Source organism: Poecilia reticulata, chromosome 19, assembly GCF_904066995.2.
Source record: "Poecilia reticulata chromosome 19, P_reticulata-male-v2, whole genome shotgun sequence".
Classification (NCBI taxonomy): Eukaryota; Metazoa; Chordata; class Actinopteri; order Cyprinodontiformes; family Poeciliidae; genus Poecilia; species Poecilia reticulata.
The window spans coordinates 25,560,272-25,704,450 of record NC_088848.1 but is presented as its reverse complement, the minus strand read 5'-3'; the positions used below and the strand labels follow the sequence as shown (position 1 = coordinate 25,704,450).

Genomic DNA, 144,179 nt, shown 5'->3' with positions numbered 1-144,179 from the left:
ACACCATGACTTATGACGTAGACCTCATCATCATGAGGTCTACATCATGATGATGAGACCTCGTGACTCCTGTCATGAGACCGAAATACTCCTGAAAACAGGAGTGTTGGCATGGTCTAAGTCAATGTTTTTGCACAATCTGAAACAAGAGGAAGCAGAGTGACCTTTAATATCTATATACGAGTGTGTTGCTATGGGTCATTCTAAAGGCCTTGTTCTGAAAAGGCCTTTGAAAGGCCTTTTCAGCCCCATCCTTGCCACCAGAGGGGGCTGTGTGTAACCAGCGTTAGTAAACTTTCATGCAACCCACACCCTCTATATCTACCTCTCAGCTTATTTAGTCTGCAGCCTGACTCCCATACCTCTTTTCTCTCTCATAAAACCTTCTCGTCTACCAGGCACCTACAGCATTGGAAGCTTTGTTGTAAAGCTACCTTTGAAGTTAATCGCAACACAATGTGCTCCAACATTAAAGCATGCAAAAATACACAGTATGTCATATTGAGACAAAAGGTATTAAAAGGTAACTTTACACATTGTTGAACTGTATTTTTATCTGTTCCTGATAAATATTGCAAACAGCATAACATACAAAAAAATAGAAACTGACAAACTACACCTGATAGAGCGAAGGCAAATCAAAAACAGGTGATTCAGTGCATAATTTCAGTTCAGAAATGTTCTGTCACTTTGAAGCCACTGAGAGAGCAGTGTGTGGGGGAAGGGCCCATCTGCCTATTTACAGCAGCAGAAAGAGATTTTGCTAAATCTGTCTAATCCTCTGGGAAGTAATGAATAGAAGGTGTAGTAGGTGTGCTGACTGATAGACAGTGAGATGACTTTTACATGTCGATGAAAAACAGAAATGCTAACAAGAGCATAAGAAGGCATTTATGTCCAGTGGTAAATGAAAAGAGACTTTCGTGGATCCACACACTCCAGTGTATGTGCAGGATGGAATGCCAGATTACATGTAACTCTGTGATTGAATTAGGATGGCTTCAAATATAGATTCTGCTCTGCAGAACAATCTCCTCACATCAGTGTCACTGATGTCACATCTTTACACTCTGTGGACTGCTGAGATGAAACTTTTACTAAGTTCACTAAAGTCAAATGGTCAAAATACTCTTCATCACAAAGAAGTGCTTCACCTCTTGTCACTTAACATAATCAGAAAGTTGAACAGAAAGCTGAGCAGCTGTCCAACGTTATTCAGCCTTTGAATAACTTTTTAATCACTTTGTGCATAGAAAATATCAAATCTCAACTAAAAATCTGTGCAAGTTTAATGTTTTTGAGAATTCAGCAAAGATTTATTTCCACATACCTTGAAGTGAGTAAAAAGAGAAACTGTATAAATGCATTTGTTAATTTTAGTTGAGTTGTATCATTTCTTTAAAATAAACACAAATTTTAAGGTCTGAAGCGGAGGTGTTTTTTGCAATTGTCTATTTAGAGCACAAATACAAGTAATGTTTTGTTTTTTCCCTATATATTAACTTTGTGTTTTTCTTTGGCTAAATAATTAGTGGATGCATTTATTTGATGTCAATTTCAGATTTTGGTTACCAAATAAGAGTGAGAGACTTCATTGTTTTACTCTTAAAACATTTTTGAGGCAACAAATCTGAATTTGTGAATTCTTCAGCTTCCAATTCCAGAAATGGCTAAAAGGCCACTCTACTTGATTTCGCACTATCTTGAGCATATTCAATTATTCTACTTTAAAAACTACAAGCAAAGACATTTCAAACTTGGACTAGATTAGTACTTTTTATGCATCTGGAACCCATTTGAAACACTCCAGCTCCAAAACTACAGGAACTCAACAAAATAAACATGGACTTGATTCTTAAGTACAAATAGCTGAATAATTACAACAATTTGTGATTGGGGAATCTGATTTATGAAACTTAAATCACAGACCAAATTTGTTCTTTTTTTTTTTTTTTCCTTCTTTCAGACCAAAAAAGTCTAACGTTATCTTTATCACTTACATTGAGAATAGTAACCTGATTTTGAAAAAGAAGGAACAAAACCATGGCTGCCTTAAAAAAATCTAAATAAAACAACAAAAAGTCAAAGCCTAAATGCAATGATGCCATCTGACCCTCTAAATCAGTGGTCCCCAACCTTTTCATTACTGCGGAACGGTCAAGACTTGGAAATTTTGCTGCGGCCCGAGGGTGGAGGGGCGTGAACCGTCAGATAAGGCTTCTGGATGTTGATGTTCCCGCTAAATCCTGAATATGCCCTGTTTGGGGTGTCTTGGCCCTTTTATCGCAGCCTGTGGGTTTTTCCCTGACTGGGAACGAGAATACAACCTGCTGAATGTGACAGGTAGCCAATCAGAAAGCGCGGTGACGTCAGAGCAGAGGGGAATCCTAAACAGCTGACATATCACGCAACTGAGAGTCCGGTGGATATCAGAGATTATATGTGGAAATGTTTATTATTATATGTAAAGGTCATTATTATGTTAATTCAGTTAAAAATGTTATCTATGAAAAACACAGTCACCTCCAAATCATAGTGCAGCAAATAGAACGGCTGCTCCCGTCGTCTTTCATCCACTGTCTTTTCTTTTTGTTACGTCTTTTATCTCTTAAAATGATTCCACAAACTATCACTATTGCTTCTACATCGTCATCCATGTTTGGTTATTCTAAATTCCTGCTATGTTGGGGGTTTTACTGGATTATCCTCTGGAATCGGGATGTTTGTGACTGGAATCGGTTCGTGTTGCTCCTGCCTTGGACACACGAACCGATCGAACCTGTTGGACTTTATCAGCTCTGTGGTCACAGAGGTTTGGAGAATCGGCCGACATTCTTAAATCTTGCATCTAAACCAGACTTAAGACTCACAAGCTCTACTCATCTCCTCTCGACCACTACCCAAACGGTCTCTGACTCTGGTCGCTATGGTAACGTTTACATATCCCTTCAAAATAAGATGCAGATGCGCCACAAAAATGAACATTTTACTTTCGTGAACATTTTAACTCACGATACTGACGAACGGAGCCCTGATCTTGTTTCTCTGCAACGAGACGGTTCCATCTGGGAGTGATGGGAGACAATAACACCCTAAGTGTTGCTTATATCCACAGCCTGCTTGGTCTCTACGTGGTGAAGCAGCTTGAAGCTTCATTGCCTCATTAGCAGTCAGTCGCCGCATGTTACGCAGAGCGGCTTGTAATGTGGGACTCACCTACCGGTCCGGGATAAATCCATCCTCCTGTCTCTTCTCTGGGCCTTTTCCTCTTTGCAGAGAAACTTTCCAAAGACATCTGATCTGTTTCTTACTCATTTTGCTGCTTGTGGCCTCAGTGTTGGCGCGCAAGTATCCAAGAGAATCCGGTTAAAGGATTTTCTAAATAAAAGATCCTCCAGACTCAAATAATACATAAAATGGAAATATTTAATTATTTATTGCACGGCCCGGTGCCAATTGGTCCACGGACCGGTACCGGTCCACTGACCGGGAGTTGGGGACCACTGCTCTAAAGCACAAATTTATCTAGTAGCAATGTGATCGATGCAGACCAATGAGGAAATGTGAATTTAAACAGCCTTCCTGTTTAATCAAATTTCCTTTGCTAAAACAGGGTACAAAAAAATGTTTAATAGTTTACAGGCCTGGCGACATGGCATTGCTCACCCACAGAGTCAGCTGTGCTCCCCCCTGGACTGGAAGCTGTCCAGGGGTTTTTACCTTAAAGTGGCCAACTCTCTGTTATTCCTATATCTGTTTGACACTTTCACACTTCCCATATCTGTGCCTTCTGTCTTTTTTTTCAGCAGTTAAAACTGTTTAATCCGTTGTTAAGACATCATAACCTGCTTTTCCGAGCCGCCTTTAAACGCATCATGCGTGCCAAGATGCTCGCATTGGGTTTACACTTGTGTGCAGTAGTGAAGACCTGCTGCTGCTGTGCAGAGCTACGTTAGAATCATGGCAACAAACCAGTAAGTAACACAAAGAACTTTTCAGTTTTTTTCCCTCCCAAACTAATTGACTGAGTTGAGTAAAGCTGTTGGATACAGGTAATGTTAGCTAAAAGATGACTAGCTAATACCAATACAGTACCTTGAGCTTGTTAATAAGCAGCCTGTAGGCTACTGGTGTTGTTGTCTATGGTCAAAAGTGGGTAGTACGCGTTACATTCACTTGAGTAACTTTTTTGGAAAAAGGGTACTTATAAGGGTAGTTTTACTGCACTGTACCTTTTTCTTTTACTTGAGTAATATTATTGCTACGTATTTATTTTGCCCCCTAAAATAAGCCGATGCACCCCCTCTTAAACTTGTCTGGAGCCGGGGCTCTATATGTGAGAGAGTTTGTAAGTTTTGGCCCCTGGCCTCTCATACATCTCTGTCCACACGAGCAGAAACGGGATGTCCTGATGTTTCTACACACAACTTTTGACAACACAATGGATCTTTCATGCTCATCTCACCATTATAGTGCAGCTAGAATGACCCAAACCTCTCTGTATATGTAAAAGGTTACCGAATTTCTTTGTACACTCTGTAAATTTAAGTCTGGGTATGAGCTCTGGTATGACAACACGGCGCTGCCAGGAATCTTGGGCCCCATGACAAAAAATTAAATTGGGCCTCTCCTGCGTACCTACTGTTATAATTTCTTGAGTCTATCTGACCCATCAAAACGTTACAATTTTAAAGGCTTGCAACTGCCTGGCTTTCTTTGGTCCAATACTGATATTAGCACAATATTCACTGCTAGTGAATTCTACATGCAACAGTCCACCTACACTATGCAAATAGGTTGTTTACATTTTTTTTATTAGTTTTAGCTTTTTGAAAGGTCTCTCCCCAGCAGCAACCGTCACACGCAACGCGCAAAATATACATGAAGCAATCCAGACTTCTCTAAAAATGCTATGTAGTTGGATTTTGTTCAAGCTGCAGTATATAACTTTAATAAAAAATGTTTTCTCCATATTTGTTAAAGCTGTTAGCATGTCATGACAGTTTTCTATCCATAGTAAAAAAAAGTATACTTTAGTATATTAAATTTTAATACTTTAGCATACTTTGATTAATGTACTTAAACTGTGCTATTTTGGAACAACTTATTTTGTGCTTAGTATATTTAAATAGTATTAATTTACAGTTTTTAGTATACTTAGTTCAACGTTCAACGTACTTTTTTGGAACAATTCAAGTAGTACTTAGTATACTTTAAGTATACTTTTTATGTAGTATTAAAGAGCTTGATTTGTATGTTTTGAGTGTACTAATTCTGTCATAAAATTATATTAAAGATATACTTTTAATATACTATACTTTAAATATATTTTAAGTATACTACTAATATATTAGTAATGTATTTAAATTACACAAAATTTTTATTTTTGATTTACTGCTATTGCTAATAAAGTGAAATGAATTACTCAAAAGTCATCTTTATTCCTACTTTCCTATTTTGTACATTACATGCATAACTACACTACAATTACATGGAAAGATTAATTACACAAGATTTTCAAGGTGATTCAAATATTTTGTTTTATTACCGACATTTTAAAATTGTTCAATTTTACTCAACTTTATGAACTTTACATAAAGTATCAGTTGACAAGTCAGAAGTGAACACAACGAACATGAAAATTTAAGTGTGACTAAAAAACAAATTTATTACGTTAAAGAACAAAAATAAAAACTTTTAAAATTCAAAAACAGAATTAAAATAGAATATTTTAATGTGAACATCTCATTTCTATTTTTTTTTTTCAATAAAGTGTTTGTTACATTTGCGATGGATAGCTATGCGCACCTCTGAAACTGTAGAATTTGGATATTAAAGTAGAGCAGCAGCTGCAAAACAGAACAAAAACATTTTCATCAATATAGATTATCTGGCAATGAACCCTATATAAATTATTTGAGTGACATTATATTAGAACAAATTGTTTAAGCTTAATTGCCACCCATTGGTGCATGTGTTAGTAATGTAATTCAATGCCACCAAATAAACCTACCATTCTCTGACTGGATGTTGATTGCAAAGCTTGGTCACCAACATTAGCCTGCAATATTGACAAAAAAAACAAAAACAATACAACAGTTTAATAATTTAAAATGGAAATTAATATTGTTAGAGATAAAAATGAACAAAAATGTAAAAAAATAAGATTATTATTTATGAAACAAATGTAAGTCATATATATATATATATTTACTGCACTGTATATAATTGAACGAAGATAATTAATAAGCAAACTTACCACCAGCTAGCAACACTTAGCAGCCTTCATCCCTCCAGGCTCCGTTTGTGACACACATTTCATTTCCATCAGTTGTTGTCCCGTTGTGTTGTCGTCTAACTCGTAGTAGGACGTCGCCAGCTTGAATTTACCAAAATTAGTAACTATTATCAAGGTCCTCTCTAATTTTAAGGCAATATTATGTGAGTAAAAATGGTGAATTTGAAAAAATGAAAGTGTGCAATACCGCCACCATCTGGTCTGGAGTATGAACTGGAGCTACTGCCGTTGACTTATAGATCTTACATCGTACGTCTGAAAATGGACTGGGTAAAGACAGCTTCTGTGTTTTTGTTAAACTGAAAACGGATCATATTCGGAGAGATGTAAAACTGAAGATACCTGCTACATTTATTAAGGACAATTATTGTTTTTGTTGTAGCACCTCTGCCACTAAAGTGTCAATGTTTGATATTTTGAGGCATGAACACATTATTTACTTTGTTAAACAACATTACATCAGGATTATCATGTGTTTATTCTTTGCCATTTTTACAAAAGTAGTAAATTATTAAAGCACCTATAAAAGTATACTTTATTAGCCTAAAGTATACACTGAGATGTAATTTAAAATATACTGAAATTAATTATTTAAAGCGTTAAGTGAATTTTAAACAATTCTATTTTGAGCATTTTAAAATATACACAAAATATCTTTGACAGATATTGTAAATGTCTTAAATATAAACTTGAGCAAGTGTATATTTACACTTGGGCAAATACATATTTTGTTCACTTAAAGTCTACTTTTATTTAATATATATATATATATTATATATACATCATATATATTTTTAGGTAGTACACTTAATACTTAGTATACTTAAAATGTACTTTCACAAATGAAAGTATGTTTAAAGTATACATTTTTTTTCACCTGGGATGAGACAGAGAATCTGCAAAAAGATCAATCTCCTCCACCTGCTCCCTGAACTATTATTGCTAGCTAAACTAATGCATCATTCCAGCCAAAAACAACCAATCAGAGCCAGGTCCTAAGACCATTTCCTGGTTGACAGCTAATGCTGTCAATCAGCCTCATTCACTTACTGCTAAATATGCTAATGGCGGAGAAACGGCTCATCATTACAGGAAACCATTTAGCTGCCGTCATTGGTAGCTATGCTAACTAGACTGAGCATTTACAAAAGCAGTTTATTTTTCTTTTTGCCCATATAAGAAAGATTTTTTACATACATTATCCAATATATATTATTGTAAAAAAAAATCACAACTTCATAATGAATTTATATTAACTTTATAATGTTAATATAATCACATAGAAATCATTACTTTAAAAAAATATATCAGTTCCACTAAGGGGGCCCTAAGCGGCCACTTAGTTTCCTTATGCCTTGGGCCAGCCTTGCCTGACTTTACAATTTTCCTCAACAGCATAACAGCCACAGCCGTGTTTCTATAAACAACCAAAAAAAAATGTGTGGGTGGCCCCTGTCAGTCAGGGGCCCTTGAAATCGCCCAAGTTTTCTCCCATATATGGCGCCCATGTGACCACATACCTAGAGCTAACATACAGTAAGCAGCAGTATTTCAGCTAACTGACTAAAAATAACCCCCCTGCCTTGACTCAGGTTCAAAAAGACTCTTACTCTCAAAGACGCACCTAAAAATAATCTCATGTCACTGCTTTGTTGCCGATTATAAAATCCATCCGGTTGAGGGGTATCAGCGGTCTCCTCCCATTGGGATGTGCCTGGAACACCTCACCAGGGAGGTGTCCAGGAGGTGTCCTGACTAGATGCCCGAACCACCTCCACTGGCTCCTCTGAATGTAGAGAAGCAGTAGCTCTACTCTGAGTACCTCCTGGATGACTGAGCTTTCTCATCCTATGTCTAAAGGACAGCCCAGACACGCTATGGGCTATACAAGCATTTCCTCCGCTTGTATCCATGACCTTGTTCTTTCGGTCTTGACCCAAAACTCATGACCATAGATGAGGGTAGGAACGTAGATCGACCGGTAAATTGAGAGCTTCGTTTTTTCACTCAGCTCTCTCTTCACCACGACGGACCGGTACAGCGCCTGCTTCACTGCAGAGACTGCGCCGATCCATCTGTCGATCTCCTGCTCCATGTTTCCTTCATTTGTGAACAAGGTCCCAAGATACTTAAACTCCTCTACTTAGGGCGGGACCCTCCCCCCCCCGAATCAGAAAAGGCACTCTATCCTTTTCTAGCTCAAGACAATGGCCTCTGATTTGGAAGCACTGATCCTCATCCCAGCCAAAAGCTATATGGACAAAGAAGGACCTATTGGTATCTTTAATAAAGCTGCTGCTGCTGCTGATGATGATGAAGGACATTGGAGATGGAAGAAGTTCCTGAGAGGATTGTTGAGAACTTTGTGCAGTTCCACAGGGATGTTCACATATTACTCCCTGTGGAGTAATATGTGGGACTAGTGGGAAAAGACTACCCACTAGTCTTTTCCAAGGTACAAAATTATTATTAGTGATTTTAACTAAAATGCATCACATTTTAAACCCAAAATTGTAAATGAGCACAGAAACAGAAAAAAATCATCATTGGGTTTGTTATTATTGCAATTGTCAAATAGCAATGTTATTCTACACATTTCTGTGTTTTACCTGATTACTAAATCTTGGGTTCTCATCTATTGGCAGAATTGTTGAGGCAATTTCACAAACTTGTCTGTTTCAAGTTTCTGGAACTTGAATCAGGCAACACTCTAACATTGTAATTCAGGAATTACTATGTTGCAGATTTTTATGATATCATAATTGTAATACATTATACATTACTGAACATTCCTGTAGAGCAGGACTGTGGGTTGTAAAATTTGCTACATTCATTATATCTGATTTGGTTGAGACAGGAAGAGGAATGAAACTCAGTTCAGCGATGATTATTTCTCTTCAAGTTTGGTTCAGGGTCATGTGAAAGGTGAGAGAGTAAGGCTCTTCTTACCTGGGCCATGGTGTTCAGCAGGAAATCCTCTCACTATTAGTCCTCTGCATCATCAGCTGTGAGCCTGGGATGTTGGAGGTTACTTTACGCATCTCACTGCTATAATGCTTACGGCACTAAAGTGTTGGTAATCCACACGCTGCAGCACATATCCTCCTCTGGAAAGCCTGCCCTCCTGCTCCAGCTATCCCTGACTGATCACCTACTTCCTCTCCACAGTGTCTGTAGTGTAGCAAAGTGTTTTATATGATGGTGTTCCCTTTATTCCTGCTTGGTTTTAATCTGGCCTCACTCTGCTCACTCCCTACCCTCCTCCTCCTGCTCACTCGGCTCTCTCTCGCCACTGCTTTGCCTCCTCCTCCCCCTGTAAAACCTCCTGCTGTTTTGCTCTCCCTCACAGCATTAGGAACTCAGAGAGAAGGTAGGGGGAGGGATCAGAGGGATGTGTGTGTTCGAGTGTACCATGTGACCTTATGGTGTTTTGGATTCACGCAGCAGCTGTCACTCTGTTCTCAAAGGTTTACACACTGATGTGGATGTGGGTTTCTGGAAAACACTGACAGATAGCTAGTTGTCTGTTAGAAAGTTCCATTTTTAACACCCAAGTAAACTGAAGATAACATTGTTGTGTGAACATGTCTCTGTCCTGTGTTTGAGGCTAGGAGGCATAAATCCAAGGAGCTGTTCTGGGAGACAGAATAACTAAAAAATGTACATTTTTGGCCTGAGAAAGGTACAAGACTAAGTTATTTTGAGGAAAGTGGATTGAATAGTTTTGTTACTGAAGTGAGAAACTTCAGCAGTGCACATACGCAGTAAAGTGCAGGAAGCTTGTTTGTGGACTTGCACATTGGAAGAAACGGCGCTTCTCTACAGGTGAGTTATCCGCAGTGGTGGAGAAAGTACTCCAAAAATGTACTTAAGTAAAAGTACAAATACACAGACGAAAATTTACTCAAGTAAAAGTCAAAGTACCACATTAACATTTTACTTAAGTAAAAGTAAAAAAGTACTGGTTTTTAAAAATACTTAAGTATTAAAAGTAAAAGTACTTGCTGAATGCATTACCTAATCACTAATATCATTAAGTGTACTGATATGCCACAGATAAAGCATGTTTTTATTGTGTTTACTCTGTAACATAGTTTAGACTTAGATATATGATTCTATGCATCATCATTTCAGGGATGGAAACATCTTGTCTCCTGTCCTAACATAACATGAACTTCACTTTTTTTGCCACACATTTATTTTGAAAGAAATCCAACTGGCAGAGGAGGACATGGAACCAAGGAGCCTCGTAGCAGAGTTGTAGTCTGGACCACTGAACCCAAGACCAAATCAAAACCAGCACCCCGTGCTACATGACAATAAAATTAAGTGCACCTATCAAAACTGCTTCTCAAATTGATCTGAAAGATTCACTTTCCCACCTAGATATTAAATACTTTGAATTGATACTGGCTACATTTATTTCAGTTCTAACTCTTTGTCAGGTTCAAACACTAGACATTTCTTACACACTGCAAAAAACAGAGACAAAGAGTCAGTAAATAGTTTTCACTCGCGAGGAGAGTGCTTCAGAGAATGCTTCAGTTACAATCTCCGACCAACACTCTGAAGTTTCTCTGCTCGCCTCGCTCTTTTATTAGATCAGGAATGCCCTAATTACATGGAGCTAAGGGGGGGGGGGAAGTATACTCTGTTTGACACAGCAACTCTTATCCATATAAGATAACTGAACAGCACATTCTCCTCGAGGTCGTTGGAGTGTGTTCCTGTACTGCCGCTTATCTTCTGCAACACAGGAAGTGAACAAACAACAGACAGAACAAACTTCTAAAAGTGGCATAACACTATAAGCTTCATATAAGAAAGATTAAATAATAATTCTAACATTTCCCTCCTGTTTATGCCATTTTTAGCCAGATCTAGTCCTTACTCAATAACTTCTTTCGATTTTCTATTGGTAATTCATTAAGTGGTTCAAAACAGGTACACTCAGAGGGAAAAAGACACATTTCACACATTACATCATCAACATCTTATTTACAAGTTTGACATAGGAACATTTGGGTCAGGATACAAGTCTGGAAAGTCGAGAGACATTTCATCTTCTCCATCACTGGACTCAGCACCTGTTTCATCACTTATATTTTTATTGTCATCAGGAGGAAGGAGAGAATACACTTGTTCCTGCATCGGAGCGACGGCAGTGGTGATGAGCTTTTGAATTAAAGCTCTGATACAGGGAATACAACGACATCCACACAAGGCCAGTATTGCTGCAAACACAGCTATGGAAATTAAGACAGAGACTATTAGTTGTTAATATTGGCCAAATACATTACCCAAACCGTCCCATATTTCTGTATCAGCTCCAGAGTGGTCTTTCATTTTGCTGTTTAGCGCCCTCAACCCATCCAAGGCCTTTGTGAGGCTGCCATCTGCAGCGGGGTTGTTGGGGACAAGGGCGGAGCACTGCTCCCCAAAAAGGGCGCAGACCCCACCCCTCTCAGCCAACAAACATGTCACAGCAATGCGGTTTTGGAAAGCCATCAGGGAGGTAGCTGACAGTTGCTCGCGGACGGCTGAGAAACCTTGCTCTGTTTTGTTACCTAACCTCTGGACATTGTAGTGGATGTAGTTTTATTCTATCAACATTTTTATTTATAGTACACCACCAGCAGATAGATGATTCAAAACCTGCATATATCTGATTTACCAGCTTATTTTCATCAGGTACACCACGTGGGACCCCAATACTGTCTATATAGGTGGGATCATCGTCATCTTTCAGAGAGCGTTTCTGACGCTGCTGCCACACTGATGGAAGCACATTACCTAGTGAGGCAAGTAGTTGTGGCACTTGTCATAGGGTATATTGAAACAGGTAACATCAGAGTCACTACAGTGCACGAACCAGTAGTATTTAATGGCAGTTTATCAAACAACCTGTTATCTCCACACCACCCCCAGATGTCACTACGGGATAATGGTTGGAAGTACCGAGTAACATTTACTATAGTCGAACAATTTCCTGAACTCACATTCATTTGGGAGCGTTGCTGGAACCACTCTCAAAAGTGGTCGTGGACCCATACATATCACACAGTCCCCTTGTGGAACTTTTGCAGCCTGTTCTATCATTAGAAGCCAGTTGTTGCTTCGGCTGGTAACTCCTGTGGTTATTCTAATTAGCTCATCTATATCATCATCATCATCTGCATTGAATATAGTCATTTCAGAACTTGCGAGTTTGGTTGAGTGTGGGTCCGCCACCATTATGCCTGGGGAGACGTTATTTGACTCTGTGATGTTCTGGCACAGGGAAATCATTTTATAGGGGTCTTTTCCACTTTTCTCAATCCACAAAGAGAAATAGAAACAAGGAACATCACTTTTGAAAGGGATCGGATTGTTTGTGGTGTTTATGATTATTTTTATTTCTTTATTGATTTTTTCCCAGATGTATAACCTTAGCCCAGTACTGTGCTTTGGTATTTATCTTTGGATTTGGCCTCCAGCTATCCCCTGTGTAGGCGAAAACATTTTCCCATCTCTTTGATCATAACCTGCCCAGGCATTGCCTGGGTAGCCCCCAATATTGATCTTATTCAGGTCCAGAGAAATCACAGTTGCCAATCTAGATGCATTAACACACAGGTAGATTTCATCTACAACCTCTTCACCTGACCCTTTACAGGGATTTTCCATGTCCCTAACCTTGGACACCACGTACAACTCTTCCCAGGTGGCATCCATACTTCTCGGTGTTATGTGTTCTTCTCTTACTTTTGTTTCATACCAAAATAATAGGAGAGCTGCAATAATTATGACCGTAGCTCCTACACCCAAGGATCACCTTTTTTCTTTCAGTCATCATGTTTTATGTTTTGATTCCCTTCCTAAGAACCCCTCGGCAGAGTTGTGGACTATCTTCACCGGTTTGAGACAACTGTATACTAGAAATACAGTTCCCTTTGTACCACGGGCTTCCTCTGGGGGTCTAACTGAAGGTAGGCAAAACTTTATTACTAAGAGAGTTATTTTAGTCTTCTTTTTGTATTATCAGTTTACAATGTGCTAAGTGGATCCATGTGTTTCTTTCTGCTATCTTAACTGCAGTTCCTGTGGTCAACAGGACCTGATAGGGACCTTCCCACTTTGGTGATTTTCTCATATAGTTTTTTTCATATAGTCTGCTAAGTTAGGTTCATCCTCTGCTTCCCATTCATTCTTGAATAATGGGAGTCTGTACGGTCTCCCAAACAGTGTTTCATAAGGTGTTAGTCCTGATGTACTAGTGATGTTTATATACATTTTAACTAGGTCCAAACACCGTGTCCAGGGCCTTCCTGTTTCTTCCATACACTTCTTTAATCTATTTTTTATAGTACCATTCATTCTTTCTACCAGTCCTGCACTTTGTGGGTGGTAGCTGCAGTGGTTTTTTAAGTTTATGTGGAAGGCAGTTCCTATGTTTTTTACCACTTGGTTCACAAAGTGTGTACCATTATCACTATAGATTTTTTCTGGTATTCCATATCTGGGTATTATGTCTTTACATAAGGCTTTTGCCACTGTTAGGGCATCCGGTGTTTTAGTTGGGAACAGTTCTATCCATTTTGAAAATGAATCTATGATCACTAGACAGTACTTTTTCCCTTCACTTTGATTTAGTTCTATAAAGTCCATGTGTATACTCTGGAAAGGATAGTTAGGTGTTGGAAACCTCCCTTGCTTTGGACGTAGATTACCTTGAGCATTGTGCTTAGCACATATGAGGCAAGCTCTACAAAAATTTTTTTGAATATAGATTAAAATTAAAACCATAGGTTGTATAATGCTGTTTTACTAATCCTACCATCCCTCCTGTTGAGACATGTGTCTTCCCATGGCTCAATATTGCTGCCCATTTATATAGATTTTTGGTAGGATTGGTTTTCCTTCTGGTCAGATGTATAAGTCATTTTTTACAGTTGCTCCATTTTTTATCCAGGTTTTTTGTTCCTGTTTGCTTGCTTGTTTTTGCATCGACATCATAACTGGATTACTTCAAACCTAAAGACCAGGAGATTTTCTCACTTTTATTTTTACCTCACTTTTCTTCACCTCCAAGTTGAACTAGGGCAAAATGCCCCCGTTCGACCCCAAGGACATTAGCAGTATTCTACAACGACTTCAGTTTTTAGGAACAAAGATTCAACGGCTGGAGGTGAACTTTGAGATCAACGCTACCCGTGGATATGAAACAACTCTTCCTCAAATCAGCGGAGAGGTCGTACACCCCGCACCAAACAGCTCATCCTGGATCGCTCAGGGAGCCAAGCCAAAACAAAAGTCTCACACTGCAGATCCCATGAGACGACTAACGGGGAGAACCCCTCACCTAGATGAATCAGTGTGGCCAGCTCTGAGCAGAAACGCACCTTCAACCTCAACACCTGCTTCGCCAAAGAATAACAAACAAGTAGCTGGAACCAAAACGACTACACCGAGCCCACTCCCAAGGACAAAGCGACCAGCCCGAGCCTCAAAACATTCTGACTCCGTGGGAATCCCACTGAAAAACAGATTTTCTGCACTTCAGCACGAGCCCCCGAGTGAAAATCCACCTTCAAACATCAGCAATGAGGCTAAACCCACGCATCCACCGCACAAAGCTCCGCAAAGTGCTCTCTATAACCACTGATCAGCCAAACATGGAGACTTTAGTTGTGCCTGTTGGAGCCAATGATCTGGAAAAGCAAAAATCCGAGATTCTGAAAAAGGACTTTAATATTCTTCTGGACACTATGGTAAATTAAAAATGAAGTTATTTCTCAGTGGTCCAATTCCATCACCTCAATGGGGAGACGAAAAACATTCCAGGCTGGACATGATAAACAAATGGCTGATTAAAACCTGCTCTGCCAGCTCAGTGACCTTCATCGATAACCTCTGGATCTACTGGCAGCGCTTTCACCTCTTTGGAAGAGGAGGACGCAATCTTAACAAACACGGAATAAGGCTGCTCACTGCAAACATTTTTCATTTTATCAACAAGAACAACAATGTGACCATCGCTTCAGAAGAACAGGCTCAAGGACGTCTGATTAGGATGGAGCCCTCCGCATATCAAAAACAAACTATTCCAATACAAACTGAAAAAACATCGGCTGTGAACAGAATGACTGGTTCCCCTCCGCCTTATTTTTCTGCTCCTCCGTTTCCTGTCCTCTCTTATCTTTAGCCTTTCTTTCTCCCTCTTCTCTTCTCTCAGCTATTTGGAGCCAGACTTTTGTTTGTTCATAACCCTCTTTTGCCATTTGTTTTTCTTTTCCATTACATTTTGTTCTAATTTTTTGCTGTAGTTCTTTTATGCTTGTGGTACTTAACCTGCCATTAAAATCGTACTGTTTTACCCAGTAACAAAGCTGGTTTGCTGCATCCTCATTTATGTTTTCAACTCTTTTCCAGTCTTTACTGGACAGGTCTTCTAAGACCTTCTGTTTATATTTGCTTCCCCCGGTACCCATTTTGAACTAAATTTAGTCCAGTGTGGTCTCAACACCTGCTGTGTTCTAAACACTGGAAATTTCAACAGGATGGTGATAAATAGATTGTGGTAAAACTCACTTCAACTCAGAGAGCGGAGTTTTCTTGTCTACAAACATCCACAAAATCTCACCATTTGTTTCCCGTTGTTTTGGTATAAAACTGTTTATCTAGTGATAATCAGTTTTCATTCACTCACACACTTTCACACTTTTAAGTAGGACGCTCCTGTCCTTCGCGGAATTTAACTACCTAGTAGAGGACTCCCGTCGTCCTTTAGCAGGGGACGCCGCCGTCCCACACAGACTTTAACTAACTCAGAGAATTTAACTAACCTTTTTTCTTTTTTTTTTTTCTTCAACGTTCTAATGATGTAATGTTTATTATTATTATTTTTATTTTTATTTCTCTCCCTCTCACTGACCACCTCTGTCCCTATTCTAATAATGCAAAGCACCCTGAAATGCCCCGCCGCCGAAACGTACCACACAAACAAAACTTGACTGATTGATTGATCGATAGAGTTAGGGGAGTCTGCCCTCCCGCGGACTTTAACTGCTTTTATTTTACCTGATAGTGCCTAGGATTCTCAGGGTTTTAATTTCTTACCAGAGGACGCCGCCGTCCCACACAGATTTTAACTTATAGTTAGAGGAGTCTGCCCTCCCGCGGACTTTAACTGGTTTTTAAACTGAAACTACTCACTGTGTCTCCAGTCTCTGAGGAAAACCGTCAACCGTCGGACTCCAGCTCGTGAGGAAAAAACCAGTCCCGGAAAGGGTCTTAATGCTGTGCACAGGCTTCCTGGTTTTTTTTACTCACCCGCTGGAATCGTCTGGTGTATCGGTCTCCGGCTCGAAGGACCAATTAAATGTCAGGTTCAAACACTAGACATTTCTTACACACTGCAAAAAACAGAGACAAAGAGTCAGTAAATAGTTTTCACTCGCGAGGAGAGTGCTTCAGAGAATGCTTCAGTTACAATCTCCGACCAACACTCTGAAGTTTCTCTGCTCGCCTCGCTCTTTTATTAGATCAGGAATGCCCTAATTACATGGAGCTAAGGGGGGGGGGGAAGTATACTCTGTTTGACACAGCAACTCTTATCCATATAAGATAACTGAACAGCACATTCTCCTCGAGGTCGTTGGAGTGTGTTCCTGTACTGCCGCTTATCTTCTGCAACACAGGAAGTGAACAAACAACAGACAGAACAAACTTCTAAAAGTGGCATAACACTATAAGCTTCATATAAGAAAGATTAAATAATAATTCTAACACTCTTCTTCATTCTGTTTTGCTTTCATCTCTGTGCCACAATACACAGAGGTCTCCTGCCATCCCTAAAAAAATAACGCCCTGTGCGGTTGCCCATATTGCCAATGTCAGAAATAATAATTGTCTGCACCATTAAACATAGCAATTAACAACGCTCAACTATGAACACTGTCCACCGTGACTGTTCTCATCCTCCCTCCTGCTGCAACGTCTGCCACCATGACAGGTGACGAAAACAGAGCAATGAGCATGCTCTGTGTTCCTACGTTCTTGTTTTATTTATTCACCAATTAAATATAAATATATTTTAATGAAATAAAATAGCTACTGCAGTGTACGCAGAGCATTACAAGAACAAAGAACGGCTCTCAGTGAGGCTTCAGCACTATAGGACTTAGTCAAGATCCGTCCAGAAGAATCGGATCGTCCTTGAATGTCATATTACAATATTGCACTTTGGTCACAGCGTTGTCCCATATATGCGACATGTCAGTCATCGCAGATGCAACTTGTGTCTCAGTCAATACAGCTAGCTTTGCTAGCATCACGTCCACAGAGCTTACCTTTCTTAAAGCTTTCCTTCCAAGTGACGTTAAAAATTGGACAAAGTCCCACCGTCTGTGAAAGCGAAGCGCTGCTGATTTTACATGTCGCCATATCTTATTATTTATGCAGCGCTTCTGTACTATTATATTACTGACGCTCAGAGGAAACCACTGCGCATGTCTTGGAGCTCCGCGTGCGAGTAAAGGTGGAGCCGATGGGTGACAACAGACACTAAGTCACGTTATTGCTGGGATTTTACGGCGCCACCTTAAATCCCTGAACTTCACATTTTAACGGACAAAAAGAGCAACGGGACTTGGATGTAACGAGTAACGCGACAGTTTTGTAGAAATGTAGTGAAGTAGAAAGTACAGATACTTACTGTAAAATGTAGTGGAGTAAAAGTAGAAAGTCCCCATTATTAAATCTACTTAAGTAAAGTACAGATACACGAAAATTGTACTTAAGTACGTCGTTACTTCCCACCACTGGTTATTCGCCTTCAGTATATTTTCGTGTTATGTATATGTTATCTACTACTGGCATGTATGGATACAGGTTAGGGTTAAAAGATGTTGCATGAAAGTCTTTGCAGGCTAATATACTAATATTAGCATGGGCTTATGGGTAGTGTTGTAGTACTCGAGACTGGTCTTGGTCTCAAGACCACTTTTTGATGGTGGTCCAAGACGGTCTCGTCTTGGACTCGGCTGCATTTGGTCTTGGTCTTGTGTTGGTCTCGGACAATATGTACAATACGTTTCATTTCCTGTGATAAATGCTGTCTCTTACTGCACTTTTAATAAGTCATGCAACTTGCTATGATTTTGAACGGGTGTGATGTGTGTGGTTACAGCGTGCACATCTGATGTTGCTCACAGTGGTCCTCAGTGTGCTCAGGGAGCTGTTGAGTATACCCAGACACATGAAAAATTAGAGGGATCATTGATGCTGTGCGCCTTATAGTGCGGAAAATACGGTAAGTTGTTAGTATGCTGCTGCTGCGGTCAAACAACAACTTCAATATGTAAGCTAAGCTCCACTGTTGGCCTCCATGTTTACTTCTGCAAACACTGAGCACTTCTTTTTATGGCAGTTGGGAGAACACTGACATTGCGCCCTCTGCGGCGCATGTGGGACACTGCAGAACACATACAGGTCGCATTTATTTGTTAGTGTCAACAATTTCACAAAAAAAATCGGAATTGGGTCATTCAAGCTGCAGTGTCAATGCCATTTTTGTATCTGGAACACATTAGATCTGAATTATCAAATTGGTATTATTTATTTTAACTCTGAAGTCTTCTGCTTCATCCATTTTAAATCCGAGAACGTCAACCTTTCTTTCCAGGAGTAAGCACTGATCCTTCAGGGCGGTATTCTGCCACTTTAAATCCGCCACCTCTTTATGACAGAACTTCAGATTTCTTTAGCCCTTCAATCTGAAGAGTATTATATTTGACAACTTCATCAGTTTGATCAGCTATCGATTATCTTTCTAGTTCCAGCCATAGTGTCCTCATCTTCATTGTATTTGGTTTTGTTTTATTCATTTCTTGCCTGTTTAGCTTGGCGTTTCTTCAGGGAAGAGGCACATTCTTCTCCGTCTTTAGATGGGCATGCATGTGAGTGAATCTCTTCAACAATCCTTTTGTCTTTATCAATTTTCATGTTTCCTTCAATCTGTGAAGTCTTCTTTGCTTTGTTTGTTGACGGTACTTTAAGCAAAGGATGTAGCTAGAGGCTAAGTCATGAGCTAGTCTTGCCATGTTTATAGCATGCAGCTCTAAAAATTAATTAAAAGTGCAGGCTTATCTGAAACAGTCATCTGTTTTATTCAGTTGATGAATCAGTTGTCCTCAAATATTTGGTGGAGATGATAAAATGTCTTTTAAATATAGATTTGCAGCCAAATCTGCTCAAGCATTTAAAGTTCAATGGCATCTTGCATGGTCACAAATATTTTTTTATATAAATGTTCTACCCCTTAACTGGAAAATTTCTACCTATTTTCTAATTTAAAACATCAGAATTGCGTTATAATTTCATAATGAGCATCTGTGGAGTCTATTTGCTGTTTTGTTTTCCGTAAAATCAGACAAATGTGCCAGGAGGCTGACATAATGGATCAACATTTACCTTCTTGTTTTCCATCACAAAACAAAAGAAGCATTGGAACACACATAGATTTTTCATTTTATCCTTGAGGAATGAGGAAAAGGATGTCCTGTGGTGTTTCCCAAGAGCTGCATAGCTGGAACCTCCCATTCCACAACAATAGGAAAGGGCTGGCCAGAGACTGTTCTTCACCTCACAAATCACTTCAGTATTCCTGTTTGAAAAAGAATTCAGTCCTTACCGGCACATGCTGAGGGCAGTAAATACCATCCAGTCTCAAAATCTTAATATGTCACTGTTTAAGAAAACCTTTTGATACAAGTGGAGCAATAGTCAAAACAGAGAAAGATAAATGGCGACATCTGGTGTACCCATAAAGGAAAAGCTATGCGTTTCTCTGGAAAGACACATCTACCGGCACAACTCAAGCACAGTTAAACCAAGAGTATTGATGCTCTAGATTAGTGGTTCTCAACGTGGGCGGTACCGCCCCTCAGGGGGCGTACAGAGGACGGCAGGGGGCGCTGGTGGACATTTTTATAAAAGGGGGTGTGGGATGCCTTTGGGGGGCGTTTGGTCGAAGGTAAACTTTACACCTTAAATGCACAACAATACCAGTTTAGACTTTGAGCAACTTGGTAAAACTGTATTCTGTAACATTAAAACATGTTACACAATACATGTAACATGCAACTGTATCGATGGCAGCTCTTCTTCTATTCCGTGTTTGTTAGCTTCTTGGCGCAGCTCCGTTCTCCTGCTACTGGTAGCTAAAATCACGATACCTTCACTGTGTATCCCTCTGAAAAATGAACCCATTTAAATCAATAAATCCCTCCATGGGTGATACCGCGATAGAGAGCGTTCATTTTATAGCATTAACACGGTGCTGTAAGTGGTCCGGTATGAAACGGGTTTGATGGAACAACACAGCACTTTTAAATTTCAATAATCAGAATGCAGAAATTGTTTCCATTGTTTTAAAATGTTTGTCAGTCTGCCTTTTCCCCATCGATACGCTTCCCGACTGCCTTAGTGGCTTAAAAAAAAAAAAAGATGCGCACATTGCGCAAAACTCTGAAACAAGAGAAGCAGGACATAAAACGGAGCGACGAACTAGATGTGAATTATGGCATAAAAACAGAGAATCCGACGCTGAACAATAAAAAATCAACACATGATGTGAAACATGATGATTAGGTGGCGCAGCAGGTGATGAGTGAAGATTACTGATGGTCAATAAACTATAAAATAAATGTAGCAACAGAAAAGAAACTAAAGTGGACATAGCAATAAACCAAGAGAGGATGATACTAATCAAATAAAACTAAATGGAAATGAATGAAGAACAAAATGCAAGAATAAACTAAGAAACTAAAGTAAATACAGAGGAATAAACTGGTATGGCAAGACCTTTAGAGCAATAATTAATACAGAGACTGTATGGCAAGAATAAACAGACACTATTTCCAGATAAAAGGTAAAATAATATTGTTGAAGTGTTATGGGTTTGTTGAGACCACATCTGGCACTGAGAATAAATATATCTTACAGACCATAACAGTAAAGAACTGATCACTTATTTATGTTTTTAATTAGATTTGATATATTTATTTTTATTTCTTCAATATTATTTTTCATGTCAGTCTTAATGTCATGGGGCTGATGACTCCATGACACTTTCAATTTGACTCATTAGGATTTGATTGAGAACCAGATTTGTTCTTTGTAATTTCTGTCCAGTAAAACTATTAATCTATAATCAATAGACAGGTCTATATAAAGATATAATCCATGTTTCTGTCTCATATTTCTATGGCATTAAAAGGACCTGGAACTTTTATTTTTCCACTGAAAGCTCTGGTTTGAACAATAAATGCCATGTGGGTGAAATTTTATGGATGAAGCTCTGATGTCCCATTCTCCTGAAGGCAGCACAGAGCTGCACCACCAGAAACTGACAAACACTGAAGAGAAGAAGAGTTATGATTAATGTAGTTACAGTTCTATCCATGTTTTAATGTTGCAGCTCAGTCGTTTTGCTAATGGTTCAAAGTTTAAACTGGCATGTTGAACATCTTTTATCTGGTTATTTCTGTAATATTTAACTAGAAAGTGGCACAAAATAAGAATTTTTTTTCCACTCTGATTGGCTTCTGTTAGGCCTACCAATTTTAACTTGTTCTCTGGGAAATAATTTTTGATGATAAATACAGAAACAAGCATACAAATCAAAACATCTACAATAGTGATAGTAATATTAATGATAAAATAATAGTCAGTGCAAAGTAACCTGCAAATTCTTTGGTGGGGGCGGTGAGGGACCTGGATAAAGGCTGGGGGGGCGCTGGGCTGAAAAATGTTGAGAAACACTGATCTAGATTTAGATATTTTTTCAATCACATCGTTTGCTTCTGTCAGGAAATAAAATTGGTAACTCCCAAAAAACATAAATGGAGCTATAAATTCAAAAATACCTTATCAATACCAAAAGAAAATTAAGCGAATTCGTGCAATATAATTTAAAAATATGCATCTTGTTCCAGAACTGCTGAGTTGGATGATTGTATGACCGTCTGCAGCCATCAAGAAGAGCAGAAGGTTGTTAATCATAGATTCAATCTATATGTGGCAGAAAGGAAACACTTAAAACATGTAAGGCAGGTGAAACACTGAACTAAACCTGCTAATGACTGATTCAGTCTGTTGATTCTTGGGTTGGTAACTGGTTAAACTGAATTGGACTATTATTACTTGTGTGGGATCTTCATCAGCATATAGACACTTTTTAAGGAATTTAATCAACTTATTTGGAAATATTTGTAGTTGATGGAAGACTGAACCAGCTATTTGATGGAGGTTTATTCTGTATAAATTATAATTTTTCCAACTACAGTATAAATCACCTATTGCTGTATTTATGTGTCTCTGGTATGTTAAATAAACCCTGATCCTCCCTGAGTTTTTTTGTTAGGTTTTCTGATAAACAGCCTTTATTTTAAATATTGATTTAATATCAATATCAAAATCCTACACTATACTGCAGCTTGATGAGTAAATGTAGTTGTATACATAAACATTAAGATAAATATTAATAAAAGATTAAGATAAATATTAATTTAACAGTGAGTGTACATGGGGAACTGTACGGTTTGTATTTGTTCTCAGACTTGTAACCAGTACACTGTTTAATATTTCAATGTCTTTCATAACTTTTCAAATGTTTATCATCTTTCTAACCGGCACCTTCCTCACTTTTATTTTTGTGTTTTTCAGCCGTTGCTCTGCAGTTTGACCGAAAGCTGACTCTTGAGGACTGCAGTAAAACTGTCAAGTGGCTTCATTACACGTCAGAATGAGAGAAAGACATCACAAGGAATCAAAGTGACGCCAACCAGAGTCAAACTGGGGTTACCACAACTTGTACTGTTTCCCTGGTTCATACAGTACAAAGTTTAACCTCGCGGACTCTGTTCTTCTGTGGACAATAGACTGTTATTCTGACAGTCAAAAAGGAGTCAAATATGTTTAAAGATCTGTTCCTCTTTTCTTAAATAAAATGTTATATCAAACCCATGTTGTCATTTTTAACCTTTTGTACACAGTTTACCCATGATCTGCCAATAATAGTGTTTAACACCAGTGACTAAACTTTTAGTGGTATGTTATGCTGTAGACCTATCAAACGTAAAAATGTACATAAATCCTTAGCTTTCATTCAATATAAAATCAACCCAAATATGCATGCAGAACCATGTTCAGATGATGGTTGAATCAACATTGATTCCTAACTGATTCAATGTAGAATCGATACAAATATGCATATAAACTGACATACAGATGATGGTTGAATCAACATTGATATAATGTCAGTTATGGTTGAAACCCTAACGTTGATTCAACATTCCAACCACTTTCAACGTTGATTCAATGTTGTTTCAATCATTCTGTGCTATCTGAGTCTCCCTTATCCGAGGTTCTGCTGCGCACCGTGTTGAGCAGGTTTCGGTCTTCTGTCTGTCTGCGGTCAGGCTGCCTCAGCCGCTAGTAAACAGCCAATCAGCATTCAGTATTCAAACGAGCCTGACGCGAGCGAGATCCCGCTCCCTGAAGCCAACCTGCTTGCAAACGATGGTGACTTTATCCATAGTGTTGAGGAAGAATTATTTGTGTGATTAAATTTAGGAAAAAATCTGGCTCGGCTTCTTCCTATGATCCCGGGTTCTCTCGCGTGACCGCGTGTGGGGACAGAGACACAACAATGCGTGTTGACGTCACAGAATTACAGAATTTAATCCAATCAGAAGAAAGTATAAGATAGAACAGGAAACTGGAGAAACACAGATACAAACATTGTTACCTGAGACAAGAAAACAGAGAAAATATCAAAAACGTCCTTGGAGAAAGAGCTGGTGCAGAAGTAAAATGAATCAGCTTTTTCTTAATTATTTCCCTTGTGCACAAACTTTTAGACCTGTAGGTGTGTTTTTCCTCTTTAATATATTCAAATAAGGCGCTTATCCGCTTATCCAACCAGGACCCGTCTCTGACCCTTTTTAAAATGAGAAACTCCCTGCAATTTGTTCACAAGATTTGTCTAAATAAGGTAGAAACAGACTCTCTGAATTCATGGTGGTTTATGGCTTTCACAGATCAGTGTGAAAAGCTAGAACTTCCTACTGATTGTTTCCCAGACAGACAAAGAGCAGATCAGAGATCTGCTTTAACTACAATAAAATATATATCAATAGGTCAGAATATGTTATCAATTTTAAAACTATAATTATGGTATTTCAATCAAGTCATGATAAATTCTAAAACTAACTTATTTTAAATGTATTTTCTTAACGCAATCCGGCTCTACAGCCATCTGGGCAAAGAGAAACAAATGAATGAACCTCACAGGTAGCTGTGAAATTCTGGTTTCTCTTCTGCTCTGCCAGGAACAAACCTTTAATACTGTATTTTAATTCAATGAAAAGTTCTCCAAAAACCCAATTTGTTCTTCTGCACTCAGCATCTCCAAAGTTTAGTCCTGATATCAAACCAAAAGCAATAGATAATAAACAGAAAATAATGAAGTACAATTCCTGTTTCTAATTAGGAATTAGAAACAAATAAGAATTAAGACATTCATTCACCATAAACCTAAGTATTTTCTAATACTAAACAAAAAATTTCATTTGATTCTAATAGTCAGAAATAATACAATTTCAAATATATTCATCATTGACTAAATTAATTCTAAAACAGGATAATACAATTTTTAGTCAAAACATGTTATTAATAACTATGTCTTACAAATTAAATGTTAGTGATTTAAAACATTTTATGTTATATTCTGTTTTTCACCATGTCAGATGTTAGTTTGGAAGACTTCTCATCCTGGTTACATGAACCGCCCAAAGTTTCCTTTCTCAGAGTAATTCAAGTGATAATGTCCTCCACCTTCCTGCATATGTTAATTTATGACCTCCTGTCTTTAATGATAAGACCCCAGAGGTGTGAGCTGAAATTCTCCTGCAGATCCTCTATTCTCCTTTGTACTTTAAATACTTAACCCAGCAATAGTTCTTCGGGTTTTAAATCAGTAACACAAACCTGTTCAAGATTAAGAAATTCGTTCTAAAAGATTTAAACTGTTTTAAACACTAAAAATAGTCATTTTTCCTCAACACCTGTTGGCGGGACTACATCTGCGGTGTGTTGCAGGGCCGTGCAGAGACCTTTGGAGGGGCAGGGGCTCAAAGTTAAAAAGGGGCACATTGAACAAGATCTTCAAACACCGTACAACAACATAGCAACAACCCATATTAATCAAGTATTGGATCCTACTATATCAATGCCATCATGTGGTGACAATGCAAAGCAAATGTAGTATATTTTCCCCAACAGGTGTAATGTTACTGTTTCTGCTCCTGACAGTCCTGGAGGGCTGAGCTGATCTGAGTCTGTAGCTGTTAAACAGACCATCAGACAGAATGTCACCAGTTATGAAGTTATGAAATAAATAAATTTGCAAATATTTTACTAATTAAGCCCTAGTAATTAGTAAAATGCTTCTTTTTTTTAAAGCTCAAAGGGGTTAACGCTATATAATTTTTTGATGTTAGCACCTCTGAAATCTAGAACTGTAAGACTGGGCAAAGAATGGGGCCATTCAAGGACCCCTAAAAATGGTTGAATTGTAACACAGACCATAGATCTAAAGCTGTAGCATTCATTTATAGAGAATGACAATGTTATTAAATTTTATTTAATGCATTCATCTTAGAAAAAAATTGTACATTCAGGATTTAATTAGGAAGTTTACTTTGTAAAAGTTTAAAGAATCATCTTAATAGTTTGATAGTGTGTTATCATGGCTATAATATGGTGTAATCTTTGTGTTTGAGCTGGGTTTGTTCACATTTGTGAACATCACAGCAAATAACCAATAATCAGTGATTTATTTTAAACTCAGCCAATAAACTTGGTCTCCCTCTCACAGACTTCACCATATCTATATTTAAACACTGTTAGTGATGCTGAGTTTCTTAGTAGGAAGGGTTTCGGGGAGAGAGGGGTTCTGTCTAAGGCCCCATATTACCTTGGGCCGGCCCTGCATGAACAGCCGCTGCGAGGCGCATTTCTGAATCTACCTGGAATCCCCCAGTGACCCCTACGCCAGGCTGCTGATGCTTTGGGGACATTTTGATTCATTTTAATTGTGGCATGTTTGGCTTTATGCTGCAGTTCTAATTACTGCTACAGTATTTTCACTGATGTTTGTTTTATGAACTCCAAATGCTATGGGCCAAATCTTATTTACAACCGGTCACCTCCAGCCCAGATCCCGTCAGCAGGGCTTTAACCCGTCTGGTAGAAACGTTAAGGAGAAGCAGAACTTACAGTCAGCAGGTGGTACCAGGTGGTACCGGGGCGTGGAGGTGCATCACGACTCGCGGTGTCAGTCACAGTATCGTGTCTTATATCAGGATGTCTGATATAAAGACAGACATTCTTTACATCTGTCGGTGGGACCGACTCAGACCGCCTGTAGCGAACCAGGCATTTAGCAGCCTACATTAAAGTTGGAAGTTTTCTCTGCAGCTGAAGCATTTCTGTGTTTAGGGGCGAGGTGGGTTTTTTCCCGCTATTGCGAGGACAATTACGAAAATATAAATAGAAACTATTTCTGACGTCAACATCAGAACTACGTTTTTATTCCCAAACCAGTGTATTTGGTTTGTGAATAAAAATATTCTTGCCCATAATTTGATAGTTAGAGGGCGCAGATCCGCCCCTCCTCCTCACCATGGACCCGTCTGAACAACATGGAGGCAGAGAAACAGTCATTATTAGACTGAGGGCAGCCAGACTAGTTTATTTTGCTAAATGATTATATTAAGCTAAACATTATTGCTGAGGGGCACAAGCTGGCCTTCTGACATACAGATTAAAAAAAATATATATAAAAAAAAATTGAAAACATTTTTGAGAGAAAAAAAAGGGCACCAGGACCCCTTATGATGGAGTATAACTTTGGACCTGGTTTTCCCTCGCCCGGACGCGGGTCACCGGGGCCCCACTCTGGAGCCAGGCCTGGTGGCCGGGCTTTTATCCACGGAGCCCGGCCGGGCTCAGCCCGAAGAGGAGACGTGGGTCCCCCTTCCGATGGGCTCACCACCTGTCCGAGGGGCCAAAGGGGTTGGGTGCATTGTGCTATGGGCGGCAGCCGAGGGAGGGGACCCTGGCGGTCTGATCCTCGGCTGCAGAAGCTCTTAGGACGTGGAACGTCACCTCTCTGGTGGGGAAGGAACCGGAGCTAGTGTGCGAGGCTGAGAGGTTCCGGCTAGAAATAGTCAGCCTCACCTCGACACATGGCTCTGGTTCTGGAACCAGTCTCCTTGAGAGGGGCTGGACGTACTTCCACTCTGGAGTTGCCCACGGTGAGAGGCGCCGGGCTGGAGTGGGCATACTTGTTGCCCCCCATCTGGGCACCTGTACTTTGGGGTTTACCCTGGTGAACGAGAGGATAGCCTCCCTCCGCCTACAGGTGGGGGGACGGGTTCTGACTGTTGTTTGTGTTTACGGGCCAAACGGCAGTTCAGATTACCCACCCTTCTTGGAGTCCTTAGAGGGGGTACTGGAGAGTGCCCCTCCTGGGGACTCCCTTGTTCTACTGGGGGACTTCAACGCTCACGTGGGTAATGACAGTGAGACCTGGAGAGGCGTGGTTGGGAGGAACGGCCCCCCCAATCTGAACCCAAGTGGTGTTATGTTGTTGGACTTCTGTGCTCGTCACAGACTGTCCATCACGAACACCATGTTCAGGCATAAGGGCGTCCATATGTGCACTTGGCACCAGGACGCCCTGGGCCGCAGTTTGATGATTGACTTTGTCATCGTCTCATCGGAATTGCGGCCGTATGTCTTGGACACTCGGGTGAAGAGAGGTGCGGAGCTGTCCACTGACCACTACCTGGTGGTGAGTTGGCTACGGTGGTGGGGGAGGAAGCCGGTCAGACCTGGCAGGCCCAAACGTGTAGTGAGGGTCTGCTGGGAACGTCTGGCGGAGTCCCCTGTGAGACGGAGCTTCAACTCTCATCTCCGGCAGAACTTCAAACACGTTCCGGGGGAAGTGGGGGATATTGAGTCTGAGTGGACCATGTTCCGTACCTCCATTGCCGAGGCGGCCTATCGGAGCTGCGGCCGCAAGGTTGTTGGTGCCTGTCGCGGTGGCAACCCTCGAACCCGTTGGTGGACACCTTCGGTGAGGGATGCTGTCAAGCTGAAGAAGGAGTCCTACCGGGTCTTTTTGGCCTGTGGGACTCCAGAAGCAGCTGATGGGTACCGGCGGGCGAAACGGCATGCGGCTCGGGTTGTCGCTGAGGCAAAAACTCGGACGTGGGAAGAGTTTGGAGAGGCCATGGAGACAGACTTCCGTACGGCTTCGAGGCGATTCTGGTCCACCATCCGGCGCCTCAGGAGGGGGAAGCAGTGCAGCACCAACACTGTTAATAGTGGGGATGGTGTGCTGCTGACCTCAACTCGGGACGTTGTGGGCCGGTGGGCGGAATACTTCGAAGACCTCCTCAATCCCACCAACATGCCTTCTGTTGAGGAAGCTGAGCATGGGGACTCTGGGTTGGGCTCTCCAATCTCTGGGGACGAGGTCGCCGAGGTGGTCAAAAAGCTCCTTGGTGGCAGGGCTCCGGGGGTGGATGAGATCCTCCCGGAGTTCCTTTAGGCTCTGGATGTTGCAGGGTGGCGTTGGCTCACGCGACTCTGCAATATTGCATGGACATCGGGGGCAGTTCCCCTGGATTGGCAGACTGGGGTGGTGGTCCCCCTGTTAAAAAGGGGGACTGGAGGGTGTGCTCCAATTGCAGGGGGGTCACACTCTTAAGCCTCCCTGGTAAGGTCTATTCAGGGGTCCTGGAGAGGAGTGTCCGTCGGATAGTCGAACCTCGGATTCAGGAAGAGCAGTGTGGTTTTCGTCCTGGTCGTGGAACACTGGACCAGCTCTACATGGGAGTTCGCCCAACCAGTCTACATGTGTTTTGTGGACTTGGAGAAGGCGTTCGACCGTGTCCCTCCGGAGGCCTTCTGGGGGGGTACTCCGGGAGTATGGGGTACCGGGCCCTTTGATACGGGCTGTCAGGTCCCTGTATGACCGGTGTCAGAGTCTGGTCCGCATTGCCGGCGGTAAGTCGGTCTCGTTTCCGGTGAGAGTTGGACTCCGCCAAGGCTGCCCTTTGTCACCGATTCTGTTCATTACTTTCATGGACAAAATTTCTAGGCGCAGCCGAGGTGTTGAGGGGATCCGTTTTGGTGGCCTTAGGATCGCATCTCTGCTTTTTGCGGATGATGTGGTCCTGTTGGCTTCATCGGAACGTGATCTACAGCTCTCACTGGAGCGGTTCGCGGCCGGGATGAGGTTCAGTGCCTCCAAATCCGAGGCCATGGTCTTGAGCCGGAAAAGGGTAGAGTGCCTTCTCCGGGTAAGGGGGGTCGTCCTGCCTCAAGTGGAGGAGTTTAAGTATCTGGGGATCTTGTTCACAAATGAGGGAAGAAGGGAGCGGGAGGTCGACAGGCGGATTGGGGCAGTGTCTGCCGTGAAGCGGGCGCTGTACCGGTCCGTTGTGGTGAAGAGAGAGCTGAGTCGATCTACGTTCCCACCCTCATCTATGGTCATGAGCTTTGGGTCATGACCGAAAGAACGAGATCACGGATACAAGCGGCTGAAATGGGTTTCCTCCGCAGGGTGGCTGGGCTCTCCCTTAGAGATAGGGTGAGAAGCTCAGTCATCCGGGAGGGACTCAGAGTAGAACCCCTGCTCCTCCACGTCGAGAGGAGCCAGTTGAGGCTCGGGCATCTGGTCAGGATGCCTCCTGGACGCCTCCCTGGTGAGGTGTTCCGGGCACGTCCCACCGGGAGGAGTCCTCGGGGAAGACCCAGGACACGCTGGAGGGACTATGTCTCTCGGCTGGCCTGGGAACGCCTTGGGATTCCTTCAGAGGAGCTGGAAGAAGTGGCTGGGGAGAGGGAAGTCTAGGCCTCCCTTCTGAAGCTGCTGCCCCCGCAACCCAACCCCGGATAAGCGGAAGAAAATGGATGGATGGATGGATGGATGGAGGATCATCAAGGATAAACGGGGCAGGAGCTCAAGTCCCCTTCAACACCCCCCCTACCCCCCCCCCCCCCCCGCACATGCCTGGCGTTGGTGTACAGGGTCAAAAACGACACTTTTCGTGCAATGTTATATGAAATTTAAAATTTATTTACTTAAAGTTGAAGTAGGTGGAAATACTTTCCTCCAGTGAGGTATGAGCATCTTGACAGCCAAATCTCTGAATGGTTCTCTGAAACAGAGCGTGTTGACATGTCAATAGAAGGGGACATACAGTAGATACAGACACCAGAAACGGTCTCACCTCCATTCCTGTCAGATGCTCCTCTGTGGATTTCATGAAGAGAAGTTCATATAGTTTGTATTTCAGAATAAGACTGCACAAAAATATTTACAGAATCAATTTTAGACAGACAAACATAGTATAACACAATGCACTGCTGTAAAACAGCAATTATAGCCCCTATTTATTCTACATATAAGGGGGAAAGATTTGATCAATTTGAGTAAACAAACACAAACGGCAACAATTTGGAGATTGTTAGAAAGTATCAATTGTTATCAGTCCAGTTGAACTGATACCGGCCAGTTAAAAACTATCTAACATCGACCGATACCAATCTGCCATTATATCATTTCATTTTCCATCAGACACCTTAAAATTTGTTTGAGGATCTGATAGAAAAAAAGAGTAAAACCAGGGGACTCTATAAGGATGCAAATACATTGTTGAAGCACTAAACTGAATTAAATGGAAGATGACTTGAAAAAGATCAGATGTTAAAGAGGAAATGCCTTTGAAATGGGTGTTTTAACAATACAGTGACTGCAAAAACTAATAAGGAGATCCATCGGTCAAGACCACGTACTGTACGTGTGTAGGATTATATAGTAGACTGCCTCAGTCATTGTTGACTCATGGTTGCTAAAAACTTTACAAGACCGACTAATTTTAGTGACATAGTGGGTGTAAAATATTGAATTAAATGTTGTGCTTACATTATTGGCTTCATTTTTAGTCTTACATTTAACTTTATGACACGTAAAATTCCAAGATGATTGCCCATATTGTCTCCAAGTGTATTCTGGGTAAAACTTGTCACCAGCCATCCACCAATGTCATCATCAGTCACTAGGCAACAGATGGCAAACTAGAGGGAGCATTTTCACGGACTAAGTTATTATGAGTGGAGCTCCATGGAGCAGCAAAGTGAAAAGGATGGAAAAAATAGCACAAGGAAAAGCCAAAAACTGGACGCATATTTTGTTCGTCTTCTTGGAGATGAACTGAACTTTTTTGTTGGCAGCGATTCAGGCCTGCCAAAATTGCCAGCACAGTCAGAGAGTCGGTGTTCTGTCAGATCGTCATACTCTTAACACAAACTGATGGCTATATCTGTTGCACAAGTATATGCTGTCATTACCATATGATTTCATTTAATCAGCAACATATAATCATAATGTTAATACACTTTGTTATTAACAGCTGTATGACATCCTGACTCAGCAGTTAACTAGTCAGACCATCATCAAGAAAACGGGGGGCAGGTTTTTCGTGGGCGTGTGTTGTAGTTGACTGCAGCTTTAGCTAAACTCTGCTTTAAATACACTTCAAAACCACGACAATGCATGTACATCTATCTAGCAATCATTGGAAACAATTTATTGACTTATTTTGTCGTAACTTATCACATATGCAGAACTGACAACTCCTCTGAAGGTTGGACTTCTCAATGCGCATACGTAGGCATGCGTACTCACTGCATGTATGCTATTCTGACAGCGTATGATGATCTGATAGAACACTTGGCTACTTACAGGTAGCAACTCTAACATTATTCATTCACAATGTGTGAGTTAATTGTAGACTGACTGTTATATGCTTCTCCATTAGCCAGTGTTCGCACAAATAATAACCACTCAGCATATTTTCACCTAGGCCAGGGGTGTCAAACTCCAATCCTCAAGGCCCACTGTCCTGCAGTTTTTAGATGTGCCACAGGTACAAAGCATTGGAATTAAATGGCTTAATTACCTCCTTTTTGTGTAGATAAGTTCTCCAGAACCCTGCTAATGACCTAATTATTATATTATATTCAAGTGTGGTGCAGCAGAGGCACATCTAAAAGTTGCAGGGCAGTGGCCCTCCAGGACTGGGGTTTGACACCTGTGACCTAGGCCATGGAACCCGCCATGACTGTCCACTCTCCCCTCATTTGTTTGCTATTGGTATAGAACCTTTAGCTGCAGCCCTTAGATCCAGGCCCATGCATGGCATCACAAGAGGTGGTCTAGAGTCTAGACCAGTGTTTCTCAACCTTTTTCAGCCCAGCGCCCCCCCAGCCTTTATCCAGGCTGGGGGGTTTCCCCACAAGGGTGTTCTTCTAAGTAGCCTACCGAAGAATTTGTAGGCTACTTTGCACTGACTATTATTTTATTATTATTTTTTTAACAGCTTTATTTCTGTTCATTTTCAAATGCATGACAAACAATTATATTTAGTACATTGTTAAGCGACAGTGGGTGAAGATCAAACACAATATCAAAATCTCAAAATAACCTGACCACTATTCAACACAATTGGTCATGCCTATTAAAGTGTCAAACAAATCAATCATTATTTATTCTTTTTTTCTCCCCCACCCACCCATCCACCCCAAACCCCCCTACCCCCTACATCTCTCACTTATAGGATAATACAGGTCCAATTAATATGATTACACATCCATAGTACTGCCAGCTTATGTTTGAGCTAATCCAAAAAAAAAAAAAAAAGTCATTCCGCATCCCGGTCAATTATGTCTATAGACAGTAACATTTCCATGAAGGGGCCCCATATTGCCCCAAATGCTGCTTGTTTTCCTCTCACGTTGTAAAGAATCTTTTCCGGTTTACAGTAAGACACCAACTCATCAATCCATTGTCTTATTGATGGCGATTTTTCAGATTTCCAATTTTTCAAAATACATTTTTTTGCTGCTGTGCTTGCAAGAAGAATGAAGTATTTCTTATAATAATTTATTCTAATAGCTGTTAAATCTCCTAAAATCCACACCTTGGGTTCTTGTTCAATCTGATATCCCACCACTCTTGATGTGATCTCAGTCATATGTTTCAGAAAGCTTCCTATTTTTGGACAATACCATAGCATATGTAGAAGGTCCCCATCAGTCACCTTGCATCTCTGACATTTGGGAGAAATTTTATTGTCCATCTTATTCAATCTATACGGAGTGTAATATGTCCTATGGAATATATTAAATTGAGTTTGCCTGTGGTTTGTAGAAATCAACATGGTTTGTGATTGTTCTAATAATCGACTCCAATCTTCTTCCTCATAAACACATCCAATTTCCATTTCCCATTTTTGCTTTTTAGCTGCCTGATGTATTGGTAGTGTTCCATTAAGTATACCGTATATAGAAGACATTAATCCTTTTGTTGAACTGTCTAGTTTGTGACATAAATATGATTCGAGGCAGGTTTCAACTGGGATTGTTGGAAATGTCTCACAAGATTTCTCTTTAATCCAGTCTCTGATCTGTAAAAATTTTAAAAAATTGTTTTTAGGAAGATCAAATTTCTCACTCAATTGTTGAAAGTTAGCTAGCGTGTCATTAATATACAGGTCAGCTACTGTTCGAATTTTCTTATTTCTCCAACCCTGCAATGTTGAATCAGCAATATGATTTGAAAGATTAGGGTTTCCCCACAAGGGTGTTCTTCTAAGAAAATTAATGTTAATATCTAAAAGTGAGTGTGACTTCTGCCAGGCAGTAAATGTGTTCAGAATTATTGTGTTGCCAAGCTTTTCCTATCGCCTATGAATGGAATGTCCTTTAAGGGCACATGCTTCATCTCATGTTGCTCTATTGAGACCCATCTGGCTTCGCTTTTTTCTGCATGTAGCCATATCCAAATTGGTCTGTACTGAGAGGCGATGTAGTAATTACTGAAATTTGGAAGATTCAGTCCTCCCCTTGAATACTGAGCCTGCAATGAAGTTATCTTGACCCTGGGGTTCTTCTTTTGCCATATGAAGGAATTCATAATTTTGTTAAGCTCTGAAAAACTTTTTGGGAACAGTTATTGGAAGGCATTGAAACAGATATATATATTTAGGCAAAGTATTCATTTTAATGGTATTGATTCTGCCTATGAGCGATAAAGGCAGATCCATCCATCTTTGAAAATCAAGTTTAGTTTTTTCCATTAACTTTGTATAGTTTTGTCTAAATATGTAATCTTCCGATTTACCCACTTTGATACCCAGGTATTTAAAGCCGTTGTTACACCATTTTAATGGGTTAGTAAGAGTTTTAATATTATCATCCTGCACATTTAAGGGTAGGATCTCACTTTTGGTGTAATTTAATTTGTATCCTGAGGCTACACTGTATGCTTTAAGACATTCTAAAAGAGGGGGGATTGAGCTGTATGGTTTGGTTATATATAACAAAAGGTCATCTGCGTATAATGAGAGTTTATGCTCATTTGCACCAAATTTGATTCCAGTTATTGAAGCGTTGGATCGGATAGCGGCAGCTAGAGGTTCAATTGCAAGTGCAAAGAGTAGAGGGGAGCTGGGACAGCCCTGTCTACAACCTCTAGATAAGGAAAATGCCGTAGATAAAACATTATTGGTTAATACATTAGCTTTTGGATTATTAAATAGTGTTTTAATATATTGAGTAAATTTCTTTCCAAAACCCATAGCTTCTAAAGTTTGAAATAGAAAGTTTGGTTCAATCCTATCAAATGCTTTGTTAGCGTCCATAGAGATTATCAGCATAGGAATTTGTTTTTTTTTAGCTGTGTTCATTATATGGATCAGCCGTCGTACATTATCTGCTCCATGTCTATTTTTAACAAATCCGGTTTGATCAGCATGTATCAATTTTGGTATTACACTCTCGAGTCTAAGAGATATTAATTTAGATAGTATCTTATAGTCAGTATTTAGGAGACTGAGGGGCCTGTATGAATCACATTTCTTTTTATCCTTGTCTGGCTTTGGAAGTAGAATAATTGTTGCAGTTTCCAATGAGTCTGGCAATTTTTTATTTTCCAAGGCTTCTTTAATCATGTTTGTGAGAGGAGTAATCAATTGTTTTGAAAAGGTTTTATAATATTCGACAGGGAATCCGTCTGGCCCAGGAGTCTTATTGTTTTGTAAAGAGTTCAAAGCTTGAAGTACTTCCGCTTCTGCTATATCTGCCTCAAGGGATTCTCTGTCCTGTTCTTGTAAAGTGTGAAGCATATCTCTTTTAATAAATTCTTCTACCTCATTATCCATATTGTCTTGTTCTGTTTTATACAATTTTTCATAAAATTGTTTGAATTCTGCATTAATCATAATTGGATTGTCAAGAACCCTGCCATCATCTGATTCTATAGTTTGTATAAACCTTGCTGTGGCTTCCTTCCTAATTTGCCATGCCAAGAGTTTGCTTGTTTTATTCCCAAATTCATAATAGTGATATCTAGTTCTGGCCATGTTTGCTTCTTCTTTCTTAGTACATAGATTGTCATATTGCATCTTTGTTTTAATTAATGTGTTAAGGTGCTCCTCCTTTTTTGTAGCGATATACTCCTGCTCTAACTTCTTAATGTCACTTTCCAATTTAATCAGCATCTCTCTATTTTTTTTACCCTTATAACAGCCATATGACAAAATATGCCCTCTCATAAAAGCTTTGAGGGCCTCCCATATATTGGCATGTGTTGAGGTATTATAATTGGCTTCTAAAAATATTTCAATATTATTGGTCATATATGCAACAAATTCGGGGTCCCTCAACATATAATTTTTAAATCTCCATCTATAACTTGTTTGCCGATTGTCGATCTTCCAGGCGAGTTTAATAGGGTTATGGTCCGAGAATGTGGCTGCAAGATAAGTGCATGTTGTCACTTTGGGAATCATCTCTTGAGACATTAGGAACATATCAATTCTAGAATGTGTATTGTGTGTTGCTGAAAAACAAGAAAAATCTTTCTGATATGCGTGTTGGTTGCGCCATATATCGATAATGCCTAATTCCATCATACCCTGCTTTAATGCCACTGCAGCCTTTGATAATGAAGTTGTTTTAGGAGATGATCGATCAAGAATTGGATCCAGAACCAAGTTAAAGTCTCCACCTATAATGCACTGGCCTTTTATTGTGGCCAGTTTCATGATCAAATTATCAAAGAATAGTGGGTCGTCATAATTAGGACCATATATATTTATCAGTGTAATTTTTTCTCTATTTATTTCACAATCCACCAGTAAGAATCTGCCATTTTTATCCTTCTCAACCGAGTTTAATTTAAAGTTCAAGTGTTTTCTTATAAGTAACGCAACACCTCTTGCTTTTGATGAATACGATGAATAAAAAACATTCCCCACCCAATCTGCACGCAGTTTTAAATGTTCCATGTCTGTAAGATGACTTTCTTGAATAAATGCAATATCTGTTTTCTGCCTCTTTAGATATGTCAGCATTTTCTTCCTTTTGATCGGAGAATTAATACCCCTAATATTCCATGAGATACATGTTAAATGATCCATTGGTTAAGCTCTTTGCATCGATGTCTGGCCAAAATGATGGTTCCAGATTTCCATCTGGGACATACCTGATTATGTACCATATTTGCATTGGTGGTTAATTTGGACTTTTGTCTAAGTAAGCGTTTCAGTTTCATTGAGAGATTGTAGATTCCCCGAAATACACACACAAAAACCCCCCTCCCCCCCAAACTCTGTCTCCTAAAGATCCCATAACAGAGTAACAACAGGTAGGAAATTCTCCTAAACAACCTTTACACCTCTGGCGACTCCAGCAACTTGATTAAATTGACTACTTATGATCTTCTAAATATATATCCAAAAATTACCACTAACATATTATGGCTTATCCAATAATAGGTGGATTCACAAGGAACTGAAGGATCATCCATGCAACGACAATGATAACAAAAAATCTTAATACTTAACGTCCTTAATATCTTGAACAACGTGAGACATCAACCTTTTCATTAATGCCCAATTATAATAAGCACCACAGTCATTTCCACCGCTGGCAATTTACTCACTTGGCAGTTCTGTCAGGAATTTTTGAGCTTCGGTAGGAGTAGAGAAAAACTTAGTAGATCCCATGTGTTTTATTCGAAGCTGAGCTGGTAAATCAGCGCATAATCCATCTCTTTTTCTCGCAGAATCCGTTTCACGTCACGAAAACCATCTCTTACGTTGTAGCTCAGCGCTGTAATCCGGGTAGAACGCGATTTTCTTATTTTGGAACATCATCTCACCCTTACTTCTAGCCAACCGAAGAATTTTTTCTTTATCTCTGTAATTTAGGAGCTTGGCGATAATGGGACGAGGTCTGTCTGATCTTTTACCGATGCGGTGTGCTCTTTCCAGGATGATAGGCGAAGAGAAATTCTCGGCTCCCAGAATCTGAGGTATAGCTTTCTCCAGCAATCCTACCGCGTCTTGACCTTCAGCTTGCTCTGGTATGTTTAAGATTCTGATGTTCGACCTTCTGCTGCGATTTTCCAGCTCGTCCATTTTATCTTTGACTCCTGTTAAGAGCTTTTCCATTTTTCCGACACGGTCACGTGTTTCTTTAATGTCGTCCTCATTTGCGCCTACACGTGATTCAATCTCCTCCACCTGTTCTGCCAATGTAGATAAGGATGTCTCGATTTTCGTTAGGGTTGCTTGTATGTCGGTTGTTTTCTTGTCAATGTGCGTGGCGAGCTCTTCCTTAGTTTCCTGGATAGCCTGCAAAAGCGTGGAAAGCGTTGTCTCTTTTTCTTTTTCTCCGTCCGCCATGTTTTTTTGTGGTTGTAGTGTGTCGGGAGGTCTGAGCCGTGGTTTTCTTTCGCTTTTCTTGTCGATAATTATAACTTGCCATACATAAATATCACCAGTGTCCTCAATATTCATATATAAACAGAAGTCACACGAAAAATTTCAGGATAAATGAGCTACTGGAGTTCGCCACCGAGAGCTCACGGAAGCACGTCCACTTCGCTCCTCTGCATCCCCCGCTCTCATTATTTTATTATTAATATTACTATCACTATTGTAGATGTTTTGATTTTTATGCTTTTTTCTGTATTTATCGTCACAAATAATTTCCCAGAGAACAAAAAAGCCATGGGAATAGAAATTATTTTCACAGGTGTCTACAAAAAATTTAATGAACATTCAAGTTAAAATTGGTAGGCCTAACAGCAGCCAATCAGAGTGGAAAAATATTCTTGTTCTTTGCCATTTTCTAGTTGTTAAATATTCCACAAAATGACCAGATAAAAGATGAACAACATGCCAGTTTAAACGTTGAACTAATTGCAAACCAACTGAGCTCTGCAACAGTAAAACATGGATAGAACTGTAACTACATTAATCATAACTCTTCTTCTCTTCAGTGTTTGTCAGTTTCTGGTGGTGCAGCTCTGTGCTGCCTTCAGGAGAATGGGACATCAGAGTTTCATCCATAAAATTTCACCCACATGGCATTTATTGTTCAAACCAGAGCTTTCAGTGGAAAAACTAAAGTTCCAGATCCTTTTAATGCCATAGAAATATGAGACAGAAACATGGATTATGTCTTTATATAGACCTGTCTATTGATTTATAGATTAATCATTTTACTGGACAGAAATTACAAAGAACAGATCTGGTTCTTAATCAAATACTAATGAGAAAAAATCTTGCCATAACAGTTTATTCCTCTGTATTTACTTTAATTTCTTAGTTTATTCTTGCATTTTGTTCTTCATTCATTTCCATTTAGTTTCCTTTGATTAGTATCGTCTTTTCTTGGTTTATTGCTATGTCCACTTTAGTTTCTTTTCTGTTGCTACATTTATTTTATCGTTTATTGACCATCAGTAATCTTCACTCATCACCTGCTGCGCCGCCTAATCGTCATGTGTTTCACATCATGTGTTGATTTTTCACTGTTTAACGTCGGATTCTCTGTTTTTATGCCATAATTCACATCTAGTTCGTCGCTCCGTTTTATGTCCCGTTTCTCCAGTTTCAGAGGTTTGCACAATGTGCGCGTCTATTTTTTTTAACCCGCTAAAGTGCAAGGTGGTCGTTAAGCGTATTGATGGGGAAATGGCAGACTGACATAAACCTTTTAAAACAATGGAAACAATTTTGGTATTCTGATTATTGAAATTTCAAAGTGCTGTGGTACCGTTCTATCACACCGTTTCATACCGGACTTACAGCGCCGGTGTTTCTCACTGTTTATTCTGTTTTTAATTATGTAAAGCACTTTGAAATGCCTTGCTGCTGAAATGTGCTATACAAATAAAATGTGATTGATTGATTGATTGATTGATTGCATTTAAGGTGTAAAGTTTACCTTCGACCAAACACCCCCCTTTTGTGAAAAATTCCGCCAGCGCCCCCTGCCGTCCTCTGAACGCCCCCTGGGGGGTGGTACCACCCACGTTGAGAACCGCTAGTCTAGACCATAAAATCTTATATGCCTTTTACTCTTTCTCTCAGACCCAGAGACCTCCATGCTCCCGGTGTAAGACCTGCTTGAAAAGTTTGGATAAATATCTGAATATAAACTGAACTTTATAAAAGTTATTTCCAATGAATGATGCAGTTACAGCTTACCCACTCACTAGTTTACCATTTAAGATCTCTCTGCAAGGATTTAAGTACCTGGGAATCCATGTAACTAAGAATTACTCACAACTTTTTAAAATAAATTCTACTCCCTTCCTTGGCCAACTGACTTGGGACTTACAGTGCTGGTCCATGCTGCCACTTTCTTTAACAGGCAGGGGCAGTTGTATCAAGATGAATGTTTTGCCGAAATTCTTGTACCTTTTTCAGTGTTTACCAGGGTTTATTCCAAAACTTTTTTAGAACACTCAATGCTTCAGTTTTTCAGTTCATATGGAACCAGAAACCTCCTAGAACACAAAAGAGTATCCTACAGAAAAGTAAGGAAATGGGAGGACTTGCCACATCAAATTTCTTATGCTACTATTAGCATGTATATATATATATATATATATCTCAGTGAAGTGCGGTCATGGGAGGCACGGAAAAATAATATAAAATCATTTATATTGCTATTTTCATGTACTATAAAGTATCTATTTTTTACTTAGCTTAACCAATTCTGATGAGTTTTTCTTCAAAATCGCTGGATTTTTGCATTTTCCCATGCAAATGCTCAGAAGCGAAGCCAGGTGAGGCTCAGCAGCAGCTGAGCCTCACCTGGGATTGATCAACCTCTCGCTCACTGCACTGGCTGCCATTATATGACAGCATGTTCGTCCTGTCTGTACGCCGGCAATAAAATGCCTAAGAAACATTTAATATATGGACTGATTTTCCATAATTTCGCTTATGTATATAATGTACAGTGTTTTTTGTCACTAACTGTGTTTGTACCGTGTTTTGTGTGCGGAGGAGCGATAAGAAATGGCAGAGAACAGACTCGAGGTGAGGCAGGCAGTTCTTTTGCCTCACCGCTGGGGGCGCTCCGTAGGTCCAATGACATGGATGGTGTCTAAGTCATAAGTCAGTGCCTAACCAGCAATGAACCTCACCGCACGTCACTGATATATATATATATATATATATATAAAATTATATTCCTCTCCTTGGGCTGCCACCTTATCGTGGTGGAGGGGTTTGAGTGTCCCAATGATCCTAGGAGCTTTGCTGTTCTGACGGGTTCTGACTGTTGTCTGTGCTTACGGGCCGAACAACAGTTCAGATTACTCACCCTTCTTGGAGTCCTTAGAGGGTATACTGGGTAGTGCCCCTTCTGGGGACTCCCTTGTTCTACAGGGGGACTTCAACGCTCACGTGGGCAATGACAGTGAGACCTGGGGAGGCGTGGTTGGGAGGAACGGCTCCCCCGATCTGAACCCAAGTGGTGTTCTGTTGTTTGACTTCTGTGCTCGTCACGGATTGTCCATCACAAACACCATGTTCAGGCATAAAGGCGTCCATATGAGCACTTGGCACCAGGACGCCCTAGGCCGCAGTTCGATGATTGACTTTGTCATCGTCTCATCGGATCTGCGGCCGTATGTCTTGGACACTCGAGTGAAGAGAGGTGCGGAGCTGTCCACTGACCACTACCTGGTGGTGAGTTGGCTCCGGTGGTGGTGGAGGAAGCCGGTCAGACCTGGAAGGCCCAAACGTGCAGTGAGGGTCTGCTGAGAACGTCAGGCAGAGTCCCCTGTGAGACGGAGCTTCAACTCTCATCTCCGGCAGAACTTCGAGCACGTCCAGGGGGAGGTGGGGGACATTGAGTCTGAGTGGACCATGTTCCGTGCCTCCATTGCCGAGGCGGCTTATCGGAGCTGCGGCCGCAAGGTTGTTGGTGGCAACCCTCGAACCCGTTGGTGGACACCTTTGGTGAGGGATGCTGTCAAGCTGAAGAAGGAGTTCTATCGGGCCTTTTTGGCCTGTCCGGCTCCAGAAGCAGCTGATGGGCACCGGCGAGCGAAGCGGCATGCGGCTCGGGTTGTAGCTGAGGCAAAAACTCGGGACATAGGAGGATTGGAGAGGCCATGGAGAAAGACTTCTGTACGGCTTTGAGGCGATTCTGGTCCACCATCCAGCGTCTCAGGAGGGGGAAGCAGTGCAGCACCAACACTGTTTATAGTGGGGATGGTGTGCTGCTGACTTCAACTCGGGACGTTGTGGGCCGGTGGGCGGAATACTTCTAAGACCTCCTCAATCCCACCAACATGCCTTCTGTTGAGGAAGCTGAGCCCTGGGACTCTGGGTTGGGCTCTCTGCGGACGAGGTCGCCGAGGTGGTCGAGAAGCTCCTCGGTGGCAGGGCCCCGGGGGTGGATGAGATCCACCCGGAGTTCCTTAAGGCTCTGGATGTTGTAGGGTTGTGTTGGCTCACATGACTCTTCAATATTGCATGGACATCGGGGGCAGTTCCCCTGGATTGGCAGACTGGGGTGGTGGTCCCCCTGTTAAAAAGGGGGACTGGAGGGTGTGCTCCAATTGCAGGGGGGTCACACTCTTAAGCCTCCCTGGTAAGGTCTATTCAGGGGTCCTGGAGAGGAGGGTCCGTTGGATAGTCAAATCTCGGATTCAGGAAGAGCAGTGTGGATTTCGTCCTGGTCATGGAACACTGGACCAGCTCTACACCCTCAGCAGGGTCCTGGAGGGTTCATGGGAGTTGGTCTAACTGGTCTACATGTGTTTTGTGGACATGGAGAAGGCGGTCGACCGTGTCCCTAGGGGGGCCTTGTACGGGGTTCTCTGGGAGTATGGGGTACCGGGCCCTTTGATACGGGCTGTCAGGTCCTTGTATGACCGGTGTCAGAGTCTAGTCTGCATTGCCGGCAGTAAGTTGGGCTCGTTTCCGGAGAGAGTTGGACTCCGCCAAGGCAGCCCTTTGTCACCGATTCTGTTCATTACTTTCATGGACATAATTTCTAGGTGCAGCCGAGGTGTTGAGGGGATCCGTTTTGGTGGCCTTAGGATCGCATCTCTGCTTTTTGCGGGTGATGTGGTCCTGTTGGCTTCATCAGATCATTATCTGCAGCTCTTGCTGGAGCGGTTCGCGGCCGAGTGTGAAGTGGCCAGGATGAGGCTCAGTGCCTCCAAATCCGAGGCCATGGTCTTGAGCCGGAAAAGGGTAGAGTGCCTTCTCCGGGTCGGGGGGGTCGTCCTGCCTCAAGTGGAGGAGTTTAAGTATCTGGGGATCTTGCTCACGAATGAGGGAAAAAGGGAGCGGAGATCGGCAGGTGGATTGGGGCAGTGTCTGCCATGAAGCGGGCGCTGTACCGGTCCGTCGTGGTGAAGAGAGAGCTGAGTCAAAACGAGAAGCTCTCGATTTACCGGTCGATCTACGTTCTCACCCTCATCTATGGTCATGAGCTTTGGGTCATGACCAAAAGAACGAGATCACGGATAAAAGCAGCCGAAATGGGTTTCCTCCGCAGGGTGGCTGGGCTCTACCTTAGAGATGGGGTGAGAAGCTCGGTCATCTGGGAGGGACTCAGAGTAGAGCCGCTGCTCCTCCACATCGAGAGGAGCCAGTTGAGGTGGCTCGGGCATCTGGTCAGGCATCTCTCCCTGATGAGGTGTTCCGGGCAGGTCCCACCGGGAGAAGGCCTCGGGGAAGACCCAGGTCACGCTGCAGGGACTATGTCCCTCGGCTGGCCTGGGGACGCCTTGGGATTCCCCCGCAGGAGCTGGAAGAAGTGGCTGGGGAGAGGGAAGTCTGGGCCTCCCTTCTGAAGCTGCTGTGAGTCAAACGATGACTGGGGCAGCCTACTATATAAGTACTCGGGGACCACTTCTTTAAAATTACACACATTGGTAAAACAAATCGCGTCCCGTATCGGATCAATACGTGACGCTACATTTAACAGCACGGCACATTTAAAGTATGGCACCTTTATGTACTTTTTCTGGACAGGTGGCAACCCTAGTCACATTGAGTGTCAAAGACATAGCATTGTCCAAAAATGGTAACCAGAATATTGAAAATGTGGTTTTAGAGGTTTTGAGTCGATCTCGGCAGGTGACTAACTGATCGCCGCCAGGACGCCGAGACCAGCACGTCCTCTTCTGACAGGCTTATCAAAAATATTCACTAAGATCCTAAACGTTTGTTGCTTCATTAAAACAAGAATAATTATTAAAAAAAATCAACGAAACATGTTAAAATTTAAAATCTAAGTAATTATTGTATCAACAAGGTGTTGCGCAATTCAGTGCGTTTCGGTTCCATTAACAAAAAAAAAAGTTAAAAAAAAGGCGACTCAAAGACCGACTGAGAGCAGAGCAGGAGTTTAAATTAGCTACTCAACCACCGCTGTGTTCATGAGAGGCTTATTAATAATCGAGAAATAAATATCAAGCCTGGAAACCTGATATCGTAACGTCCTGTTGTGTTTTTAAAGTAATCTCTGCTCGGCTTGCGGGGCGCAGGCGGTTGCCACGGCAATGGGTGTGCTTATACGACAGTGTGTTCACACTGCAGCCTGAACTGACCCAATTCCGATTGTTTTGCCAGGGTCGTTCACACTGCCAGTAAATGCGACCTGTATGCGTTCTGCAGTGTGAACGGGCAAATGACCTGAAAGTGTCCCGCATACGTACTAGAGGGCGCAATAGCGTCAGCGTTTTACCAACTGCCATAAGAAGAAGTGCTCAGTGTTTGCGGAAGTAAACATGGAGGCTAACGGTGGAGCTTAGCTTACATATTTGAAGTTGTTGTTCGACCGGAGCAACATATTAACAACTTAATCCTCATATAGTCCACCATGGTTGTTGTTTTTCTTCCCGCTTGTGCGTATCAGGACACAGAATAGTGAGATTTGTTGAGAATCAGTGACGTTCAGTTCGGATGAATGCGGCCTGAACGTTAAGTCGTATTTGAATCGGATACGTACCGGATATGGGTCACATTCGAAAAAGAATCTGACCTGTGCTGTTCACACTGTCATGAAAAGATCGGATACAGGTCGCATTACGTCAAAAAAATTGGAATTGGGTTACTTCAGGCTGCAGTGTGAACGCACCCAAAGAGACAGAGTAAAAAGAGTGGTTTTGAGTTGATCGTCTTTTCGGATTGTTTTACCTTTGTTTACCTTTGCTGTGGCTCATCACAGCCGCTGCAGTTTATGAACGTTCAAATAAACGACAAACTTGGACTAATTACCTCGTTCGTTTGTGAGCATACATCACAACAAACATCAAATAGGACAAATATATTTCATTAAGTTTTAACAAATTCTACTGTGATAATTATGTAAAATTAAATTAATTATATCCTGACTTCAGAACCAAATTTTAGATCTACCATGACTGACTGACACCTACTGGTGTCAGGTTTGCAACCAGCTTCTGACTGAGAAACCAGTGACCTCCTCCCAGTGTCAGAATCTCACTGAGGAAGAAACTGGATTAGGTTTTCTGTCACTTTATTATTTCTGCTATAACTGATGTATATTTACATATAAAATAAGTCAATAGAGTTTAATTTGAAATTTTTGTCTTTGTGTCATGAGGTAGATCTCAGGTGGCTGGTGAGAGAAAAAGTAGGTCTTGCTCTCAAAAGGTTTGCGCACCTCTGACTTAATATATAAGTAGGTAGAAATAATGCATATCTTAAACTGAATGCTCAAAGCACCAGGGTTTTTATAGAAAAATATCCAGATTTTGGGTGTGAGGTTTTAGAGGCTCTATGTTGAAGATGGTAAGCAATAAAGACAACTCTTTTCCGTTTTTTCTATCTGCTCCGTCTCTCTGCTCTCGTCTCCCACACTGAGTTGTCAGCTAGTTGTAGCACTGAGCTCCTCCTGTTTCAGAGAGTTAAGAGTTAAAGAGCTAAATATAATTGAGATATTTGCTACCTTCAATAAATGTCTATCAAACCAATAGCCAGTTTTGCTCATTTTGATTTTCAAGGCATAACAAGGCAGTTCATCATGATTCAGCCGAAGTAATGAAATAACAAACTGCAGTCTGATTTTTATTGTTAATGTGTTTCTTCCTATTGAGCAGTGAAAGTAAATAAAATGTGTTGTCATTGCTGGTGAGGCACTGACTTATGACTTAGACACCATCCATGTTATTGGACGTACGGAAATTTTGCGCATGCGTACAACGCTGATGGGCAAAAAGACTAATCTTTTACATGTTATCCATAGCCGCGTTAACTTAGTGAAACTTATAAATGTAGGTATTAATTTCGTGCTATGATCCACAGCAAAGTGATCTGTATTCTCCAAGCTACGCAGACTCGTTGCCATAGCAACTGACAACAATGCCACTTCATGTTTTAGGATTTAACACCAAAAAACATTCAAGAATTTTGCACACAGAACAGAACATTAAGTCTGTTGTTGTAGTACGTTTTAGGCTTAATGTTTTATTAACTGCTGTGGTAGATTAGCTACCGCTTCTACTTTACTGAATTATTTAAACATTAACCGTAGCCCACAAAACGCACATTTAATTAAAAAACTAAATAAAAACATCTTATTGCTGTCTTACCTTTACGTATCAATAAAATCCATGCGCCGCTAATTCTGCACAAAAATATCCGTTCATCCAAAGCCAAGTTTATCCTCGGCATGTCTGTCTCGAAGTAAAACTTTCAGCTCCGGTGTTGGTCTAACTTTAGTTATCATCTCCTGCTTCAGTTGAAAATCCAATTTAGAAAACTGTTTAAGTGTAGAAATGTGGTCTTTCATGTTGACGTCGGAAGAGAGAAGAAAACAAATGTATCGCTGTACTTTACTTATTTACTGTGTGGCTAGCTCCATGGCTAGCTCACTGTGTCTCTGCAGTTGTACAGTCACAATATCTGGGATCATGAGCGCCCCCAGCGGTGAGGCAAGAGAACTGCCTGCCTCACCTCGAGTCTGTTCTCTGCCGTTTCTGATCGCTCCTCCGCACACAAAACACGGTAAACACAGTTAGTGACAAAAAAACATTGTACGTTATATACATAAGCGAAATTATGGAAAATCAGTCCATATATTAAATGTTTCTTAGGCATTTTATTGCCGGCGTACAGACAGGATGAATATAATATAATGAATATAATATAATATAATGGCAGCCAGTGCAGTGAGCGAGAGGTTGATCAATCCCAGGTGAGGCTCAGTTCGCTGTTGCTGCTCGTTTCCCGGAAGCAAAAAGCGGCAGAAGCCTGTTGGTTCGGCTGCAGCGATGGTGATGGATTAGTTGATCCAGCTCCGCCAGAATTCAGTCTTTTTCAAAGATCCGGTAGTCACAGGCAGCGACTGCAGATCGTGTTATGCTTGGATGGTGCTCTTGGCACTGAAGGCCATGTAATAGACCAGGATGCTGGTCCAGACCCTCCCTAAACCTCCCTGGGATTTCCACCCCTGGGCATCACTTGTCATGATGTCAGTATGTTGGTTTTTTTTTGTTTGTTTCTTATATACTTCCTGTCAGATGTCAAGGTTTATTTTGACCCAAGTTATCCTCCAGTGTTCCCCGTTAATTTAGCCCTGGTGTGTCACCAGTCTCCGCTAATTAGTTATTCCCCTCACCTGTTCCCGCAAGGGTCGGGGTGCAGAACCACGAGGTGTTGGGGTTGCTGCAAAGCTCCTTGTGGGATTCTTTTATGATTTTCTGTTGGAGGTGTTTGGCCGACGGGCCAAACACCTCGTGTTGTCCCAGACGTGTTGTCCCAGAAAATCTGTGTGATCTTGTCCCAGTGGTCCTGTCCGTTGTTCCAGAGGATCTGCCTGCTCCAGCTCCGAGGGTTCCAGCCCTTGCTCTGGGATCAGAAACCATATTGGTCCTAGGACCTTGCTGGGGGCCTTCAACGAGGGGTCTCCATGGCCGTTGGCTTCGTCGCCTTTGGCCCCCAGTTTGGGAGGTGCGGAGGAATGCTGCGGCCCTCCAGTCGCCCTCCAGATGTGCTTCGGGCTCCCGGTCATGTGTGCATGGTGGTCTGCTGGACCCGCCTGGTCGGCCATCCAGCCTGGACTGTTGGCTGAATATTTAATGGCTGCCCAGTTGACTTTGGTTTTGATTTTCTGCTCCATCAAGCTCTTCCCTCCCCCTCCCCCCACCCATCACCCTCCCCTGCCCGTGGTGGGTTGTTTTTGAGTTTGTTTTCTCGCTCCCTCTGGGCATCCCTAATTTATAGGCCTTTGGGACTGGGTTTCTCTTTTCTTGAGGAGTGGGGTTATGTTTTGGAGCGTCTGGCATCCGGGGGGAGGTTTCTGTCATGTCAGGATGTTGTGGGGGTTTTTTTGTTTCTTATATGCTTCCTGCCAGATGTCAGGGTTTATGACCCAAGTTATCCTCCAGTGTTGCCCGTTAATTTAGCCTTGGTGTGTCACCCGTCTCCGCTAATTAGTTATTCCCCTCACTTGTTCCGATAAGATTTAAGTTTGAGTTGTGTTGCGGGATTCTTGTCTGGGTTTCATGTATGGATATCAGTATTGCTCCGAGTGCTGACCTGCTCATGTTCCAACTAAAGAAAATTAAAAGCAAGATGCTACGTCACTGTGTACCTTCTGGTTCATTCTCAACCTTAAAGACTTCATTCCTGACATCACTGCTCTACAGAAATAGTTTGTTAAAGTTCTGAAACTGTTGCGACTATTACTAGAAATCATACATATGGCAGTGATGTGATTAGAGCCCAAATTCTTTAAAGTTTGGTGATCAGCTGAATTATTTAATTTCCCTTTGGGATCAATAAAGTATCTTTGAATTTGAATTTGACTGGCTTGGTCAGGCTTACCTTTTTGTTACATAGCATATCAGTGCTTTGGCTTCATTATTGTTCAAAAGTGAAGTTCCATCTTCTTCAGAAGGAGCACAGTGGCAGGCAGCAGTTATGGCTTTCATGAACACCACCATATTATCCACTGAACTCATCTGTTTTTCTGGGGGAGGAAGGCAAAGCACAAATAAACTGTAAGTCTACCAGACCTTTTTCTTTCTTACAAAAAAAAGTCAATGTTAGAAGTGTGAATGCAACACAACTCATCAGCTTAAGAACCAACATTCTGCATTTCCCACCTCTTAGATTTTCCAGCAGTATATGGAGTACAGCCATGGTGAAAGAGATCTGTGTGGGGCTAAACTTGGCATCTTTAGCCCACCAGAATCCAGACAAATAGTACTGAAGGAGGACAGCCTCTCTGATACAGGTCTGGTGGTTTGTGAAACCCAGAATGTTCTCCATGTTACTACAAACAGAGAATGGATTTAGATTACACTGTAGTCGTGGTAAACAGTCAGTGATAACACTGCTAAAGCAGAATGTTGGTGTGCTAACATTCCCTACTTAATAAAATAATCTTTCAAAAACAGAACCCATCTGACAGGGAAATTTGTACCACACTCAGCACAGATGTTTCTGTTCACTGTTCCAGGCTATTGCTCATGGTAGTCTGTACATTTTTTGCCTGAGAGCTTCCTGCTTCCAGCTTGAATCTAGGTTGGTGTGGTAGACCCTGGTCTCTATCAAACGGTAAAAATCAGTTTGAAGAGTTTCAGTGAGGCTTCTGGGCTCATCATAGCACTGAAACAGCACTACTGAAAGTTATAAATGATATTCTCTTGGGTTCAGGTAATGAAGCCAAGCTAGGTGGACTTCTGTTCTGGTTTTGCTAGATCTCAGACCTGCTGTTGAAACAGTCAACCACAATATTCTCTTAAAACCAGGGACGGAGCTCCCGGCACGGGCCTAAATGGGAGGCAGAATTGGATTTCAAGGACCCAAGTTGACTCATGGTTGCAGAAAACTTTACAAGACTGACTGTACTGTAAAATATTGAATTAAATGTTGTGCTTACATTACTGGCTTTATTTTCACTCTTACATTTAATTTTATGACACGCAAATTTACAAGTTTGCGTGTCATACACCCAAACTTGTACCCAAAATACATTTTGGGTGTATTAAAACTTGTCACCAGCCGTCCTCCAACGTCATCAGTCACTTGGCTACAGATGGCAAACTAGGTAGAGCATTTTTACGAACTAAGTTAACATGAGTGGAGCTCCATGGAGCAGCAAAGTGGAAAGGATGGGGAAAAATATTCATATATTTAACTTGCCCCTGTACCTTTTATCACACTTAACAACAGATGAGTCAGCAGCAGTTCTAAACACCATGCCATATTATATATATATATATATATATATATATATATATATATATATATATATATATATATATATATATATATAACCATATAAGTTAAATAACCATATAAGTATATTAAAGCTGCAGTATAAAAAATTTTTTTTAACATATTTCTTAGAACTGTTGTGACAGTATGGTATGGTGTGAGAAAAAATTAAGCTCCCCTGCCTTCTCCCAGTATTATCTAGAAACAACCAATGAGTAGCAGGAGGCTGGTTTAACGCTGTCAATCACAATCTCATGTGGCTGCTCATCCTCCCTCTGTGCTATGGTGCAACTAGCATAGCCTGTTGTAAATGCTCAAATTAGTTAGTATTGCTACCAATGACAGCAGATAAACAGTTTTCCTGTAATAATAAGTTGTTTCTCCGACCATTAGCACATTTAGCAGTGAATGAATGAGGTGTATTAACACTAAGACCCTCCTCCTGGTTCTGATTGGTTGGTTGTTTTTGGCCTGAACGTTACATTACCTTAGCCAGCATTAATAGTTCAGGGAGCAGGTGGAGGAGATTGATCTTTTCACTGATTATCTGTCTCACAACATGGCGACAGCTTTAACAAATATAAAAAAAACATTTTTATTTTATTTCAGTTATATGCTGGAGCTTGAACAAAATACAACTACATAGGAATTTTGAGAAGTCAGGATTGCTGTGTATATTTTGTACGTTGCCTATGACTGTTGCTGGTGGGGAGAGTGTTAAGAAAATAAATTTAAAATATGCTAGTTTTAAAACTTAACCACATGTACAATATTATATAAAATTAACAGTGTTTTAAAATAAAAAAAATTGGTTCTAAATTGCCTCCATGGTCCAGAGGGCATCTCATTTGTAAGATGTTTTTATTAAATATAACACAATAAGTTGAATTAAAATAGTTTTCTATAATTTAAAACACAGTTCTTAACCTCTCTGTGGACTGAGCAGGTATCCACAGGGGGTTGTGGCTGTTTGTGTGAGTTTAACCTTTTGACCATCTTGATAAGATTTTAACAGCTGGTGTAAAACTGAATGCAACATAGAATATCTGTAAAACACATAATCTAATTTGTAATCTCTCCTAGTTGCTAACAACATGTCTTGATTGAAATAGCCTAATTATAGTTTTCAGATTAATAACTTATTCTGCCCTATTGACCTTTATGTTACAGCAGGTTGCCTGCTAGATATTTTGTATTCTCCCTTTGTCTATGTGGGAATTATAGTTCCCACACTATAATTAGCACATTTAGCAGGAGAAGTTCCAGCTTCACACTGATCTGTGAAAAGCCATAAAACATCCTGAGTTCAGGCCAGTGGAGGAGAATCTCTGCTTCCACTTTGTTTAGATAATGGTGACAACTGGTGTTTGATCTTGAGAACAAATTGCAGGGAGTTTCTAACTTTTAAGAGGGTCCGAGATAGCTTCTGGTTGGATGAGCAAAGATACGCCTTATTTAAATAAATTAAAGAAAAGAATACGCCTTTACTATAAAAATGTGTGCACATGAGGAACAAACCAGATTTGCTTTTGCAATTCTCCAAAGATGTCTTTGCTTTTTGTTTGTTGTTTCCATCTTTTGTCTTTTTCCCTCTCAGGTAGATTTATGTGTTGTTTGTGCTCTGAGTTTTCTGATGTTTTGTGGTGATAGTATGCATCTGTCTTGAATAAATGCTGATTATTGTCACGCTGTTATCTCTGTGTGATCTCAGTTTTTGCGCACAGCATTTTCTGAATCTGGGCATAAGAGAGGATACAACGAGTCAAAAAGTTTTAAAAAGGTGTTAAGAAGCAATAAGATTTTCTGTAACGTTTAAGTTCTAGAATGTGTGTATGTGATTCTTTTGTTTGTGAAATGTTTGTTACCTTTTTGGGTGTGTCCTTGTAGCGGCCATCTTGGAACCTACTAAGGAGGAGCCCCGCCTCAAACCCAGCTCTTTTATAGAAGGAGCCATGTTTGCTGGAGTTTGATTGGCTGGGCAGTTAATTGAGAAGGCGGGGACAATAGTATATATACTATACTAGTATATTGGAGACTGCTGGCTGAAGCTTAAGAGACTGAAAGGCTAAAAGACTGATGGGAAAGCTGCCATTTTGTCTTGAGTGAACTAAGCTGTGCTCAAGGAGGCCTTTATTTATGGTACAGCCAACTGTGCTGAGTTTTCCTTCCACACCACACCTCTCAGTGCAACAAATGGGTTAATAAGCTTTAAAAATTGTCCTCTCGTAATAAGAGACATTTCAGTAAGCTAAAATTGAAATGATAAATAAAAATTTAAGCAACCTATTTGCATACTGTATGCTGACTGTTGTATTTACAATTCACTAGCAGGAAATATTGTGCTAGTATCAGTATTGGACCAAAGAAAGCAAGGCAGTTGCAAGCCTTTAAAATTGTGACGTTTTGATGGGTTAGGTAGACTGAAGAAACTGTAATAGCAGCTGGGCAGGAGGAGCCTAATTAAATTTTTTGTCATGGGGCCCGAGATCCCTGGCTGTGCCCCTGCGCTGTGACACGATGTGCGTGCGGAGGAGTTGGCGTGTGCCGCTGCGTGCCCGCTTCAATGCTCGCTGCTGCGTACCTGGTTCAACGTGTCAATAATAAACTAGCTTCAGCAGTGGCTAGGCTCTGAGTTTAAATTGATAAAATGTCAAAATGATCCGATCGCTATCCGTGGTTCAGAACTGCTTTGAATTTGTGTTGTATCATCATTAGTGACCACATAGCCTGATGTTTCTGTTGTTCTCTTGGTTTGTTGTACTTTGTCTGTTTGATGGATTTCAGAATGACATAGTTACTCTCTATGGTGCCGAAGCTTGTAAGCCCTGCTGTTGCAGGCATGTGTATGATGCAAAGTTATATTATCGTGAGCTTTAATATTTGGGTATAAAGGGCTCGATCATTAGTCCCGCCCCTGGCCCAACACTGATTTGTTCCGCTAGTGCTTAGATTGACTTTAACATGTAGGTATCAAGGGAAAAGCAGAAGGCTGGTTTAAAAATTTATATTGCTAAAATTAGAAATATTCTATTCAGGAGTGATGCTAAAAACTAGTCCATGAATTTGTTACTTCAAGCCTGGACTACTATTATTCTTTACTGTCAGGAAGTCCACAAAATACAGTTAAAAGTCTTCAGCTTATCCAAATTGCTGCAGCAAGAGTTTTGATGAAAATTTAAAGAGATCAAATTTCTCCTATTTTAGCTTCTCTTCGTTGGCTCCCTGTTAAACCCAGGATAGAATTTAAGATTCCCCTTCTCACATATAAAATTCTTAATAATCACCTGTGTCATACAGAGATCTGACTGGTCCTTAAGCAGGTTTACTGCTGGTTCCTCAAGGTTATAACAGTAGAATGGGAGGCAGATCCTTAGTGATCAGGCTCCTCTCCTGAGGAACCAGCTCCCAGTTTAATCAGTCTATAAGGCAGACACTGTGTACTTTTAAAATGAGGCTTAAAACTTTGCTTTTTGATCAAGTTTGTAGTTTAAATAGCAATGTTTGCCCAACTGAATGGAGATGGAGTGTACGGCCCAGTCAGACAAAAGTCTGTTTATACTTTTCTCATGCCTCATTCTAGGCTAGCGGTTCTCAACGTGGGCGGTACCGCCCTCCAGGGGGCGTTCAGAGGACGGCAGGGGGCGCTGGCGGACATTTTTACAAAAGGGGGGCGCTGGGATTCCTCTGGGGGGCGTTTGGTCGAAGGTAAACTTTACACCTTAAATGCAGAACAATGCCAGTTTAGACTTTGAGCAACTTGGTAAAACTGTATTGTGTAACATTAAATCATGCCTGGCTGCAACTGTATCGATGGCAGTTCTTCTTCTATTCAGTGTTTGTAGCTACTGTTAGCTTTTGGCGCAGCTCCGTTCTCCTGCTACACCGGCTGATGGCGTTGCTGTGATTCACTTTGTTTGGTATTTTTGTACATATGTTTTGGCAGTTCTCTGATCATGTTAAGCAGCAACTTATATTAAAAAGAGTTTTATTGTCTGTTTGAAAGCTGCCCACTTCCATGGAAGGACAACAGAAAATTGCTCTTATAAACATGTAATTACTAAAATCACAATACCCTCACTTATCCCTCTGGAAAAAGAAATCCATCCACGGGGGATACCACAATAGGGAGCGTTCATTTTATATTTTATAGCGTTAACACCGATGCTGTAAGTGGTCCGGTATGAAACGGGGTGATAGAACAACACAGCACTTTTAAATTTCAATAATCAAAATGCAGCAATTGTTTCCGTTGTTTTAAAAGGTTTATGTCAGTCTGCCTTTTCCCCATCGATACATTTCTCGACCACCCTGCATCTTAAGGGGCAAAAAAAAAAAAAGACGTCCCGAGTTGAGGTCAGCAGCACACCATCCCCACTATTAACAGTGTTGGTGCTGCACTGCTTCCCCCTCCTGAGACGCCGGATGGTGGACCAGAATCGCCTCGAAGCCGTACGGAAGTCTGTCTCTATGGCCTCTCCAAACTCCTCCCATGCCCGAGTTTTTCCCTCAGCGACAACCCGAGCCGCATGCTGTTTCGCCCGCCGGTACCTATCAGCTGCTTCTGGAGTCCCACAGGCCAAAAAGGCCCGGTAGGACTCCTTCTTCAGCTTGACAGCATCCCTCACCGAAGGTGTCCACCAACGGGTTCGAGGGTTGCCGCCGCGACAGGCACCAACAACCTTTCGGCCGCAGCTCCGATAGGCTGCCTCGGCAATGGAGGTACGGAACATGGTCCACTCAGACTCAATGTCCCCCACCTCCCCCGGAACGTGTTCGAAGTTCTGCCGGAGATGAGAGTTGAAGCTCCGTCTCACAGGGGACTCCGCCAGACGTTCCCAGCAGACTCTCACTACACGTTTGGGCCTGCCAGGTCTGACCGGCTTCCTCCCCCACCACCGGGGGAGGAATGCCCACTCCAGCCCGGCGCCTCTCACCGTGGGCAACTCCAGAGTGGAAGTACGTCCAGCCCCTCTCAAGGAGACTGGTTCCAGAACCAGAGCCATGTGTCGAGGTGAGGCCGACTATTTCTAGCCGGAACCTCTCAGCCTCGCACACTAGCTCCGACTCCTTCCCCACCAGAGAGGTGACGTTCCATGTCCCAAGAGCCAGCTTCTGCAGCCGAGGATCAGACTGCCAGGGTCCCCTCCCTTGGCTGCCGCCCATAGCACAATGCACCCGACCCCTTTGGCCCCTCGGACAGGTGGTGAGCCCATCGGAAGGGGGACCCACGTCTCCTCTTCGGGCTGAGCCCGGCCGGGCTCCGTGGGTAAAAGCCCGGCCACCAGGCGCTCGCCATCGTGCCCCACCTCCAGGCCTGGCTCCAGAGTGGGGCCCCGGTGACCCGCGTCCGGGCGAGGGAAAACGCAGTCCAAAGTTCGTATTCATCATAGGGGTCTTCGGGCTGCACTTTGTCTGGTTCCTCACCTAGGACCTGTCTGCCTTGGGTGACCCTACCAGGGGCATAAAGCCCCAGACAGCATAGCTCCTAGGATCATTGGGACACTCAAACCCCTCCACCACGATAAGGTGGCAGCCCAAGGAGAGGAAAAAAAAAAAAAAAAAGACGCGCACATTGCGCAAAACTCTGAAACAGGAGAAGCGGGACACAAATCGGAGCGACAAACTAGATGTGAATTATGGCATAAAAACAGAGAATCCGACGCTGAACAGTGAAAAATTAACACATGTGAAACACATGACGTTTAGGTGGCGCAGCAGGTGATGAGTGAAGATTACTGATGGTCAGTAAATGATAAAATAAATGTAGCAACAGGAAAGAAACTAAAGTGGACATAGCAATAAACCAAGAGAGGATAAAACTAATCAAATGAAACTAAATGGAAATGAATGAAGAACAAAATGCAAGAATAAACTAAGAAACTAAAGTAGATACAGAGGAATAAACTGGTATGGCAAGACCTTTCGAGCAAAAATTAATACAGAGACTGTATGGCAAGAATAAACAGACACTATTTCCAGATAAAAGGTAAAATAATATTGTTGAAGTGTCATGGGTTTGTTGAGACCACATCTAGTACTGAGAATAAATATATCTTACAGACCAGTCCAAATTTTTGTCCAGTAAAACTATTAATCTATAAAGCAATAAGTCTACATAAATATATAATCCATGTTTCTGTCTCATATTTCTATGGCATTAAAAGGATCTTTAACTTTAGTTTTTCCACTAAAAGCTCTGGTTTGCACAATAAATGCCATGAGGGTGAAATTTTATGGATGATACTCTGATGTCCCATTCTCCTGAAGGCAGCACAGAGCTGCACCACCAGAAACTGACAGAAACACTGAAGAGAAGAAGAGTTATGATTAATGTAGTTACAGTTCTATCCATGTTTTAATGTTGCAGCTCAGTCGTTTTGCTAATAGTTCAAAGTTTAAACTGGCATGTTGAACATCTTTTATCTGGTCATTTTGTGGAATATTTAACAACTAGAAAATGGCAAAGAATAAGAATATTTTTCCACTCTGGCTGCTGTTAGGCCTACCAATTTTAACTTGAATGTTCATTGCATTTTTCATAGACACCTGTGAAAATAATTTATATTCTTATAACTTTTTTGTTGATGATAAATACAGAAACAAGCATAAAAATCAAAACATCTACAATAGTGATAGTAATATTAATGATAAAATAATGGTCAGTGCAAAGTAGCCTACAAATTCTTTGGTGGGGGCGGTGAGGGACCTGGATAAAGGCTGGGGGGGCGCTGGGCTGAAAAAGGTTGAGAAACACTGATCTAGGCCTTCGGTTATCCTGAATTATTTCTGTAGTTATGCTGCCACAGGCTTTTGGGCTGCTGAAGGACAAATTTACCATTTTTCCTCATTTTCTTCTTTTGATACTCTCCAAATTACATTATTTGCTATTATTTTATTTAACTTTTTTTTTCGCCACAAAACTTTTTTTTCACCACAGAAACGCCTGATGTTTCATTCTGTTTGGTTGTGGTTCCTTCCTGGAGGAGGACATCGGCTGAGACAATGCTCCCATCACCTAATCGTTCTCCCTTTCCTGCTATTAACATGTCACTTTTCATAACATAGAAAGAACTCGTGTATTAGATTTTCTGTATCTTTTTTGTGCATACTGTTCAGTCTCAAACCCCCAGTCGGTCATGGCAGATGGCCACCTGTACTGAGCCAGGTTCTGGTTTTGCTGAAGGTTTCTTCCTGTTAAAAGGGAACTGCCTTTCGCTGCATACTGGTCCAAGAGTAGTGAAAGCTGCAAGTCAATGACTCCATCCAATCGGCTAAGTTTCCTTTGAGAGAAAACCTTTTAAACTAACTTTATTTATAAACTGAGCTCAGTGATCTTTTTGATAACTAGTATTAGGGGGTTCAGATTTATTGACCAGCCAATTTATTGGTGCCAATTTCCTTAATTTTAGGAGATTGGCGATTGTCCAATTTTTACATGTGAATGACCCCACTGTTGTCAGTTCAGCAACTTTCTTGCTATACTGAGCGACAATTCAGACAAAAGCAAAATGGTATCGGCCAAAATCGGAATCAGCAAGTCAGGCTTTTTTAAAAGATCAGCAATCGACAAATGGCCAGAAAAGTGCAATCGGCGCAGCCCTAACTAGGATCAATTGGAAAATATGTGATTTAAATAATTTTTGTGTAAAGTGCCTTGAGACATTTGTTGTGAAATGGTGCTATATAAATAAACTGAATTGAACTTTGTCGGATGTACTATGACATCAAGTTATATGTTTAGCATCTTCCATCATGCAGAGTGACATGAGTTATTGTCATATCAAGCTTGCAAGGTATGACTCAGGTTTTATGGCTGAGAATTACACAGTGTGAACCTGGCTTTAGATGCCCCTTGGCTTGAAGTGAGTTTCTTCAGAAAGCTTAAGGAAAAGGCAAAATAAAATATATACTTTTCATGACGAAAACACATGTGGAAGTAAAAAATAAATAAATATATGTATATATATATATATATATATATATATATATATATAAATTCCCTTCTCACCCTCCGCGGGTGGTCTGTTTCATCCTCTGAGCTCGGGTCCTCTACCAGAGGCCTGGGAGCTTGAGGGTTCTGCGCAGTATCTTGGCTATGCCTAGAACTGCACATTTCTGGACTGAGATGTCTGATGTTGTTCCTGGGATCTGTTTGAGCCACTGCTCCAGTTTGGGGGTGACTGCCCCGAGGGCCCCGATGACCACAGGCACCACTGTGGTCTTCACCTTCCAGGTCTTTTCCAGTTCCTCCCTGAGGCCCTGGTATTTCTCCAATTTCTCATGCTCCTTTTTCCTGATGTTGTAGTCACTTGGTATTGCTACATCCACCACAACGGCTTTCCTCTGTTCTTTATCCACCACCACAATGTCCGGTTGGTTCGCCATTACCATCTTGTCTGTCTGGATCTGGAAGTCCCACAAGGATCTTAGCTCGGTCATTCTCCACCACTTTTGGGGGTGTTCCCCACTTTGATCTCGGGGCTTCCAGTCCATATTCTGCACAGATGTTCCTGTACACTATGCCCACCACTTGGTTATGTCGTTCCATGTATGCTTTCCCTGCCAGCATCTTGCACCCTGCTGTTATGTGCTGGACTGTCTCAGGGGCCTCCTTGCACAACCTACACCTTGGGTCTTGTCTGGTGTGGTAGATCTGAGCCTCTATTGCTCTGGTGTTTAGGGCCTGTTCCTGGGCGGCCAGGATGAGAGCCTCTGTGTTGTCCTTGAGTCCAGCTTTCTCCAGCCATTAGTAGGTTTTCCTGACATCAGCCACTTCAGTTATTTGTCGGTGGTACATCCCATGTAGGGGCTTGTCCTCCCATGATGGTACTTCCAGCACCTTGTCTTCTGTTCCCCATTGCCTGAGACATTCGCTGAGCACATCGTCCGTTGAGGCTTTGTCCTTGAAGTATTTATGGATCTTGGATGTTTCATCCTGGACAATGGCTCTCACACTCACTAGTCCTCTGCCTCCTTCCATTCGGCTCGTGTACAGTCTCAGGGTGCTGGATTTGGGGTGGAATGGTTAGTAGCTTCCTAGTCTTAACATCCGTGGCCTTCATCTCTTCCATTGGCCAGCTAATTATTCCAGCAGGGTATCTGATTACTGGTAAGGCATAGCTGTTTATTGCACGGATCTTGTTCTTGCCATTGAGCTGGCTTCTCAGGACTTGCCTTATTCGCTGGAGGTATTTGGCTGTGGCTCCTTTCCTTGTGACCTCATCGAGGTTGCCATTTGCTTGTGGTATTCCCAGGTACTTGTAGCTGTGCTCTATGTCTGCTATTGTTCCTTCTGGGACTGAGACCCCTTCTGTATGGACGACCTTCCCTCTCTTTGTAACCATCCGACCACACTTCTCTAGTCCGAATGACATCCCAATGTCAGTGCTGTAGATCCTGGTGGTGTGGATCAGTGAGTCGATGTCTCGCTCGCTCTTGGCGTACAGCTTGATGTCATCCATGTAGAGGAGGTGACTGATCGTGGCCCCATTCTTGAGTCGGTATCCGTAGCCAGTCTTGTTGATGATTTGGCTGAGGGGGTTCAGGCCTATGCAGAACAGCAGTGGGGACAGAGCATCTCCTTGGTATATGCCACATTTGATGGACACTTGTGCAAGTGGTTTGCAGTTGGCTTCAAGGGTGGTTTTCCACAGCCCCATCGAGTTTGCAATGAAGGCTCTTAGAGTCCTATTGATGTTGTACATCTCTAAGCATTCAATGATCCAAGTGTGTGGCATTGAGTCATAGGCATTGAGTCCCTACCAACACCATATATATATATATATATATATATATATATATATATATATATATAGTGGTGCCTGTGGTCATCGGGGCCCTCGGGGCAGTCACCCCCAAACTGGAGCAGTGGCTCAAACAGATCCCAGGAACAACATCAGACATCTCAGTCCAGAAATGTGCAGTTCTAGGCACAGCCAAGATACTGCGCAGAACCCTCAAGCTCCCAGGCCTCTGGTAGAGGACCCGAGCTCAGAGGATGAAACAGACCACCCGCGGAGGGTGAGAAGGGAATTTTTAATATATATATATATATATATATATATATATATATATATATATATATATATATATATATATATTGTTATTGCGCAACACCTCCCCCCCTTCTCTCTCTCTCTACTTCCCCCCCTCAGAGGAGGGAGATGTGCAGCCAGCTCTCCATCTAACGGGTAATTTGAGTTTTCTAAATCTGATGGGATTTTACCCTGTTCAGAACTGAGTAAACTCTGTTTAAGCTGGCATTGAGAAAGACTAGCCTGGTTTCTAACGACCTCCTTCCAGATGTCCCACCTTCTTCACCCTGTGAATTAGCCAGATTGAGCAGCCTGCAACCAGCTAGCTTCACAGAGGTCACCTGTTAACGGTTGCTCTTTCTCTTTATTACAACATGCACTTGTTACTGAACCAGGTTGGTTTTAGTGACTCGGGCGAGTCCCAAGGGTGTTTTAGTTTTGGCTAAAAGCAACCTATAAAACATTTCTACTTTTTCCTCCCAGAATCAAACTTCATAGCTATTTTACAACCATCAAAGAACTTTAAGGCGACTCATTAATTGAATGTCCACAACATCTTTTAGATTTTCTTAATGCTAATTATTTTATTAGTAAGGCAATTTTGCAATAGTCAGTACAGCTTCAATCAGTAGCAGAAATAATCAAATAAGTAAAATCAATAATCTAGCCTATCTTTCCCTAATGCTGACACTGAGAACTAAAAAAGGGAAACTTTGAGAGAGACGGACAGAGTTTGGCATTTTGAACCCCAGAACTGGCCTGATGATGAAGAAGGTGTTGCAGCAGCAGGAGGTTCCCAGTACAGGAAGAGTACTGACTTAGAGCGGCAGGTCTCGGGCCTCAGGGTGACTTCCTCATGCGTGTAGCGGTCCTCAGCTTCTTGTCTTGCAGCTCTGTAGCTCCCTTCTCCTTGTCTCACGATCTTCCTGGTCCCACGGAAGGAACACACCAGTTCTTCCTCTTTGCCTTTGTCTTTATCTTTGTCTTTATCTTCATCTTTGCCTTGGTCTTTGTCTTTGGGGGTCTAAACCCAGCTGTTGAGAGAAGTGCAATTTGAAGCCACATGTTGCGGGGCTAACGGGTTGGTCCCCATGTGCAGAACAGTCTTCAGCTCTGTGGCCCCGGCTCTTCTTCAGCTGCAGAGTTCTTTGTCCATCTTGATCTTGGCTCGAAGCTGCCTGAAGGATCCAACCAAAGATTCCTCTGTTGCACCCACCTTATAAAGGGTTTATCCACCTTTTGGTGTGTTTGCATTGGCTAGCTTTGTTGCTGTGCCTCTCATTGGCTGACTGCTTGGACAGATGATCTCATATCCATCACCCTGGAGACCTTATGACCGGATCTCTGTTCTAATGTCCCCAAGTTGCTCAACAGTTCCTCCTACCTCTGTTTCCTGCCCAACCTTTTCTTAGGCAAGTTGAAGTTTAGCAATAAGGCTTTGTCTTCTCCGCTCTCCTATCAGTTCCTCTTTCCCCCTGACCTTTCACCTTTCACCTACCATCTACCTCCAACACAACATCGGTGACCTTTAATTACAGTTACAACATTTTACACCTTTTCAAGTTCAATGTCAAAATCACATTTATAACCTTTTAGTTTCTCTGATTTAATTCATTTATAATGTTATAATAACCATAACTTATTAGTTACTCTTATTACAATCATAATGTGAGTTATTACAGATACTTCTGAAAAGAAACCAATGATAATCCATTATTCTAATTATCTGATATCATGTTACAGTTTCTTGTTTCACCTTTAAGTACTTCCTTAAGTGTAAGAGTAAGTGTAAATATTCTTATAATCAAATCAACATCAACCACTGGTTAAACCGATATTAATTATTGGCATAATTATAAGTCATTATTTTAAGTATTTTACTCTGGGTTTTATCCAATCTCTCAAAACGTTTATATTTTATTCTTTAAAAACCTTTAATGCTTTAAAATAAGGAATGGTCTGAATTATTTTTAGCCTGAATTAAGATAGAAACTTCCCCTTTTCTTCAGGAAACCAGCTCTTCCTGTTTCATGACTCTTTCTGCCTGACTTTGATTTTTTATGATTAAATAGAAAAAAGTAGAATTAAAGCAAAGTTTGCAGGACACAATAACAACACACACAACCAGATTCATTTTATTACAGTCTGACTCTATTGTTGGGTCTTGATGTCACCTGTGTCATTAATTTTAAGGTAATTTTATTTATTATTACTATTAAACTAAAATCTCCAGCATGGGGAAGTGGGATGAGCTCGACTTTTCTCGACAATTATATATATATATATATATATATATATATATATATATATATATATATCTGCCAGCTTTGGTCCTCCATAGTATGTAGCTTTGGTAAATACAAGGTAATATTTTTGTGCGTCTTTGTGTTAATAGCAGGAAGGGAATTGGGTACTTTCTATTCTATTTGGGAAGAAAGCACAAGAACGATATATAAAGGGTATAATTCATAAAATAAAGTCCCTCTAATTAATTAAGCCATTTACTGGCACATTTTCGTGTTTACTTTGTTTCCAGGGTAACCTGGTTACTTACTGCAGAAGCTCCTCGGCGCTGTGTTCTTGCAGCTCCTGTATTAGTTGCAGTGGCAGCGCGTCCCACTGCAGGATCTCCGCTTCTTGTTTCTGTCAAATAAACGCACTTTCTGTATCATAAGTAAAATACATCAGCACTGCTACAAACATTAATCTTCTTATTCATACCTCTTCTCCGGACATGTTAGCATTGCGGTGGTCATGGCAACGGGCCGTTAAACTGTTCTTCCTTATTTAAAGGGGAACTCCGTTTAATTAACAATCTTTGCTTTTTGGTTATTTAGCGATACATTATTTTAAAAGATAAATACATTTTATTTATTTAATATTATTGTTAAAAAGCAGATGTGTTATCTTGTAGAAGTGCTTTACAACAATTAGTCACAGAAGATAAAAACAAAAACAAAAATGAAACGGTACCATACATGTAGCCTAATACCAAAGCAAAAATGTTTAAATGTGTAAATGAATCTTAAGTAATTTATTTTTTTTTAAAAAATCAACAGAAATCAAACAGCACAAATACAAATGATTTCAGACGGAAGAAGACGTTTGGAGATGTGGAGCCCGAACCTCTCGGTCTAAAAGGTTCCGTCTTCCGACATAAATGCAACATTTTGTATGTTCATGAAATGCAAAGTGGTTTGACCGCGCAGGTCGCCAAGAAGACTTGCTTTGACATAAATCTCCACACAACATCTCCCAAGCCGCCCCTCTCTGCTCTGCGTCACATGCGGCGCATCCGAGCGGAACCACTTCCATCCTGACCTGGATTAGGGAACGTTCCTCTGAACGGAGAAGACACGACCGCAGGTAAATTCCGCCTCTGCTTACCTTTAAAAGGCAGCATCTTTAAAAGTAGCATCTGAGCCTGTGGCAACAGACCTGCTCCTTTTGCAGACAATTGACATATTAAGTCAACTAGCAATATTTTAGGTCTCTTAACCTAAATGGAAATAAGAAAAGCAAAACGCGTCTAACATCATCCATGCATCGCTTATTTCCCTGATTTCAGTAGTTTAGCAGACAGATTTCACTTTGTTTAAAGCATCCCTGTGTATTTGGCGTGAACCCGCCCATCTATCCGCCCACGCTGTGTCACCCAGAGCCGGACAGAAGATAAAGTCTGTTCTGCCCACCATGTCCGGATGGAGCCTGATGGAGAACAAGGCTGACGCGGAGCTGCTGCGCTGGGTGAACAGTGGCAGACTTCTGTGATCCGAGAACCTTGGGTTTCATCTTCATCATCTTCCTCACTGCCGGAGACAGAAGACCAACTCCCTGCTGAGACTCTCCTTTTCCATGGATCTGGAACACGCAGGTTAGGGAAGGGCGTGGCGCAGTCACAGGTCAAGTGATGGTAAGTATCTTTGTCTTTTCTAACAAGTTCAAATGACACTAATATTTTGATCCAGGGCATCAGCCCAGGTCTTAACGAGTCATTTCTGTCTGAGAGTTTCCAATGAAGAAGTTAACTAAAAAACATTAGTTGCTTTCTTGGCTTGTTTGATGGACGCCGGTCCTGATTTTAAGAATTTTGGGTGAAATTTTTATTACAGAAATAATATACACATTTGTTTAATAGAAGTACATCTTCAGTTATTTAAGCCATTTAAATGTCTTAAGTAGATATTTTAAATGGGTAGAATTATGCAATGATCAATTACTTTACAGTAATATTAAAAAGCTCAATGTAATATTTTATAATGCTGCTCAGGCAGGCACTCTGGGATCAGAGTTGTCTCTGCGGAAAAGTTTTTTTTTGTTTGGTTGTTGTTTTTTTACCTTAACACAAAAAAACTCAGCTTGTCTCAGACTCTGCCTAACGGTCCTCAGCAGAACGAAGCAGTGCAGTGACCGGCAGAAAGGACCTTTCAAGGATCACACGTAGAGATACATTCAATTACATATTGGAAATATCAGTACTGTGAATTAAGACAGGAGATGGACATATAAAACTAGGTTCTGAAATAACTAACAAACTACAATGAAAAATTAACTTATAATAAACAAAACAAATTGTGACCAGTGTTATGTTCTGTTATTGCATGAAAAGGACAGCAGGGGGAGCTCTGACTATGTATGTGACTAAATATACTGTATGTGGAGAGGAAGAAGAAAACTGAAAAGAAAAAGAGAGAGAACTGAACTGAGCTGGTTATTTTCCACTATTTCATTAAAGCAACACCACAACAACCAGTAATATACATAAACAGTAACAACATTTTCTTATGTAATCTGACTAATAAATTCGGTGTCTCTCACAATAACTTTATGTGAGTTTTTCATAATCAACCAAAAGAGTTACTGTGTTTATTCTGGGACTGGAAACAGAGTGCTGAACATTAACATTAAGCTATATTCCTGGATATCCCAAATCACACAAACAAAATGTCTGAGTTGAGAGGGTAAAGAATGTAGAGCGGGGATCTAAAAAGAACAAGAAAAGGAAACACATCGCGGCTTAATAAATATGGAGACATGAAAACTGAATATTTTTAACATGGCAAATTGTTGCACTACAACTTCCTTATTATCGTATATTCCGGCATATATATAAAAAAAAATTCCCTTCTCACCCTCCGCGGGTGGTCTGTTTCATCCTCTGAGCTCAGGTCCTCTACCAGAGGCCTGGGAGCTTGAGGGTTCTGCACAGTATCTTGGCTGTGCCTAGAACTGCACATTTCTGGACTGAGATGTCTGATGTTGTTCCTGGGATCTGTTTGAGCCACTGCTCAAATAATAGTCTTTACCACCTGCTTAAACTTTGCTGGTGAATGTTATAACACATAATATAAGTTTTATAATATATGTTATATTGTTTCATTTCTAATGTAGGCTCTTGTGTCAGATAATCTAAGTCAATGTTAGAGAATAATTAATTGTTTTAGATTTACAGAATCTCAGTTATCCTTCATAGCGGCTGAACCCGTATTACACCAAACACTGTATCTAATATTAGCTGGACATAAATACAGTAAAGTAATATTCTAATCACAATATATACACAATAATATGTCCATCTTACTTGTGAAATGTTGTCTGTGGAGCCTCACATCAATAGTCCATCGATCAGAACAACAATATCCTCAGTGCTGAGGCATCTTCTGCTGTTTTGATTGAGCAAAGTAGGAGGGAGTACCGCTCCAAGATGGCCGCCGTATTTCCTGCGCCAGAGCAGCCAATGCGGGGTCTACTCTTATATTATGTCTATGTTCCCTGCGTTCTTGTTTTTTCTTCTCTTTATGGCGTTTAAAAAAAGTGTGCATACCGCCACCATCTGGTCTGGAGGATGAACTGGAGCTAATGCCGTTGATTATAAGGTTTTACGTCACACATTTGAAAATTGGGTACTTCTTTAAACATCACATCATTAGAAATCTTTTTTATTGTAAGCAATTTTAATAAATACTAAAAGATTATTAAGACACTTAAAAATGTATACTTTTTAGATACTTAAAAAATATGCCTACATATTACATTAAACACACTTTAAAGGTGCCTAAAAGACATACTTCTGTATGTGTATTAATTAGTCTTATTTTGTAATCAGGTTGCTGCGTGTTGCAGTTGCAGACTTCTGCCCAGGTCTCTCTTGAAAATGGGATCTGGATCTCAACAGGGTTCATGTGGTTAAATAAAGAAAATTAAAAAAGGTATACTTTATTAGCCTAAAATTTACACTGAGAGGTAATTGAAAACATACTGAAATTAATAATTTTAAAATAGTGTTAAGTAAATTTTTAAAAATTCTATTTTGAACATATATTTTTAAATATACACAAAATAAATTTTAAATATACTTTAGAAAGTGTATATTTACACTTGGGCAAATACATATTTTGTTCACTTAAAGTATACTTATGTGTGCCAGGAAAATATCCCCCACACCATTGCACCATCAACCTGAACTGTTGATACAAGGCAGGATGGATCCATGCTTTCCTGTTGTTGATGCCAAATTCTGACTCTACCATCTGAAGGTCACAGCAGAAATTAAGACCCTTCACACCAGACACCATTTTTCCAATCTTCTATTGTCTAATTCTGGTGAGCCTATGTGAATTGTAGCCTCAGTTTCCTATTCTTAGCTGACAGAAGTGGCACCCGGTGTGGTCTTCTGCTGCTGTAGCCCGTCTGCCTAAAGGTTTGACGTGTTGTTCAGAGATGCTCTTCTGCATACCTCAGTAGTAATAAGTGGTTATTTGAGTTACTGTTGCCGTTCTATCAGATTGAACCAGTCTGGCCATTCTCCTCTGACCTCTGGCATCAATAAGGCATTTGCTCCCACAGAACTGCTGCTCACTGGATATTTTCTGTTTTTCAGACCATTCTCTGTAAACCCTAGAGATGGTTTTTCGTGAAAATCCCAGTAGATCAGCAGTTTCTGAAATACTCAGACCAGCCCGTCTACCAACTACCATGCCATGTTCAAAGTCACTTAAATCACCTTTCTTCCTCATTCTGATGCTCAGTTTGAACTACAGCAGGTTGTCTTGGCCATGTCTACATGTCTAAATGCATTGAGTTGCTCAATGATTAGCCGATTCGACATTTGCGTAATGAGTAGTTGGGTAGGAGTACTTAATAAAGTGGCCGGTGAGTGTATGTCTTAGGTCAGGGGTCCCCAGACTTTTTCCTGTGAGGGCCACATAACTTTTCCCTTCTCTGCTGGGGGCCGGAGTGAGTTTGTAACAGAAAAAGTGTGACGATTGCAGGAGAGCCTAAATGTAAAAATGGATTGTTTTCCAGAAAGGACAATCAAATAACGCTCTCTGGTTTCTTCACAGAAAAAATCCAGGAAATAACACTATTTATGAAATAAATACCGTATTTTCCGGACTTTAAGCCGCAACACCAGAATTAAAAAAAAAAAAAAACAGTAAACATGCACATATGTATGCACCGGACTATAAGCAGCAGATATCTCTGCCGCTCCAGGTTTTCCACAGCGACGCAGCAGCAGCAGAGGGGCGGACAGCCAAAATCTGAGTCATAACAGGTCAATTGAATATCACATTTATTACGGTTGAAAAAGAAAAAGTTGCCAAGTTTAGATTTAACTGAACTGATTACGGCTGATCCTTCGTGTTGCTACTAGCATGTGCTAAATGAAAATGGGCGCTTTCTTCTTCTTCCTTAGATTTCAATGGCAGCTTGCATCCATTGTTGTTGCACTGCTGCCATCTACTGGATCCTAATATCTTTACCTCAAATTCTCATAATGATCCCAGTATTATTTAAAAAACAGAAAAATCTTCTTTTTCCCCTCAATGTTATTTAACTGATCAACAACATTCTGAAATTTCAATTCCCTATTAAAACCTAATTCCGTTTTAATGGGCGAATTTCTTATTTTATTTCCAATTTTAATTTCCAATGATTCACTTCTTGCTAAAGAGCCCCCTGGTGGTTGAAGAAAAATCCACATATAAGCTGCACCGGGCTATAAGCCGCAAGGTTCAAAGCTTAGGAAGAAAGTAGCAGCTTATAGTCCGGAAAATACAGTATATGAAAAAAAATCTAAATACTCTCTGGCATTGTTCAGGGGGCCGGACCAAATGTGGAGGCGGGCTGTAGTTTGGGGACCACTGTCTTAGGTCAACTGTGCTGCCACTGTTAATGTAAATCTATGTAAATAGATTTAGAAAAACCCTTGATACACACATCAGTGCAGTGTCATTGTTGTTTAACTGGTTATAACTTTTCAAATGGTTTATTTCAGAGTTGGATGTTGGTAATTAGAACTTTGAATTTAACATAAACAGATCTCTCATGTGCACCTGTCCTCCAAACATTTTGAAAATAATTAATTTCAAGTGTGATTTTTTTTTTTTTATATTTACCAGGATCTAAAGAGAGTGCTGTCCTTCCCTCCATACCCTAGGGACTATCTACACCCTGTGGTCTATGCCTGCACTGCCGTCATGCTGCTGTGTTTGTTTGTCTCTATCGTGACTTACATTGTACACCACAGGTAAGAGCCTGATTCGGGTTTTTTTTTTTACCCAAATTAGCTGTTTGAGTTATCAGAAACATTAGCTTAATTTGAATCTTCAAACTGCATGTTAAATCCCATCTCAAAGTTAAGAACTATTTCCATTTAGTTGGGTGTATTACTGTAGGTCCTTTCTTCCAGAAGGAGACTTTATAACAATCAAAAAGTTAAAACTTTCATGTTTGGTGTGTTCAGAGTAGGACCAAAATGCAAACAGGAGAACGGAATAGTCATATGAACCACTACATATTGAACAAAAGGCAAAAAGTACAAAACATGAAAGCAGGAACAAGGAAAGAGCATAACAGAGTAAAACTGAGTCAATGGGACTTCCGGTTATGGCGGCCATGTGAGAAGACGTACCAAACTTTGCCCTGCTGGAACAAAACTGCTGTTCATTAAAGATTTATGCGAAAAAAGGACAACACAAAGGGAAAAGTGAGGCATCCAAGCAAACAAAGCTGTTTTACCACAATTTCTGTGGAGAAGCTCGCAAAGCTAACAAAAGCATGGCCGAAAGAAAGAAAGAGCGAGTCAGAAAATAGTAAGCCTGATCAAATCCTGGCCGCACTGGAATCATTAAGAAGCTAATTTTCCTCGAAACTTGATGCTGTGATGGTGACACTACAAGATATGAAACAATGATGAAAGACTATGAGCGAGCAGAAGACCGTATTTCCACCGCAGAAGACGAGGTGGCTAACCTACAAGCTAACGTGAGCATCTTGCAGGCGAAAAACAAATCAATGGAAGACAAACTCATGGACTTGGAAACAAGGTCTCGCTTGAATAACTTAAGGCTTGTGAATTTGCCAGAAGGTGCCGAGGGTCCAGACTTATGTGCTTTTTTGGAGAAGTGGATACTCAAAGCACTGAGGAGTGAATGAAGCACTGCAGCCCTTTGTGAGCTTGGAAAGAGCTCACAGGTTATGCCGAGAGCAGACAGAGCTTCCCGACCGAGAGCCCTGATAATGAAGTTCCTCAACTACCGAGAAAAGCAAGCCGTCATTTGAGCCACACGAGAAAAAAAGGACGAATTCACCAGCTGAGAAAAAAGTTTGATCTGATCCGGGAGGAGCTGCATAAACTGGGTATTTGCAATGGAGTAACTCACCCTGCAACGCTTCTACTGACTTATGAAAACAAAACACCTGGGGAAGGAAGTGAGTTTCTCAAGAAAATCCAAGAGAGCTCAGGACATGCAGAGCGCCAAGTAAAGAATGATGCCTCAGATGGCATGTAAAGTACACAAATAACTGAAATCCATTATTTGACATTCTACAGTTTGCACTTGCAAACTGTAGAATTTCTTTTGTGCAAATTTCTTTTGTGCATTTGATTCGGTTATTCCTATGTATGTTCCATATTTGTGTTCCTAAATTTTGTAACAATAACCATTTCAGTGGGGCTGCACAGTGGCGCAGTTGGTAGAGCTGTTGCCGTGCAGCATGAAGGCCCTGGGTTCGATTCCCAGCCCCGGTCTTTCTGCATGGAGTCTCCATGTTCTCCCTGTGCATGGTGGGTTTTCTCCAGGTACTCCGGTTTCCTCCCACAGTCCAAAAACATGACTGTCAGGTTGATTGGCCTCTTTAAATTGTACCTGTGTGTGTGTGTGTGTGTGTGTGTGTGCGTGTGTGCATGGTTGTGTGTCTCTGTGTTGCCCTGCAACAGACTGGCAACCTGTCCAGGGTGACCCCGCCTCTCACCCAGAACATTATCTGACCCCACTGAGGGACAAAGGTGTAAGAAAATGGATGGATGAACCATTTAAGTGTGAAGTTGTCCTTTAAAATGTTTTTCATTAGTGGCCAGGGGTCAAAAAATGTTGTTTAGCAGTAACTGGCTCATTTCTTGCAGAATAAGCAAGAAATGCTTATTCTACTGATGGTTCTACTGATCCTCACTAGTTGTGGATGGTTCCTGGCAATAACGGGAGACAATGGATGTGGGTGGGACTCTCCCAGTTGGGGAAGAGACTTGGAAGAAGGGAGATGTTTACGTTCTATGTATTGGATGTTATAATATCCGGTTTTGTTGTGTCTCACATTTCTATAATATTAAGCAATCCACTACTTTTGTTACTGTATGCCTCAAACCGTAAAATGTTACTTTATTTCATGGAACTGCAGAGGTCTTCAACGCCTCCAAAAAGTCAAACAATTCATGAATAGATTGAAAGAAATGGACTCTAAAATTGTGTTCCTTCAGGAAACGCACCTTCTTGATGAGGACAACTTAAAAGAGAGGAGGAGGTGGAGGGGCAATATATATATGGCACCATTCACATCTCATTCTCATTATGACTCTGATACATGAATCGGTACCACTGCAAATTAAAAACATTATTAAACACAAAAGAGGAAGGTACCTAATACTTCACGGCTCCCTAATGTCGGAAACTCTCATTTTAACTATTATATATGGCCCTAATGCGGATGACAGTAATTTTTACAATGATTTATTCCTTGCTCTTTCAACGCTTAAAGGATCAGACATAATAGGGGAGACTTTAATTGTACATTAAATCCAAACATGGACAGATCAACCGGAATAGGTCAGTCACATAACTGTAGAGCTGCAATTCATAGAATGATGAAAGAGCTGAAGTTGCTGGATGTATGTTGTGATCTGTGTTTGTCTGTTTCCCTGTGAGTCTCTGTGTCCTCCCTGTGTATTTAAACCCACCTGTTGTCTTTGTCTCTTGTCGGATCCTAGTCGTGTAACGTTCTTGCTGCCTGTGTCTCGTTCGGTGGGTTTTTTTCATCATCATCATCATCATCATCATCATCATCATCATTATCATCCTCCTCCTGCCTCACCACTCTACCTCCACAAATCATGACAATATATGGAGAGAGAAAAACCCAGCTAGCTAAGCATACTCCTGTTATTCAAGCACTTTCAAAACCCACTCCAGAATAGACTCCTTTTAAATTTCTACAGTTGTAGTTTAGAATTCAAGATTGCTCCTATGACTATTGTAATTTCAGATCCTGCTCCATGTTATTTGTTTTATAAAGATGATATATTAAAGAGAGACCCCACAAGATGGCAATTCCAACATAAATGGTTACAAGACGAAAACTTTGTAAAATATTTAGGGAAACAAATTGACAAATTTTTTTCTAATTAATACTACAGAAACTACAGCATGTACAAAATGGGAAGCATTTAAGACCTTCCTTATTATTCCTTATTATTAGTTATATAGGGTCTAAAACAAAACAAACTGAAAAAACTAGAATACATCCATCCATTTTCTTTCACCCTTGTCCCTCAGTGGGGTCAGGAGGGGTGCTGGTGCCTCTCCAGCCAACGTTTCGGGCGAGAGGCGGGGTCACCCTGGACAGGTCACCAGTCTGTCACAGGGCAACACAGAGACACACAGGACACACAACCATGCACACACACACTCACACCTAGGAACAATTTGGAGAGATCAATCAACCTGACAGTCATGTTTTTGGACTGTGGGAGGAAACTGGAGCACCCGGAGAAAACCCACCATGCACAGGGAGAACATGGAGACTCCATGCAGAAAGACCCAAGGCTGGGAATCGAACCCAGAACCTTCTTGCTGCAAGGCAACAGCTCTACCAACTGTGCCACTGTGCAGCTGGTAGACTAGAATACAATTGGAAGATAAAAGTAAGACAAGCTAAAGTAAATAAGGAAAATGACCCACAACTAGAAAAGGACTTATTGATTTTGAGAGCAGAATATGATAAATATTCAGGTTTAAGAGCTGCAGCAAGTCTTTTGCGACTCAGGCAAACATTGCGACAAAGCAGGCAAGTTTCTGGCATGGCAAATAAAACAGAAACTAAATAACCAATCACATCTATTATATCAAATGAACAAATTTTGCAAGATTTCCAAGAAATGAATGCAGCCTTGCAAATAAGTATAAAATTAGAAAACATAAATATTTTTTTTTTAAATTAAATATACCTAAATTCTCAGAGGAAGACGAGGACAACTTGAATCTAGAAATTACGAAAGAAGAGTTAGGGCAAGCCATTGACAATATAAAATCAGGGAATAGAGCAGGACCAGACGGTTTTCCCAAAGACAATTCTGTTAGAGGACATACACTGTTGAATTTAATATCTCAATATAAAGATATGTGGAATATGTGATGGGTTGTAGTAGAACCAGGATTATGAGAGGCATTTTGTTGATTTTTGTTTGTATTTTATTTTGATCTGAACAGTACTGCTACTACTGCTGTCATACTTTGTAGAATGTTCAAACTGTTTGTCTCAACTGCTAAAATTCCAATAAAGATATTTTTGAAAAACAAACAAAAAAAAAAACAGTCAATGGAAACAACCAGTGAACAATGAGTCCAGAAGGTAGATCTACAGAAGAGGGAGTTAAGATGACAAAAGAACTAATTAGTAGAGTGGCTGGCAGGTACAAACACGCAGCAACCTGCGAAACAAACCTCCAACATGTTAACAAAAATGCAACAGAAAGGCACTACAAACAACAATAAAAAAAAGGCTGCAATCCAAAAATGATGTATTCATAGGGAAAAGGAGCAAGAGGGTGAAATTCTCCAAATAGCAAAAACGGCAAACTCTCTCCACCAAATGGTGGAAGTGCTCCAGACCACTAGGGGGAGTTGAACAAAGAACAAATCACATCACATTGTGTAGAAACCCATTTGTGTACACTCATCCAAAGCAGTAAACAATTATTTTATCATAATACTTTCACACAGAACGCTTTCTACTCTGACTTTGTTTTGTATATATAGCTAAAGTTGGCTTCTGATTGTAGCTTCCAATTTGGTAAATGACTAAAGGGCGAGTCCACCCAATTCTTCACAACCTTGAGTGTCTTTAATCTGCTCTAGCTTAAACACTGCAATGTGAGACACTAATTGTTACTAGGATATTTTGGCAGTCATTCAAACCCTGTAGTTTTGTTTTTTTACTGTAAGTTTCTTTCTGAATAGCACTCGCCTACCAATTATAATCTATTCTGTCATGTATAAGCATACAGAAAAGTTTCCATGATTATCCAAAGTATTAAATAAAAATGTAGCCGTTTCCTGAATCTGCTAGTAGGATATGTTTGAAATCATGGGCTAATGTTATAGATTATATGAAAAAACTTAATTAAATGATGATTTACCACCTCATAATATTTTTTCACACTTCTGTTGCCAGTTAAAAACTAAAAATGAAAACCTTTGCTACTTTCATGAGATTTGCTTATACATTATTAGTCTCAACTGACTAAACATTATGAACAACTTTTGAGTAGTGTCATGAATTGTGGTAGTGAGGTGGTGAGGTAGACACAGTGGACCCAGGTATGGAGAGTAAATGATCGTTTACAACAAACAAACAATCCAAGCAGCACAGATGAGCAAAGAGCTCAGATTCTGGTAGCAACTGGTACAATATACACGACTACAGGCAGAATAGAGGACAGACTAAACAAGGACCCAACAAGAGACACAGGTGGGGTTAAATACACAGAGGGTAATCAGGGGAACGAGACAAAGCTGGGATCAATCAAGGGGTAGATGGGACAACAGACTCAACTTACACACAAACCAAAATAAAAACATAGAAAACTCAAATTCTCACAAGTTGATTCTTTCCATTATTCCTTTGCTCTGGATTCAAAAACAAGAAAAATTAAAAGGATTATTTCATATTTAATTTTTACCATCTTTAACCCAGTCAGAATTGGTGCTTTTTAATTGGATGATTTATCTATAATTCAATTTAATACCCTTATCATCAGCATGCATATATTTATTACAGAATAAACAGGGACAAAAATGTTTTCATAAAAATGTATTTATTAGAATGACAAAGGAGCACATAATAAGCTGACATGTTCGGCATCACATGACAAAATATTCCAATATTATAAGTATATAAAAGATTGGGAGAGAGTGAAGAAGATGTTGACAGGTCAGGAGGGGAAGAGGGTCACTGAGAGTTTCAGCCAAGCTGCATGCATTCAAACCTGGAACTGTGACCTCTCCCTCTGCATAAAACAAAACACTGTTTTTCTTATACAAAGTTCACACTGCACATAAGAGATCCATCAAAAAGGTGTACATTTCATACACACACCATGCAAGCAGAAGTGAAAGTGTTTTGTTTGATCATTCAAGGGTATTGTATTAAAATGTTTTCTTACTATGAATTTACATACTTAAAAAATCCAAGGAAGGGAATTAAAGTCATTGGTATTGGAAGAAAAGACTGGGAACGTTTAGAAGACACCTGGGTCAGGTTGGGTGCAGATGCCTGGCTGGTAAGAGTCCATGTGTTATTTTGTGGACAGGCAAACTGGGGTTGCCAGTGTTGGCCGGGTGGTTTGGCAGACTCTTTAGTTTTCTGCCCCATCCATCACTATGTTTGGGGGATGTTGACCCAGCTGATTGGGAGAAGCAACTAGTTGTAATGTGTGCAGTGTGGCAGTTGGATCCCTTTTCAGATGTGGTGTCATTGACGTTTTGCTTGGTTTGGTGGTGACCATAGCGCTGGGCTTGGTGATGGTTGTGTGTGGAGTTTGAGTTGATGATGCCATCATACATCTGCTTCAATAAACCCACTGTCATCTGGACAAAACAGGCAACAAGTTGTAAAAGATCATGTTCTTTGATTTCTCCACTGCATTTAACACAATTCAGCCTGATCTGCTCTGCAAAAAACTCCAGAAGACAGATGGAGGCCTGAACAATCGCCTGGATCTATGACTACCTCACAAACAGACCACAGTTTGTGAGACTGAAGGACTGTGTGTCTAACCAGGTGGTCAGCAACACAGGAGATCCTTGGGGGACTGTACTCTCACCATTCCTTTTCACTCTGTCCACTTCAAACTTCCAGCACAAGTCTGACTTCTGTCATCCATGATAGCTGTCTAATGTCAATGGTGTAAAAGTTGGGTTAGGGCATTGAAAAAGTTGTAAAAGTGCAAAATTTGGGCATTCTGAGTGCAGATGCTTTGAAAATTATTGGACAAATGACTATAAGGTCAAGGTATAAATAGGTGTAAATGGTTACAAAGATGCCAGTCAGCAAACTGAAGGAGAACAAGGAGATCAAGTTTATTTGTATTACACATTTCAACAATAAGGCAGTTCAAAGTGCTTTACATCATAAAAACATCACACAGACATCAAATATGAAACAAGCAGCAAACATTACATTTTATCAAATTCCATCATCAAAATCATTAATCAAATATGTTGAGCAATATTCCAGTTATGGCTAATCAAAAGCAACTCTAACCATGCAGGATTTTGTAGAGGATTAAGTGGCTTAAGTCTGGGAAAGAAAACCTAAAGATACTGGCAGAAAGTTTCTCAGGGTGAGTTGCAGAACTTTTGTTTTTGAACACTAGTATGATACATTGCATGCTGCATTCACCCAGATTTTCACTGGGTCTATGACTACCTTTGACTACCTCACATGTGATAAGACATGCATGGCTGCATGTCTTATCACATGCAGCCATGCTGAATGTGACGAGGCTGTGAACAGTGCTGCACCTCACACTGACTAACATCATCATAACACCTAAGATAAAATTATGTTGGACTATCTAGTATCCAGTAGAACATGAACATTTCCTTCGTCCAAAGGAACATTTTCTTTTTGCCAAACCAACTCATATTCTAAATTTCAAATAGCCCTAAAATGTTACTAGTTCTCACAACATTTGTAGTAAAGAATTTTTTTTGATTTCCATATATTTTCTATAATTGTAAAGCTTACAATCCACATATTCACAATCTGTAAATAACTCAGATTCTACCCCTCATATCAGCAATTCTCATTAATTCATTTAATAATTTTGGTGTTTCCAATAAATTGTTGACTAAGGATGTTTTGGATTTAATGATGTGTTTACATTGTTGATAGTGGAGAAACTCTTCTTTCTCAACTCCAAACCTCTGGACTAAATCACCAAAGGACATAATTTGATTATTGTGAAATATATGTTGGAGGTGAATGATTCCCTTTTCTGTCCATGATGAATAGTAGATTGGTTTATTAAATACTTGAAAGTCTAGACTGTTTGGTGTTTGGAGTATATTTACAAGGACTTAATGATGATTTTTGTAGCTTTCCACAGGCTGTCAGAGTAGACTTTATTGTGGGGAATTTGAAAGTAATTCATTTTTTTTAATTGATTGCGTAAATAAAGGTAATTCTGATACTGATTTATTTAACATTGGTTTTGTTCTATGTTAATCATGAGTTATTTTCACTGTCAAATTTAATCCAATTAACTGAATATTGCAATAGATTTGTTAGATCAGTGTTTTTCAACCTTTTTCAGCCCAGCGCCCCCCCAGCCTTTATCCAGGTCCCTCACCGCCCCCACCAAAGAATTTGTAGGCTACTTTGCACTGATTATTATTTTATTATTAATATTACTATCACTATTGTAGATGTTTTGATTTTTACGCTTGTTTCTGTATTTATTATCAAAAATAATTTCCAGGAGAACTAAAAAGTCATGGGAATTAAAACATGGATAGAACTGTAACTACATTAATCATAACTCTTCTTCTCTTCAGTGTTTGTCAGTTTCTGGTGGTGCAGCTCTGTGCTGCCTTCAGGAGAATGGGACATCAGAGTTTCATCCATAAAACTTCATCCTCATGGCATTTAATGTTCAAACCAGAGCTTTCAGTGGAAAAATAAAAGTTCCAGGTCCTTTTAATGCCATAGAAATATGAGACAGAAACATGGATTATATCTTTATATAGACCTGTCTATTGATTATAGATTAATAGTTTTACTGGACAGAAATTACAAAGAACAAATCTGGTTCTCAATCAAATCCTAATGAGTAAATTGAAAGTGTCATGGAGTCATCAGCCTCATGACATTAACACTGACATGAAAAAAAAAATGGAAAAAATAAATATATCAAATCTAATTAAAAACATAAATAAGTGATCAGTTATTTACTGTTATGGTCTGTAAGATATATTTATTCTCAGTACCAGATGTGGTCTCAACAAACCCATGACACTTCAACAATATTATTTTACCTTTTATCTGGAAATAGTGTTTGTTTATTCTTGCCATACAATCTCTGTATTAATTATTGCTCTAAAGGTCTTGCCATACCAGTTTATTCCTCTGTATTTACTTTAGTTTCTTAGTTTATTCTTGCATTTTGTTCTTCATTCATTTCATTTAGTTTTATTTGATTAGTATCATCCTCTCTTGGTTTATTGCTATGTCCACTTTAGTTTCTTTGCTGTTGCTAGATTTATTTTATAGTTTATTGACCATCAGTAATCTTCACTCATCACCTGCTGCGCCGCCTAATCATCATGTGTTTCACATCATGTGTTGATTTTTCACTGTTCAGCGTCGGATTCTCTGTTTTTATGCCATAATTCACATCTAGTTCGTCGCTCCGTTTTATGTCCTGCTTCTCTTGTTTCAGAGTTTTGCACAATGTTCGCATTGTTTTTTTTTTTAACCCCTAAGGTGCAGGGTGGTCGGGAAGCGTATCGATGGGGAAAAGGCAGACTGACATAAACCTTTTAAAACAACGGAAACAATTTCTGCATTCTGATTATTGAAATTTAAAAGTGCTGTGTTGTTCTATCACCCCCGTTTCATACCGGACCACTTACAGCACCGTGTTAACGCTATAAAATGAACGCTCTCTATCGTGGTATCACCCATGGAGGGATTTCTTGATTTTTTTATTTAAATGGGTTCATTTTTCAGAGGGATACACAGTGAGGGTATCGTGATTTTAGCTACCAGTAGCAGGAGAACGGAGCTGCGCCAAGAAGCTAACAGAAGCTACAAACACTGAATAGAAGAAGAGCTGCCATCGATACAGTTGCAGCCAGGCATGATTTAATGTTACACAATACAGTTTTACCAAGTTGCTCAAAGTCTAAACTGGCATTGTTGTTCATTTAAGGTGTAAAGTTTACCTTCGACCAAACGCCCCCCAAAGGCATCCCAGTGCCCCCCTTTTGGAAACATGTCCGTCAGCGCCCCCTGCCGTCCTCTGAACGCCCTCTGGGGGGCGGTACCGCCCACGTTGAGAACCACTATGCTAGATAGTAATATTGAAAGCTGGGTGCCTCTAATTCTCCAAGTCATTTTCATGTAAAGTTTTTAGGTATATTCTAGGTTTTTTATTTTTCCAATAGAACTGAGAAATGCAAGTGTAATTGATTTAAACCAGTTTTCTCTAGGAGTAATTAGGAGAGGTGGAGAATAGATAATTAAGTTGTGGAAATACCTTCATTTTTATTGTGGATATACGGCAAATGAGTGAAAGTGGAAGGTTGGTCCAGTGCATTAGGTCACCTTCAATATTTTTTAAGAAGTGGGATATAGTTAAGAGCAAATAATTTTGACAGCCTGGGTAAATATTTATTCCTAGATATTTTATGTAAGAGCTAATGTAGTATTTTGAGATGCAGAGTCCCATGCTCCATCAGTTAGTGGAAAGATAATGGATTTTCCCCAGTTTATGGTGTGGTGAAATTTTAGAAATGTAACTGATATTAAAAGTTTATTTAAGAGAATAATGTGCATCTTGTAAAAATAATAGGATATCATCAGCATATAGACTTATTGTATGTTCAATAGCTGAGTCACGGATTCCTTCAATTTTGTTATTTTTCCTTATTGCTACAGCAATTCAATGAAAAGAGCAAACAGAGAGGGTGAGAGTGGGCATCCTTGTCTGGTTCCTCTATGTAGCAAAAAACTAGAAGTTGTAATTCCATTTTTGCTTATTGTAGCTCTTGGTGCAGTGTACAGTTTTTTTTATCCACCCAATGAATGACTCTCCAAATCCAAATTTTTCCAACACCTTGAGCAAGAATTTCCATTTGACTTTACCCAAATCTTTCACTACATCCAAATAAACTATCACAGTTTTTGCTTGATTTTGGTGGGAGATATTAATTTAAATAATCTGCGGGTACTATCAATTAGGTTTCTGTTTTTCATAAAGCCAGTTTGGATTTGGATGAATTAATGTTGGGATAACACCTAATTTAGGCATAAAACATGCAAAATACTTGCAGGCACAACACAGCAGCTTTTCAGTCAAAAGGACAACTGAAAAATCTGCAATCAGTAAAATAATATTTCATAGTAAGGCTCTCAGTACCATAAATTATACATGAGTCAAATAAATCTGCCTATATCAAATAATGTCAAGTAAAAAAGGGAAACATTCATTCAAAGTCAAACCCAGGATGCATCAAAATTAACAATCCTTCCTGATAGCTTGGCTCGCTGATTAAAGATTATTCTGATTGGTTGTTTCTGAGCGGGCGGAGTAATTCTGCAGAACACAGGAGGCAGAAGACAACGATTATATTTTTCAGAGATTATCTGTCTTGTGTTAGGACAGCAAAAGTTTTAATACATATCAAAAATGTTTCCTTTTTTTAAGTTACGTGCTGCAGCTTTAAGCAGAGGTTCGGTGTGAGAGTTCACTGCAGGTGGAGCAGAATATTGTGAAATATTACAGTAGCGCGTAGCGGCGGTTCAACAACGAGAACAGAACCAGCGTCTTACCTCGTCAGCTCGAACATTTAAATCATCCTTCAGGTTATTTGTTTAGCTTTCTGACCGTGATGCGAATCCAGGTGAGTGTTGGTAGTTGCGCGCTGTTTGCTGGCCGCTCTGGATGTCATTTTTTTCCCTGCATTGAACCTCGATCACAGTTGCTCGTCTTTCAAATGTCACATTAGATTCGTTGTGTTGATGCATTTTGACGTGCTTCACCCCCAGGTAAATTTCCACCGCAACACCCAAACGTCCCCGTTCACTCTCAGAGCATTACTGTTCCACACCACTAAGTTTAGGATTTACTGCTGCGTGTGAAGGAAAGAGGAGATCAGCTGAACACGCAGGCTGTGAATGAGATACAGGTGATCAGCAACAAGAGACCGTGATCGGTAATTACCGATCATACACTTTTTCACGGAAATCGGCCGATTATGATCGGTGGCTGATCGATTGGCACACCTCTAGTTTCAAGAGTAATGTTATGCCAGCTGTGTTCATCACTTGTGGTATGGAAGAATTAGATTTGATTTCATTTATTACCTTACAGAATAGTGGTGATAACATGGGACAGAATTGTTTGTTGAACTCAGCAGAAAATCCATCAGGTCCAGGTGATTTGTTGTTGGGCATTTCAAGAAGTGTGTTTTGAAGTTCAGCTGGTGAGAGTGGAAGCTCTAGTGTATTAATTTGTTCATTAGATAAAGGAGGAAGATCCATCTCTTTTAGGAAGGATTCTATTTGATTATCTTTTGGATTATTATCTGGTGTATATAACTGAATATAAAAAGATTTAAAGATATTAATTTCTTGAGGGTCTTGCTGAATTTAAAATGGCGGGAATGGTGTATTTTTCTTTCTTATGCTTAAGCTGAATTGCTAAGTATTGACCAAACCTCAACTAATGTCCCAGTTGAGCACCCCTGGGACATTAGCACAGACATCAGAATATATTTTAGTTGTTGAATAACACATTTTTTATGGATGATTTTTTCCCATTGATGTTTTAAGTTAGTTAGTTCCTCCTTAATTTGATCATCTGGATTTGTATTGTGAGAGTTTGTTAAATACGTATTTTGTTTTTCTAAAATTCTATCTGTTGTTGTTTTTTCTTGTGTGTTGAATATGCTATCAGCTGTATACATGTTTTATTCAGCAGCTTTAGAATTAGTAATAGTAAAAATCAGATGACAAAGCCTTAAAATTTTCAAGATAAAATGCAGCTACAATTCAACCACTTCAACCAAATTGCATGTTGAAATTACTGTGCTCAGGTCCAAAAACCTTTGCTGTTAAATCAGATGTAGATTATAGGTATGTAGACTGCTGTCTAACTACATATTTACTTTCTTCATTCACTGTTTCTAGTGTCATCCGCGTCAGTAGGAAGGGCTGGCACACCCTCCTCAATTTCCTCTTTCACACAGGCCTGACATTTGGGGTGTTTGCTGGAGGCATCAATCAGATCCACTTTCCTTTGGTTTGTCAGATTGTAAGTGTGCCATCTTCTGCTCTTTTGTGTAGCTAATATTTTACAATTATATATTTTTGTGGAGCGCAGTAATTATGACCCTTTCTGTATATGGCTAAACAGCTTGGACCCATCATTTGTAAATAAATTTGAACAAGAAAAAGTCACATTTTTAACTGTCAACTAAATTTCAAGAAAAGCAGTGTTTTCAAACCCAATACTAATCGTAGATTGTTAGTATTAGATGTATAGTACAGCACCCTCACCACCCTTGATTTTTTTTAAGTTGATCAGGGTGTCAAGGGATTTTTAAATAGAAATCCTTTTTCCTTTACCATTTTTCACTTTGAAAAAGTGAAGGGAATTTATGCGGTAAAAGTGACATGTCAGAAAATTACTAAAAGAAAATATCTACTTACCTAAACTTGTTTGTATCTACAGTCTGGGTAATCCTTAAAATGACTTTAATCAACTGAAAATGTGACAAACAAGGCTGGACTAGAGTTCCAAGTTTCATTTCCAGAAAAGCATTGTCACTTTTCAATGAGAGCAAATGTCTCCTGTGAATGAGATTATTACTATAATATGTAATTTTTAACTGTATTTCCTTCTTTGGTGTGATAGGTCGGCATTGTACTCCATTATGCTTCATTGTCCACCATGATGTGGCTGGCATTTACTGCAAGAAACATTTGTAAAGATGTGTGCAAAGAGCCACTTCAAGCCCAGGACAGGAGTGGCCCAGTCCAGAAACGTTCCAAACCAACCATCCTGAGGTAGAGTTTTACTTTCAAATAATAAAAAACTGTCTCTTGAGAGGGTTTTAAAGAATAGTCACTGTTGTCTTAAAGCCTCTAAATCTTTCACCAGATTCATAGTCAACCTTTGTGTTTCTATACACTTAATCACAAACTGGCTAATCTAACTGCTGTATGAATGTGAGAGGAACACGAGGTAGATAAGAAAAGCCTCTTTTTGTGGTGAATCAACATGTTTCTTTATAGGATCACAGTCGTTCATTTTTGTCAAATTAGTCCAACTTTCAGTTTGGTGTAATTTTTAAAATTTTGAACATAAATTTCTCAGCACTTTTAACTTGTCAAGAAACGCAGTGATCATCCCACTTCCCCATGCTGGAGATTTTAGTCTAACAGTAACAATCCATAAAGTTACCTTTAAAGTTAATCACACAAGTAATGTCAAGACCCAACAGTAGACCTAAACTTCAATAAAATCAATCTGGTTGTGTGTGTTGTTTTTGTCTCCTGCAAACTTTGCTTTAATTCTACTTTTTTCTATCTAATCATAAGAAATAATAGTTAGGCAGAAAGAGAGTCATGGAACAGGAACAGCAGGCTTCCTGGAAGAAGAGGAAGTAAGTTTCCAGCTTGCAGATTCATAGAAATAGTTAAAACTATTCCTTATTTCAAAGCATAAAAGTTTGAAAGAATGAAGTCTAAACATTTTGAGTAATTGAATAAGACCCGAAGTAAAATTCTTAAGTTAATATTGGTTTACTAATAAGAATACGTTAGTGTAAACTTACACTTGTGGAAATACAAGTAAAACAAGTAACTGTAACTTTGGTATCAAATAATTAGGATTATTCCTGGTTTCTTTTCAGAAAACGTCTGTAATAACTCACTTTAAGATTATAATAAGAGTAATAAGTTATGGTTATCATAATATTATAAATGAATGCTAAATCAGAGAAACTATAAAGGTTATAAATGTGATTTTGACATTGAACTCGAAATGGTGCAAAATGTGTAACTGTAATTAAAGATCACTGATGATGTATTGGAGGTAGATGGGAGGTGAAAGGTCAGGGGAAAAGAGAGCAGAGATGACCAAGGCCTTATTTGGTAACAAATTGAACAACTTAAACTTTCCAAAGTAACGTTGAGCACCCCTGGGACATTAGCACAGACATCAGAACATAATGTCTCCAAGACAGTGATGGAGATATGATATCATCTGTCCAAGCACTCAGCCAATGAGAGGCACAGCAACAAAGCTAGCCAATGCAAACACACCAAAAGGTGGATAAACCCTTTATAAGGTGGGTGCAACAGAGGAATCTTTGGTTGGATCCTTCAGGCAGCTTGGAGCCAAGATCAAGATGGACAAAGAACTCTGCAGCTGAAGAAGAGCCGGGGCCACAGAGCTGAAGACTGTTCTGCACATGGGGACCAACCCGTTAGCCCCGCAACATGTGGCTTCAAATTGCACTTCTCTCAACAGCTGGGTTTAGACCCCAAAGACAAAGACCAAGGCAAAGATGAAGATAAAGACAAAGATAAAGACAAAGACAAAGGCAAAGAGGAAGAACTGCTGTGTTCCTTCCCTGAGACCAGCTCGTCTACATCTCAATGGACCAGAAAGTTTGTTAGACAAGGTGAAGGGAGCTACAGAGCCATAAGACAAGAAGCTGAAGACCGCTATGCACAAGAGGAAGTCACCCTAAGACCCGAGACTTGCTGCTCTAAGTCAGTACTTAAACTTCAATAAAATCAAGACCTGATTTTATTGGGTGCTTCCTGCCAGCACCCAAGACCTGTGTGACCTCACCATCGAAGCAGAGACGTAAGCTTATCAGAGATGTTGTGGACATTCAATTAATGAGTCACCTTAAAGTTCTTTGATGGTTGTAAAATAGCTATGATGTTTGATTCTGGAGAGGAAAAGGTGGAAAATGTTTGATAGGTTGCTTTTAGCCCAAAACTATATGTAAAACAACACCCTTGGGACTCTCCCAAGTCACTAATACCAACCTAGTTCAGTAACAAGTGCAAGTTGTAATAAAAGAGAGAGCGACCATTAACAGGTGTGCTCTGTGAAACTAGTTGGCTGTAGGCTGCAGGTGTTACATCTGGACGGGGGGGAATCCCAACGGATTCAGGAAACTCAATTTACCCATTAGACGGAGAGCTGCTCCTCTCAGAAGTTATGGTTAGGGTTAGGGTTCTCTACTTCAGAAGGGGAAGTAGAGAGAGAAGGGGGTGGGGGGGTTGCGCAACAACAAACTGTTTTTTTTGTTGTTGTTTTTTTCAGTTCTACAACTGACAAAGGACCTCTAATACAGCCCTAGTTTCAGTTGTATCTAAAACAGGAGTAAATCAATTTCATAATATTGTTAAGCCGGTGGTATCATTATTGTGAATCAGGAGGAACGATGATTACTGTTTCCTAAGTGTTTCCTTAGTAGCTTCCTAAGCATTTTCATCCGGTAGGTGGCAAAAAGACGAGATCTGTATGCTGACTCCCCTGCATCAACACATTTATTTACTAACTTTTTCACTTTTTTTGTCAGATTTTATCTTGTGAGCGATGGAGTACCTCTGATAGTTGTAGTCATTACGGCTGTGTTTGGCATGGATAACTATGGCAGCAGAGATGGAGCATTATAGTAAGTATAGATTCAATATATTCATTTCATTCATTCATTTATAAGTTTATCTTTGCAAGGTTAACAAGTAGTTTTAAGTCCCTGTTTATCATTTTCAGCTGCTGGATGGCATGGGAACCTAGTCTGGGAGGCTTTTATGCACCAGTAGGTCTTCTGGTCATAGTCATGTCTTTGTACTTGTTGATTACCTACATCCAGCTGAAGCGCCACCCAGAGAGAAAGTATGAATTACGCCTTCTAAGAGAGGATCAGCAGATGTTGTCATCCAGTGAGTCAAACCATCATTGTCAAAGTGGCAGTGGTGGAGCTTCATTGTCTGCTGGAGACTGTCTGCCATTTTCTACTGGTGCATCTGTACTGGCTAATGAACACTCTTTTAAATCCCAACTACGCGCCACCATCTTCACACTGTTTCTATTCCTGGCAACCTGGACTTTAGGAGCATTGGCTGTATCACAGGGACATTTCCTGGATATGATTTTCAGCTGCCTCTATGGGGCTTTTTGTGTGACTCTGGGCCTCTTCCTTCTCATCCAACATTGTGCCAAACGGGATGATGTATGGAATCGTTGGTGGGTTTGTTGCCCATCTAAATCAAAGATGGAGAATGTAAATACTGATAGACAGAGTCAGACACAACAACTCCATCGACCGCACTGCCACTTGAGTTCTCCGTGTTTAGGCAAGCAGCCACTGCTTTCATCACACCTCTTACAGGGTTCTTCAGACAAAATGACACCACCTCCTCAAAGCCCAACTCCAAGTAACACAGGTCCATGTTGTGTGGCTGTAATGAGTCCAGCATCCCCTATCCCATCTCTCATTGAGCCAAAGTTCTCACCACGTCCTCATTCACTTCCAGATGAGCTCCCTCGGCCAACTCTTCCCCTACAGAGATGCCTTACTGAGAGAGCAAAGTCACGCTCCTTTAACCGCCCACGACCATGCCTCCAAGACTACCGCTCACATATGGCTTCACTGAGTATGGATGGAAGTGTGCACAGCTCCCAAAGGGACAGCTCTCAGCCTGCACAGCATCTAGAAGGAACACCGTTAGTTTCACACAGCCCACTTCCAGATCATCAGCTTCTTTGTCCTAGTCCCCACTTGGATAAGCAGATGGCTTCCTGCCACACCTTTCAACATCAAACGTCCTGCCAGAGTATACAAGACCCAGTGACTTCCTGTCATGGCCATGTTCACGACATGCATGACAGCATAACGTCCTATCACAGTCTCTTCCTGCCTTCTCAAGGGGTCCATTCTTGTCAGTGGCACATGTATGGTTCAGCTACTCCCTCTGCTAATGCAGCCTGCTGTGAGAAACTTGATTCATTGACAGTGCAATGTGAGCAAGACCCCAAAACATACAGCTGCACATTAAAGTCAGAAGATGAAGACACAGAGATCCATTCTTTGGACATAGAGCAGAGAGGCTTTCCAAGAAATACTCTGCCTCGACAGCATTCCAAAGTTAGCCGACGAGGAGTCATTGGTCGAAACAGAAGTTTGCAAGAAGATGGCCTGTTTGGCTTAGATGCTACAGGAAATATTCGGACTGGCCCTTGGAAGAATGAAACCACAGTTTAGATGTGATGTCAGTTTAGCCTTCCAATAGCTGTCTTTATAGATGACTTGTATGTGTTATGGTCTTTATGCTGTACCCTAAAATAACCTCAACGAGTCCTCACATAATTTAGGACTAAATTAAGTTGTGAAATAAATAATTTTTAGTTATATTTGATTATCAACTTAGTTTAACTACAGGTGAATCCACATTATGCTTTAAATCTGCAAGCTATATTGCATGAATCCTCAGGGGCACAGTGGTTCTTTAATTAGAAATGTAAGTGAAAAGAAAGGGGTCAAGAGTTTAAACCACATCAATTCCACTTAGATGTTTCATGTTAGTTTCTGTAAATTGTTTTATATTATTCTAAAATGTTTGTATCTAGAACAATTTAAATACCAGCACTCACTGATTTTAAACGTTGCATAGGAACATAGACCAGGTACAAAATATGACTAGAGCCAACCGCCCTTGATTTTCTTGAAAAGACATGTTAAGGGACTTGGCCTCTTGACTTCATATGCATGAAAAAGCTTCCAATAACTCTTTTTAGATACAATTGTCTCAAAGACAGAGATAATCAAACCCCTCCCAACCAGAATAGCAGGTGCACTAAACTGCTCAGTGTCTGGGCATGGGTGCTAATGCAAAAGAATTTTGAAAATGTTACTTCTTCCTGCCTTTGGCTCTGTGTACATGACAATATCTAAAATTGTCTCTTTTTAGCTTTGTATCATGTTAGTCCTGTGAGGGACTGGTGACCTGTCCAGGGTGACCCCACCTCTCGCCTGTTGACCGTGGGAGATGGGCACCAACACCCCTGGGGACCCCACTAGGGATAAGCGTGTTGGATAATGGATAGATGGATATCTTGTTATTATATTATTCCCTTATCAAAAACAAACCTGGAGTGCTGCTTTGATTCTTTCATGTATGTTTGAAACATATTTGAATCTCCTGTGGCAACCATTCTGTGGTGTCTAAATGCTTGGTCTAGCAAAATACCACCTTTTTCCATAAAGCTCCTCCTTGCAACTGCAGTCTCCAGCTGAGCTTCCTCTCCTCCTAGCCTCCCCCATTCAGCTCCTTCAGACTAGCGGCAGCAGCAATTAGTAAACACCAGGGGGAACTGCGAGTCTGCTGAGCTTATTATATGAACTACATCTCTCAGCCCTACGTTTCTAACGTAGGGCTGATGATGGTGGGCTATCAGAAAGAACAGGAGTTTGTCAATGAGACAGAGGCCCAATTTCAAGAAGCTAAGTTATGAATTCAAATTTCAAGTCATGTTGCATACATACAGCACTTTTATAACAACTGAAAGTAACAGTTACTTGATTGTGGGGGTGGGCATTCATCAAATCATTTATTGTAATTTTTTTTGCCGTTTTAAGAATTTTGATTTGGGCTCCACAGGTGCAGTTGGTAGAGCTGTTGCCTTGCAGCAAGAAGGTTCTGGGTTCGATTCCTGGCCCCGGTCTTTCTGCATGGAGTCTCCATGTTCTCCCTGTGCATGGTGGGTTTTCTCCGGGTACTCCGGTTTCCTCCCACAGTCCAAAAACATGACTGTCAGGTTGATTGATCTCTCCAAATTGCCCCTAGGTGTGAGTGTGTGTGTGCATGGTTGTGTGTCCTGTGTGTCTCTGTGTTGCCCTGTGACAGACTGGCGACCTGTCCAGGGTGACCCTCTCGCCCAGAACATTAGCTGGAGAGGCACCAGCAACCCTCCTGACCCCACTGAGGGAAAAAGGGTGTAAAGAAAATGGATGGATGGATGGATGGAAGAATTTTGATTTATCGTCACCATAAATTTTAGTAAACGTTAAAAAATTGACTAAATGTTATTTTTACAATTTTTTCTCGTGTCTTTCCACAACAATATTAATAACTATCAATAAATTTGAAAATGATTATACTAAGTCTCTAAATGCAGTTTAGTGATACAAATCAGACTTCTCTAAGAAATGTATTTAAAACACGAATGCTTTTCAGGAGTAGCTTTTATGTTTGTGGTGTTATGAATGTTGTGCCATGCAATCACCTAAAACAGAAGTGATGAATAGTTTTTATTATTTTTATTGTTATCATTGTAGTACTATGAAATATTGTCATAAAATTCTTAGTACATGTTGCCCACCCCTACTTGATTGTACTATAAAGGTGCTTAAGTGCCGCATTCTTCTGTTCAAACAATTATACACATGTATAGGCATGTTGGATATGTGCAACCATGACATTTTACAGGGTTCTGTGTCCCAGAGATAAATATATTAATGTGCAGATAGACCCCAGAATAAAAGCTAAAGATGCTGCGGTCATTCTCCCCAGTGAAACATGCCCTGCTCTGACCGGCCACTCAGCAAAGAAGCAGCTTTTATTTCGAAAGAAACATAAAAAGTCAGATTTGTTTTCAGATGCACACAAAGACAACAGTCTTCATTTCTGGACACATGTCCTAAGGCCTGGTGAAACCAAAATCAACCTGTTTGGCCATAATGCTCGTTGTTACATTTGGAAGAAGAAGAGAGATGCCTGTATCATTTTACCTTTGAAGTGTGGGGGTGGCAGCATCATGGTGTTGGGCTATTGTGCTGCGGGAGGAACTGGTGCTCTTCATGAAAAGATGCCATCATGAAGAGGGAACATTATGTGGAAATGCTGAAGCAACATCTAAAGAAATCAGCCAGGAAGTAAAAGCATATTCACAGATTTGTCTTCTAAATGGTCAATAATCAAAGAAGTTATAGAGTGGTTTAAGGAAAACAAAGTCGGTGTTTTGGTGTGGCCGTCAAAAAGTCCTGAGGGGCTTCTTCACAAAACTGTACAATACATTTTGTCTCTGTCTGATAATGAGTTGCATTTTATAAGCTCTGTTAAAATTAATCTTCTGTCTTTTGATTCCCATTAATCTTCCACATACTGCAAAATATTCTGATATTTAATCTTGATCAGTTGGGATCAGTTGATAAGAAGTGGAACAAAAAAAGTAACATGAATGAATCCACTCTCAGATTGACTTCCACTGTTCATTGATTTGATTAAGGTTTTTTATTTGAGCATATGACAGGTACGATTATGATGGTTTTTAGTTAAAAATGGCCTGGAAATGTATATTTTAGGCTAATTAGGCATTCAATGGATCTGCTATTGTTTGCTATTTTAGCAGCAGTTTATTTTCCTTTTGTATGATGTGCTTCAATTCCTCGTTTGGTGTGATGCACGGTATATGCAATTTATCTAGCCATCATGAGCATCAGTGAATCTGTGATTGATCTCATGGTCTGCTGAAGAAATCTGTGGAGGCGTATTCACCTGAATTACTTAAGTCTGGGCCAACATAGCTGCACCTCCTGTGCCTGGTTTGGTCTTTGTGAAACAGAGAAAGCCAGGATGAACTGATTGCGCTATGTCAAGCGTAGCTCTATATTTTATCCTGGATTTGGTAATCCTACTTTTGTGAAACAGCCCTCTGGTCTCGGTCCCAGAAGGTGTGAGTAGATCTGAAAAGGTGAGTTTAAGTGAGGCGATCTACAATATGTATTCAGTTCCACCAGTGGGAATGGTTTCAACTGGAAAATGACACTATGCAGGAAAGTACATAATATTGCCCTTTAAAAAATGTGAGGGCCTAACTTAAAATGATAAACGAATTAGTTTTTTAAATCTTAAAAAAATAAAAATAGATAAATAAATAGCTTTCAACACGCACAATATTAAACCCATAATATTGCTAATAATTACACATTTTGACAGCTTTTGAGCATGCCCTTTCAGATTCTGAAGAGATTTCAAAGAACCTACTGATCTTGATTTTCAGGATCCAGCATCTCTAAAGTTTACACCTTTAAATTCTGACATTTAAACATTTCAAGTCTATCTTATTTTTGGGTTTCATCTGACTTTAACACAATTATTTAAAAAATTAATAATGACTCACATACAACACATTGAAATATATGTGTGTGAGTTTTATGTGTGCAACGGTGCATGAATTATTAGACAGATGTGGTGTGTTTGTGTAACATGTGCTTGTTACTCTGGATACATCCTAACAGCTGTTTTTAAATTTATTGATAAAGTTGTATTTATGAAGTTTATACATATTTTTTCTTCAGTGATATTTTATGCTACCAAGTTAGGTCAAACTGACTTTTGAGTTTGACAATTATTTCACTAGTGTGCACTATATCACGCCTCACCTGGTGAGATATTTAAAAAGTGCAATGTGCTATAAGCACAATGTTTTTGTAGTGCCAAAATGATGTGCCAGTTTTCACTGTGATGACAAACTACACAAAACACATTCTCATTGAGAAACTGCAGTTTGTACAACCCCTGGCATAAAGTATGGAATCACCAGTCTTGGATGAGCATTCATTCATTCATTCATTCATTCATTCATTCATTCATTCATTCATTCATTCATTCATGCATTCATTCATTCATTCATTCAGACATTCATTCATTCATTCATTCATTCAGACATTTCATCCTGTAAAACAAACTTGGATCAAAAACATGATTCAATAATAAGGTCATTCCAAAGTGCAACTTGTTGACTTTCAGGAAGACTCAAAACAAATGAAGAGGAAACATTGTGGAAGTCAGTGAATGATACTTTTATTGACCAATCACAGGGAAATAAATATCTGAGGAAAAGTGTGGAATTATGAAAAACACAAAAGACCATTCAAAATACATCACTAGTATTTAGTTGCACCACCTTTGGCTTTTATAACGGCTTTCAGTCTCTGAGGACTGATGAGTGACAAACTGTATTCTGGATCAATTTGGTGCCAACTCTCTCTGATAGAAGTTGCCAGATCAGCGTTGCAGCTTCTTGTGGACCATTTTTTTCAATCTCCACCACAGGTTTTCACTTGGGTTGAGATCTGGACCATCTGCAGGCCATGACATCGACTGAATGTGTCTTTCTCCAAGGAATGGAGTCAATCACTGTTTTTGTCATCTTGGAAAATGATGTCATCATCTCCAAACATCTGTTGAATTGAAGGGATGAGAAAACTGTCCAAAATGTCAATGTAAACTTGTGCATTGATAGAATTAACCACAGTCATCTCCCCAGTGCCTTTGCCTGACATGCAGCCCCATATCATCAAGGACTGTGGAGATGTGGTTGTTTTCTTCAGGCAGGCCTCTTCATAAATCTCACTGGAACGGCACCAAGCAAAAGTTCCAGCATCATCACCTTGTACAATAGAGGTTCTTGATTCATCACTGAAGATAACTTTCATGCAGTCATCCACAGTCCATGACTGCCTCTCTTTAGCCCATTGCAGTCTTGTTCTTTTATGTTTAGGTGTCAATGCTGGTTTTCGTTTATCTTTCCTGTATTGAAATCTCATCCTTTAGGCTATTTCTTACGGTTCGGTCACATACATTGGCTCCAGCTTCCTCCCATTTATGCTTCATCTGTTTAGTTGTAATTTTTCAGTTTTCAAGACAAATGGCCTTAAGTTGTTTGTCTTGACGCTTTGATGTCTTTCTTGGTCAACCAGTACGCTTGGCTTTAACAGCCATTTCATGCTGTTTGTATTTGGTCCATATCTTGGATACAGCTGACTGTGAACAGCCCACATCTTTAGCAACCATGCGTGAAGGGTTACCTTCTTCAGGACGTTTCACAATCCTCTCTTTTGTTTCAAGGGACATTTCTCTTGTTGGAGCCATGGTTCTTGCCACTCCACTTTGTCCAGCAGCCCTCCAAGGCGTCATGACTGCAGGTGTTTTTAACTGCAGACTAACGGGCACATCTCACCTGGGGCAGGTGTCCATTTAGGGAAAGGAAATAGATGTGGGTGTGTTCTTATTTCTACCTCCAATTTGAGTGATTCCACACTTTTTCCCTCAGAATTGAGTGACTCCATATTTATTTCCCTGTGATTGGTCAATAAAAGTATCATTCACTGACTTCCACAATGTTTCCTCTTCATTTCTTTCAGTCTTCTTGAAAGTCAACAAGTTGCACTTTGGAATGACCTTATTATTGAATCATGTTTTTGATCCGAGTTTGTTTTACAGCTTGAAATGTCTGAATGAATGAATGAATGAATGAATGAATGAATGAATGAATGAATGAATGAATGAATGAATGAATGCTCATCCAAGACTGGTGATTCCATACTTTTTGCCAGGGGTTGTAGCATAATGCAAACTTTTACTCAGGTTTTAGAATATCATCAGCAACACTTTAAAGAGCTCTTCAAAATGCATGTTTTCTATGCATAATTAAGTAAAAGTGTTTCTGTGAATCTGTCATTTAACGAGCACTGTCCTCATGGATTTAAGTTTGTGTGGTATTACAGTAGCTCCCTCAGGTCAACATACATGTGACGAGTGCTGGAAATGTGTGATAAAATGTTTTTAATTGAGAATTACAAGAAAATAAATCTAGTGACTGTATGAAGTTGGCATTATTTAAAGCATTAAAATGTTAACCTGTCTGTCAAAGTGAATTTGACCAAAACATTATTTATTCAGTTTAAGTCCTGCATGTTTTCAATACAACAGATATGAAAAAGCTTCTGAAAGAACATAATGTTCAGTGGCACTTTACATACAAAGCAAAGTCAAGGTCACGTACTTTTTGTTCTGAAGCAGTTTGTCATCCATACAAGCTTTTATAGCTAATGCCGACACACACGTCCACCTATAATGCTGTTATAACACTGAAATATTTTAGGTTAAACATTTTCACTGATCTAGTGTGATGTCATAGTTGTAGTCATTGAATCACAGTGAGCAAGCTGTTACATGATGTTGATGACTGTGTAACGTTTAGTGTTTCAACAGTTTAACATGGTCAGAAGTCATCTGACAGGTTGTGTCTGAACATGAAACCAGTTTCATAAGGATTTGCTTTTGTTTTTTTTTTTTTTACTGTTATGAATTTTTAAAAGTACAAGATGTACATCTTTAAAAATAAAGGGAAAAGCTATTTGAGCACTGTGTTGTCTGCACTAAAAATAAATATTTACTGTGACGTCCTGCACAAGGCTGTTCTCCCCTTCTTTTCAGAACTTATGGCATCTTAGGCCCTGTTCACATGACAATGATCCAACGAAAATGTTATTTTTTTTTTTTTTTTTTTTTTTTTTTTTTTTTTTTTTTTTTTAGAATTTTTATTAGAGCCGAAAGAAGGAAAAAAAATAAATACATGTATATATGAACTTACATACACATATACACACAATACCTCTCATTTTGAACACATGATGATCGATACACAGTGCAATAATAGAGGCGTTGTACAGAAATAAAAGTTCCAAAGTTACGATCCAACAGTTTCAGCTCCCCACCCAACCCTCCAACCCTCCAACCAAAAAAAAAACATTCCCCCCCCATCTCAGCTCAACGTCAACCTGATAGAAGAGAAAATAAATGTCATTAATCCGATATGACTACCCATTTTTATAACCAAATCAATATTCAGCGACAGGCACCTTCAGTCGGGCAAAGCCCTCAAGTTGGAAAAATAAGAAAGAAAACATTGCCATTTTTGGTAAAACTTCTGTGTAGACCCTCGAAGGGTGTATTTGATTTTCTCAAGCTTCAAAAAAACATCATGTCTCTAACCCAGAGGGATATTGAAGGACATTTTTCAGACTTCCAGTGTAGCAGTAAAGTACGTCTGGCCAACAATGATGTAAAGCTACAACTTCCAATTGAGCGGAACTTAGCACTGAAGTGGGGTTGAGGATACCGAATATGGCGACCAATGGACAAGGTTGCAAATTTACACACAGAACAGAGGACATAATTGTGAAGTAATTGGACCAAAAATTATATAATTTGGGACAAAGAAAGAACATGTGGCCAAGATTGCATGGGGAGCCTTTGCATTTATCACATATATCTACCACATCCGGGTAAATCTGAGAAAGCCTAGATTTAGAGAAATGGATCCTATGTACAACTTTAAATTGGATCAAACTAAGACGAGCACAGGAAGAGGAAGATCGGATTCTATCAATTACGTCCTCCCAGTTATCCTGGGTCAGCTGGATTCCCAACTCCTTTTCCCATGTATTTTTAATTTTGACGCTAGAATTCACTCTTAGCTTTAGAATAAAACTATAAATCTTAGAAGTCGTACCTTTCTGAAGTGGATTGTATGCAACAATCTTTTCCCAGGGCTGTTCAGGGGGCATAGAAGGAAAATTAGGCAAACATTTAGAGACAAAATTCCGAATTTGTAAGTATCGAAACAAATGTGTACCGGGTAAACTGTATTTGGAAGATAAGTCCGCAAAGCTATCAAATACTCCTGATGCATATAAGTTTCTCAATTGTTTTAAACCTCTGTCATACCAAACAGAAAACGACGGGTCAGAAAGAGATGGAGGAAACAAATGGTTGTTAATCAAGGGGGATAAAGATGAGGCAGCAGCAAACTTAAAGTGCCTTCTAAATTGAAACCAGACTTTCAGCGTATTAAGTACAACTTGATTATTAGTGTAGAGAGAGGGTTTTATAGGTAGCGAAGAAAAAATTAGGCCAGATAGTGAAGACCCATTACACGACGATAGCTCTAATTTACACCAAGGAGAGCTGGATAATTTTAACCAATAATTGATTTTGTGTATGTGAGCAGCCCAATAATATGATTGAAAATCAGGCAATGCAAGCCCGCCACTGAGTTTGCATCTTTGCAATAATGTTTTACGAACTCGAGGAGGTTTCCCATTCCAAATAAAGCCATTAATCAACCTGTCTAAGGAATCAAAAAAGATTTTTGGCATAAAAAGAGGAATAGACTGAAATAAAAAAAGAAATTTGGGTAAGACATTCATCTTGACAATATTAATCCTACCCAAAAGGGAGAGGGGAAGATTACCCCAACTCTGGAAATCAGATGCTGTTTTTGTTATGAGAAGCGAAAAGTTAGCAGAGGCAAGGCCAGATAAAGAGCGTGTCACATTTATACCAAGATATTTAAATCCTGTGGGACAGAGTTTGAAAGGGACATCAGATTGTTGAAGACCACCAGAAGTAGTGTTTATAGGGAAGCATTCACTCTTTTCCAAATTCAATTTGTAGCCTGAAAAGGAGCTAAAATTATTTAAGATACTCAAGATAGTAGGGACGGAGGTAGTGGGATTAGATACATATAGCAACAGATCATCTGCGTATAGGGACAATTTATATTCTGTTCCATTTCGAAAAATTCCTCTAAAAGAGGGGGATGTACGCAATGCGATGGACAAAGGCTCAATCGCCATAATGAAGAGCAATGGTGATAACGGGCACCCTTGGCGTGTTCCACGCCCAAGAGAGAAATAATCTGAGTATACATCATTCGTGCGGACACTAGCCTTGGGAGATGCATAAAGGAGACGAATCCAAGAAACAAAAGTATCACCAAATCCAAACTTCTTCAAAACCGCGAACAAGTATTCCCACTCCACCCTGTCAAATGCTTTTTCAGCATCAAGGGAAATTACTATTTCGGGTTCGTCCGAAGAATGCTTTGAATAGATAACATTAAAAAGAGTGCGTGTATTAAAAAATAATTGACGCCCCTTGACAAAGCCATTTTGCTCCTCAGATATAACCACTGGGAGAGTCTTCTCCAGCCGAGAAGCTACCAACTTGGCTAGTACCTTTACATCTACATTCAACAGGGACAGTGGTCTGTAAGAACCACATGAAGTTGGGTCCTTGCCTTTTTTGTGAAGTAAAACTATAGTAGCCTGTGTTAATGTTGGAGGTAAAGTCTTACGTTCTAAAGATTCATTAAACATATCCAGTAATAGTGGTGCCAATTTTTCTATAAACCTTTTATAAAATTCAATGGGAAACCCATCGGGGCCAGGGGCTTTATTTGACTGCAGCGCTTTTATTGAATTTATTACTTCCACAAGGCTGAGTGAAGAATCCATGCTCCTGGCAGTATCCATATCAATAGCAGGAGTTGATAAATTTTGAAGAAATTCCTTCATTTTATTATTATCTGTGGGAAATTCTGATGAATATAAAGAAGAATAAAATGATTTAAAAGTGTCATTAATTTCGATGGGGTCGTTTGTAATTACCTGTTGGGTATTTTGAATACTAGGTATTATACGAGAGTTAACTTGACGCCGTAACTGGTGTGCCAGTAACCGGCCAGCTTTGTCACCGTATTCATAGTATGAACCTTTACTGCTCAAAAGTAGGCGTTCAGCCTCCTTGGTGGAAATTAATTCAATCTCTGATTGAACACCCATACGCTCTTTAAATAATTCTGGTGAAGGATCTGTGGCACATCTTTGATCGAGTTTAGCAATAGCCGTTGCCAGTTCAATAAGCCTTGAGTTATGTCTTTTATTAGACAGAGACGTATATGAAATTATTTGTCCTCTAAGATAAGACTTAAGTGTTTCCCATAACAGTGAATGAGAGGTGGAGTCGTTCTTATTAAACAACAGAAACTCATCAATTGCATTAGAAATAAAGCCGCAAAATTCTTCATCTGCCAGTAAAAGAGAATTAAACCGCCACAAAGGTCGGCTACGTTTGTAAGACGACAACTGAATGTCTAATACTAATGGAGCATGGTCAGATATTATTATACTCATATAATCAGAGAAAGTTACACATGAATTGAGAGTCTGGTCAATAAAAAATAATCGATTCTGGAATAAGAGTGATGCACCCCAGAAAAGAAAGAAAATTTTCTACTGGTTGGGTTTCGACATCTCCACGGGTCAATAAGACCATTCTGCCTCATAAAATCAGAAAATGCTTGAGCCATTAAAGATTTAGTTAACTTTCGGGGATTAGATCGGTCTAAATTTGGATCAATTACACAATTTAAGTCTCCCCCTAAAATTAACGAATGCGAATCCAAAAAAGGGAGGCTGCTCAACAATCTATTTGCAAACTCAGCGTCATCAAAGTTTGGAGCATATACATTTACCAAAAGAACCTTTTTCTGCATTAATGTTCCAGCGACTATCACGTATCTACCATATTTATCAGCTATGACGTCCGTGGGTGAGAATTGTACTGTTTTACTAATCAAAATGGCTACTCCTCTTGATTTGGAATTAAAATCCGAATGAAAAACCTGATTCATCCAAGAGCAACGTAACCTATTATGATCATTGATACGTAGATGAGTCTCTTGTAGAAACACTACCGAAGGTTTTAACCGCTTGAGGTGGGAAAAGACTTTTGATCTTTTAACAGGGTGACCCATGCCCTTGATATTCCAGCTAATGAAACGAAGAGAAGTGCCTGGTCCTGTCATACCGGGGTCTACAGCGGTATTAATCATTTAACAAAATAAAAACAACCATAAAGAGCTGAGATGGTCCTCCCCGCTACCCATGCCCAAAAATAAACCCATGACAAAACAACACCCAAAGTCTCCATGAAAACAGAACAATGGAGATAGCAGTGCTACACACGACAGTTATTCACAATAAAATGTGAACACGGAGATAAAGCAGAGCGAAAAAGCCCGGAAGTGTATTTAACAAAAACCGGCTAATAGTCCCCACCAACCTCCAAATTGAAACATTAGTATGTGCATTATTATACTACTTTAAGATTACTATTATTATTATATTGCAACAAGGTTGGAAACCACATAGTCCCCACTTAATGGAGAAAAATACTACAAAACAATATCAGTATAGATGCACACGAGCATTATTAATTTCTAAACTACACAGGATATAACCAAAACTTTAATTTCCCAGTGATGTAATCTGAGCCTCAGGTCTAAATAAGTTAAGAACTATATATTCACCCAAACTATCTGTGACCAGGGCTCATTAAGAGCGAGTCGGGTTCACTCAGAAATCAGAGTCTGAACGTATTGCTTTGCGTCCTCGGATGCAGTAAACTCCTTTACAACTCCATTGTAAGTAATGCGCAGCTTCGCTGGGTAGAAAAGTCCGTACCTGATGCCTTCGATGCCACGAAGTTGCCGCTTCACCTCGTTGAAGGGCTCGAGCCCGGGCAACCTTAGCAGTGTGATCCGGAAAAATCGATATAGTCGCGGCTCCTACTTTAATCCGCTGGCGCTCCCTGGCCCGACGTAAAATGTCCAGACAGTCACTGTAGTAATGAAGTCTGCACACAATTACTCGAGGTCGTTCGCCTGGTTTGGGTTTGGGTTGTAGAGAGCGATGAGACCGGTCCACCAGCGGTTCCTTTTCCAGCCCAAGCGCTTCCTTCAGCAGCGCAGCCACAGCGGTGGGCGAGCAGGAGCCAACGGCCTCCTCCACGCCGATGATCCTGATATTGTTGCGGCGCGATCTTGACTCTAAGTCCTCACACTTGTCTTCCAACATGATGACCTTAGCCGTAAGCCGCTCCAGTGTAGTTTTCATACCAGTAATGTCATCAGTGCACCCCGTGAGCGCCTCCTCCACATCCCCCACCGTAGCCGCTAGCTTAACCAGTTTAGCATCAGTAGCGGCATGGTCACTTGCTAGCTGCTTTTTCACGGCTTGTACCTCGGCTTTAATGGATGATAACGCCTCTCCAAGCACCTCTTGAAGTTCCTTCTTAATAATGCCAGCGATATCTTCTTTCAAAGATGCCAGTAGTTCAAGCTTGAGGGTGTCGGCGACCGGGTTCATCTGAGTCGGAGCGGTCACAACACATGGGTCTGGCGGCGAAGAAGCCGAGGCCTGCGAGCATGACTTTAGCTGCGTCTGAATAGTTCGAGATTTTCCCCTTCCCGACATTGTTGGTACAAAGAAAAAGATATATACGTGAAACCAAGATGCAAAGCAATTGACAGAGACTTGGTTTACAAAGAAAAGCACAGTTGAATAAACATTTTAAACGAAATTGGCAGGAGCTACCAAAAACCACGTCCTACTCCATAGACCGCTCTGCAGCGCCCCCCGAAAATGTTATTTTTGTTCCATTTCTGTTAACACATTTACATGAAGACATTCTAATTACAATCTTTGTTTACACAGTAATGGTACACATCGAAAAGGTGCACTAGTTGGTGATAGGTTCTTTGAAACTAAATGCGCATGTGTTTAATAAAAAAATTCTACTTGAAAGCACGTGGATTCCTGTTTCCCCATCAGAGCCCGTTCCCCCAGATAACACACACTATGTGTGTCTGATTAGGGCGCATGTGACAGTCGTCCCTACTGTCACACAGAGATCTGAATGCTAATCGTTTTTTTGTTTATCCTTAACATTAGTTTAGATATTGATTAGTGAATAGTTTAGATTTTCATTTTAAACATTTTTTTCATTAGCCTGACTCTTTAGTTAACTATTTGCAATGCACACATTAAGTTAACTTTATCTGTCAGCTCTTTATATTTTTGTTAAATGTAACAAATTAATTTCTTTTCAGTTACCAGTTTCCTTTGGAGCTGCTACTGGTGTGTCACTCAGAAGAGCTCCAGCTAATCGATGTCCTTATATGGCTGGCAAACCTCCTCAGCAGATCATTCCATTTATATATGTCATTCCAAATGACCCAACAACAATAATAATCTCAGTGATTATTGTTTCAACAAGGTGTTGCGCAATTCTGTGCGTTTTGGTTCCATTACCAAAATAACTAGCAGAGCAGGAGTTAAAATGAACTAATCAACCACCACTGTGTTCAGGGAAGGTTATTAATGATCGCAAAATAAATATCAAGCCTGAAAACCTGATATCGTAACGGACTAAATGTTATGTTTTTAACATAATCTCTGGTCGGCCTGTGGAGTGCAGGAGGTTGCCACGGCAACGGGTGTGCTTAAATGACAGAGAGAGACGGAGAGTAAAAAGGTGTGAGTGGTTTAGAGTTGATCACCTGTTCGGGTTGTTTTACCTTTGTTTACCTTTGCTGTGGCTCATCACAGCCGCTGTAGTTTCTGAACGTTCAATAAACGACAAACTTGGACTAATTACCTTGTTCTTTGTGAGTATAAGTCATTTACAACAAACATCAAACACGGTAAATATGTTTCATTAAGTATCTAACAAGCAAATGGCTTCTACCGCGATAATTATGTGAAATTAAATTGTCTAATTAGAAAAAATAGTTTAATGCTCTCTGGCATCTTGCTTTGAGCTCAGAGTCTGAGATATTTTTCCTCTATCAAAACTTTTTTTGCTTCTTATTTTGTGGAAATATTGATGAGATTTTCTCCAAAAACTTTTTTCAACCCTAAGGTTTAATTATATTAACTATTAACTATTATATTAACTATAAATGTGTAGCTCCACTGTTAAAAATGAGGCTCTAACATTCACAAATGACATTGAAATAAAATCCAGTCCAACATCTGGTTTGAGGTGATTCCTCTGGAACCTGTTGGAGGAAAAATATCCCAACTTCAGAAGATGAGCTTTAACCTAACAGAGCTCTGTGGTTCCTCCTGTCAGTATGAGAGTCAGGGTGAGGAGGCGCCATGTTAGGAAGAGAAGTGGAAGCTGCAGGATCTTCAGAACAAACAGGTCATGATGCTGGGCTACTGATTATCCCTCTGTCTGGACACAGGATCAATAGAACCAGCACTTTGAGATTTTTATTAATGATGATAACCAGTTTAAAAAGATAAAATAAATGGCTATATGCCAGACATTTAAAACTGTCTGGCACATATATATATATATATATATATATATATATATATATATATATATATATAAAACCACCTAATGGTGGCTCAGGCTTCTAATGAGTTTACATTTAATGAGTTTGGAGCACATAGAGAAAAGCTAGAGAATGTTATGATCTACTTATTGTAGTTTAAATAGAGGAATAACAGCTGACTGTTGAGAGAGGAAAGAAATTAAAGAGCAGATCCGTTAGAAACAAGCGCAGAGTGCTGGGCAATAAATGCTCCACCGTTACGCTCCAATTAATCACACATGAGATGACAAACGCCAAATATACAATATATAGTTACTGCTTACGTTAATGGTGTTTTAAAAACAAAACCAGTAAAAACTTAACTGAGTTAATATGTCAGATTCCCTCCTCAGCTTTGTCTTGATAAGAACAGAGAGCAGTTCACTGGTTTCTGTCCAGAATGTGATCAGCTGACCACTTGGTGCTCAGACAGTTTCAACTTTACGCACAGAGAACATCGTGAAGCTCATTATTAATCATACTAAGAACAATATCAGTCAGAGAATCATCTCTGATCTGGACGCTTTAACGGACCAGAGACTTTGGAGCGTCCAGCAGCTGATCCGCTTCTGCTGGTTTTCCTCCCGCTGAGGGATCAGGAAACGATCAGAGTTCTGTTGTCTTCTAATCACGTCATTTCGTAAAATGTTACCTCATTTCAAAAATGTTTCGTTTGATGACTACAAATTGGAAATAAAATGATTTTTTTCTTTGACGGACAACGAAAAAACTCCAGCGCAACCTCTGCTCCAAACTACGAACATTGTCGGCCCTCTTCGGTTTTTTCTCTTTTTTGCGGAGGATCAATAAATAACTTATTGGTGTTTTACCATCACCACCAGGTATGAAGTGCTTTAGCCTTTGAGTTGCACCACAGCAGCAACTGAAACACCCAGGAGAAGAATATCAGCTTGTTATGAGTATAAAGGAGGCTGGTATCGCGCCTGATAAAAATCTATTTATTTATGTCACATGGACTTATATAAAGTTTTATACAATTTCTTTTCATATATTTATTATTGTTTTTCTTCTTTAGATATTAGGTTGACTTAGAATGATTCCAAATAATGTACAGGAATGACCTGGTGCTGTTATATGTCAATCATCAGCGGGGGCCACTGGGGGGGGCAATCAGATGACAGGGGGGGCACTGGCCCCCCAGGCCCCTCCTCTGGCTCCGCCCCTGCTCACAGCTGGCCTTCGTCTACCAGCATCATCCTATCAGCTGATCTTCTAAATTTCCATTAGTTGAGGATATTATCATCCTTAACTACCCCATTCATGTCAGATCCTTAATTTTCAGCTTGTAGGTATTGCATTAGAGTAGTTTCCCCTCTGATTCCCTTTCACTCCCTCTCGACCTCGGCCCTGGCCTCAGCTCTCTCTTTTGGGGGGAAGACATCCCTAATCCATCCATCCGTTTTCTGCCGCTTTATCCGGGGTCGGGTTGCAGGGGCAGCAGCTTCAGAAGGGAGGCCCAGACTTCCCTCTCCCCAGCCACTTCTTCCAGCTCCTCGGGGGAATCCCAAGGCGTTCCCAGGCCAGCCGAGAGACATAGTCCCTCCAGCGTGTCCTGGGTCTCCCCTCCTCCCGGTGGGACCTGAACTCCTCACCAGGGAGGCGTCCAGGAGGCATCCTGACCAGATGCCCGAGCCTCAACTGGCTCCTCTCGACGTGGAGGAGCAGCAGCTCTACTCTGAGTCCCTCCCGGATGACCGAGCTTCTCTCTCTAAGGTAGAGCCCAGCCACCCTGCGGAGGAGGAAACCCATTTCAGCCGCTTTTATCCGTGATCTCGTTCTTTCGGTCATGACCCAAAGCTCATGACCATAGATCAGGGTGGGAACGTAGATCGACCGGTAAATTGAGGGCTTCGCTTTTTGGCTCAGCTCTCTCTTCACCATGACGACGTCCCTAATCAGCATTGGAAAAGCTCATTGCATTTCATAACACAATGTCTTCCACCGGGATCCAAGCGCCAAATAACTTTACATCATTCATGTCAATAAACTATTTTAATCACTGTTTTTTCTCCATCTTCAGATTGAAATGAAGCCTTGGCGTAAATTCAATCCGGGAGACTCTTCGGCCTCTCCTGCATCATCCAATTACTGCGTCATCTGCAGTCAGCCTATCAGCATCAGACCATGCCCCGTCTTTGCCAATCACCGATCAAGCACTGCTTATAAGGACCTTAATCCAAGGCATCATCCGTTCTCCAGCAGTGCTCAAACCCACCTACGGCCCTTCTCCACCTCCACGCTCTTGGCTCTCCAGGCATCCATCCTTCTCCGTCCTCCACCACCAGTGTATGGGCCCCAGGGGAAAGACATCCCTAATCACCATCAGAAAAGCTCATCCAAACTCATTGCATTTCCTAACACAATGTCTTCCACCAAGCGCCAAAGAATTTCAAATCATTCATGTCAATAAACCCTTTTAATCGTTGTTTTTTTCTCCATCTTAGTCTCTCCATCTTGAATTTACAATGTATGATAAAGCTGCTGCCTATACTTAAATGTAAACTGATGAATTAAGTTCAACAAGGGCTTTTCTTTTTCTCTGAAGTTAACTTGAACTACACTTGATGGGATTTCCCTACTCCTCTGTCGTCCCATTGATGCAACACCATTAGATCTCGATAAAAACGCAGCCGAATGGTCAATGCCGTTTTTTTCTGCTGTTGTCTTAAATTTTATCCTTACTCATAATTGGATCTTATTTCAAATGTAACTGAGTAACTGTACTCAAAACAAATTCAGTAAAAGTAAAAGTACAAATTTTGAAAACGACTCAAGGTACACAATAAACAAATTGTAATTATACAGCAATACGAGTAAATGCAAATAATTACTTTCTACCCTTTACACCAGAACCAAAAACATTTTTTTTCCGCTCTTGGCAGAAAAAAAAAAAAGCCTTGTGAAGTGCTTATTCTTTCTGCGATATCCATACAGGTAGCTTATATTAGCAGTAAAATATTAAGATTTGTATTTGTTTTGGTTTGCACAATGAGCCACTGACAATTTTTGTCACAGTACATAAAACTACTTTCATGCATCTTAACTTTAGATTTTATTTGAGAAAAAGACATTGACTATGTTTCCCTTTCTTTGTCAAGTTAGCTATCAGTAATTTAATGCTGCCTTACTGTAAGTTAATGTTAGCTAAAGTTATTAAACTTTATAACTGTAACATTAGCCCTTAATCTTAAACATGCAAATAGATTTTTTCCTCCAAAGTTAATTAGCAAATTAGAAGCTACTATATTAGTCAAAATTCAAAATTACCCTTTATGTTTTTTATTTAGCAACTTGGCTGATGTGACATGGCGCTTGTGTTATTTGCTTTGCTGACTTTAAGACTTATTTTGGCCTAAGAGCACCGGGGACAAAGTTGGCTAATGAAGACGTGCTACAGATGTGCAGGATGCTAATGAGGACCAGCCACGAGATAGAAATCCCTCTTTGACCAAAGAGAAAGAAGCAGATGAAATATTCTCAAAGAAAATTAGGTAAGTCATTTTTGTGTTACTGTTTTCTCCAAGGGAAGGAGGCGGATGGTGCAGGTAAGTGGGGAATGAGGAGCAGGAATCAACATCCACCAACTGAGTTAATAAGCTATGTGTTTTAGACAACTAATTGTTATGGAGCTAAATTTGTTTCACAATTATTCAGTAAAAAAAATCTTCAAAACTTTTGGAATTGAAAGAAATGTTTTGTTTCAAACAAAATAAAAACTTATCTCACTTAAATGTATCTGTGGTCAAAACCTTTTGAATGTGACTTTTTAAAAAAGGTTTTGTTTAAAAAGCTCATTTTAAAAATTAAAATCAATTTTTTTATGAAGTCAAAAAGTTACTTGCTGAACAAACTTTTATTTGCACATGTCAATTTTTTGAGTGAGAGGGTAAGTTTTTGATTGTGACTTTCAAACTTTTGGTTTTGATGCTTCTTTTTTTTGTTGAACTCAAAGAGTTTTGAATGCTGGAAACATGAACATCCCATGAGGGGCCTGAAGACGGACAATGTAAGACGTTTCCCTATTGGTTAGCGCTGACTAAAGCGGATGACTGACTCTCTCCCACCTCAGAACTGTGGCTGGAACTGCAGGACCTGCTACTGCTTTATTAGGGAAGAAAAATAGTGATTTTAATTTAAAAAATTGTTTTCTAAACAAATTTTATTTTGTTTAAAAAAAATCATGACAATTCAAAAGGGTTTGACCACAATTTTATCTTTTTTTCATTGAGATAAGTGTTTTTTTATTTGAAGCAAAATATGTATTCCAATTCCAAAAGTTTTTACAATTTTATTTTTTTTATTTGAGTTTTTTTTATTTAATAATTGTGAAACAAACTTAAATTGTTGTCAAATGTCAAACTAGTGTTTAATCTATTTTTTTTTAATTAAGAAACAAACATCCACAAGCCAGAGTATCTTGTTGGAAACTATTTTGAATGCAGATGTGGTGAAAAGACACATTTATGTGTCTAAAATTATTTATTAAATGATGTCTTCTGAATAACAACAATGGTAGGTCGTATGAACTTCTGTCAAAAAATATTTGATCAGAATAGTTTTGTTCAGCTCTTGTTGAGACCTTCAAAGACCTGATTCCAGGAAATTAAGACTGAGTTAACAATAGTGACTGCAGGTCATGTCTGCAGTCACTATTGTTAACTGCAGACATGACCTGATGGGTCCTGATGGGTCCTGATGGGTCTCCCAGAGAGAGGACAGTGGTTGATTTTTAGACCTTTGCTGAGGTTGACAAGATCGGTGGATAATATTGACTTCACATGTAATTATTAGTGGAACATGATCTCATAAAATTAAAGAAATCAGCACCAATAAATGGCTGGCCGATAAATTGGTGCACCCCTAGCAAAAAATACTAGTCAACATTTTTCATGCAGTACAAATATAGGCTGTCAGCCCAGACTATATTTTAGTTGTAAATAAAAGTTGACTTCCTTCTCTAGCAGTAACTCAGCTCTGCACAGCCTTGCTAATGAGCCATTCATTTGATCCAAGTGTGTAAAGTGTGAGAACTGGTCTGGGCCACCCAGCTGCAGACCTTTGACACTGACTGCTGTGCAGATGAAAGCTTGTAGATAGGGGGCTTGTCAGGTTTTTTCATGGAAATGACAAAATGTGTGTATAATGAAAATGAGCTGTGCTTGACTGACATTAAAAAAAACAAGACAAAAATAATAAACTAGTGAACCAACAATGGATACAGCAATTCACTCCAAGGTTTATGTATCAATTGCCAGCTGATGGTTAAACTGGCCCTTTAAGGTGAGTCATAAGCAAACAGACTTTAAAATGGATCCTGAATTGTTTCAGCAGTGTACAGTTTTAGCTAAAGCCTCCAGTTGACTATTATGTTTGTGTCTCAGCATCTCTGACTTTGATAAGTCTTAATGCAGAGGTCTCTTCTTTCCCATCCCCCACATACAGCCATGGGCCACTGGCCTGAACCATTTCAGCTGCAGAGAAGTCAGAAAAATTATGCAGACGTCCCTGATGTGAACATGACCTATTTCAGAGCGCCACAGAAGCCTGCAGATCTCGTATTCTTGCTAGAATGGCCTACCGTCATAAAAACATCAGTACTCTTGATCTCTTTTTATCATTTCTTTATGCATCACATAATCTTGTGTCCATTTATTGTTTTTCTTGTTTTGCAATTATTCATATTTAAATGTGCACAATTTTAATTCTACATCCAATCCTTTGCTAATTATTTTCTACATATCTATCTGCACTACCTCCTTATATGAATTGCTCATTACTGTGGTGGGAGAGGGACATGCAGTCTTAATACCCTCCTGAAAAGCCCTGCCCATCTCTGCTCCCCTGTAAGCAGTGGTGATGATTATAGATTCCAATTTTTATCGCTTTGGTTTGTTCCCAAGTGGGTAGAGAGTGTGCGCTTGTTTTAGCAGGGTGAGGAGACCAGATTCACATGTGATCTGCTTGTCACCGATAGAACATGTATACAACCTCATGTCATTAATTATATCTCAGGAAATTAAATGCTTAATTTAAGTGAACAGTTCTGGTATCACAATAAAATGAAGCCGTAGAAAATACTTCAAAGGTGTAAAACCTATGGAGTAACTGAGTAAAAGAATGCAAAATCTTTACTGCTTTGAAAATGTATGTTCAAATTTGAATATTTTATTATTTATTATGTAGTTGCAATCAAACTACATACTTTGTAATTTGATTACAAACTGCAATCAAACTTTAGCAAGTCAAAGTACAGATGTTTACCAAAATTAACATAGACATGCTTAATAAGTTAAAAGAACTGTGTCATGCACCATTTAAAAACGGTGTTGAATTATTGGAATTTTAAATTGGTAACCATATCATTTCATCTAAGGTTTTTGAAAGAATCTGAAGAGTGTAATCATTAATCATAGTAACACTAGGATTGATGGTATTATATAAAAAAGATTTGAGAGTGTAAATTTAAATTATGCATTTTATTAAGTTGACTAAATTATTACGGTAATGATTGGTTTTCTTGTGCTGCCCTCTGGTGGAACGTTTCAGCAGGCATCATCTTTGGTTGAGGCACGACTTCCACCTGCTTTAAATTGTTCCCAATTCACGAATGACTGATTTGTTGTACTTGTGAGCCCACAAAGGTTTCATTTGTCTCTCATTTCCTGGGTATTATCAGCTGCTTTTTCAGACACTGTCAAGAAATTAGTTTTTTAATCTCATCTTTATCCACCTTTTTAATCTGAATTTAACCTTTAACCAAATTTAGTATTTGGTTTAACAAAAATATAGTTCTTTGTTGTGCAGTAAAACTTAATCAAACCTGCAGTTTTCTAGTAATTTAAATGTCATTGTTCTCGTGGCTTTATCTGTTGGTGTGGCTCCATGTTGGCTTGTCACCGGTTCACCTTTGGATCAAACCCACAGACACGTGGTAAACTGAGCACAGCTCTAGAACACATTAAAGCAATGCATGTTACAACATTAAAGCAATGCATGTTACACTGCAGTGAGCTGTCAAACTGGAGCAGCTGTCCTCAGAAACACAATCAAGCAACAGAGTCCATAAAAACACTATTTAACAATGGTATTTCCTATATTATGTTAAAATTATAATAATAATACTTGTCTGAATGCCAAAATGAATTAGTGGTATTTTAATCCAGGGTGATGAAAAAAAGACCAAAAGAGACAGAGAAGAAATTGGAACCCAAACTCAATGGTTTCTGATTGGTGCGTCTGCTGAACAGATAAGTCTGGCTGTTTGCCTGGTCTGGAGCAGTTACACGGGATAAATCTCCATGGTAACTTGTGTGTTACCAATTTTGTGAAACCAAATTACGACTTAATTAAGCCAGGATGTGTGGAAAATCCCAGTTTAACCTGTTATTTTGTGAAACATTCTCAACAAGACTAAATGTTTTTAGATGGAAAATATTGAGTAAAGCAAACAAGAAAGGCCAGAGTAGTTATGGCCTTTCTTAGCACTTTATATTTTCAAAGGATACATTTATTTAATGGGTTGTTGTTCTCCTCCCTTTCCCAAGTTAAAACATTTGCTTATGAGTCCACTCCAAATATGTTAAGTCTTGGATGTTTGACACGTAGCTTTTGTCATAATTGAATGAAAAAACATCTTTTTTGTATGTCAGTGTCTTGATTAAAGAGAATAAATGCAACAAACATCACCTTGTATTAATTAAATTAGCTATTTTTATGCAAATATTAAGCTTAGATGGAATCAAAGTAGTAAGGTTTAATCATGATGTCTTAGTAACAATTATAAATTTCAATACAGCAATTTTTGCTGCCAACTTCTTCGACATTTTCACATAATGCCAATTGTCTTGTAAGACTGCTCATTTCATACATTAGATGCAGGTTGATTTAATCTGCATTTGAAAAACAAAAAATCTTTACACAGGTATTAAACATACAGAAATATGTGCTGAATAGAAAGTATTAGCAATGTTTTTATTAGTCTGATGTACAATTCTAATCTTCAATCTTGAACTAAATGATACTTTTAATGTAAAACCATCTGTTATAGCCGTGCAGCAGCTTTCAGTTTCTCAGTACTGTGATCAGTCAAAAAATGAAACTAAACAAAAGATCTGACACCAATTAAGAATATGCTTTTTATTTGTTGAAAAATAAATTCTTTGGCCCAGAAGCCATCAGGAAGGAGAAGAAATAGGAAATTTGTGAATCAGACAAGAACAAAGCAAAGTCATATGAGGTGATTTGGGATTCCATCCATCTGCCTGCTACAAGTGTCTTCAAGTCTATACAATTTAGTTGAAGCAACGTGTTATTCAGTTACTGATTTAAATATGGACCAAACACTTAATCTCTAATGAAGATTTATCAAAAAAATCCAACTATTTAAATTCTGTTATATTCTCATATGTGACATATTGTAGCCCTCGAGTTAAAAAATACAGATTTCACAAAAAGCTAAAACATGACCAATTCAAAATACCAAAATGTAATCACCAATGATTTACCGCAGTTTAGCAGGATCTTAAAGCAATAATGACGATGACAAAACAAACAACAACAACAAAACGTTCCCAATGTACCTGTTCAGCACATGGGCTTCTTTCTTCTTTCTATGGAACAATTATGTAAATACAAAACAGTAGCATGGCTTGTTGCTCAAAATAGTTGGCCTACTAAGAGGGAAGGAAAAAAAAAAGATGGAGCGCTCGTCATGTACTACAATCATTTCAACTCAAAGAATCCAGAAACTCTAAAGTCCTGGAGGCAGGAAAATTGTGAAATGTAACATAAAATGGGTTTAAAGCAGAAGAGACATAATGACAATGTGCAGATATACAGTACATTTAAGTAAAGTCCAAATACAGCGCACACACACACACACGCACCCCCCCACACACACACACAATCTACCAATACTAGTTGTCATCAGGATTAAAGTATGAACAGTTAAAACATACAAAAATGTCTTTCCAGGCATTGTTGAAGAGACTCCATTTTGATTTAAAAAAATATTAACAGGAGTGGGTGCTTTTCATTTTTTATACTCTTCCTCATTTTAGAAACAATGTGCAATAATTAGACCATAGCATGCTGTGCTTCTATAAAAAATGGGTTGATCCAGCCAACCCCCCTCTACATAAAATGAACTTTTCCATATAAATTGGAACCAAAAGCAAAATCACAGCAATAGGTTAGAAATGTGATAACTGGCATCGTTTTTAGATTTGGGGAAACAAGCAGTAGTTGTACTTCAGCCTTTTGTCATGTCTGTTGAACCTGCTTGAATGACTGGGACACTGCAGACCCAGGCTTTTTCTGAGGGCCTTCAGCTCCAGTCAAATCTGTTAATGCATCTTTGAATAGAGTAAATCTTTCTGCACAAACTGGCTACTCACTAGGTAAATAGGTATATCCAGCTTTTTTTATTCATTTACACAAAAGATTACTATCTTTTTACTGTACAAATGGAAGACATATTTACAATATGACCTGGAAGCCAATCACCACAGAAGCCTAACAAGAAAAGAGACGAGTTCTATGAAGTGAGCATTTGACAAGAACCAACTTGGTTCAAAATATGCTCCTTTGCATTTTCTCGTTTTGCACAAGTAGCAGAAAACAACTGCAGGTCCAATGGCTCTCAAAAATAATGACAAGCATTCAAGCTGATTCTTAAGAGTAAAGTAGAACTCCAGTTCCATCATCTGAATCAGACATTTTCAGATTGTAACATTGTTACTCATGTAAAGTCACTTTTACTGCTGTATATTTTTTTACAGTTAGCTGTACATCATGTCCAGGAGTATGATTTAATAAGAACAAGGACACCTTTCCTTTTTAAAACAATGCAGAAAATGACAAAGTAAGAATAATATGAAATTACCTGAGTTATTTGGTCTAATTGTTCCCCTTCAGTCAATACGCCACATCCATACCTCTCATTATAATATACAGTTTTCACAGTTAAAACAACATGGGTGGCAAAAATTATGTTTACATTTGCCATGATATACATAAAAAACTATTTCACTCAAAATGTATTAAAAAGAATCCAAGATATTTACATTACATCAAAGGTTCTTTGAAAAAAAGCCTTTTCAGAATGGTGTAAAACGCTCAGAAGAGCTTATTCCAGTCTCTTGTTGCCTCCATGAGATGTCTTTGGCCGTGGCCAATCCAATCTTCTTGGTTGTTGAAAATCCGACCACAAAACCAACAATCAAACGCCATCGAGGCTTGTCCACACGCAGATAAAGTTTTCACTACTTCATATTTCTTTTTGTTTTTCTTTCTTAGTTTTAATTTCAGGAGAAATCGTTCTCGGACAGAACTCAGAACAGGTCTAGGTCTTGAAACACCTTCACTTGAAGATGGAGAGCAACTGTTCACAAGACCACTAAACTCAGCAAGGGCTTGAACCGTCTTTTGACTTAGAGCAACCTTTGTGACAGCACCTTTGTACCTGTTGACTGCCTTCATTATGTTCATCACTTCTGGAATGTCAGCATCAGGATGATTAAGCACCACAACAGGTTGGCCTCTACAGGGATATTTGATCTGCTGTCCTGTGCTGCGTGGCGCAAGTCTCAGCATCCTCTCCACTTCTTTGCCAACTGGCGACCATAAAACATTGTCTTTTTCAGACAGCACCTTATTTGACAGCCTATTAGCCTTATGCAGGCTTGCTGGGAGCTCATCAAATAAAGCTTTCCTGTGTCTTTTCCTTTGGCTTACAAGCCTTGGAGCAAGGAGCAGTCTATTTGCTTCACATGGCTGTAGGTTTCCATTTATGACTGAAGGTGACCCTCTAGGCTCCTTTGGATGTTCATGTACATTATTTTCTACACTGATCAATTGAGATGTTGGACAGGTTTTGTTTGCAGACACTAGGAAGCACTGCCCTTGAGGTCTGCTGGCCAAAAGCAAAGGTTGCTTGCTTGATGTGGGAGCTATAGTAGTATTGAGGTGAGCAGTGGGCGAAACTATTTTAAAAATGACTTTATTCCCAGGACACTCGCTGCTCTGACTCAAAATAGTTCTGTTATTTGCCTCTTGCTTATTTCCAAAAAGGCTTGATCTAGAAGGAGAAATGTATCGAAGCAAGTATGCCTGACGACCAGTTTGTGGTGTGCTGGATTTTTCTGCAAAGGTTCCTGCCAGAACTGGTTGTGAGTTGACTGAGAGTTGAGGACCTGGCAATTTGAAGCTAGCTTTACTGAGGTTATGAGCAGATGGGATAGACCTCTGCACAAAGTAGCATGTTGGTTGTGCCTTTGCTGCTGTATTTGTTGATGGACTATGCAGTGTTCTTGAAAGAAGCACAGGTCTCTTGAAACCTGAACTGTTGATAAAGTAGTGATTTGAGGAGGTGCTACCACCTGAACGAACGGCAGAGAGAACAGTCCCCTTTTCTGTGGCTTGTAAATTTCCTGCTGATATACCTACAATGTTGGCTTTTGGAGTAAGCATTACACCAGCAGTGTTACTCAAGTTATTAAACTGTTGTTTCATGCAAGATAAACTGACCTGAGGATTTGGAGAGCTAGTTAGGAGTTTAAAACCTGGAGTGGCCTTGACTTGCACTGGCATGGCAAATTTATTGTTAGTGGGTTGGATGTTGGTTGCTCTCACGAGTACTGGTTGCTTTCCAGCAGGCAACTGAAGAATTTGAAGAGGTTTTTTAGCTTGCTTTAAAAAGACATTTCTTGCATGTGAAAGTCCTGTTCTCTCTCTGTTGAGCTGTCGAGTAATGATGGCATTTGAATGTTCTTTGACAAAACTTTCTATAGAATGTAAACTAGTTTTTGTTTCTGGTTTTGTGGATATTGGGATCCCATCTTCCTCAATTTTGATGATATTAAAGTCTTGAAGAACTGAATCTCCATTTTCCTCACTCAAAAGATTATCACTAGCTATGCACTCATCAACCTCCCCATCCCCATCTGTATTTCCTGTAGTGTGTTCTGGAGATGCTGTTAATCTCAAGCTAAACTGTGATGGATCCCAAGCATTTTTTGTGTGTTCAGAATATTTACCAGTACAGAGCAAGTTTTGGGAATTGCTCTGTACTGGTGAGGAGCTAAACATTTCCTTTGAATAGTTGTGAAACGTAAACACTTCCTTGTTTGATGTTTTTGGTTCAACTCTTCCTGTGCCCAAGCCTTCCACTCTGCTCCTCACAGAAAAAGGTTGTGACAATTGAGACGAAGATTCTATGTGTTTTACAATTTGCTGACAAATTTGACTTCCATTTTCCATGAATGCGGCATCTCTGTTTTCCAGAGAAATCTGACGAGCGGAGTCATTGCACAAGGTGATGGTAGCAAAGTTGTCTTTGTTATTTTTGCATATTCCGCCAAAATCATTGGTTAGAATTGATTCTTCTGTGGTTCTGTTGTTCTTTACAGTTTCTCTGCAGACAGTTTTGGAAAGCAATGTTTTCTGGGCAGCATTTAAAGGAGATTGACAAGTACTAATATCCTCACATTCCATTTTAGTATTACTCATTTCAGATCCAGAGGTAGCTCCATCACATTTTAAAATTGCAGCATCTGAATTCCCAGACACTGCTACCTTGCCTTTGTCAGTAGACACAGACTCAGCGATGTGGCGACCTTCATCCGCCACCGAGTAAAACCGGATTTGTGAGGGATTTATTTGTTCACTATCAGAGTATGGAGTAGAATTAAGTTGACAAACAGAGGTTTCCTCCTCCTCAATCTTCACTTTTACAGCCATGATATCATCACGATCCATTTGAAGCAAAGATCCGTTTCTTGGTGAAATAGCTAAACTTTTTGATGTGGAGTCCTTGCATTCAGAGTACTGCTCAGTCTCAGTGGAGTCCGTCGTTTTTGATATTACAGGATTTGATACCAAAGGACCTACACCATCCATTAATAAATGGCTCTGAGAAGACACATTTTGCTTTGCTGTTGGTATTACTTTGAGAACCAAATGCTTTTTGCCATCAACTATCTTGAATCCCATCACTTTAGTTGTACAATTAGGGGGAAGAGAGATTTTGTTCTTCACCATTAGTACAGTAAGCCCATTGGCATTGGGATGACTTCCAGTGTCAGAATTATTTGCATTTTCACATTCCTGTAACATGACGGAAGTCGAGTGTTCTGCATTGTGAAAGTTCCGACTTCTATTGTCCTTTTGTCCTAGAGTCCCATCAGTAAAGTGGCGGATCTCCTCCAAGGGAAATTCTTGTTTGGTTACTCTGCCATTTTCACTTGGTACAGTTCTAGGGGAAGAGTTCAATTTTGACATCTGTTGTGTTTCCTGTGAAACCGAAATCTTTTTATACAGTTTTGTATTTGTAGAAGAATTTGTTGGTGAACCACAGTCTTCAGCAACTTTTAGAGCACTTTTTCGCTGTGCCTCTTCTTTGTGAACAGCTGCTGTGTGCTTTTTAAGCTGTTCATTTTCTGCTGTGCCAAATCCACAAATTGGACAAGTGAAAGTAAATGTACCAGAGTGAGCTTTCATATGATTATGATGACCTTCTTCATTTAAACTAATATGTTTACATTTTGAACACTTCCAATGACTCTCATTATGGTGATGGATGTGCTGAACAAATGTTCCTGCATCAACAGTAGTAAACTCGCACCAGTCACACTTAAACTCTCCGTTTACACTATGACACATCATGTAGTGTCTGGTAAGCAAAAGCAGGGAATACTGAACATTGTCCTTGCAGAGCTCACATGCAACCAGAGTATTCCTGTGCTCAATTCGGTGACGTTGAAGTGCAGGAAACTCATTTGTGACAAAATCACACAAGTCACAAGGGTAGGTGGGAAGGGATCCTTTATGAACTGCTCGGAAATGTTTAAGGAGATCATTGGGGCTAAATGTTAAATTGTCTTTACACAACGAGCATCCAAAACTGAGAATTTTTCCAGAGAAAACAGCCCGCTGCTGAATTTTGCAACGGCCTTGGACAGTTTGGTCATCCTTTTTAATCACATTTCCATTGTCCTTTGTGATAGATTCATCATTATTGTGGAAGAGGGGCCCATCATTTACTTCTCTGAAATGCTTGCAGACCAAATCTTTCCCCTCATCTTTTTCTTCCTCCCCACCTGATGAATTTCTGTTTGGATCCTGGGACAGTGTGAAGTCTTCCATAACTCAAATCGGAGAATTCCTGTAAGAAAAAAAAAATCAAAACATAATTACTTACTATTAAAAAGTAGAGGGATTATTATTTGTTGTACTGTGTAGCTACATACAAACATTCACATTCAAACGCCATGATAAATACTTATATAACCATTGGTCTGAAAAGAATGTAAGTTATAGAATCAGAACACACCTAATAATTCAAAAATTGTTGGAAACCAATGCTGTGATAAATGCTAAAGACCACGTCCCTCATATAAACAAAATAGACACTGGAATGTAAAATCTGAAAATCTCTCATTTGCCCATTTCAAATATTGCTTTAAGAATAAGCAATGAAAAACAAATATAAAAAGAAAAAAATATTTCAAAACAATTGTTTAGTTCCTAAGTGTAAATTTATGCAGATTTCAAGGGAAAAAACAAATCAAAACATTAAAATAGTCTGCTTAGAAAGAAGAGACATTTTAATTCTTTACATTCTCAGTGAAAACTTCAGCAGCTTTCAAAGATAAGAATGAAATATATAGCGTATAATAATATTACATATTACAATGTACAATGTTTATAACATTTTGTAAAACTTAAATGCCCTTCAAAGTTAAAAATCTTATTTTCTGCTTAGATTAAAATTCTGAGGTTTTGAACATGAATTCATTCTTGTTTTCCCTTTAGGACACAGTTTCTCAAACCTTTTCAGATCGAGGACCACTTAATCCATTAAACACTCACAGACCACAACATCTTAACATATACAACCTGAAATTAAAATGCTAGTCTCTTAGCACACTTGCTGTCATGAACTCCAATCATACTCTGAATTATTTACATATTGTGAAAGAGTCGTTTCTATGCTTTCCAATGATGTCAAACACCTGGAAATAAAAAAGATGTTATTTACTACAATTGTTGTGTGCATCAATATTTAAGTCTATTTGCAATTTAGAAGCATATTTAAAGAAAAATAGACTTGAGTTGCTTTGGCAGAAACAAAAATCTCCAGAAAAATTCAATATAAAAAATCCTTCCATTTTCTATACACCCTTGTCCCTAGTGGTGCCCATCTCCAGCTAACGCTCCGGGCGAGAGGCGGGGTCACCCTGGACAGGTCGCCAGTCTGTCACAGGGCAACACAGAAACAGGCAGGACACACAACCATGCACACACACACTCACACCGAGGAACAATTTAGAGAAACCAATTAACCTGACAGTCATGTTTTTGGACTGTGGAGGAAACCGGAGTACCCAGAGTACGGCAAGCCGTTTTCACATAAATTCAGTTTCGTCTGACTCTCCATAATTACATTCCAGAAATCTAAAAATGCATTTTGACTAGACAAAACTACATTTTGACTATCCAGAATGGTAATTTAAGAGATCTGTATTTACATTCTGACTAGTAAGAATAATAATTCAAGATATCTTCAATTATATTTTGACGAGTCAAAATTCCTTTCAAGATATCTCAAATGACGTCACTGGATCTGTCATTTGACGGGACACATAAGTCTAATTACGATTTAAGATATCTTAAATCTAGTCAAAATTACAATTTTAGATATCTGAATTAAGAATGACATGGAAGCCCCTTTGTGGTGTCCATACATTTGCCTGCAGAATTTTATGTTTCCTGCACAAAATTGTCAGTAAATGCCACAAATTAGAAAAAGCTCAACAATGTTGGAAATGCGGAGATAGCAAAACTTCATAAACTATAAGACTGCTTCTGATATCTGCAAAAAATTTCCTGTTTATTCATTTCTGACAAACCAAATGCACTTAAAAACAGCTTTGAAAAGCTAAAATTGTTATTGTCAAACCATTTTCAACATGAAAGTGATGCATTTTCAAACATCTTTGTTCGTTTTCTCCATTTTTCATTGTTTTATTAAACTTTCAAATTGCTACTATATCTATATCTATAATTTAAAGATATCTATAATTTAATTTTCACTAGTCAAAACTACATTTCTCCTATCCAAAAATACATTTAAGATATCTTGAATTATGGAGTCATTAGAGATATCTTTAATTAGAATTATGACTAGTCAAAATCAAAATCGAGATATCTTGAATTTACTTTATGACTAGTCATAATTTAATTGTAAATATCTGAAATATTTACAATTAAATATTTCAGATATTTACAATTCAAGATATCATAATAGATATCTTGAATTGAAGTCTCCATACAAGTCAATGGTAAATCTGACGTCATTTTGACTAGTCAGAATGTAATTAGAGATATCTTAAATCGCTAAAACGTCTAGTCACAAAACAATTTGAGATATCTGGAATATAAGGGCGGTAAAACCGAATTTATGTTAAAACGGCTTGCCATACCCGGAGAGAACCCATGCATGCACAGGGAGAACATGCAAACTCCATGCAGAAAGAGCCCAGGCCAGGAATCAAACCCAGGACCATCTTGCTGCAAGGCAACAGTTCTACCAACTGCGCCATTGATAAAAAAATATCAATCAAATTTTATTTGTATAGCACATTTCAGCAGCAAGGCATTTCAAAGTGCTTTACATAATTAAAATAAAAACAGCATGTGACATTGAATAAACAGTGAGAAAGAATATACACCCATTTATTTATCTATAGTATTTACTTAATTTTTAATTAAATAAAAAGTCGATGTGTGAGCAAGTAAAGTCGTAAAAAACAAAGAACAATTCTCACTAACAGACTTGAGTCCTACCTTTCAAGGCAAAGAGACATTCAAAAGAAGCGAATCTCTAGAAAACGACATCAAAACTCTCAGCAGGTTTGACTCAGCTTCCTCTGATCATATATCTGGTCCAGGAGTTGTTTTCTTTCCACTGGTATCTTCAGCTTTTCTTTTGAGTGACCCAGTTTTAAGCCACTTACCCGTTATTACTAAACATGATCATTTGGTAAGTCAGAGCAAAAAACAGTCGTTTACATGCATTACCTTGCGGACCACTATGGGGAGATCACGGACCAACAGTAGTCCAGGGACCACAATGTGAGAAAGACTGCTTTAGGAGTAGTGTCTGTCTTGGACTCCTTGTTTTAATCTCTCCCCTCTAAGAAGTGTAAACAAATAATTTAGAAAAAATGGAATCCATTTTCAAAATGACAAAAAGATGTGGCGTGAAATGGAACTTCTCTGATAGACCAGCAATACTATCAGAATATTGCTGGTCTTACAGGAAGGTCAGCAATACTGACCTTCCGGTCTGCAAACCTTACAGGTCTGCAGTCTTCCCTATAGAAGTCAAAGAGCAAGTCCTTGCATTGGGATGTTCAGACTAACTCTTTCAGTATGAAAGGTTGAATGGGATGCATATGGCCAAAAGATGATTTGGGTGACATTAGCCACTGTGTTAACATAGCCTCTAACCTCCACTCCTCGGTAACCAGCTCCCAGTTTTAGTGTATGAGGCAGACACCCTGTATACTTTCAGACCAGGCTTAAAACTTAGGTTATCCTAAGCCTTTTCTGTAGTTATGCTTATATATGCAATTTATGTTCAATTATGTTTTTCTCTTCATAGAAGCTATGTCTGGCCGAGTGTTCTGTTAGCTGTGACAATTTCCAGGAGGGAAGAATCAGGTCAGCTAAAACTTAGCTTATTCAGTTAGCAATATTATTGCATCAAGTAAGAATATTTTAAATTTGTTAACATGAAGAACTACAGAAGAATTACTACTCTGATTCCCTGAATCAGAGTAGTAATTGAGCCATAGATTACTTTCCTGCATAGAAAGTGTATTTACCAGGCAAGAAGGAAGAAGCTAGATGGAGTAGTGAAGACGACGGACCTGGTTCTACTGAAGAACTGCAACCATACTTTTTGAGCCATATAGTTCAGGAAGCAACGATGACTCCAATGTTTCTTGGGAAGGAAGGATCTGGGTTGGAGCAGGACATCTGTCGCCTCCAAATCACTGAATGGTGATAAACCGTTTCAACACCTCTAAAAAAAACATGAGCAGAAACAAAAACAACAAATGAAATCAATAGCGGTTCTGCATATCAACCTAGTTTTATTTATTTGATATGTTTAAAAAATTACATATTAGTCAATACTGATATTAGTACCGATATATTGTGCAACCCTATTTACAACAACATAGTAAACACTACTGATGGGTTAACAAGGCGTCACAACATTGTATCTGTATTGATACTGTTGATATTGTCACTGAATACTGACACCTGCTGGACCTTAAAAATCCCTACAGGCAACTTTGTTGACACCGTCAACTGACACTGATTTGATGACCTAGTTACTAGGTAACTAGTAACTAGGTCACTAGGTACTAGGTTATTAGTAACTAGTGACCTAGTCTCTTCATTTAAATTTAAAATATGTTTGATATAGGAGAACCATAGGAGAAAGCAGAAGAGCAAATTTTTTTCCAATGATCCGTTTCATACTGTCATGACATAGTGATTGTTTTAACAAATATGTAAAAAACATTTTCTTTTTTAATAAAAAAATACATACTGTAGCTTTAAGGCGAGATTCTGCACAAGTCTTGTTTCCACAATTGTGTAATAAGAAGCAGCCCTGAAATGATTTGCAATGTTTTGCAAAATTATAGTTGCAAAATTACTGTAATCAATACGTATTTCACGAAAAATTCTCTGGACTGCAAAAAGTGTAATGCCGGATTCACAAAGCATGTGAACTGAAGTCCTAGTGCCTCAGTCAGGAAGACTGAGGCAGATGTTACTGTCCGACAACAGGGAAGTGATGGCAGTCAACCCATCAGCTCCCGAAACCATGAAAATTAAAACCTCGTAAAAACGCTGGAACTGTGCACAGGATAAAAACATTATGCAGAGCCTACTGAACCCCTCCTAGGGCTTAAAAGCAGGTAAAGCAGGATAAGATAGTCAAGTCAAATAAAACAGCAGGGCAAAACCCAGAAGCAACTTTCACATATAAAGATACGCAGCGTTTGTTGAACTGTCTGGAGGTCTTGCCACCAGTAAGTCCCTCATTCTTCAGTAAGGTCTTCATATTGATCCATCACTTTAATAGTGCAGGTGTCACATGACTTCCTAAGATTCCCTTCCCTTAGATTTTTAAAACGTCATGTAATTTTTTAATCCTTTCTACTGTGACCTTTGGCACAAGAACAGAATTAGATATGGCCTTGTAGCGTTTTCTTGTGTTCTGAGGAGCCACAATGTGCAGACATGTTTCCTCACTCATCACTGTTTTAGCCACGACTTCCTTCAAACCAATTGCAGAAAGCTGTCGTTTCTCAACTGTTGACTTGAAGAAAATAGTTGTCCCTAATTAATCAATGTAATTACCGGAAATTTTGTATCATATTTTGACATGCTTGGACACAGCACTCTATTGAACATCCAGTTTCCTTAGCTACGAACATTTGCCAAACACATCCTATGGAAGACATCAATGATGGTCTTCTGGCCAACAGTAAGGTCTGCAGTCTTCCCTATATTGAACAGAACTGAGACAATTGAACCAAATTAAAATAATGTAATTACATTATTTACAGCAGTGGTCCCCAACTCCCGGTCAGTGGACCGGTACCGGTCCGTGGACCAATTGGTACCGGGCCGCACAAGAAATAGTGAAATATTTCCATTTTATGTATTATTTGAGTCTGGAGGATCTTTTATTTTGAAAATCCTTTAACCGGATTCTCTTGGATACTTGCGCGCCAACACTGAGGCCACAAGCAGCAAAATGAGTAAGAAACAGATCAGATGTCTTTGGAAAGTTTCTCTGCAAAGAGGAAAAGGCCCAGAGAAGAGACAGGAGGATGGATTTATCCCGGACCGGTAGGTGAGTCCCACATTACAAGCCGCTCTGCGTAACATGCGGCGACTGACTGCTAATGAGGCAATGAAGCTTCAAGCTGCTTCACCACGTAGAGACCAAGCAGGCTGTGGATATAAGCAACACTTCAGGTGTTATTATCTCCCATTACTCCCAGATGGAACCGTCTCGGTGCAGAGAAACAAGCTCAGGGCTCCGTTAGTCATTATTGTAAGTTACAATTTTCACAAAAGTAAAATGTTCGTTTTTGTGCCACATCTGTATCTTACTTTGAAGGGATATATAAACGTTACCATAGCAACCAGAGTCAGAGCGTTTGGGTAGTGGTCGAGAGGAGATGAGTAGAGCTTGTGAGTCTTAAGTCTGGTTTAGACGGAAAGATTTAAGAATGTCGGCCGATTCTCCAAACCTCTGTGACCACAGAGCTGATAAAGTCCAACAGGTTCGATCGGTTCGTGTGTCCAAGGCAGGAGCAACACGAAGCGATTCCAGTCACAAACATCCCGATTCCAGAGGATAATCCAGTAAAACCCCCAACATAGCAGGAATTTAGAATAACCAAACACGGATAATGATGTAGAAGCAATAGTGATAGTTTGTGGAATCATTTTAAGAGATAAAAGACGCAACAAAAAGAAAAGACAGTGGATGAAAGACGACGGGAGCAGCCGCTCTATTTGCTGCACTATGATTTGGAGGTGACTATGTTTTTTCATAGTTAACATTTTTAACTGAATAAACATAAACATATGTAATAATGACCTTTACATATAATAATAAACATTTCCACATATAATCTCTGATATCCACCGGACTCTCAGTTGCGCGATATGTCAGCTGTTTGGGATTCCCCTCTGCTCTGACGTCACCGCGCTTTCTGATTGGCTACCTGTCACATTCAGCAACACTGCCTCTTTGATGACCCCGGCCAATCACGCTACACAATAACCAAATGTATTGTTTGGAATTGATTAGAAATCTTTTATTGACCCATAGAAGGAAAACTCTGAATTTATTTTTTTTTTGGCAAAATGTTCAATTTTGCCTAAAATATTCTAATTCAAATGTAACTCAGGAATTCAGTAATATTCCATAGTATGCTGATCAACTTGACTACTTTTGATTATATCTCAGTCTCAAACATTTAATGCATATTAGCTTGTACCTCCATAATTAATTCTCATTTCTATAAAATATGGCTTAAATTAAAGCTGAGGAAATTGCCGATGCTTTGATATGTAAAATATGTATACATATTATATGTATATAAACACTTTGGTTTCTGTCAGTTCAGATACAAGAGAGGTAAAAAAAAAAAAAAAACTCTTTTTTTGGTCATTAATTTAATTTTACATAATTGACACTTTAGGAATCTTAGTTTGTTAAAGATTAACAAACCAGGCTCTACTTTATGAAATATCATCCTGTTTGGTGATTGTTATGGATATCGCCATGTTCTCCAAACAAGAGACGCAATTAGTCCAGAATGACACTTATTGAACTTTTAGATATTGCAGCAGTTGCAGTGCGCCACAGTAAACGGAAAATAATACTGAAAAACAAGTGAAAACAACGTGTCGGTTTTACTCCACAGAAAATAACTTTTTGGCTTGGTTATAGCAAGCCATAGCAAGACTCGTTGCTATGACAACAGACAACAGCTCTACAAGTCCAGAGAGCAGTTTATGTTCAAGTGTATCCGGAGTAAACTCCAAAAAACAAACATATTTCTTATGTAAGAAAACATGCAGAAAAACATGTAAAACAGATCAGCCCACTGCAGTTTTGTTTTCACGCTTGATGTTAATTCTGCAATCATCAATAAGTGAATGAATACCTGCAGTAATTAATTAGCCAATTTAGTCACTTGCTCTACTGAATTAAAAAAAACAGCCATGCAGGGAGCAGTTCATGTTTTAACCCCACTTTGCACAGAGGCTTTTTTTATGTATTGATGATAGTAAAGTTGAATATTGTTACAAAAAAAAAAGGGAAATATTTTTGAAATAACACTGACAGCAAAGAAAACTCTTCTACAGTATAGAACAGGGGTCGGCAATCCGCGGCTAGCACTGCCCTAGTGGCTCCCTGGGACATTTTCAAAAATGTTTGAAAATTGAAAAAGATGGGGTGGGAAATATATTTTTTGTTTTAATACAGCTTCTGTAGGAGGACAAACATGACATTATCATTCTTAATGTTTTCCAATGCTATAAAATTGTGTAGAATAAATATTACATTTCAACATTTCTGTCAACAAAGATTTGCGTCCTAGCCTGTGACACATCTTTCTTTCAGCAGGGCGGGGTACGAGGCAGGTGGCTGTTGTAAAAAAACCTACGGGTGAGTGGTGATAGCAAAAGGGAAAAGAGGGAAATAGCTGAGCAGAGATTCTACAATTCTTGGACCGAATAATTTTCATTCATTGCCAATGTGGAAGGGTTACCTGAATGTTTGCTCTGTAGCAAGAAGTTGTCAAATAAAAAGAGTACCATACTTTCCGAACTATAGAGCGCACCTTACCATAAGCCGCACATACAAATAAGAAACAAAACAAAACTGGAAACGTACATATATAAGTTGCATGGTTCAAAGCGTGGAGAAAAAGTAGCAGCTTATAGTAATATGGTGATGGGGAAAGACATTTCCAGGGAAGGAAGGCGCTACATTAGCTGCCGCATCAAGATTAAAGTTACATCTTACATGCCTGATGTTGAGAAGCTGCCCAGTGATGTCCATAAACATAAGTCACATTAAACACGTAGAATACAATCCTCATACACACAGAGCCAGCAGCCAGTAACCTTCCCATTCATACTCGATGACGTCACGCCCACATCGACACGCCCAGCACCAGGTGTCAAAGCTGCTGCTTCTGTCATATCAATAATTACTTATTTAATTCATATGGTTCCTACAGAGCCTCAGTGAAAATGTGTTTATTATCATTAACTCTGAACAAAAAACAGATTGAAAATAGATTCATTTCCTGCATGTTTATGTCTGTTAAGGTTAAGATGGAACGGCACTGAAAGCAACTCTTTAAACCAGCCAGACTACAAACAGGACAGAGACACAATAAGATGACCGATTACTGATGACTGATAATAACTCAGAAATAGTCCACATAGTTTGGATGTACTTTTATTTCTTTAGTACTTATGGAAAGTTTCTGTTTATATCATAGGTTTGTGGTGCATTTCTATACTAGAGAAAAAGATATAAAACGTCTGATATTTCACGAGATATTAACATTCATGAAAAACCCTTAACGCAGAAAGTACGGCGGCCACCGTAAGAAAGGCTTACAGTATTCAATTATGCCACATGAACTGATCAGTAGATTATTACGAGGGAACGCAAAAGTTTTGCGAGGGAAAAAAAAAAAATCCCCATGTCCCATACGTTGTTATGCAAACTGCATTTGAGAGTAAATTTTTCAAGTTCTAAAAGAAACAATATATTTCCCGGTCAAACCTTCACAGTAAAAATTACATCAAAAATCTGATTTCTTTATTGTATTTCTTAAATTTTAGCAATGCAATGAAACATAATACATTAATATTGTAACGGAAGGTAAACTTAAAGCACTATTGTACAGTAGTCACGTGGTGCGTCATTCCTTCCAGGACGCACAGCAGGGAAAATAAACATTTAATCATGAATGCTAATTATGTATGCACTTAGTCAATTTGATGATAGGCTAATATAAACTTAAAGCCTGAGTTGTATTCATTATAACGCGTTTAGTTTTTTGCGGCTCCAGACAGTTTTTTGTTTTTTAATGGCTCTTTAAACATTTTGGGTTGCCGACCCCTGGTATAGAACTAAAGAAAAAAAAAACAGTTACACAAAGGTTTTTCACTGTAAAGATGATTTGCAGTTTGTTTTGTTGTAACCTGAAGTGTGAAATAAACTTCAGTGGAGTCTGAAAACAAAATCTTTGTATAGGTTTATGCCTGGCTGAAAGATGTATGTGCCCACTTGATTTTTCTTAGTGGGGTTGCGGGGGGATTTTATTGTAATCCATGGGGAGGCCCAGAAGAAAACCTTTGGGGACCACTGAGTTATATAAATGCTGTGTATATTAAAAGAAATTAGCTTTGAAATCGCCTTTAAATTGTGTCTCTGTCTCTTTAAAAACTTCTGCTCTTTCTGAAACTCCAAGGTAACACTGCAGGTATGTTTTTGATGACTAAATTATGTTATAACATAACACCTGTCACATGTGTAAAGTTAAAAAAAAAGTTTATTTTACATAATACTGTCCATGTAAGTAATCTATAGGCGTGAGTATTTTTTATCAAGTTAACATCATGGGGGTCAGGTCAAACTAATGCCTGATGCAAACTTCCCAAGTTTATGTTTTGTCTATGAATGTTAAACCAGGTTAGAAGATGCTGACCAGCAGCGTTTGATCTATGCTGTAGAGCAGTGGCCTCAAGCTGCTTTCCTCGAGCCAGTCTTAAAGCTTTCACATGTCCTACACACTTGAATTAAACAGTAAAACTCTCTCATTAGCATACAGTCAAACTCTGCAGAGATTTCATTATAAACTGAACCAGGAGCCAGGTGTGCCCAGAGGTATCTTAAAGTTGCAGGACCCTGGTCCTTAAGGACTGTGGTTTGACAACACTGCTGTAGAGTCTGCAGGAAAAAAATGCACAGTCAACTCAAGTTCACATTATTGTGAACTGTTAGGATGCAACTTCTATATCTTGAGAGGCAAATAAAACATTTGAATATTTTCTATCAAAAATGCAAATCAAACAGAATATTTGAAGAAGTAAACAACTTCTTCAAATATTAGTCAACTTTATAAACAGCAACTTTATAAACATAAAAATGTATGCTTGCTTGTACAGATAAAGACCCTAACTGAATAAGCAAAATGCAATAGCCAATAACAGGGATGAACACTTGAAGTGACCCTTCAGCTGACTTTTGGCTCAAAATGAACAGACTGGACCAGATTCACGTCATGCAATGTGCAACTTATTCTATGTTCCTGCTCAGGTTAAAGCAGCGTGTAATTCAGCAGAATAGTGACAACACCTGAGGTTGCCACAGGTAGGCTACGATCGGCCACCCCGGTCTCACAGCAACATTAATTAAGCTCAGCAGGAAAAGTTGTGTCGTCTCAAACCCAGAAGCTCAGTTTGTTCACTTGCGGCTAAATAGAAAATGGACAACACTGCGTTATAGCTGGGTATTTCCGTAATGGAGTTCACTTTTCCAAAGGACTTGTTCCTTAGGAACCTAAACTTCAGATGAAAGCTGCATCACGGGAGAACTCCAGGCTGAACCCAGCCGGGCAACAATGCGACCACATTTTATGACACTGCTCCTGTTTCTACAATGTTCCTGAAACAAGCTGCCACTCTGCGATAATCTGAGACTCTAACGACTTTAATCAGCACTTATGTTACATCTAAATAAAGAACTCGCCAAAGCAAACACATCTAAAGTTCTAGTAAATAAGTTTGTGCTTACTATGAAGTCGAAGGAAGCTCGGGCTGTTTCTCAACAACGTCCAGCATTGTTAAAGAGGGTCAAGCATGAAAGGAACACACAACAAAACATCAGCCTTCCTTCTCTCTTCTCTGAAGAACCACATCGACGGCGGCCATGACAGTCCATCCGGGTACTCCTTTGCTCCTGACACTCATGTAGTCGCGGATGAATATGCATTGACTGTCAAACATTAAATTAGTGCCACGGAGGATATTTTGTCCCGTCATAAACACAAAAAGCAACTTTCAGTGGAACGCAACAGCATTAACTTAAATTAAAATACACCCAAAAGCTTTACAACGTTGTTGCTGCACAATACCTTTCATCCTGTTTCTCTGTGTGTACGTGTGTGTGTATTTGTGTCTCTGCGTATAGCTGGAGGTAGGAGTAAACAATGGCTAGTAATGGCGGAAACATGATCTTTTCTGTGTTACTGTATGATCTGCTAGTGTATTTATTTACCTGAAGTCATTTTATGAATGTCTTTTTTCTGCCTAACTCGGATTCACGCACGAGCACACGCGCATCAAAGACAGAAACCCATAGAGAGACGGAGAGTAATGGCGGACGCACTCTGCCAGTCTGTATTGTGTAACTAAGCATGGAAACTGTTTCCGAAGCACATCGGATAGTTTTATGTGTATCTACTCTAAAATAACGGTTCTACTCGCTTATTGTTTTCATCTGTTCAAATAAATGATGTTTTTGTAAGTATTCCAATCTGCATTACATGATGTGATGTGTAAGAGCAGTTGTTACCTCGAGAACAATATCAAAAACAATATGGCTCGGGGTTCAAAACAGATCTTATTGAAATTATATTTCATAAAATGAATTGGTAATTTAATTCCTGGATCTTAAAAGGAAATAAAACTGCAGCAGTTTTATTGCTGTAGTTAGGAAAAAACTGTAATCATAAGTGGTGGTATTATTATTATTATTATTATTATTATTATTATTATTATTATTATTATTATTATTATTATTATTAAATTAATTAATTAATATGAGGTACAAGCATTTAATTTCCCTTTGCAATCAATAAAGCATTTTAATGAATTGAATTAAAAAACCTTTGCACTCTGACTTATGTACACTTATCAGCAGAGGGAAAATCAAATTGTAAATAAATTTGGCCCCAGAATTATAACAATTCCACACTTAACATGTATTTCTGAAATATGTTTGTTTTTGGGGTTTTTTGAATAAATTTTTCATTGCTGAAATTTTCTTTGTTGCCAAGGTAGTAATTGAAATAATCCAGATACCTAAAGTTGATCTATAACAGATCATTTTGTGGAGTACGTCCTTTCTGGACCAATCATAAATATAATCACACCAAGATCAATTTAAATACTTCTATAATCAATAAACAAAATTTTATGTTTTTTGGCTAAATATAAATCACAACAAAATATTTCCTTTCACCATTAAATAAATTATATAAATCAAATTAAATCAAAGTTTGAAACTTGTGAAACAAAAAACAGCACAATTTGATCAAGGTATCAAGCATTAGAATCGAAAACAAATCTAAAGAAGTTTGGTATTAAGTACACGTTCTTAAACTTATCCAGGTGTAGTGCACCTGCTTCATTAATTCACATGTTTTGGTATTGGCCCTCTCTTTCTAATTTCTGGACGGCAGTCTTCTGTAATCCTGACCCAGTCTGATGCTTTGCACTATAAGAGTGAGCCAAACCCTTTCTCCGCTCTTTGGAGTTGCCCCAGAATTGGACTTACACATTTCAAACAAAGAATGCTCTCATTTTCATCAATTGCCAGGAGAGCTATCTTATTGAGGTAGAAATATCCACCTCCCACAAGGGCATAGATCCCATCTCATTATTGGGAGGGACAATAAACAGAGAAAGTTTTTAAGAGCTATTTTGGGGGTGTTGGCAAAGTTACATTAAAATGTGGTTTACAGTATTTTGTTCAAGCTGCACCATCAAAAGTAATGAATAACGAGTGTTTTTCTCAGTAAACAACCTGCTGAGATCTATAGAAGTCAAACCAAGATTCAAATATGAGTTTGGTTCAGAGTCACAAATCTAATCTCTGCTACACCTTTACAAAAACTTAAGGTTCTGACTAAAAACAAGTTTTAATAAGTAACTCCACTGAATAAAATTCCTCATAAATATTGATTTATTGCAGTGGTTCTCAATACAACTCATGTGTTATTTAAATTATAATTTAAGTTGCTTTAAACTTTTTTTTTTTGGGGGGGTGTCCATGTTAAAACATATAAACATGCAGGAATTGAATATTTGGGAAGTATCATAACTTAAACTTAAAGGTCAGCACCAGAGTTTTCTAGAAAAATATTCAGATTTTGTGGTTTTAAAGGCTCTACGTTGAAGATGTTAAGAAACAAAGGCATACGTTATTTTTTTTACTGTCAGCTGCAGTCGCCCCTCTGCTCTCGACCTCCATACAGAGCTGTTAGCTAGTGCTAACACTCAGCTGCTCCCTCCACTTTCAAACTCTTCTTATTAAAGTAAGAGTTAGAGAGCTAAATATATTGAAATATTGGCTACCTTTGACAGAAAAAGGAGCTAAGTCTATGAAAGCAATGTAGCAGTTTAGCTAGCTTTGATTTCCATGGCATAAGGTGGCAGTTTATCATGATTCAGCCAAAGTAATGAAATAATGAACTGTTTATTGTCAATGTGTTTATTCCTATTGAGCAGTGAAAGTAAATAAAACATGTTACATGTCTTTTGCTTTAAGTATTTACTTACTGGAGGGTTTTTGTTAGTGCTGCAGAGCCACAGCTACCAGCTAGTTCCTCACTTCAGTGGCTCTACGCCTATGACCTCCCACTTCACATTCACATTGATTAAGGAATATTTGCACTATGATTTGACATTTACTGTTAGCAGTTCAGAAAATAGATTTTATCAAGTTTAGCACCCCTCCTTTATGTGTTTATAATAAATCTACTATTGTCCATAAGTATCCTGCTGGCCCTTTATTTTTAAATTACTTCATTTATTTTATTTTTTCTTTTCCTAGATATTTGTGGATAGTGTATTTTATTGTCATAGGATCAAATGGCATTATTGTATATTTTTTCTACTTTTGTGCAGAAGTTATATATTTTACCTCAGTTTAGTTTTACTTGGGTGTGTCTACACTGTAAAACATATCAACCGCATTTAGTTATGTTTACTATCTTTTACTTTTTAAGTCAAATAAATTTTGAAAGTTTAAATCTTGAACCTAACTTACATTAGTAAGTTGTAGAAATTTTCAGACCTCCAGGAGTTGTATAAACTAAAGCTTTCAAAAAAAAAACTGAAAGAAGAAAAAGACAAAAGTGGGAAATATTTTCCAGTGCTTTTTGTGTCCTGTGTTGCACCATAAGTGAGATGGAAGTGTTACATTGAGGTGATTCTAGTATGTTATTAAGCCAAATGCTTATTTTAATGCATCTAAGAGTTTGTAAATATTGAGGATAATGTCCTGTTCATGCTAAATGGTTTTGAGCAGAGTTTATTGTGATGCTTAATAAAATTAATTATCAGATCAAAAATTTTGTTAATGCAATTTGAAACAGAATTTAAATTATTCTAAAGCAAAGTAAGTAGTTAATTTAATTTGATTTTGTGAGTCAAATTCGACACATTTGACAGAGAAATGTATGCTCTTTAAAAAGGTGAGAGCCGTTTTTTGTACTGTAGATATTAATATACATATTAATATATGGGCTGTGCAGTTAGCACTGCTGCCTCGAAGCAAGAAGGTTCTGGGTTCGATTCCCAGCCCAGGGTCTTTGCCTGGAGTTTGCATGTTCTCCCTGTGCATATGTGTTGGTTCTCTCCAAGTACTCTGGCTTCCTCTCAAAGTCCAAAAACATGACTGTTAGGTTGATTGGTCTTTCTAAGTTCTCCTTAAGTGTGAGTGTGTGTGCATGATTATTTGTTCCGTCTGTGTTGCCCTGCGATGGACAGGCGACCTGTCCAGGGTGACCCCGCCTCTCACCTGTTGACAGCTGGAGATAGGCACCAGCACCCCTCCTGGCCCCAAGGGTGTAAGAAAATGGATGGATATTAATATATTGCTAATAATCAATAAAAAGACATTTGAAACAAAAGGAGTGCTTTGAAGTTATCCAAAATATGAACAGTTCTTCCCAGCCCTATCTACCTTTTCTGCTGCTGTAGGAAGTAGTGTGCAAGCTACTTCTAATTACAAAAACTGGTGTGAAGCATCTTCTTTAATAGTATATTTATGATTACATAAAATAAAATAAAAATTCTGCTACTACAATAACACACCTCATATTTGTCCATACATGCCTACTTTTTGCACTGTGATCAGATAACGGTCAGCTTCTCTTTCTTTAACTTTTCCATTGTTTACCAGTAGAGAAAAACCACAACAAACATGACTGAAGAATTTATGTTTAGACCAACCACTAAAACTACCATGGGTGTATTTTTTGTTACAGTGATTAGGGTATCTGTTGTATTCTGTGTTTTCTGAATACCGTATTTTCCGCACTATAAGGCGCACCTAAAAACCTTCAATTTCCTCAAAAGCCGACAGTGCACCTTATAATCCTTATACATCCAAGTACACCTCGCTGCAGCAAACAGAAAGGGGCGGGGACGGACCACTGTCAGCCTCATACCTTATTTGGAAATGGGACCATTGCAATGCGGAAGTGAAGGGGGCGCTATTTCCTGGATGGATGAATTACTGGAACAGTAAAAGATAAATTCACTAACAAAAGAACATACCTTTCCATATTCTTAAGGAAGTAGAGCTAATTAAATGACATAAACAAGACCTGAAAGTGATTCCAGTTTCACTTGATGGCCAACCTGTTGAAACTGTGGCAAATTTTAAATTCCTTGTCTTATTCCTGGACAGTCAGATCAACTTTGATGAAAACACTGACTATATATTTAAGGACTGTTCTCAGAGACTCTATATTTTAAGAAGACATTGGGGTTACCCAACTTGAGGTTGTGTTAAAATGTTAAAACTTAACATTCTAACTAGTTTTAACTTAACTCAAGTTAAAAGAGTTTGAACTTAACTGAAGTTAAAACAACATCTTAACTCGAGTTTTAATTTTGCATCTCCTCAGCTGGTTTGGTCACATGAGCTGCAGATTAACAGACAATCTTTTAAGAATACTTTGAATGGCAGGTATAACAGCAGGTAAACAGTGGTGAAACCAAAAACATCTCTGTCTCAACTGTTTGCTGAAAGAACATGAAAGACGGCAAGAAATATTTTAGCAGAGATCATCCATCCTCATTATTTATCAGTTTGACCCTCTGAGCTCATGAAGGTGTTAAAGTGTTCCTTTAGGAACTAAGAACATTATTAGAAGTTATTTATTGACAGTGCAATAATTTTTCTTAACCAAACTAAATAACATTTACCTATAGCGTGCTGTGGTAAATGTATAAGTGTTTTGCTCTATTCACAAATTGTTGATAATGTGATTCTATGAATATGATTTATCGTTTTTAGATAGCTGTATCTTATTTTTTCCTATATATAAGACTCGACCAGAAATGGCATCTCAGAATAACATACATGGTACCGTGAAAACAAAAATGTGATTTTTTTGCTTGTATCTGTTTAACAACCTGGGTTGTTATTCCTAATTTGTTTGTTATTGACTTTTGCTGAATTACATTTCTTACGTATATGTTGCAAATCGTATTTTTTATTATAGTGATCACATTGTTTTTCATGTCTCTTTATTTCTTTTCTTCCTCCTTTAATTGATGGAGATATATATATATATTATTCATAATGTATAAAAGTATTGTCATTTAATGAGCTCTACATCCTTAAGAAAGTGAAAAATATGGTGTTTTATGAGATAATTTATCTTTTACGGTGCCAGTAATGCCGAAATTAATAGTAAATAAAGACGTTGTGGTATACTGATTTAGTAACGTGATTACGTTAGTTGTTTTACCACCGCAAGGCCACTAGAGGCAGTAGCAGGCCCGAAAAGATGCGACTAAGAAGCAGATTTAGAATTACACAGAAAGCAACGGAAATTGTTAAAAACTCAGCTGCGCTGAAGTAAAATAAGTAAAAGATTGAAAATAAGTAAAAGATTGAAGTTCAAATACATTCTGAGAGTGAAAATCCTTCCTAAAGGTGAAGATATATCACATATTTCAAAAGAAAAGAAAATCTGGAGGCCGCGGATAATACAGGAAATATCGCCCCCTTCACTTCCGGAGTGCAATGGTCCCATTTCCAAATAAGGTATGAGGCTGACAGTGGTCCGTCCCGCCCCTTTCTATTTGCTGCACCGAGGTCCTTCTTTGTCGGTTGGTCTGTGTTACCCAGAAAGCAGTTGGGCACAATATCGCAACACCAACACCGTGAGTGAAACAATGACTGGGGCTGCCTACTATATCAAGTACTGGGGGACCACTTCTTAAATATTGTACATCCACATTTGTAGAGCATGGATCAAATCGCGTCCTGAGTTCAATACAGGATGGGTGGCAACCCTTAACTGTATTATCTATTTAATGCAAATATATGAAAAAAGTTTTAAAATAGGCCATTCATTGAAGGTGTGCCTTATAGTGCGGAAAACACGGTAGTTATTTTAGAGGTTTTCTGTGTTTAGTCCCGTCCCTGTCCTGTCTTCCCTGTTAATTGCTTCCCAAGTGTGTCTCATTCCCTGATTACCCTCCCTGTGTATTTAAGTCCTCCTGTTGTCTTTGTTTCTTGTCGTGTCCTTGTTGTACTTCATTGTTTCGTCGACTGTCAGTTCCTGGAGTTCCTGTGTCCCCAAGTTCTTCGTCATTAAATCAACTTTTGCAATGACAACCTGGGCTTCCTGGCGTCTTCCTCACCTCCATTATCTGCACAGCACAATGTTTTCATTGTGCTGGACTACACAGATGTTAGCCTCTTTATTTTACCATCTTTGAAACTGAGATGCCCCGCATTTTAATTGGTTTTCAAAATGTAAAACTGAGTGGCAGAAAGTTATTGACAGTCACCTCCACAGAACATCAGTGGGTATTTCTATTGTGTTAGCTGTGTTGTTGTGCTACCTAACCTGTTAAGTTGTTTGGTGCCGTGGGCTCCAACCAATTTGGAAAACTTGAGAAACAGGGTATATCCAAACCAGGTGCTTTTATTAGACAAATGAAAATGCCAAAAATCTTTGATCTAAATCTATTGTCTTTTTTCATTTTAGCTACCTCATATTAATTTTTTTGTTTTATTTCCTTTATTTAACCAAGTAAACCCCATTGAGATCCAGATCTCATTTTCAAGGGGGGCTAAAGATGCTCATCCTTTGCGGCGTACTGATGACTCACTGGATGTGCTCATTGGCTCTTCAGTTTTCAGCACCATGGACCTTTCATCAGGTTATTGGCAGGTGCAGCTTGATGAACAAGACAAAATGAAAACAGTTTTCACCACAGGTAGAGCTCTCTACCAGTTTAATGTAATGCCAATGGGACTGGTAAATGCTCCACCTACGTTTCAGTATCTGATGCAGTTGGTTTTACAAGGTCTGTCATGGAAAACCTGCCTTGTTTACCTTGATGATGTAATTGTATACAGTGCTAACTTCTCTACTCATTTGGAACACCTAAGAGAAGTCTTTGACCACTTCAGAACAGCCAATCTGAAACTGAAACCCTCCAAATGCCACTTTGCGCAAAAATAAGTGGTTTTTCTCAGGCATGTTGTATCTGCTGGAGGCTTTAGGGCCGATTCCAAAAATGTTGAAAAAGTAAAGCAGTGGCCCACCCCAAACAGCCCGACAGAAGTGAGAGCCTTTTTAGGTTTGTGCTCATACAGACGGTTTATCTATCAATATGCCAAGCTGTCTCAGCTACTTCATGCACTCACCCAAAAAGGGAAACTATTTTGTTTGACAGAAACTGAACAGACTGGGTACCGGCGGGCGAAACGGCATGCGGCTCGGGTTGTCGCTGAGGCAAAAACTCGGGCGTGGGAGGAGTTTGGAGAGGCCATGGAGACAGACTTCCGTACGGCTTCGAGGCGATTCTGGTCCACCATCCGGCGTCTCAGGAGGGGGAAGCAGTGCAGCACCAACACTGTTTATAGTGGGGATGGTGTGCTGCTGACCCTCGAGTTGGGCCGGTGGGCAGAATACTTCAAAGACCTCCTCAATCCCACCAACATGCCTTCTGTTGAGGAAGCTGAGCATGGGGACTCTGGGTTGGGCTCTCTAATCTCTGGGGACGAGGTCGCCCAGGTGGTTAAAAACCTCCTCGGTGGCAGGGCCCCGGGGGTGGATGAGATCCGCCCGGAGTTCCTTAAGGCTCTGGATGTTGTAGGGTTGTGTTGGCTCACGCAACTCTGCAATATCGCATGGACATCGGGGGCAGTTCCCCTGGATTGGCAGACTGGGGTGGTGGTCCGACTGTTTAAAAAGGGGGACCGGAAGGTGTGCTCCAATTACGGGGGGGTCATACTCTTAAGCCTCCCTGGTAAGGTCTATTCAAGGGTCCTGGAGAGGAGGGTCCGTCGAATAGTCGAACCTCGGATTCAGGAAGAGCAGTGTGGTTTTCGTCCTGGTCGTGGAACACTGGACCAGCTCTACACCCTCAGCGGGGTCCTGGAGGGAGCATGGGAGTTCGCCCAACCAGTCTACATGTGTTTTGTGGACTTGGAGAAGGCGTTCGACCGTGTCCCTCGGGAGGCCCTCTGGGGGGTACTCCGGGAGTATGGGGTACTGAGCCCTTTGATACGGGCTGTCAGGTCCCTGTATGACCGATGTCAGAGTCTGGTCCGCATTGCCGGCAGTAAGTCGGGCTCGTTTTCGATGAGAGTTGGACTCCGCCAAGGCTGCCCTTTGTCACCGATTCTGTTCATTACTTTCATGGACAGAATTTTTAGGCGCAGCCAAGGAATTGAGGGGATCCGTTTTGGTGGCCTTAGGATCACATCTCTACTGTTTGCGAATGATGTGGTCCTGTTGGCTTCATCAGATCGTGATCTGCAGCTCTTGCTGGAGCGGTTAGCATCCAAGTGTGAAGCGGCCAGGATGAGGCTCAGTGCCTCCAAATCCGAGGCCATGGTCTTGAGCCGGAAAAGGGTAGAGTGCCTTCTCCGGGTCAGGGGAATCGTCCTGCCTCAAGTGGAGGAGTTTAAGTATCTGGGGATCTTGTTCATGAATGAGAGAAGAAGGGAGCGGGAGATCGACAGGCGGATTGGGGCAGCGTCTGCCGTGAAGCGGGCGCTGTACCGGTCCGTCGTGGTGAAGAGAGAGCTGAGCCAAAAAGCAAAGCTCTCGATTTACCGGTCGATCTACGTTCTCACCCTCATCTATGGTCATGAGCTTTGGATCATGACCGAAAGAACGAGATCACGGATACAAGCAGCCGAAATGGGTTTCCTCCGCAGGGTGGCTGGGCTCTCCCTTTGAGATAGGGTGAGAAGCTCAGTCATCCAGGAGGGACTCAGAGTAGAGCCGCTGCTCCTCCACGTCGAGAGGAGCCAGTTGAGGCTCGGGCATCTGGTAAGGATGCCTCCTGGACGCCTCCCTAACCCTAACCCTACCCTAATACAAAAAGTCAACACTAGTTCAAGGTCTGTAACTGTAAACCAGCACTAAACTTTGTTCTAGATAAGTAGAAATTGAAAGTACAGGGTAAGACTATTCAGTTAAATAGTGTAGCTATCAGAGGGTATGAACAGCATGCAAACAAAGGCAGTTAGTTCAATGCTGCAGTATGTAGATTTTAGGAAAAAAATTCTGTTATATATTTGTTGAAACTGTCACCATGTTGTCACAGTATGCTGAGACAAATAATCTGTGAAGAAAAATCAAGCCCCTCCTCCTTCTCGCAGTGCTAAATTGAAACAACTAATCAGAGCCAGGAGGAGGGTCTCAGGACAACATAGTAACAGTTTTAATAAATATATAGATTTTTAAATAAGTTACATGCTGAACCTAAATGGTTACATCTTACTGATTTTATTTTTTAACAAATTCATTTGTGGGCCTGATTGACATCAACGTCATCAGCAAGCATAATGTAGATGGTACCGATATGCCTAAGGTTATCATCTGTTGGCAGAAATGTAATATAATAATCTGAATTATGTTGTCAATAGTAGCCTAAGCATCTGAAAATAATCTATATTTTTTTATTTTTAACTCAGAATTTATCATTTAATGAGGTTGGTCTCCTCCCTCATTCTGCTATGTCTCTATGTGGCCATCATGGGCTACTATTGTGTAGCCCATGATGGAAAAGCTCACAAAATCTGATAAATAGGCCAATACAGCATCCTAAAGTCTAAGTGTACATTTCTATTGCTGATTAACTTTTTTATAACTAACAAACTAGACACCAGTGACACGCTAAACAAACCCCCACTAAACCCCCAACATATACACCAGTTAAGGTTATAGCCCAAGTCTGTAACTTCAAATTACAGCTCATAATCACCTCCCATAGACAGACAGTGTAGGTATATCATACATTTTCTGATTCCTTAGAGTCTGTTGAGTATTTTAGTCATTAACTCTTGTGTCCCTGATGTCCCTGGATACCACTGGGATGAAAGAAATGTATCTAGTTTGGTCAAAAGGTGTGGAAAAATGTGTAATAACTTTGGTTTAATGTCATCTAATGACCTCTGTGTTGGTCAGAGAAACTCAAAACATGGCTTAAATGAAAGCCAAGAGTGTCCCCTTTAAGGTGATACCAAATATTGGATTATAGATCTTTGCCAAATGCCCATACCATAACCCTAAACCAGAGATACACCAGTCTCAAAAAGCAGAATTTTTCCAAAGGGGTTGTTTACTTCATGAGATGATAGCTCAGCTACCATTTTGGAAGGGCTATCATACCAAATTATTAACTAGAGAAATGTATCTTTTCAAAAAATATTGATAGACTTTACCACCCTGAAATGGACAAAAATGTCAAACTTTGGCCTCTGGCCCATGGACTAATTGTATGGTGTCATGCTTACCCCCTTAGCTCCTTTTCACATACGAATGACATAAATAGGGAAAATGCCATTGCCTATGGTAGTCATGTCCTCAGAGAGTAATGTTGGTCCACCTATGACAGACATTTTTGGGGCTATTGTCTGGTCTTTTAGGCACTTTCGCCCAGGGGTGCCACCTGGAATCTTGGGCCCCCTGGCAAAAAATTTGTTTGGGCCCCCACGCAGCTACTGTTACAATTTTTTGAGTCTATTTGACCCATAAAAAGCATCACAATTTTAAAGGCTTGCATCTACCTTGCTTTCTTTGGTTCCATTCTGATAATTAGCACAATATTTACTGCTCATGAATTTAACATCCAACGGTCCACATCCAGTCTGCAAGTAGGTTACTTAAATTTTCTCTATTGGTTTTAGATACTGAAATCTCTCTTCATGAAAAACAGGCAAAGGCAAAGTGCAACTACACATAAAGCAATCCAGACTTCTCAAAAATGCTATGTAGTTGCATTTTATTCAAGCTGCAGTGCATACCTTTAATAAAAAAATATGTTTTCTCCATCTTTGTTAAAGCTGTCACCATGTCATGACAGTTTTCTATGAGACAGATAATCTGTGGAAACAATCAATCTCCTCCATCTCCTTCCTGAATTACTATTACTGGTTAAAGTAATGCACCGTTCTGACCAAAACAACCAATCAGAACTAGCAGGAAGCTCTTAGTGCTGTCAATTAGCCTCATTCACTCACTGCTAAATGTGCTAATAGTGGAGAAACAACTTATCATTACAAGAAACCGTTTATCTGCCGTCATTGGTAGCTATGCTAACTAAACTGAGCATTCACAGTTTGAATCTGCACAGCTCTGTGCTATGCTAGCTGCAGCACAGCTCTGTGCTATGCTAGCTGCAGCACAGCTCTGTGCTATGCTAGCTGCAGCACAGCTCTGTGCTATGCTAGCTGCAGCACAGCACAAATCGAGGGGGAGGAAGGATGAGTGAGATTGTGATTGACAGCACTAAAACTCTCCTGCCACTGACTGGTTGTTTCTAGCACTGGGAGAAAGCAGAGGAAATAGATTTTTCACAGATTACCTCTCATACCATACTGTCACAACATAATGACAGTTTTAAAAAAAATATGTAAAAAAAATATTTATATAAAAGTGACATGCTGCACCTTTAATTTATTTTAGGAGAGGATGGGTCAGGAGGGATGTGGTAACAGATATCTGTAATTTAAATGCAAGCTAAGGTAAAACTGTGTGGAATGGCTGCAGTCCAGACAGGAGGCTGTTTTTTATTATCATTTATAAAGATTGTTTGAATTTCTGTCAGCAACAAATACATTGTTTTTGTTGTGTAATTATAAAAAGAGATAAAACACAGAGAAATCCCTATGGATTCCCTGGAATGATGCCAACTAGCTTGTTATTGAACACAGTGTTGCTCACCTTTTTCACTTGGACCGGGGAGGAATATTGTTTATGCTGGTATGGTGGTTAGAGCTGCTGCTGACTGACTCATCTGTTAAGTGGTAAAAGGTACAAGGAGCAAGTTAAATATATGAATGTTATTTATCCTTAATCCACTAAATGCTAATGAAAAGGAGGCAAACAGTCTGTAGCTAACTATGCTAAATGGTTGATAATCTCACACAGTCTACTCACCTCTCTTGGAGAAAAACTGGGCTATAAATTAACACTCTGCCTTTTTCTCTCTCTCCCTCTCTTTTTTTTGAAAACCTGATTTTATAACTTTTCTTAGCAGCATAGTAACAGCCACAATCGTTTTTGTTTCCTGCTGTCTGCTGCTAACAGCGTCACTCTGAAGCTCCAAGCAGGAACAAACCATTTAACGCAGATAGGGGGGTTCAAGGCAAATATGGATTTGTGTTTTTTGATCTGGGAGTGGGAACATAAAATTTTTACTGCTAAGGCCCCATTTTTTTAAATTTTATTTCTATGAACAAAAAAATAAATAATTACATTGTGGAGGGCCCCCTGTTGGTCAGGGCCCCTAGAATTGTCATCACTTTCCCCCCCCTATACCGGGCCCCTGCTTTCGCCAATATATAACTGGACACCGCTTTCAGGTCATCACCGACAACAAACCTCTTCTTAGTCTGAGGAAAATGGCTTTGGACTTTGACCCAACTGGACATAGAGCCAGGTGGGCTCTTGAAATAGATCCATACGACTGGGTTGTTGAACACAGACAAGGACACAAACATGTAAATGCTGATTCAATGTCACGCCGACCATCTCCTGCAGTTGACTGTTCTACAGACTCAAATCCCTCAAACTCCTCTCTTGTTCCAACAGTGTCATGTTGGGTTCCAGTTTTTTCACTCACAAACAGAACACCAAAAGGAGAACAGATAGTCAGATAAATAAAGTTTATTTTAACAATGATGAAAAGTGAGATTGTGTGAGTCTGGTCCCTTGGGCTGGTAACCAGGGTCGTCTGCATGCTGGAGAGCAGTGAGAAAGAGATGGTGAGTTTGAGGTAATCGGAAAGAGGAACTTTAAGAAGAATTAGACTGATATTACTTGATATAAAGATGTACTTCCGCCAGGGGTGTAATACAGTGGTTTCCAGGGTATGGTCTCTTTGTGGGTGTCCTTGAAGTGGTCCAGATTCCAGTGTAAGCTCTTGACCGAGTGAGTTCTTTGTTGGCGATGTTGAGGCTGCTGTGGAGGTAAGTTCAGGTGTGGAGGAAAAGAGGAGCGAACCGACTGCCAGCTGGGAATCCAGGAATGGTTTATTGGAGATCTGTAGGGGCGAAGAAGGAACTCAGGCAACCAGTAGGTACCAATCCATAGCGTCATGACTTTGCATTATTTTGTAAATAATGACACTTTGCAAAGTTTAATGCAAAGGTGTCACTTTTAATAGACTTTTAATCCAACTTTTAAAGCAATTTTGCATTAAACGTGTCATTATTTACTGAATTGCACTTCATGACAACAGGCAGACATTCAGACTCCTGCATATTTATGACAGGTGTTATGTCAGTCTTATGCACATCCACATTGGGGCGACTGTGGCTGTGTGGGTAGAGTAGTTGTCTAGCGATTGGAAGGTTGTAGGTTCGGTAGGTACTTAACCCCAAATTGCCTACCAATCTGTATATTGGTGTATAAATGTGTGAGCGTTTGTGAGTGCAAATAGATGAGTATGACTCTAGTATAAAGCGCTTTGAGTGGTCAAAAATGATTGGATAAAGCCAGGGGTGAAAGTAGGGGGGTACGGCAGGGTACTGTGTACCCCTAAAAGATTTAGCGGGGGTAAGCAGTACCTGCAAGAGAGAGGAGTGGCTGAAAGCTGTAAAGAATCAACGGGTTCACTGTGCAGCCGTGAGTTCACCTACTAATCAGCTGTGACTGATTAGTTTTTCAAGAACAATCTAAAACACGACTTAATCAGTTAATAAATAACTTCCCCCGCCCCCATTTCATATTGTTTCTGAACTGTTCTTTGTTAGAGCAGTGGTGCAACATGTCGATCGCGGAAGGTTTTGAGTCGATCTCGGCATTAAGTGAGAAACTGAACACCTCGACGCTGAGACCAGCATGTCCTCCTCTGATTAGCTTATCAAAACATTCATAACTTTATTATAGAACAACAAAATCAACAAAACGTGTTCAAATTAATGACCCAACAACAATAATAATCTCAGTGATTATTGTTTCAACAAGGTGTTGCGCAATTCTGTGCGTTTCGGTTCCATTACCAAAATAACTAGCAGAGCAGGAGTTAAAATGAACTAATCAACCACCACTGTGTTCAGGGAAGGTTATTAATAATCGCAAAATCAATATCAAGCCTGAAAACCTGATATATTGTAACGGACTGAATATTTTAAACGTAATCTGTGCTGGGCTCGAGGGGTGAGCGGTTGCCACTGCAACGGATGCTTAAACGACAAACAGAGTAAAAAGGTGAGAGTGGTTTAGAGTTGATCACCTATTCAGTTATTTTACCTTTGTTTCCTTTCCTGTGGCTCATCACAGCCATTCAATAAACGACAAACTTGGACTAATATCTCGTTAGTCTGTGACTATACGTCATTTACAACAAACACCAAACATGGTAAATATGTTTCATTAAATATTTAACAAACAAATGGTTTCTAATGTGATAATTATGTAAAATGAAATTGTCTAATTAAAAAAATAGTTTAATGCTCTCTGGCATCTTGCTTTGAGCTCAGAGTCTGAGACCTTTTCCCTCTATCAAAATTTTTTTGGTTCTTATTTTGTGGAAATATTGATGTTGATACTTTCCCCAAAATAACCTTTTTCAATCTTTATAGCTCAGGGTTAGGGTTACGCTGAATCTTCACCATTAAATCTTCATTCACCTTCATCTCCTGGGTCTCATTGCGTTTGTTCTCTCACTCTCATGACATTCACATCACTCTGCATGACACCACTCCGGTGAAGAAAAGTATTGTTTTTGTTGTAGAACCTCTGTCACTAAACTGTCAATGTTTGGTGTTTTGAGGCATGAACACATTATTTACTACTTTGTTAAACATTACTTTAAGTTCCTCTTTAAGTATTTTTGTTTGTTTGTCATTTTAAAAAAATAGTAAAAGATTATTAAAGCACTTAAAAAGGCATATTTCATTATCTTAAAGTATGTAATAGTTTACCTTTAAAATAAGCTTTAAGTGAATTTCTTTTAAATTCTATTTTGAGCATATATTTTAAAATATACACAAAATATCTTTAAAAGCATTTTGTTTTATTGGTACACTTGATAAAATACATATTTTGTTCACTTAAGGTATACTTTTATTTAATATATTTCTTAAAACTGACGCATTTAACCCTTGTGTTTACAAATGGGGTCCAACTGACCCCACAGTCCTCTACGTTTACCTCAGTCCTCACACGCACAAGGGTTACAAAAAGTCTAAAGACTTATCTCTTCAGACTGGCTTTTGGTTAATTTTGTTAATTGATTTTAGATTATTTTATTATTGATGTTTTTCCTTTTTTTGTAAAGCACTTTGTGATTTTTATGTACAGACATAAAAATAGCACCTTTCACAGGAAAGGTGCTATATAAATAAAGTTTAGTTTAAAATGTTTTACTTTATAAAAAAAATACTGCTTTCTTACAAATGGCTAAATTACTCTTAATCAACAAAATACCCATTGCTAAATTGAATACATATACGTGTTTTCGTTTTCAAAGACCAACTGAATCAAAGTTGCAGTGTACTTGGTGTTACTGAGAGAAAACCATGGACCTTACCAAGCTCCGCCCAGAAATGCCCCTCGAAAGTCCCACGTGACTTCATGTCTCACATTAACCTCCTCGCAGAGCTTAGCTTCTATGGGATTTTTCGTTTCGATTGACTCTGCAGAGTATTTCTGAGTCGATTAGTGTAGCATTTCTGCCGGATTTTCACAAAATATCAGCCATGACAATGGACAAGGGAACCAACAAGTTCATGTCATCTTTTTTGGACGACATCAAGATGTTTTAGCCACGCGATGCCTCTAACATTGTGCGAGTTGCAGCTAAATGCTACCAGTCGATGAGGAAAATAGCAGATCCTCACACCCTCAGCATAAATATAGCTGTGAACAAGATCACTGATGCCTATTGTTCTTGCAAGGCTGGGTAAGTCGGGCATTCGTGGTTTTGAGGGTTCGAATGTGCCTAGGATTTATACACGGTACTCGGTGCTAGCGTGGCTAACACGATTACAGGTTAGTAAAAGCTAGCGTGGCTAACACGATTACAGTTTAGTAAAAGCTAGCGTGGCTAACATGATTACAGTTTAGTAAAAGCTAGCGTGGCTAACACGATTACAGTTTAGTAAAAGCTAGCGTGGCTAACACGATTACAGTTTAGTAAAAAGCCTTTTCAGGTGAAATAAAATCTTTAATGTATGTCAGATATGGTATACATTGCATATTGATCTGTTCAGCTAACGTAAGGCTGTAACAAACAGGCTTCAGGATGTAGAAGTTGTATCGGTACTGCCATTATGCTGTACTTGGCTAAAAGGTTTTCATAATGGATGTGTTTATTATTGACTATTTTTTCATTCACTAAACACAAAGAAAGCAAAGCAATAAAACTTACACCAGCAGACACTTTGTTCTTATTGATCCAACAACGGTTGAGCTGCAAATGCGGTCGTGCACAAGCTTTGATCCAAGCAAGACATTCCGTTTCAGATTTTGGAAATCTGTGAATTTTAGTTCCACAAACACGATCAGGATACCTGACATCACCTGTATAGATACCCAACTGACGGAAAACCATTTATTTACGAGCCCTAACACAAAAACTTTCTGTCGGTCTGGTAGTCCACTATGTATATTAGCATAAGTTTGTGAGACGGTAACCCACGTGATAGCTGCGCTGTGACGTAAAATTAGCATTAGCCATTGTAAGGCGGACCCTGTGGTAAGGTCCATTCTCCTGCCTTGTCTGCTTTTAATTACGTCATCAAAAACGGCAGACTCTTATATGTAGTACCTAAATTCCGCCACTAGATAGCAACAACTGAACACTTCCATAGTTTAAACCTGTGA

General features: G+C 39.6%; 4 protein-coding genes and 1 long non-coding RNA gene across 12 annotated transcripts in view; 1 reads left to right on the top strand and 4 right to left on the bottom strand.

Annotated features, from left to right (window-relative positions):
• The window catches only part of LOC103482112 (rho GTPase-activating protein 23-like), a 128,722-nt gene extending 119,115 nt beyond the window's left edge, over positions 1-9,607 (bottom strand). The window contains exon 1 of one of the 2 annotated variants that reach the window (XM_008438047.3): positions 9,248-9,607. In XM_008438047.3, coding sequence (XP_008436269.1) covers positions 9,248-9,256 — 9 coding nt within the window. In that variant the 5' untranslated portion in view covers positions 9,257-9,607. The remainder of the gene's footprint in view (positions 1-9,247) is intronic. The other variant, XM_008438050.3, reaches the window with a different exon arrangement.
• LOC145549064 (uncharacterized) lies at positions 5,272-9,241 on the bottom strand. The gene is made up of 3 exons (XR_014084991.1): positions 6,260-9,241; positions 6,014-6,061; positions 5,272-5,849 (listed from the first exon to the last, which is right to left on the bottom strand). It is a non-coding gene; the product is annotated as an uncharacterized LOC145549064 (long non-coding RNA).
• A 20,861-nt stretch (positions 9,608-30,468) lies between the features above and the next one.
• cabcoco1 (ciliary associated calcium binding coiled-coil 1) lies at positions 30,469-62,855 on the bottom strand. 2 transcript variants are annotated; one of them, XM_017310921.2, is made up of 6 exons: positions 62,754-62,855; positions 62,587-62,675; positions 48,882-49,051; positions 48,601-48,745; positions 30,649-30,721; positions 30,469-30,576 (listed from the first exon to the last, which is right to left on the bottom strand). In XM_017310921.2, exons 1-6 carry the CDS (start codon positions 62,766-62,768, stop codon positions 30,496-30,498), a joined length of 573 nt encoding a protein of 190 aa, XP_017166410.1. In that variant the 5' UTR covers positions 62,769-62,855; the 3' UTR covers positions 30,469-30,495. The 2 variants fall into 2 exon arrangements, with proteins under 2 accessions (XP_017166410.1, XP_081456460.1); XM_081600334.1 differs by having other exon boundaries at positions 30,649-30,671.
• Positions 62,856-62,942: 87 nt separating this feature from the next.
• On the top strand, positions 62,943-103,645 carry adgra1a (adhesion G protein-coupled receptor A1a). Of its 2 annotated transcripts, XM_008438058.3 has the most exons (8): positions 62,943-63,398; positions 63,692-63,945; positions 68,435-68,562; positions 81,504-81,627; positions 82,231-82,382; positions 84,920-85,015; positions 85,114-85,283; positions 103,241-103,645. In XM_008438058.3, exons 2-8 carry the CDS (start codon positions 63,943-63,945, stop codon positions 103,243-103,245), a joined length of 678 nt encoding a protein of 225 aa, XP_008436280.1. In that variant the 5' UTR covers positions 62,943-63,398; positions 63,692-63,942; the 3' UTR covers positions 103,246-103,645. The 2 variants fall into 2 exon arrangements, with proteins under 2 accessions (XP_008436280.1, XP_008436279.1); XM_008438057.3 differs by lacking the exon at positions 103,241-103,645 and having other exon boundaries at positions 85,114-86,755.
• A 5,696-nt stretch (positions 103,646-109,341) lies between these two features.
• On the bottom strand, positions 109,342-127,446 carry LOC103482115 (zinc finger protein 518A). 5 transcript variants are annotated; one of them, XM_081600642.1, is made up of 4 exons: positions 126,647-127,077; positions 119,154-119,308; positions 118,300-118,414; positions 109,342-115,381 (listed from the first exon to the last, which is right to left on the bottom strand). In XM_081600642.1, exon 4 carries the CDS (start codon positions 115,360-115,362, stop codon positions 111,337-111,339), a length of 4,026 nt encoding a protein of 1,341 aa, XP_081456768.1. In that variant the 5' UTR covers positions 115,363-115,381; positions 118,300-118,414; positions 119,154-119,308; positions 126,647-127,077; the 3' UTR covers positions 109,342-111,336. The 5 variants fall into 5 exon arrangements, with proteins under 5 accessions (XP_081456768.1, XP_008436284.2, XP_008436281.2 ...); XM_008438062.3 differs by lacking the exons at positions 118,300-118,414; positions 126,647-127,077 and adding an exon at positions 127,130-127,446 and having other exon boundaries at positions 119,109-119,308; XM_008438059.3 differs by lacking the exon at positions 118,300-118,414 and having other exon boundaries at positions 119,109-119,308.
• Positions 127,447-144,179: the final 16,733 nt, after the last annotated feature.

Bases quoted from the DNA above. Each gene is read 5' to 3' on its own strand.
- cabcoco1 (XM_017310921.2), bottom strand. The intron at 48,746-48,881 runs GTGGGAAATGCA...TTCCTCCCCCAG, and splicing joins ACTGCTGGAAAATCTAAGAG to AAAAACAGATGAGTTCAGTG. The intron at 30,577-30,648 runs GTGAGACCGTTT...GCTCTGTTTCAG, and splicing joins AGCATCTGACAGGAATGGAG to AGAACCATTCAGAGATTTGG.
- adgra1a (XM_008438057.3), top strand. The intron at 68,563-81,503 runs GTAAGAGCCTGA...CACTGTTTCTAG, and splicing joins ACTTACATTGTACACCACAG to TGTCATCCGCGTCAGTAGGA. The intron at 85,016-85,113 runs GTAAGTATAGAT...TATCATTTTCAG, and splicing joins AGCAGAGATGGAGCATTATA to CTGCTGGATGGCATGGGAAC.
- LOC103482115 (XM_008438062.3), bottom strand. From the start codon at position 115,362: ATGGAAGACTTCACACTGTCCCAGGATCCAAACAGAAATTCATCAGGT.